This window comes from Rana temporaria, chromosome 9, assembly GCF_905171775.1.
Source record: "Rana temporaria chromosome 9, aRanTem1.1, whole genome shotgun sequence".
Classification (NCBI taxonomy): Eukaryota; Metazoa; Chordata; class Amphibia; order Anura; family Ranidae; genus Rana; species Rana temporaria.
Genome location: NC_053497.1, coordinates 9,366,936 through 9,511,114, shown reverse-complemented (window position 1 = coordinate 9,511,114; position 144,179 = coordinate 9,366,936). Strand labels below are relative to the sequence as shown.

Genomic DNA, 144,179 nt, shown 5'->3' with positions numbered 1-144,179 from the left:
GATTGGACCCTTGAGCAATTTAATCTTGGGGCCCCCCATGCAATTTTCCTCTCCATCTCCAATATATATATGTGAGGCTGCAAAACATCTTTATTTTACTGTGTATCAGATCAGGCAATGATTGTGATTGTTGGACAGAGGTAATTAAGCAGTGTATCATCTCATCAATGCTGAGGGGCATGATATCTACACATGAATGGTGCCTTGATGAATGCTCTCATTACTTTTGCATATTTTTATGCCACCTATTTATTTAAATGTAAACACAGGGTCTGCAGTTAATTCATCATTACACAACAATGGGGAAGAGCTGGGCATTTTAGTGGCAGCAGGAGACACTGTGTTTAAAGGTCAAAAGATTGTGCTAAGATTCTGTCAATGTAAAAGCTGACCCTAGAGTTTATATGTTTTTGGTTTTCTCTTCTAGAAATATATTGAAGATGGAAAAACTTAGTGACCCAGACAACCTGATGCGCTTCATTGATAAGTATAGGGAGCTTGAGTGCCTATGGAACATCAGAAGCCCAAGTTATCCCAATCAAAACGTCCAAAGGGCAACAATTGCCCAATTTACCACTTATATGCAGACCTGGATACCAGAGGTCACTTCCACCATGATCAGCAACAAAATCAATAACATCAGGAACGCTTACAATAAGCGTTTAAAAAAAATCCATGCTGCTCAGAGGTCAGGAGCAGCAGCAGGTGAAGGAAAGGAGCCCAAGCTGTGGTACTATAAACACCTCAGTTTTTTGAAGGATCAGATCAAGGCCCAGGAATCACTATCCAGTCTTCCTTCCACCCTTCCTTCCAGCGTTCCCTCCACTGTTCCCCCCACCCCTGCAGAGAGTGCCGAGGAGCTGGCTGACATTGAGGAGCCAGATCTGCACATCTTCAGTCAGGTATAGTAGTTTACAATATATTTCTTGGCCGCAAATTATTATTGGTTTAACAAGATGATTTTTGAACCAAAATGAAAGCATGGAAACACAAACAAAAGTCGTGGGCAGAAATAATTGTGTCAGGGATGCCAACTGCAGGGGTCAGAATGAGAGTCTGTTCAATTTTCCAGAAAAATTAAAACAAAAAAACAGTCTTGAAAATGTGTGTGATTGATGAAGCCAAAAATAAAACAATGTCCCTTTTTTCTACACAGGAAGAGATCAGTCAGGAGGAGGCCCCTGAATGTGTCAGCCAGGAGGAGGCTGGAACGATTGGCAGTCAGCAGGTGCCCAGGCCCAGGGCCAGCACTGTATTACAGGTGCCTCCTCTCCAGATGCGCCCACCAAAAAAAACAGGTGCATGACCCAGCTGGAGGAGGAGTCACTGCGGGTCATTAGGGAGGCAGCAGAAATCATGCGGGTCTCCCTTAACCCTGTTGAGAGCTTCGGGTCATACATTTCTCACGAACTGCAAGAAATGCAGCAGCAACAACGGGGCCTGGCCCAGGATCTGATTGCATCTGTGCTACAGAGGGGATGAAGGGGCCTGCTGACTGAGACCACACAATTCAGTGACCTGGCCCAGTCTCCTCCTCCTGCTGCCACATTTTCCCCACCTGCAAGGGGCCGTGGAGGGAGCCGTGGAAGGAACGCTGCAGGGAGCCGTGGAAGGAAGGCTGTAAGGAAGACCAAAAAGTGATTCCCTGGCTTCAAGATGATTTGCCAGAAAACTGAGGTTGTTGTAGTACCACAACTTGGGGTCATGTATGACATCTGCTGCTTCTTCTGATTTCTGGGATTTGGGGAGCACATTGTGACCCAAATTAGAGGGACTCCTGATGTTATTGATTTTGTTGTTGATCATGGTGGAATCTGCCTTTGGTGTCCAAAGTCGGCATATATTTGGCTGATTGGGCAATTGTTGCCCTTCATGTTGCTTTTTTTTTATCCAGAATAAATGGAGATTTAATTCAAGTTAAATACTTGTCTATTGTGTTTTTCGGGTGAATAGCCATCACACATTTCCGAAATACAATGTGTAATTAAAAAAGCACACAACCTCCTTGGGGGGGGGGGGGGGGTGAAAACAAAACATTGCTGTGATAACTTGAGAAACAAAAAAATGAAATTTCTCCAAAAAAAAAAAAAACATTGGGGTAGATTCAAAAAGTAATTGCGTCTGCGTAACCATAGTTATGCAGCGCAATTGCTTACTTGTGCCGGCGTATCGAATGCTCCTGATTCAGGAACCTCGATACGCCGACTGCAGCCTAAGATATGACTGGCATAAGGCTCCTTATGCCGTCATATCTTAGGCTGCATTCTTACGCAGGCCGCTAGGTGGCGTTCCCGTTGTGGTCAGCGTAGAGTATGCAAATTGCATACTAACGCCGATTCACAACCGTACGCGCGCCCTGCGTACGCAGTTTACGTCGTTTGCGTACGTCGGGTTTTGCGTAAGGCTGCCCATGCTATTAGCAGGCGCAGCCAATGCTAAGTATACCCGTTGTTCCCGGGTCACGAAATTTGAAAATTACGTTGTTTGCCTAAGTGAATCGTGAATGGCGCTGGACGCCATTCACGTTCACTTTGAAGCAAATTTTTTTTCTTTTTTTTAAGTGTATTTTGTGCGTGTACTCGAGAGAGGAGCCGGACTGCAGGAGTTGGGAGTAGGCAGGCCTCCCCCAGAGGCAATCTGCCACCTTTCTCCATGCCCCGGGTGGCAATGGTGGGTGTGTGAGGGGGTCCTCCCACACAGCCCGCCCTACCTGCTCCGCTTTGAAGCCCAACGGGGCAGAGGGGCTCCCTATAAGGGAGTGAGAGGATCTAGCCCGCTCAACCAGCCCCGTTAGTCCTTCGCCTCTCTTTTTAGAGACCGCGTGGTCAAAGTGCGTGCATGTTAACCCAATTTCGAGCGCGTGTAAGTGTGGGTATTTTTGCGGGAGGGGGGTGGGCTTACTAAGCGCAAGCTTACCTCGCATAGCACACCCTCCGGGAGCCGGGCTGAGACCACCATTGCATTGCGACGTCATTTACCGCAATGCACGTCGTGAAAGTTTCCCGACGGAGCATGCGCACTACGCTCGACGCGGGAACGCGCCTAATTTAAATGATCCACGCCCCCTACGGGATCATTTAAATTATGCACGATTACGCCGGGCATTTTTCAGGAGCGCCCATGCAATTTATGGAGCTACTGCTCCGTGAATCGAGCGTAGCGCAGGTAATTTTATGAAGGCGCAGCGGCAAAACGTGGATTTTTAACCGATGGTTCGTGCCTACTAACGATCGGTTTTGACATATCTGTTAGGAATCCATTGGTTAAAATTTAAAGCAAGTTGGCTTTTTTTTAACCGATGGTTAAATAACCTATGGGGCCCACACACGATCGGTTTTGACCGATGAAAACGGTCCATCAGACCGTTGTCCTCTGGTTAACCTATCGTGTGTACAAGGCCTTACAGGAGGAAGCTCTAACAGTCCGAAGGCAATGCCAACTCGAGCAGGAGCAAAGAATCAAAAACCTGCAATAGAGGCAACAAAGGGGACATACCCCAATGGTCAACCCTCTGACCGCCCAAGAAATGTAGGGGGCAACCTGATGGGAAGCCATGAAACACATAATAAGAAGTTGAAGGAAGCTCCAATGGGAGAGGCAGAGATGTCTTTCGAGGAGACTGTCATGACCCAGGAAGCTTAAGCATGCATACCATTGACAAAGGATGTCTTAGTGGCGCTGTTAGCAAAGCTGGAAGGCTCATTGAAAACAGACATCGCAGCAGCCAGAGCTGATCTGGAACAGGTCCTAAACTGAGTGGAGGTGGTAGAAGAAAGATTGGAGGTACATGACCAGACATGGGTGGAGATGTGAGAGCAGATGAAAACCCCAAAGAAAGCGCATAGATACCTATAATATAAAATGGAAGACCAAGAGAACTGAAGTCGATGCAAAAATCTGCATATAAAAGGCCTATCTGAGAAACATGGGGATTTACCTACAGTAATGAGAGAAATTTTTAACCCGTTATTATTGGAGAGACAAACGCCAGAAATACTGAAAAAGACATAATAACGGAGAAAGCGTGGCGGTCATCTGGAATAACGTTTGAAAGAACAACTCTACAGACTTACGCAGACTTGGCAGTTGAAACGCTGACAAGAAGAAGGCTTTTGAAGCCATTAACAGGGCAAATGCTCCAAGCCAATGTTCAATATTGGGGGGGATTTTTATCTTGTCTTAAAGGAACAAAGGATGGGTGTACGGCGGTGCTAAGATTTCCCAACGATCTGCTAGACTTTTGTACTAAATTTGACCTTTCTCTGTCTGCCCTTCCTGGATGGGAGAAGAAAAGGGACCATCTATTTTTTCTCGGATGGTCTCTTTTTCCTTTCTCTTCAAAACAGAATCCTCTTAAAATAAATCCATGAAATAGAACAGCAGACCCAACCCAGAGGCAGGAGCTTATCGGGAAAAAGGAGGAGTTGGCGGCCTTTATGGAACAAGAAACAAAGAGTGCATTTCATATGGTTATGAAGGAGAAACATTAATGGGGAAACAAACTCGGGAAATTAAAAAGGCGTCCTTTGTTTTAAAAAAATAAATAAAATAAGAGATGAGAAAAGTGAAATGGTACATTCATCTTCAGAAAAGGCTAAGGTCTTTCATATATTTTACAGTAAACTATATAATGTGAGTCAGTCAGAAGATCATGTGTCGGGAGACAAAAGAAAGACCTCGAAATACAACAGTACGTTTGGGGCCTGGATGTTCCGACTGTGCCCAAAGAGGAGTTAGATCAGTCAGAATGCCCAACCACACAGGAGGAAGTGATAAAGCCAATAAAAAATATGGTGGCAGGAAAAAGCCCGGCCCTGAAGGATACACTATTATGCACTATAGAAGGTTCCAGAGATCGTTATAACTTAATATTACTTAATTTTTAAATACACTTGGAGAGGGGATAAAGATATGGGAAGAGTCATTACTGCCATACTTAAAGGGTTGTAAAGCTAAAAACAAAAAATCCCTAAATAGCTTCCTTTACCTTAGTGCAGTCCTCCTTCACTTACCTCATCCTTCCATTTTTCTTTTAAATGTCCTTATTTCTTCTGAGAAATCCTCACTTCCTGTTCTTCTGTCTGTAACTCCACACAGTAATGCAAGGCTTTCTCCCTGGTGTGGAGTGTCGTGCTCGCCCCCCCCCCCTTGAGGGGGAGAGCAGGAGAGTCAGGACACTCTCTACGTTCCAGATAGAGCAAGGAGCTGTGTGTTAGTGGGCGTCCTGACTCTCCTGCTCGCCCCCTCAAGGGAGGGGGCGAGCACGACACACCAGGGAGAAAGCCTGGCATTACTGTGTGGAGTTACAGACAGAAGAACAGGAAGTAAGGATTTCTCAGAAGAAATTACATTTAAAAGCAAAATGGAAGAATGAGGTAAGTGAAGGAGGTAAAGCTAAGGTAAAGGAAGCTATTTAGGAAAAAAAAATATACCTTTACAACCCCTTTAACCCTCATCTGAAAGGAATGAAAAGTTCCATCAGCCACCTACAAGTTACAGGCCGATATCTTTGATAAATGTCAATGTTAAGATATTTGCAAAGATACAGTATTAGCAGATAGGTTAAAACCCTTGATCCCCAAATGGATCCATAATGATCAGGTGGGGATTCGTATCAGGATGGGAGGGGAAAGATAATTGCCTTAAGACATTATTCCTGATCCATGAAGTTAAAACGGAGAGGAGACCCAGTTCTACTCCTGTCAGTGGATGCTGAGAAAGCTTTTGACAGGGAAGACTGGGGATTTATTTTTGCAACCTTAAGACATCTAGGAATAGGAAATAAGATTGGCACACTATACCATCATCCAACAGTGAAAAGTAGATAAAGGGAAAATTATCTTTACCTTTGGAATAATTTAATGGACAGTGGCAGTGCGTCCATAGAGGACGCAGGAGCGCCGCCCCCTCTCTCCTGTACCTGTCTATCACGATAGATAGATTCATGCATTGCATGAATCTATCCATTGTCGCCACTGCCGCCCCCTATTCAGGTGTCCGACCCCTTGTCGGGCGCCAGGAATCTTAATTACAGCGGCGGGGGTGTTTTTGAAGTGCCTGATTAGAGCCGTCGGCTCTAATAGGCTTCCTGATTAGAGCCGGTGGGCTCTAATAGGCTTCCAAACTGGTAAACAGCGGGCGTACTGCCGTGCGTTCGCTGTTTACAAAGTACTGTGTTAGGGAATCAAATAAATCGCTTCCCTAAAACTGACCTGCCTCTCAGACAATTAGGTGCACCGGGTCTGGTTACCTGTCACCGGATTGACTGAAGCGACAGGCACTGTGATTGGATGGATATCAGGTGTCCAATCATAGCAGAGATGACATGAAGAAGATGGGAGAAGACATCGAGGACTCGTAAGAAGCGTGGAGGACAGCGCTGGCCCGAGACAATTATGTGCCAAGCTGGGAGCAGCATTTGATGGGGCAAACTGGTGGGAATTGATGGGGCAAACTGGCGGCAATTGATGGGGGAAACTGGCGGAAATTGATGGGGCACACTGGTGGCAATTGATGGGGCAAACTGGCGGCAATTGATGGGGCACACTGGTGGCAATTAATGGGGCAAACTGGCGGCAATTGATGGGGCACACTGGTGGCAATTGATGGGGTAAACTGGTGGCAATTCATGGGGCAAACTGGTAGCAATTGATTGGGCAAACTGGTGGCAATTGATGGGGCAAACTGGTGGTAACTGATGGGGCAAACTGGTGGCAATTGATGGGGCACAGTGGCTGCGTTTGATGGGCATAGTGGCTGCGTTTGATGTGCACAGTGGCTGCGTTTGGACGGCATAGTGGCTGCATTTGATGGGCACATTGGCAGAAATTGATGGGCACAGTAGCTGCGTTTGATGGGCACAGTGGCGGCAATTGATGCTTTTTTTTTTCAGTTTGTTTGCGCCCCCCCCTCCAAATTTTGAGCACCAGTAAAACAAATGTGTCCCTGAATGGATGTTTGGAAATGTGGTCACCCTAGCTGCTAGGCTCATACGTCTGTTTCCCAAAGACAACCCCTGGATATGGCGCTGACCACGTGCACTCAACTTCTTTGGTCGACCATGGCGAGGCCTGTTCTGAGTGGAACATGTCCTGTTAAAGTGGTTGTAAACCCTCTCTGAGAACTTTCACCTACAGGTAAACCTAGATTAAGGCTTACCTGTAGGTGCTTGCAGAATCTCCTAGACCTACACGGTTTAGGAGATATTTGAAATAAATAATGCACCAATGTCTAAGGCGCATGCGCGCCGTAGACAACGGCGCAGGCGCACTGAGCGTGACGTTTCTGAATGGCATCATGCCGTCAGTGTTGGCTCCCGCGCGTATGTGCGGGAGTGACGTCATCGCTGCTCCGGCCAGTCACAGCGCCGGAGCAGCGATACCCGGAAGGAAGAGGGTGAAAGATGGACGCTTCGTGGAGCCGAGGAAATCGGGGACATCGCAGGCCTTGGTTTCAGGTAAGTGACACATAATGGGCTACTATGCAATGCATAGTAGCCCATTATGCTTTACCTTTGCAGGGAAACAAATAGGAAATAAACCCATCTTTAAACTATGTTAAACCATGCTGAAGGTCAGTTTCAGGGTCTTGGCTGTCTTCTTATAGCCTCGGCCATCTTTATGTAGCGCACGATTATTATTTTTTTCAGATCCTCAGAGAGTTCTTTGCCACGAGGTGCCATGTTGTACTTCCAGTGACCAGTATGAGAGAGTGAGAGCGATAACACCAAATTTAACACACTTGCTCCCCATTCACACCTGAGACCTTGTAACACTTAGGCCCCGTACTCACGACCAAACATGTCTGCTGAAACTGGTCCGCGGACCAGTTTCAGCAGACATGTTCGTTCGTGTGTAGGCTAAACGGACAGGATTCCAGCAAACAATCGTCGGCCAGACCGTTTTCCAACGAACAACTGTTTCCTGGTCTTGCTTTAAAACAGTCTGCTGGAATCGTGTCGGTCAGACATGTTCGGTCGTCTGTACACAAAAGCAGCGTACAAAAACCCCGCGCATGCTCAGTCCAAATGAGGAGACGGGAGCGCTCGTTCAGGTAAAACTCGCGTTTGTTTGGGATATGGCACATTCGTCATTAGAAACCTTTTATTCTAGCAAGAGAACAATGTCTTAAAAAGGCGCACTAAACCACATTTTCTTGCCTCGTTTTATTAATTCTTCACTTGCTAGAATAACCCCGTTCTCTTGCTGATGCAATTTCAATAGAGTTGTCCCATACTGAAATGTCACATTTCTTGCTTGTGATGTAATCCTTTAATAATGTTTTCTATGCCAGACGTGTGTTTTGGTTGGTGGTCCTCCATAATTTATAGTAGTCATTTTTGTAAAGGAATGTGCATCTTTTTTTGTTTTTTGTTGTTTCTAGTTATGTCACCATTTATATTTTTTTTTTTAACATGTTTTTTTCTTTGTATTTTTTTTTTTTTTGTGTTTCATTTGAGAATATTAAACCATGTTGGCACACCAAATGTCCCCCCCCCCCCCCCCCCCAAGGAGTGTGTCCTTTGTAAATGACCCATTGTATATTTATTAAAGGTTTGCTGCCTAATAATCCCCACAGTATAACAAACAATAGACATGTTTTCAAATGAAAGCAAAAAGCCTTTTATTCAGGCAAATGTCATCACAAAAAATAAACAGAACGGCAGCACTAGAATAGATAGCAAACTATATGCAAACTTGCATTTCCAACATGGTGAAGGATAAACTTCCAAGCCTCAGGAGCCAAACCAAAAAATATGAAGCAGCAGCACAGAAACAAAGGAACCCAAACTGTGGTAGTCCAAACAAGATGTCCTTTATGTGGAAGGAAATGGAAGGCAGAGAATCAACGTTTCCTCCTCTTTCCAGCCTTCCCTCCAGGCAGCCTTCCAGCGGATCTAACACGGGGTCTTGCAGGTGGGGTCGATGTGGCAGCAGGAGGATGGTGTTCCGCAAGCCGGGCCGGGTCACATAGCCCAGTCTCTGGGGTCAGCAGGCCCCTCTGCATCCACCAAAGGACCTGGTTCATCAGGGCCTTTGCCAGTCTTCTCTGGTCCTCCTCCCCTTCATTCAAATCGTGGGCCAATGAGGCACTGAAGGCCTCTGTGGGGTTGAGGGGGGCCCTCATGATGGCGCTTGCCTCCTGTATCATGCGGAGGCTTGCCTCCTCCACAGGCCTCAACTGCCTCCTTCGGCCTGATGGCCTCACCTGGGGGGGAGAAGACTGGCTGGTGGTGGTTCTCCTGGCCGGGGGGACCTGCTGCAGGCCACTGGGCCCAGCCTCCTCCTGGCTGCCACTGACCCCGGCCTCCTCCTGGCTGCCACTGACCCCGGCCTCCTCCTGGCTGACAGACACCTGAGGATCTGCCACCTCCTGGCTGATCTCTTCTTCCTGTGTGGAAAAAAAAGGACATTTTTTACAATTTCGCTAAATAAAACCACACTCATTTTCATGTTTTTCGTTTAGTATTTTCTGTTCATTATTACTTGAATACACTCTACTTCTGACCCCTGCAGTTGTCATCTCTGACACCTATTTGTCTGTACACCTTTTTTTTTGCTTTTTCCCAGCTTGGCTTTTCTTTTACAATATCAAATCATTAATCCACCAAGAATTATTTACGCCAGAAATATAGAGGAAACTACTATACCTCCTCATCGAAGGGTGGCAGATCTGCATCTCTGTCAGCCAGGCCCTCTTCCTCCGACTCTGCAGGGCTGTGGTCATCTGGGGAAGGTCCGCTGGAAGGTAGCATGGAGGAAAGGTTGGAAGAAAGACTCGACATCGTTTTCCTGCCTTCCATTTCGTCCCGCAAAAAAGCCATCTGTTTATAATACCACAGTTTGGGTTCCTTTGCTTGTCTTGCTGCTGCTCCCGATTTTTTGCTTTTATTAGCTTTGTATGCTCTCCTGTATGTGCTTCTGAGGTTGGCAAGTTTATCCTTCACCATGTTGGCAGTGCATCCTGGCACCCATGTTTGCATATAGTTTGCTAGCTCTTCTAGTGCTGCCGCTCGTACATCTTTATTGCAATATAATGCGTGTTTTGAATTCCACAGGATGGGCGTGTCCTGATATTTTTGTAGTAAGGCCTCTATAGCTTCCTTGGTTTGTAGTTGGTCCATTTTACTTTTTGAAATATGATATTTTTTTTGAGTCTAGATTCAAAAAACATAAACCAAATAAAAATAAATATTCAAAAGGATCAGCGTTGACCTTGATATAATATGTGTCTTCAAATTTATTACCTATATCTAATTACAAACACAGTCTCTCTTGTTTAAACAATGATTGGCAGCTCGGCCGCATTGGTTGTACCAAACATTGATTTGCTAGATGCAGAGCCATTGTTAACATTGCAGTAAATATTTTTAATATAGAAAAATAAACAATGCTTACAAATGACAGTATTCATCTAGGCACTCTTTCATGTGTAAATCTCATGCCCCTGACAATGGATGACATAAAAGACACTTCCTAATGACCTCTGTACAACCAACACTTGAACAATACTTTGCCTGATCTGAATACACCATTCCAAAACTTGTCAATGAGGTACAGCATTGTTCACATCTCTATTTTGTGAGGTGTCCAAAAGCATTTGGATACCAAAATAACATTGTGGTACCCCATAGACAGAATAGCTTAAAAAGGGTGCAACCAACAGCCCAAACCCCCATCCCATGTGTCTACATTTTCAAGGCCTCTGCTGATCACATTTTTAATTTCCTTACCTTCCTGTCTCTCGCTCCTCGTTTCTCACGCTCGCCTAATTACCGCGTAAGATGCGTAATCACGGCGTGCACCTTTTAAACACTCCGCGTATTTATTAAACCCCGCCCTCGTCACCTTTGCGAGGCCCCTAATCAATGAGTTTAGGAAATATGGCGTTAACTGTGTATGTTCTGGATGCGCTCGAAGATTCTCCGCGTAACCGACGTAAACACGTTGTTTGCATTCTCTACACTCCGCGTATGTATTAAACGCCGCCCTCTTCTCCGCCCATGGCGTAAGAATTCATCTTTTCCACGCCCATAATCTCTGTGGGAAAGGAAAGATGGCGATGTCACACGAGCGGGCACGATGCTCTCATGCCACAAGTGAAGGGACAGAGGCAGGGACGTCCCGATCAAGGCCAAGAAGATACAAAGCCACTAATATGCGGTTCCAGGAAATGGTGGAGTTAGTTTACATCATGCGAAAGAAGGACTATGATGGTGAATTAGGGCCATACAAGACCCCTAACCGCCGAAAGGCACATATTATGGACAAGGTGGCGAGGAGAATGCAGAGGATGTTTGGGATCACCAGGTCCAAGGAACAGCTGAGGAAACGATGGTCAGACTTAAAATTGAGGGAGCCACATCAGATGAAGAAAATACTTAAAATTCTGCGTAAAAGTAAGTAAATATATATTGGGGTTGGGGGGGGGGGTGGGTGATTGTCTGCAATAATGTGTTGCCATGTATATTTCACCATCTGCCTCCTTGGCCTGCTTGTAATTTTAAAGACATGTTGTCATTTATTTTTTATGACATAAATACCTACATATTTACAAATAGTGTTCTTAGTAAACCACGTAACATCACATAGTTTCTCAGAAAGGCTCGGTTATTCCAGGAACAACACACCTGGACATGGCTCACTGGCCAAAAACTTTGTTTGTAAACATTGTGTAAAAGCTAGTTCTAGAAAATAAAATTATGAGAATGGGAAAGGCAAACAGGATTCATTCTAAAAACAGTGGTAATAAAGCAGATGTTTTCACATCTGCAATGCAGAGCACCTGTGTCTCCCCAAACCAAAAAAGGGTTTTGGTAGGGTCTCCCAGAAATACTGTTTAGGGGGGACATCCATGTGTGTCACTTTGCTAAAAAGGGGCAGGATCAGAGCTTGCCATATAGAAGTAATTGCAAAATGTAGGTTTGGTGAAAGATAAAAGTAACTAAATGAAAGCATCTTCTAAGCAATGTGTGCGATTTATGCTCTCCAATATCTGTGTGCTGATGAGTCTACATTTTTTTTTGTTTATTTCAGGGGAAAGAAGTCGCCAGCATTTGGAGGAGGCAGAGAGGGCCAGACAAGGCCAAAATCTGCCATCTCAACATGTGGAGGAGGAGGAGGATGTGGAAGGAGAAGAGGATGTGGAAGGAGAAGAGGATGTGGAAGGAGAGGAGGAAGGAAGAAAGGAGGAAGGAAGAGAGGAGGAAGAAGTAATTTTGGACTTAGAATTTATAGCAGATGAAGGGCAAGTGGCGGAAGAACAATTTGGCGAATTGAAAGAAGGTGGATTGATGGATGAAGGAGGAGTCCAAGATGATGGGGAAGTGGTGGAAGAAGGAGGAGTGATAGAAGATGATGGGGAGGTGGTGGAAGAAGGAGGAGTGATAGAAGATGTCGAAGAGGTGGAAAGGAGAAGCCCATCAGGTCAGTGTCACCCTAGCTTGATTAAAAAAAACATATGTAGATAGGCCTCATCGAAAAATAATGTTGTAAATGACAATTTTTTTTTTTTTTTTAGGGGAGGAGGATGGTGTGCCAATATTTTCACGTGCAAGTGCTGCTATAATTATTCAACAGGTAATGGAGTGCAGCACTGAAATGCACAATATGCGTGAAAGGATGGTTGTCATGGAAGAGAATTTAACAAATGTCCTTTTGGAATGCTGCACGGAAATGGACAATATGCGGCAAAGAATGATGGTCATCGAATCTAATTTTAAAAATATTATTGACATGATGGGCCGTGTCAAAGACTGAAACACCCCCCGCCCATCCCCCGCCCCCACAAACATTTTTACTGTTTTAATAATGAATACGCCAAAATTTGAAGATACACACACAGTGTGCCAACATGTGCTATCTGCCATCACAGAATATCTAGTGTCTGTGCTTTGTGGGTCCAACCCCCTCCTCCATCCTCAAGTAGTTGAGAGGAAGGGTTTGCTCCCACAGAACACAGACATTGATCACCCATGATGTCAGATAGCACATGTGGCCATTTGTCTGTTGAACCAATGACATTTGGCGAGTTTGCACTGAATGTGTGTATCTTCAAATTTTGGCGTGTTCCAGTGTGAAAGCACACCATGACTGACTGCTGTTGTGAGTTTTTATATTTTTTTAATTGTATTTTGTTACTTTTTGACCATGTTGAACATTTTTGGATACTATAAAGTTTAGACCATAAAGAATAAACAACGCCAAAAAATTAAAAAGATATATATATAGAATTATAAATCTCTCTAATCACTGAATTTAGTGAAGTCGAGATTTGACTCCTAAATCTCAAGAACAAATTTTCTTATTGAAAAACACACCAAAAAAAAAAAAATTGTTTAAAAAATATTGGTTTTTGTGCATAAAAAATATGCCGAAAATAAAAAATACTAAGGCGGTAAACACCCCACCAAAAATATTCTATATATATATATATATGTAAACAATAAATCTAACTATATTTGATAAACAAAAATGTGAACTTGTTAAAAAATGTATAATCTGCATAATATTTTTGGTTGAATTACCTGAAAAAAAAAAAAAGGAAAAATTTTTTTTGTAGACTCCTAAGTACAAAAGCAGGGAGTAATGAAAAAAATATAAAATAATTTTTGGGGTCATGAACAAGCAAAAATTAAAAAACTTGACCTCAAAATTTACAAATGGAGTTGCTTCTTATTTCTAGACTCAATACCCTGTTTGTAGATGAGTGAATACTGTGCAAAATGTGGTTATTTACTAAAAGTGGAGAAATCAATTATGCATTAAAATTGAAGAAGTTAGTTAGAGAACCAGGAAGACAGATAAAAAGAGAAAAAGCATTAATGACAAACAACTGTATAAAGTCCAATGGTCTAATTATTTTTTATTTGAGAGAATATTCCTTTCTTTGGGGGCCGAATTAGAAAGAAATATGATCTGGCATAGCAATGGCCCCCCGACCCATGAAGTACTCAACATATTTGTCGCGTACCTCACGAGCTGATTGGGGGGCCAAGCCAGCGCGACCAGTGTCCAGCCCGGGAAGGGGATCTGAGGGTAGTCTTGCCTCAGAACCGATGTCGGGTAGGTACGTCTGGGAGTGCCTGCGTAAAAAGTTGTGCAAAATGCAGCAGGCAAATACAACGGTGTCCAATTTATATTCCGCCAGATGTATCGATGTCCTGAACAGGCGGAACCGGTTGGTGAGTATCCCAAAGGCATTCTCGACTACCCTCCGAGCCCTGGCCAACCGAAAATTAAACACACTCCTCTCTGAGGTGAGGGTCCTCTGGGGAAAAGGCCGCATGAGGTGAGGACCAAGCCCGAAAGCCTCGTCCGCTAGGAACACAAACGGAAGTCCTTCCACATTCTCTTCATCTGGTGGCAATGCCAGACCACCAGCTTGGAGACGATCATAGAAATCAGTCCGTGCGAACACTCCCCCATCAGACATCCGGCCATTCTTCCCCACGTCCACATATAGAAACTCATACTGTGCCGACACCACCGCCATCAACACAATACTATGATAACCCTTGTAATTATAATAGTAGGACCCCGAGTGGGGTGGGGGCACAATGCGGACGTGTTTCCCATCTATTGCTCCACCGCAGTTTGGAAAATCCCACCGCTGGGCAAATTGGGAAGCCACAGACTGCCATTCCTGTGGTGTGGAGGGTAGCTGTGGGGACAAACAAAAAAAGAGATTTAGTACTTTGGAATAAAAACATCCTACAAGCATCCTTGTGACACTTCAAAGTATTAAAATTGCATTCGAAAAATGTGCATGGAGAATTTGGGAAATGAGATATATAGGGCCACTTAATTAAGAGACTCCACAGCCCTCTGATGGGGACAATTAAAGTTTGAAGGGGGGGGGGACACAAAAACCAAAAAGTCCTGTTTTAAAAAATGGCAAGGTGGGTTTGTCCCTAGGATAGCATGCTGGACAGGTTAATATTGGGTAAGGGACAAATATGCAGGTAGGCCAAGAAAAAAACATGTAAAGCTGATATCAACATGCATAGGGAGAAAAGGGAACGTTAGTTAAACACACAGCATATCTGGGAAATTAAAAATAAAGTTAGTTAGCAACATTAGTACAGCCAGGAAACTTACCTTAATATACTCCTCATGCATAACTTTGATGATGGCAGCACACGTGTCCGGTATGATGACCCCAAGCGCCTGCGGAGAGATGCCTGTCGAGAACTTGAGGTCCTGCAGGCTCCTCCCAGTCGCCAGGTACCGCAACGTGGCAATAAGCCTCTGCTCGGCCGTGATGGCTTGGCGCATCACAGTGTCCTGCCTCGTGATATAGGGGGACAGAAGTTCCAGCAGACTGTTGAATACGGGGTCCGTCATGCGGAGAAAATTCCTAAAGTCATTAGGATTATTCTCCTGGAGTTCCCTAAGCAGAGGCATATGTGAGAACTGGTCACGCTGGCGCAACCAATTCTTGGTCCAGAAACGCCTCCGCCCCCTGTTTCTGGCCAAAGTACTGGAAAAATGAACATATCCAGCAGCCATCCCATAAACAGCACCAACTCGCGAAAATTGACGCTGCTGCTCCATCATGGCTTCAAACCGGCCGGCTGGTCAGTCAAGAACACACTCAAACAGAAAGCACTCGCAAATCCAGCACTACCTGCGACAAACGCGTGACAAACAGATACGAGCGCACAGGATGCAACTGCTAAAGCAGAAACAACCTGCTAGCCTATAGCCGAATGACAACTACGTTACCGCAAGCACACGCACTGAACCCGTGAATACACGCTGTCAAAGCCTGGAGACCGAGAAGCGCGAATCAGCTCTAACCAAACCTTCACTAACACGAGCAAACCCGTAACTAGCAAAAGAGGAACAGAGGGCGGCGCCATTAAGTTTGGTCTTCCCCTTTATAGTGACGTCGTACGTAGTTTACGTGCACGCGTTCCGGTACGACGGTAATTTGGTCCGCTGGTGTGTACAAGCCAGCGGAACCAAACAAAAATCAGCCTTGTACGCCGGAAACTGTCGGGCAGACAGTTTCCAGCGCACAGATCCGGTCGTGAGTACAAGGCCTAACGAGTCACATGACACCGGGAGGAGGGAAATTGGCTATTTGAGCCCAATTTGGACATTTTCACTTAGGGGGGTACTCAATTTTGTTGCCAGCGGTTTAGACATTAATAGCTGTGTGTTGAGTTATTTTGAGGGGACGGCAAATGTACACTGTTATACAAGCTGTACACTCACTACACAACATTGTAGCAAAGTGTCATTTCTTCAGTGTTGTCACATGAAAAGATAGAATAAAATATTTACAAAAATGTGAGGGGGTGTACTTACTTTGTGAGATACTATATATATATATATACAGGCTTCCTATAAGTGATTGCAGTAGGCCGCGACCTCTCTCTTTGTCACACAGAGAGGTCCGTCTTAAGTCAGGCCCAGGAGGAAGAGAGCGTGCCCGGGCTTCATAAGATCCTTTTATCATCCCTCCCAGCAACCTTCAGGCCACTGTAAGGGTCCCTGGGATTTGTAGTCTCAGGCCCGGATTCACGTAGAATCGCGTATCTTTGTGTGGGCGTAACGTATCCTATTTACGTTACGCCTCCGCAACTTTTACAGGCAAGTGCCGTATTCTCAAACGAAAGTTGGGGCGGCGTAACGTAAATAGGCTGGCGTAAGCCCACCTAATTCAAATGTGGAAGATGTGGGCGTGTGTTATGTAAATTTTATGTGACCCCACGTAAATGACGCTTTTTACGAACGGCGCATGCGCCGTCCGTGAAAGTATCCCAGTGCGCATGCTCCAAATTAACCCGCAAGAAGCCAATGCTTTCGACGTGAACGTAAATGACACCCAGCCCTATTCGCGAACGACTTACGCAAACGACGTAAAATTTTCAAAATTCAACGCGGGAACGACGTCCATACTTAACATTGAACCGCCGCATCTAAACCTCATTTAGCAGGGGTAACTTTACGCCGGGAAAAGCCTAACGTAAACGGCGTATCTGTACTGCGTCGGCCGGGCGTACGTTCGTGAATTTGCGCATCTAGCTGATTTACATATTTCTAGGCGTAAATCAGCATACACGCCCCTAGCGGCCAGCGTAAATATGCAGTTAAGATACGACGGCGTAAGAGACTTACGCTGGTCGGATCTAATACAAATCTATGCGTAACTGATTCTAAGAATCAGGCGCATAGATACGACGGCTCAGACTCAGAGTTACGACGGCGTATCTAGAGATACGCCGGCGTAACTCGTTTGAGAATCCGGGCCTCAGAGTACGGGAATATATAGCAGCAGATTCCAGAAGGATTATGCCGCGTACACACCATCAGTCCATCCGATGAGAACGGTCTGATGGACCGTTTTCATCGGTTAACCGATGAGGCTGACTGATGGTCCGTCGCGCCTACACACCGTCGGTTAAAAAGACGATCGTGTCAGAACGCGGTGACGTAAAACACAACGACGTGCTGAAAAAAATGAAGTTCAATGCTTCCAAGCATGCGTCGACTTGATTCTGAGCATGCGTGGATTTTTAACCGATGGTTGTGCCTACTAACGATCGTTTTATTCCCATCGGTTAGAAATCCATCGGTTAAATTTAAAGCAAGTTGGCTTTTTTTTAACCGATGGTTAAATAACCTATGGGGCCCACACACGATCGGTTTTGACCGATGAAAACGGTCCATCAGACCGTTGTCCTCTGTTTAACCTATCGTGTGTACTATGCCCCATAACTCACTCTGCTGGCGCACAGGTATGAGGTCACTGGCTGTCAAATAATCACGGGGCCAACAACACTCAAAACACTGGAAGGTGCAAAACTTTCTGGTTACAGTTCACATCGCTACATAGGGAGGGCTAGTATTGGGGTTACAGGGAGGGTTAGTGTTATAGAGAACTTAGAGAACTGTTCAGCTATATAGCAAACAGCAGGCTTTTTTTGAGCCAGGTTTCTAAGGATAGCCTAGAAAATACCTGAAAAGGAGCCGAGTGCTCCACCTACTGGCTGAAAATGAGAATACAAAACAATCATATTCTTGTTCAAAAAAATATATTATTGAAAAGTGCTTAACAAAATGCATACATAAACACATTCCTTTTGGTTTAACCACTTGCTTACTGGGCACATAAACCCCCTTCGTGCCCATGCGAAATTTCAGCTTCCGGCACTGAGTCGCTTTAACTGACATTTGCGCGGTCGTGCGACGTGGCTCCCAAACAAAATTGACGTCCTTTTTTCGCCACAAATAGAGCTTTATTTTGGTGGTATTTGATCACCTCTGCGGTTTTTATTTTTTGCGCTATAAACAAAAAAAGAGCGACAATTTAAAAAAAATATATATATTTTTTACTTGTTGCTATAATAAATATCCCATTTTTTTTTAAATATTTTTTTTTCTCAGTTAAGGCCGATACGTATTTTTCTACGGATTTTTGTAAAAAAAAAAATTGCAATAAGCAACTGGTTTGCGCAAAAGTTATAGCGCCTACAAAATAGGGGACAGAATTATGATTTTTTTTTTATTATTTTTTTTTTTACTAGTAATGGCGGCGATCTGCGATTTTTATTGGGACTGCGATATTTCGGCGGACATATCGGACACTTTTGACACAATTTTGGGACCATTCACATTTATACAGCGATCAGTGCTATAAAAATGCACTAATTACTGTATAAATGTGACTGGCAGGGAAGGGGTTAACACTAGGGGGTGAGGAAGGGGTTAAATGTATTCCCTGGGTGTGTTCTAACTGTGGGGGGAGGGGGGTGACTGGGGGAGGTGACCGATGCTGTGTCCCTATGTACAAGGGACACAGATCGGTCTCCTCCCCTCTAACAGCACGTGGAGCTCTGTGTTTACACCCCATCATTACACACAGAGCTCCACGTCCCTGCTGTCACCTGATGTGTCATCGCCGATCGCGTGTACCCGGCGGACATCGCGGCCACCAGGTACACGCATCGGCTCTATTCAGCGATGCGCCGGGACAGTGTTTACCCGCCGCGCGCCCCCCAGTGGGTGGTGCTTTTAAAAAGACGTCCACCCGGCACTTGAGAGCCGCGCTGTTGACGTCTTTTGTCAATAGCGCGGGTCTGAAGTGGTTAAACTTTATTCCATCAGAATTTCATTTGCACAGCAGATTTCTCCCTGGGGACAGCAAGCAGTTAGCAGTCGAGGCAGCCATATTGGCAATTGCGTTGGCTTGGAATCGAACCCAGGTCAGCTGCTGGATAAGCAGCTATGCTCACCACTGCACCACCAACGCGAGGAATGTCTCTGTATTGTGGGAGGAAAAAACCTGAGGATGGCGAGGTGAGGATGGCGCTGGATCCCACTTCTATGTCTGGTCTTGTCACAGTGGCAACATAAAGCAGCTTACTAATTGCTCTGCTATACGTATCCTTGTTTGGTAGCAAGTTTTCTCCTTCATTGCTCTTTTGATAGTCCTGGTTTTCACTTCCTTTGCATATTGCATATGGAAGATTTCTGAGATTTTCTGAGACGATAACTTCCATCTTTTTCTCTCTCGATTTCGATGCCCAGATAGTAGCTAATGTTCCCAAGTTCTTTGGTTTGAAAATGTTCTTTCAGCTTGTGAACTATCTGATTGTAATCCTCTTCTTGTTCAAAACAGGTTAAAATGTCATCAACATAGATAAGTGTAGCGCCCCCCTACTTTCAGTACGGGCGCTACCCAGGGCTCAAGTCCTGCGGGAACACGTGGGAACGGAGTTCCTGCACTTTTTTCACAGCAGGAACGCAGTTCCCTTTGCAGGACTAGAGCAGCCGAGAGCAGCCGAACCAATCCTTCACTAAGCGGCGATGCCCAGCTCTAATCACTGTCACTGTCAGGTGAACCTTAGTAATCCTTTATGTTACTGGCCACTTCCTGTATATGGATTCATCGGGTAGTGTGCGGGTATTCCTTCACTTCCTCGATGCCGCAATGTCTCCTGGGAGCTTTTGTCATTGTTCCCAGGAGACATTGCGGAGGTCTGCCGCGAGTTATCATGGGACTTAGAAAGAACTTGCTTAACCACTTAAGCCCCGGACCAATACGCTGTCTAAAGACCCAAGGTGTTTTTACAATTTGTCACTGCGCTGCTTTAACTGGTAATTGCGCGGTCATGCAATGTTGTACCGAAACGAAATTTGCGTCCTTTTCTTCCCACAAATAGAGCTTTCTTTTGATGGTATTTGATTGCCTATGCGATTTTTATTTTTTGCGATATAAACGGAAAAAGACCGAAAATTTTGAAAACAAAAGATTTTTCTTATAACAAAAAGTAAAAAATATCGAATAAACTAAATTTTAGTCAAACATTTAGGCCAAAATGTATTCAGCCACATGTCTTTTGTAAAAAAAATCGCAATAAGCGTATATTTATTGGTTTTTGCAAAAATTATAGCGTCTACAAACTAGGGTACATTTTCTGGAATTTACACAACTTTTATTTTATGACTGCCTATCTCATTTCTTGAGGTGCTAAAATGGCAGGGCAGTACAAAACCCCCCCAAATGACCCAATTTTGGAAAGTAGACACCCCAGGGAAACTGCTGAGAGGCATGTTGAGTCCATTGAATTTTTTTTTTTTTGTCCCAAGTGATTGAATAATGACAAAAAAATAAAAATAAAAAATAAATTACAAAAAGTTGTCACTAAATGATATATTGCTCACACATGCCATGGTTATATGTGGAATTGCACCCCAAAATACATTCTGCTGCTTCTTCTGAGTACGGGGATACCACATGTGTGGGACTTTTTGGGAGCCTAGCCACGTACGGGACCCCGAAAACCAAGCACCGCCTTCAGCATTTCTAAGGGCGCAAATTTTTGATTTCACTCCTCACTACCTATCACAGTTTCGAAGGCCATACAATGCCAAGATGGCACACAACCCCCCCAAATGACCCCATTTTGGAAAGAAGACACCCCAAGCTATTTGCTGAGAGGCATGTTGAGTCCATGGAATATTTAATTTTTTTTGCCCCAAGTGATTGAATATTGACCAAAAAAATAAATAAAAAATAAATTACAAAACGTTGTCACTAAATGATATATTTCTCACACATGCCATGGTTATATGTGGTATTGCACCCCAAAATACATTCTGCTGCTTCTCCTGAGTACGGGGATACCACATGTGTGGGACTTTTTGGGAGCTTAGCCGCGTACGGGACCCCGAAAACCAATCACCACCTTCAAGATTTCTAAGGACATAAATTTTTGATTTCACTCACACAAATCTTGAAGGCGGTGATTGGTTTTCGGGGTCCCGTATTTGGCTAGGCTCCCAAAAAGTCCCACACATGTGGTATCTCCGTACTCAGGAGAAGCAGCAGAATGTATTTTGGGGTGCAATTCCACATATAACCATGGCATGTGTGAGAAATATATCATTTAGTGACAACGTTTTGTAATTTTTGTTTTTTTTGGTCAATATTCAATCACTTGGGGCAAAAAAATGTAATATTCCATGGACTTAACATGCCTCTCAGCAAATAGCTTGGGCTGTCTTCTTTACAAAATGGGGTCATTTGGGGGGGTTGTGTGCCATCTTGGCATTTTATGGCCTTCAAAACTATGATAGGTAGTGAGGAGTGAAATCAAAAATGTATGCCCTTAGAAATCTTGAAGATGGTGATTGGTTTTCGGGGCCCCGTACGTGGCTAGGCTCCCAAAAAGTCCCACACATGTGGTATCCCCGTACTCAGGAGAAGCAGCAGAATGTATTTTGGGGTGCAATTCCACATATAACCATGGCATGTGTGAGAAATATATAATTTAGTGACAACTTTGTGCAAAAAAAAATCAGTTTATCATATTCCCGCAACTTGTGTCAAAATATAAAATATTCCATGGACTCGACATCCCTCTCAGAAAATAGCTTGGGGTGTCTACTTTCCAAAATGGGGTCATTTGGGGTTTTTTTGTGCTATTTTGGCATTTTATGGCCTTCGAAACTGTGATAGGTAGTGAGGAGTGAAATCAAAAATTTACACCCTTAGAAAGCCTGAAGGCGGTGATTGTTTTTTGGGGTCCCGTACGTGGCTAGGCTCCCAAAAAGTCTCACACATGTGGTAGCCCCGTACTCAGGAGAAGCAGCAGAATGTATTTTGGGGTGTAATTCCACATATGGGGGGAGTATGTTTTGCGCGTGGGTGTAAGCGTTACTGGCACTAACTAGCTACCTAGCGGCACCAGCGACACTAATACAGCGATCAGAAAAATGATCGCTTAGTGATGCTGGCAATAGGGGGGTGAAAGGGTTAACTCTAGGGGCAATCAAGGGTTAAAACCTTTATTAGAAAATGTATGGGGGTACCTAACGCTATAAAAACCTAGCGGGCGAACCTCAAAAAATAACTAGCTACCTAGCGGCACTAATACAGCGATCAGAAAAATGATTGCTTAGTGACGCTGGTAATAGGGGGTAAAAGGGTTAACTCTAGGGGCAATCAGGGGTTAAAACCTTTATTAGAAAATGTATGGGGGTACCTAACGCTATAAAAACCTGGCGGGCGAACCTCAAAAAATAACTAGCTACCTAGCGGCACCAGCGACACTAATACAGCGATCAGAAAAAAACGATCGCTTAGTGACGCTGGCAATAGGGGGTGAAAGGGTTAACTCTAGGGGCAATCAGGGGTTAAAAACCTTTATTAGAAAATGTATGGGGGTACCTAACGCTATAAAAACCTGGCGGGCGAACCTCAAAAAATAACTAGCTACCTAGCGGCACCAGCGACACTAATACAGCGATCAGAAAAACGATCGCTTAGTGACGCTGGCAGTAGGGGGTGAAAGAGTTAACTCTAGGGGCAATCAGGGGTTAAAACCTTTATTAGAAAATGTATGGGGGTACCTAACGCTATAAAAACCTGGCGGGCGAACCTCAAAAAATAACTAGCTACCTAGCGGCACGAGCGACACTAATACAGCGATCAGAAAAACGATCGCTTAGTGACGCTGGCAAAAGGGGGGTGAAAGGGTTAACTAGGGGGTGATCAAGGGGTTAAAAGTGTTAGGTCCAGTGTAGCCCCCTACCCCCCCCCCCAATAAAGGTTTTAACCCCTTGATCACCCCCTAGTTAACCCTTTCACCCCCCTTTTGCCAGCGTCACTAAGCGATCGTTTTTCTGATCGCTGTATTAGTGTCGCTCGTGCCACTAGGTAGCTAGTTTTTTTTTTGAGGTTCGCCGCCATGTTTTTATAGCGTTAGGTACCCCCATAAATTTTCTAACGCTATAAAAACATGGCGGCGAACCTCAAAAAAAAACTAGCTACCTAGTGGCACGAGCGACACTAATACAGCGATCAGAAAAACGATCGCTTAGTGACGCTGGCAAAAGGGGGGTGAAAGGGTTAACTAGGGGGTGATCAAGGGGTTAAAAGTGTTAGGTCCAGTGTAGCCCCCTACCCCCCCCCCCCCCAATAAAGGTTTTAACCCCTTGATCACCCCCTAGTTAACCCTTTCACCCCCCTTTTGCCAGCGTCACTAAGCGATCGTTTTTCTGATCGCTGTATTAGTGTCGCTCGTGCCGCTAGGTAGCTAGTTTTTTTTGAGGTTCGCCGCCATGTTTTTATAGCGCTAGGTACCCCCATAAATTTTCTAACGCTATAAAAACATGGCGGCGAACCTCAAAAAAAAACTAGCTACCTAGTGGCACGAGCGACACTAATACAGCGATCAGAAAAACGATCGCTTAGTGACGCTGGAAAAAGGGGGGTGAAAGGGTTAACTAGGGGGTGATCAAGGGGTTAAAACCTTTATTGGGGGGGGGGGGGGCTATCCTGGACCTAACACTAACTGCCTGACACTAACTGCCTGTCACACTGAAACTAAATGCAGTGATCAGTAAATGATCACTGCAATTTAGTGACGGTGTGACAGGGGGGGGCTGGTGGGGGCGATCGGGGGGTGACCGGGGGGGGGGGGATCGTAAGCCTATGTGTCTGTGTGTCAGTGTAGTGCTTGTGTACTCACTGTGTGATGTCTCCGCTCCTCCGCCGGACGAAAATACCGGCGGGAGGAGCGGTGACATCACTTCCTCCTCTGCCTGTGTTTACAATGCAGGCAGAGGAGGGCGGGGGAGGAAGCTGATTGGCTGGGGAGCGATCCGGAGGGGGCGGACAAAAACGAACTGCCGACCCCGCATCCCGGATCGCTCCTGAAGATTACCGACCCGCGCCATGTACCGGGGGGGGTCCCGATCGGACCCCCGACCCCCGTCAAGCAGGGCACGTACAGGTACGTTGATGTGCCTGTCCGTGCCATTCTGCTGACGTATATGTACATGAGCGGGTCGGGAACTGGTTAAAATTCTTTCTAAATCCAGCCATAACTCGCGGCAGTCCTCTGCAATGTCTCCTGGGAACAATGACAAAAGCTCCCAGGAGACATTGCGGCATCGAGGAAGTGACGGAATACCCGCACACTACCCGATGAATCCATATACAGGAAGCGGCCAGTAACAAAGGATTACTAAGGTACAGTGGATCAAAAAAAACAAACATGCGATTTAGTAATTATGCATATGAGCATATTTTTTTTTTGGTGGGGGAGTGGATCTTGGGTGGGAGTTCCCACACTTTTTTCCCCAGGACTTGACCCCTGGCGCTACCCTAAAGTTAGTGGGGAATGGGAGGCTTAATTTACTCCCATTCACAAATGATGGAAATTTAGGCTGCTGCCAATTCCAGAATATGTCCTGTAGGTCAGTCTGCGCTCCAGGGGATGCGTTATTCCCCCTGGGCGGCAGTTGGCGCTAGAGGGATTCTGGTGCACCCACCTTCTCCCAGCAGCCAATCAGAGGAGTTCTTCCCTCGTTGGGCATGCTGGGAGGGGATATATCTGTGGCAGCCGCTTTTTGAGGGGTTGTTCTTGCGGGGCCCGAATTCCAGGTGCGGTACCCACCTTCAGGGTATGCGCATCCATGGGCCCCGCCACCGCGTCCTGCCATGCTGAGGTCGTGCACCATGCAGAGCCTCACCCTACCATTGAAAGGGGCTCCGGCGACTTGCTGGGTCCTAACCTTCTGCTGAGGAGATCCTAAGCCGGGAGCTGTATGATGGGGGATTGGCTCGGGAGAACCTAGCATTAGAGGTTGTCCAGGAGGCCTAGACGAACCATCAGGGATCCAGTCACCACACCGTATGACAGGTATGCTCAAGCTGTCAGTGGGTGACATTGATTGAACTAACTGGGAGGATTTGCTCAAACTATTTTTCACAAATCCTAAATTGTCCAGCCTGTGGCAGAGGCCCTGAGTCAGGCCTGTGGCGGAGGTCTTTTCCTCCCAGTGATCTGCAAGTGACGCTCCAGCTGCCAGGCCTGAGATAACTGCCTGTCCGGGGGCACTTTACCCACCCTGATTGGGGGTGGCGAAGAATTCAGCTACACTATTGCTGAGAGCAGGCTTGCTCTCTCCTAATATCCAAGGCCTGATACTAAAGTTCCTCTACGCTCATCAACCTTTCTCTGTCGTGTGCCATGTTGATGTTGGTCAGTTTGGGCCTTGGAATAAAGCATTGAAAACTGAATTGGTGTCTGGTAGATATGTGCATTCCCGTTCGTACGAATGTTATTTTCGTACGAAAATGTTCATTTTCGTACCCGCAGAATAATGTGTACATACGAAAAAATGTAAGCACCAAAATACGAAAACGACGGGATTACGAATGAGTCGCATAACGAACAACCGCAAATACGAACGAACGATCCGACGAAAATACGACAAAACGAAAACGGCAAAAGAACGAATATGACATCTATAACAAAAGACTTGCATTCTTTATTTTGTTTGAATCCTTGTTCTGTTCGTATTTTGATTTTCAGTCGTATGTTCATATGACATCTAACAAAAGATTTTCATTCTGTATTTTGTTTGATTCCTTTTTCTGTTTGCATGTTCATATGACATCTATAACAAAAGATTTGTATTCTGTATTCTGAATTCCTTTTTTCTGTTCGTAATTTGGTTTTAAAATACAGAATGCAAATCTTTTGTTATAAGATGTCATTTTCGTTTTTTTGAATGGGCAGTGAGTGTAGTTAGTTAGTGAAGCAGCTTCTCTTTTGTGCTGAGTAGTACAGAAGAGCCAAATAAACTTTTCTGTGGATTTTCGTCTGAAGGGAGAGATCAGTTGGCCAGACTTTTGAACCTGGAACCCAAAAATGGTTTTCTGATGGAGTTTAAAAAGAACGAATGTTCGGTAAAACGATCGTTTTTATGTTTGTTGTTAAAAAAGTCTGACCAAGTGTATGGGGCTTAACAATAGTTAATATGGATGACCTGCGTGTTGAAAGTGCCGCGAATCCCGCAATATATTTACGAAAGTACAAAATAACGAAAATTCACGAAAATTGTTGTCTAAGGCCCCGTACACACGACCAGTTTCCTCGGCAGAATTCAGCTTCCGATCGAGTTTCTGGCTGAATTCTGCCGAGGAAACTGGTCGTGTGTACACTTTCAGCCGAGGAAGCCGACGAGGAGCTCGACGAGGAAATAGAGAACATGTTCTCTATTTCCTCGTTGTTCTATGGGAGCTCTCGGCCCGCCGAGCTCCTCGGCGGCTTCAGGGCTGAACTGGCCGAGGAACTCGATGTGTTTGGCACGTCGAGTTCCTCGGCCGTGTGTACGGGGCCTAACAAGTAACGAACATGAATTAAACAAAATAACGAACCATCCCGCATGTACGAAAATAAAACGGTAACCAAAATACGAAACGATCGGAATACGAAAAAATCGCGTCATACGAAAAACGAACGGGAACCTACGGAACGATACGAAACAGAACAAAAAAAAACGAAAAAAATTTCTGTGCACATGTCTAGTGTCTGGACACTTGCTCTTTATTCACACTCACAGAAGTCACCTCTAGATCAAGTCAAGAAGGTAACTTGGAAAGCTACAGCGGCTCCTAAACTAATCAGCGGCTCCTTCAGGGGTGAGCGCTACATAAGGATGTATATCCATCTGTCTTCTTGATTCCTGGAGTAGAGACGGGGGTCTGCTTTACTTCTTGAGAATCCCTCTTTAGTAAGTACTTTGTTCGCATTCCACATCCTTGAGGATTGTTTAAGACTGTAGATGCTCTTCTGATGTTTACACACAAGGTTGTCCCATTGCTCAAACCCTGGTGGTTGCTCCATGTAGAGATCTTCCTTAATGTCTCCATTTAAGAAAGCAGTTTTAACGTCCAGGCGTTTCACTTGCATGCCCTTTTCCCGACTGCAACGCTAAGAAGCGCTCTGATGGTGGAGTGAAATTTTCATCAAATCTAATCTTCACCAAATTTTTGAGAGTTAAGCCTCGTACACACGATCAGTCCATCGGTTAACCGATGAAGCTGACTGATGGTACGTCGCGCCTACACACCATCGGTTAATTAACCGATCATGTCAGAACGCGGACACGTAAACCACGTACGACGGCACTATAAAGGGGAAGGCCAAAGCCTTTGGCGCCACCCTTGGGGCTGCTTTTGCTGACTCAGTGTTAGTAAAAGACGATTCACGCTTTTCTGTCTGTTACAACGTGATGAATGTGCTATCTCCATAACGAACGCAAGTTTTACAAGAACGAGCGCTCCTGTCCCCTCATTTAGTCTGAGCATGCGTGGATTTTTAAACGATGGTCGTGCGTACTAACGATCGGTTTTGACCTATCGGTTAGGCGTCCATCGGTTAAATGGCTTTGTATTTGTGGATATTTTCTTCTTCGTCTGACTTTACTTTGAAAGTCCACTTTCTTCCTCTAGTTTTTCGGTTAGGAGGGAGCTCTGTGAGTGTCCAGGTTTTATTTTCTTGAAGTGACTTTAATTTTTCTGCTGCTTTTTTCCATTTATTGGATTCATGTTTTGGCAGTTTTTCTCTGTCTTCCTAGGATGTTGGTCCAAGTACGCTGTGTGATTTGACAGTATATAACAGCTTGCAGGGTGGTATCCCCTTTGTAGTCTGAGTGGATCTTCTGACTTCAGGCAGTTCAGCAGGATCTGGTGGGGAACTTGATTTAGGCAATGTAAGTTCCACCTCTTCTTCTGACTCCTGCACAGGTTTGCTTTGGCCGACCTTTCTTCTTTTCTTCTGGTGTGCTTGGCATATACACTTCAGAGCTTTCAGGGATCCGTGTTTCCGGTGATGGACTCTCATCAAAATCAACACTATGGATTGTTGTCACTTAGTCAGTCTTTGGGTGTAGGATTCTGAAACCCATAGTTTGCTCGCTGTAGCCTACTAGAATGCTCTCTATGGCTCTGTTCTCCAGCTTGGATCATTTTTCACTTGGAATATAGGCATATGCTTTACATCCAAACACTCTGAGGTGCCCTATGCTAGGCTTTGATCTGTGCCCAATTTCGGAAATAAGTTCCTTCAATAAAGGTTTGGTGAGTGCATCAGCATTCATCGTCTCTGATGGGCAGTATTGAATGTCAATAACACCTTGCTCTTGATTGTCCCTCAGTAGGTGATTGTCACAGCGCCACTGCTGTTGAGTGAGCAGGTGACACGAGATCCCCCAGGGCGGGGAATCTAAGGGTCAGCCGGGATTCTGCCAGGGACCCCCCCACGGGAGTTTGGACTTAGTTGCGTGCTGACCCCAGGTCACGACCCCCAGGTTCACCCTGATCGCGAGGAGTACACATGTAGATATAGACGATACATGTTATTACTTATTATTACTTTGTACCATGGAATACACACTATAGTGCCACCTGCTGGATAGATAGGTATAATGCACACAGTACATAGTTCACAGTATATATATATAAGCAGATTGCTGCTGTTCTTTCAACAGGGGGAATATATCATATTTATCGCCGTATACCGCGCACTTTTTTGCCCTGAAAATCAGGGCAAAATCGTGGGTGCGCGATATACGCCGATACCCGCTTTCCCGCGCCGAGTTTGAATACTGCACCGGCATTTACCGAGTGCAGTACACTCGTGTATAGTCGGCCAGTCTCGGCTACTCCCGCACTCACGTCCTGGACGTACAGGACATGAGCGCAACAGTAGCCAAGCCTGCCCGAGTGTACTGCGCTTGGTATATGCCGAGCGCAGGGAACTCGGCGCGGGAAAGCAGAAAACGAGCGAGGAGGACGCCGCAGAAGGACGCCGAACTCGATGAAGAGGACACCCGAAGCCGCAGATGGACGCCGGACCCGACGAGGCCGCCGATGGACGCCGCGCAAGACACCAAAACTGTAAGTACAAAATCCTTTTTTCCACAGAAATTTCAGGCCAACTTCAGGGGTGCGTGCTATACCCCAATAAATACGGTAATAAAAGCATGCGAATATAAGAAACGCACACTAATATAAGAAAAGCACACGAATATAAGAAACGCACACTAATATAAGAAAAGCACACTAATGTAATAAAAGCACACAAATATAAGAAAGCACACAAAAATAATAAAAGCACACCAATATAAGAAAAGCACACCAATATAAGAAAAGCACACGAATATAAGAAACGCACACTAATATAAGAAAGCACACTAAAATAATAAAAGCACACTAATATAAGAAAAGCACACTAATGTAATAAAAGCACACAAATATAAGAAAGCACACTAAAATAATAAAAGCACACCAATATAAGAAAAGCACACGAATATAAAAAAAAGCGCACTAATATAAGAAACGCACACTAATATAAGAAAAGCACGCTAATATAAGAAAAGCACACTATTGTAATAAAAGCACACAAATATAAGAAAGCACACTAAAATAATAAAAGCACATCAATATAAGAAAAGCACACCAATATAAGAAAAGCACACTTATGTAATAAAAGCACACCAATATAAGAAAAGCACACTAATGTAATAAAAGCACACCAATATAAGAAAAGCACACAAATATAAGAAAAGCACACTAATGTAATAAAAGCACACAAATATAAGAAAGCACACTAAAATAATAAAAGCACACCAATATAAGAAAAGCACACTAATGTAATAAAAGCACACAAATATAAGAAAGCACACAAAAATAATAAAAGCACACCAATATAAGAAAAGCACACCAATATAAGAAAAGCACACAAATATAAGAAAGCACACTAAAATAATAAAAGCACACTAATATAAGAAAAGCACACTAATGTAATAAAAGCACACAAATATAAGAAAGCACACTAAAATAATAAAAGCACACCAATATAAGAAAAGCACACGAATATAAAAAAAGCACACTAATATAAGAAACGCACACTAATATAAGAAAAGCACGCTAATATAAGAAAAGCACACTATTGTAATAAAAGCACACAAATATAAGAAAGCACACTAAAATAATAAAAGCACATCAATATAAGAAAAGCACACCAATATAAGAAAAGCACACTGATGTAATAAAAGCACACCAATATAAGAAAAGCACACAAATATAAGAACGCACACTAATATAAGAAAAGCACACTAATATAAGTAAAGCACACCAATATAAGAAAAGCACACTGATGTAATAAAAGCACACCAATATAATAAAAGCACACTAATGTAATAAAAGCACACCAATATAAGAAAAGCACACTAATATAAGAAAAGCACACCAATATAAGAAAAGCACACTAATATAAGAAAAGCACACCAATATAAGAAAAGCACACTAATGTAATAAAAGCACACCAATATAAGAAAAGCACACTAATGTAATAAAAGCACACCAATATAATAAAAGCACACTAATATAAGAAAAGCACACTAATGTAATAAAAGCACACAAATTTAAGAAAAGCACACCAATATAAGAAAAGCACACTAATGTAATAAAAGCACACAAATATAAGAAAAGCACACCAATATAAGAAAAGCACACTGATGTAATAAAAGCACACCAATATAATAAAAGCACACTAATGTAATAAAAGCACACCAATATAAGAAAAGCACACTAATATAAGAAAAGCACACAAATATAAGAAAAGCACACTAATATAAGAAAAGCACACAAATATAAGAAAAGCACACTAATATAAGAAAAACACACAGATATAATAAAAGCACACTGATAAAAACTGGTCCATGTGCGCCCAGGTGGAATGGGCGTGCACTAAACAAAGGCAATTGGGAAAAACTGGACATTTGGCTCTATGATGTTGTCATAAGCCTCCTCATAATACATGGGTCAGGGTGTCCATTGTCCTGTCTCTCTGATGGTAGAAAGACTACACAGTATTGCTGCCCCTCTGGCTCCATGCCGCGTACACACGAACGTTTTTCGGGTTCTAAAAAATTACGTTTTTTTTTTAATGTCATTAAAAACGATCGTGTGTGGACTCCAGAGCATTTTTCACGATCTAAAAAATGGCCAAATAATTTTTCGAGCATGCTCTATTTTTTCACAACGTTTTTAACGTTGTCGTTTTTAAGGTTGTAAAAAATGGTCGTGTGTGGGCTTTAACGACGTGAAAAAAACGCGCATGCTCAGAAGCAAGTTATGAGACGGGAGCGCTCGTTCTGGTAAAACTAGCGTTCGTAATGGAGTAAGCACATTCATCACGCTGTAACGGACTGAAAAGCGCAAATCGTCTTTTACTAACACAAAATCAGCTAAAGCAGCCCAAAGGGTGGCGCCATCCGCATGGAACTTCCCCTTTATAGTGCCGTCGTACGTGTTGTACGTCACCGCGCTTTGCTAGAGCATTTTTTTTTCACGATCGTGTGTAGGCAATGCCATTTTAATAATCGGGTTGAAAAAAACGTTGTTTTTTCTAGACCCTTAAAAACATAATTTTTTAGAACCCGAAAAACGGTTGTGTGTGTGCGGCATCACTCTCGTCACTACAGTCAGTGAAATGAAGCTTCTCCTCTGGCTCTTCCAGTTTATGGCGATGATGGAGGAGGTGACATCATCAAACTGTCGCTCATGTATGAAAAGCCTTTGAAATACTCCTGCTCCTTTGGTGATATTGGAGTCTCCCGCTCCAGGTTTTTGATAAATTCATTCAATGGCATGCTGTTATCTGATGGTTCCTCCCAAATCTAGAAAGAGAAAAAGACATTCATCACTGTTTCTAATTGATACAGAGAATGGTAACAAAGTATGGTAAATCCCACCCCCGAGGTGCAGCAGATTTCACCAAGCAGGCTCCGTCCACCCTAGCTCCCTCTAGTGGTCAGATGACATACACAACAATCATCTCCAATACTAAACAGAAATCATTCAGACCAGGCCGTATGATTGTGTAGAGATCACAAATTCATAGACGGGTCTGAAAAGTCTGTTAAAACAAATGTCTTAGATGGTGAAGAGCCTGCTGCTTAACCGATCAAGGACCGCCTCCTGCACATATACGTCGGCAGAATGGCACGGCTGGGCACGGGCACGTACAGGTACGTCCTCTTTAAGTGCTCCGTGACCGCGGGACCCAATCGCCGCTGGAGTCCCGCGATCGGTCCCCGGAGCTGAAGAACGGGGAGAGGTGTGTGTAAACACAGCTTCCCCGTTCTTCACTGTCACGCCGTCATCGATCGTGTGTTCCCAAATATAGGGAAACACGATCAATGATGTCACACCTACAGCCACACCACCCTACAGTTAAAAAAAACAAATTAGGTCACACTTAACCCCTTCAGCGCCCCCTAGTGGTTAACTCCCAAACTGCAATTGTCATTTTCAAAGTAATCAGTGCATTTTTATAGCATTTTTTGCTGTGAAAATGACAATAGTCCCAAAAATGTGTCAAAATTGTCCGATGTGTCCGCCATAATGTCGCAGTCAGGAAAAAAAATCGCTGATCGCCGCCATTAGTAGTAAAAAAATTTTTTTTTTTATAAAAATGCAATAAAACTATGTCCTATTTTGTAAACGTTATAAATTTTGAGCAAACCAATTGATAAACGCTTATTGCGATTTTTTTTTTTGCCAAAAATAGGTAGAAGAATACGTATCGGCCTAAACCTTTTTTTTATATCTTTTTGGGGGATATTTATTATAGCAAAAAGTAAAAAATATTGCATTTTATTCAAAATTGTCGCTCTATTTTTGTTTATAGCGCAAAAAATTAAAACCGCAGAGGTGATCAAATACCACCAAAAGAAAGCTCTATTTGTGGGGAAAAAAAGGATGTCAATTTTGTTTGGGAGCCACGTCGCACGACCGCGCAATTGTCAGTTAAAACAAGAGAGAGTCCCACTTGCACCAGAGCCCCCCTTGTATCAGAGTATCCCCCATCAGAGTCTCCCTTGCATCAGAGTGTCCCCCATCAGAGTCCCCCTTGCATCAGAGATCCCCCTTGCATTAGTGTTCCCCTTCAGTGTCCCCCTTGGAATCAGAGAGTCCCACTTACATCAGAGTGTCCCCCCCTTGCATCAGAGTGTTTCCCCCCCCTTGCATCAGAGTGTTTCCCTCCCTTGCATCAGAGTGTTTCCCTCCCTTGCATCAGAACGTTTCCCCCCCTTGCACCAGAGTGTCCCCCCCTTGCACCAGAGTGTCTCCCCTTGCACCAGAGTGTCTCCCCTTGCACCAGAGTGTCCCCCCCTTGCACCAGAGTGTCCCCCCCTTGCACCAGAGTGCCCACCTTGCATTAGAGTGTCCCTCATCAGAGTGTCCCCCATTGCACCAGGGTGTCCCCCATCAAAGTGTCCCCCATCAGCGTGTCCCCCCTTGAATCAGAGTGCCCCCCTCCCACATGTACTCATTCACAGCTCTCCAGAAAGGCAGCATTGTTCCTCTCTCCAGTCATGTGACAAGTAATAAGGGGAGAGAGGAAGGAAAGTCTGCCGGCTGTCTATCTCCCCCTATAGGGCGGGAGGGAGCAGAAAGGCTGCGCCCCCGCAAATTTGTGCCGCTGCCCTCGATTCACGGAGCAGTAGCTCCGTAAATTGCGAGGGCGCGCCGGCAAAATTGCCCGGCGTAAGCGCGCGCAATTTAAATGATCCCGCAGGGGGCGGGAATCATTTAAATTAGGCGCGTTCCCGCGCCGATCGTAAAGCGCATGCGCCGTCGGGAAACTTTCCCGACGTGCATTGCCGCAAATGACGTCGCAAGGACGTCATTTGCTTCAAAGTGAACGTGAATGGCGTCCAGCGCCATTCACAAATCACTTACGCAAACGACGTGAAATTCAAATTTCACGACGCTGGAACTATTAGAAGGGGCAACCTTACGCTAAAGACGCCGTACGGAAACTCCGTAACTTGCGTACGCAGGGCTCACGCAACATTGTGAATCGGTGTTAGTATGCAATTTGCATACTATACACTGAGCACAATGGGAGCGCCCCCTAGCGGCCATCGCAAGAATGCAGCCTAAAATCTGCGAGGCATAAGAGCCTTATGCCACGCAGATTTTAGGCTGCAGTCGGCGTTACGATGTTCCTGAATCAGGAGCATTCGTAACGCCGGAGCAAGTCAGCAATTGTGCTGCGTAACTATGGTTACGCAGGCGCAATTGCTCTCTGAATCCGGGCCATTGAAGTTTTCACTTTGTACAATATGTGAAGATGCAAAACGGAAATGCCCAAATTAATTTGGTCCGACTGTGTTAGGTGTGTTATGTTCTTGGTATTGTGAAACAAAGTATGTCAAAGGAAAATGGAAAACAGAACTATGCAAATTAGTAATAATAATAATGAGTAATAATACTAATGAGTAATAATGATGAATAATAATAATTATAGCGCGTCCCTCTGATAGGAACAAATCCAAAAAAGGAAGGATGACTCTTTTCTGGTGCCCAGGTACAATTTCATCACCACCTTAAAGCGCAATAACCTTTATTTTTTTTATACAGGTGCATCTCATAAAATTTGAATATCATCAAAATGTAAATTTGTTTCAGAAATTCGATTCAAAAAGTGAAACTCATAACTATTATATAGACACGTTACACACACTGGGGTAGATTCAGAGAGCAATTACGCCTGCGTATCTATAGATACGCAGCGTAATTGCTAAGTAGCGCCGGCGTATCTACTTTCTGTATTCAGAAAGCTCGATACGCCGACTGTAGCCTAAGATACGACTGGCATAAGTCTCTTATGCCGTCGTATCTTAGGGTGCATTCTGATGCTGGCCGCTAGGTGGCGCACCCGTAGTTGTCAGCGTAGAGTATGCAAATTGCATACTTACGCCGATTCACAAACGTAGGCGTGGCCTGCGCTGTTTTTTTACGTTGTTTGCGTACGTCGTTTTCGCCGTAAGACTGCTCCTGCTATTAGGAGGCGCAGCCAATGGTAAGTATGGACGTAGTTCCCGCGTCGCGATTTTCAAATTTTGCGTCGTTTGCGTAACTCGTTCGTGAATGGACGCCATTTACATTCACGGCGAAGCCAATGACGTCCTTGCGACGTCATTTACCGCAATGCACGTCAGGAAATTTTCCCGACGGAGCATGCGCAGTACGTTCGGCGCGGGAACGCGCCTAATTTAAATGATCCACGCCCCCTACGGAATCATTTTAATTACGCGCGCTTACGCCGGCCCCTTTTACGATACGCCGCAGCAAATTACGGAGCAAATGCTTCGTGAATGCAGCGTAGCTCCAGTAATTTACGGAGGCGTAGCGTAAAAACGATACGCTGCGCCGCCGTATCAGTGCGCGCCCCTACCTGAATCTGGGCCACTGTTTCTGACAGACTTCCACAATTGCTGGATCTGTACACTTTTTTACCTATTATGCTACCTTAGCCAAGGGCACTATGGGATACCCCCATTCTTTATCCGCCTCATTGCCTGCACACTTTAGTGAACCATCAGCTGGCCTGGTAATTATTTTACCCCTCAATTATATTTGGTGAGCCATTGTGGTCACCTTGGTGTAGATTCAGATAGATTCTTTAGATCCGCGTAATCTATCTGATTTACGATCCGCCGGCGCAAATTTGAGAGGCTAGTGCAGTATTCAGAAAGCACTTACCTCGAATTCAAATTCCGCAGCTAGGGGGAGTGTAGTATTTAAATTAAGCAGGTGGGAGAATGGATGGACAGCCGCACTCCAAAAAGTCTTGTTGAAAAAAGACGTGCTCTTTATTGTAAAAAGGAAAAAATGCACAGCACACAACAGCATACAGTGGGATAGACAGCTGACGCGTTTCGCATTAACAATTAATGCTTAGTCATAGCTACAAATGAAATACAAAATTCTCAATATATACATATGAGGGTGTAAACTTTCCAGGTCCCACCCAGCCTCTGATTAGCTCCAGTAATTAGCTGGATGCAAACCACATGCAGGGGGGGAGGGAAAGAAAAACCCAATGTCCAAAACATATGTGCAAGATATAAAGCTCATAAACAAACAAGATACAATGGCCCAGATTCAAGAAGCTATTACGCCCGCGCAACCATAGGTTGCGCGGCGCAATAGCTGTTTTGCTCCTGCGTAGCGAATGCCCCTGATTCAGGAACATCGCTACGCGGACTGCAGCCTAGGATATGACTGACATAAGCCTCCTTATGCCTTCATATCTCAGGCTGCATTCTTGCGTTGGCCGCTAGGGGGCGCGGCCATTGTGATCGGCGTATAGTATGCAAATTGCATACTACCACCGATTCACAAAAGTTGCGCGGGCCCTGCGCACGCAAGGTACGGAGTTTCCGTACGGCGACTTTAGCGCAAGGCTGCTCCTGCTAATAGTAGGAGCAGCCAATGCTAAAGTATAGCCGCCCTTCCCGCTCGTGAAATTTAAATTTCACGTCGTTTACGTAAGTGATTCGTGAATGGCGCTGGACGCCATTCACGTTCACTTAGAAGCAAATGACGTCCTTGCGACGTCATTTGCCGCAATGCACGTCGGGAAAGTTTCCCGATGGAGCATGCGCTGTTCGCTCGGCGTGGGAGTGCGCCTAATTTAAATGATTCCCGCCCCCGGCGGGATCATTTACATTAGGCGCCCTTACGCCGGGCTAATTAGCATAGCGCCCGCGCAATTTACGGAGCTACTGCTCCGTGAATCGCGGGCAAATCGAAATATTTGCGTGGGCGCAGAGCAAAAATCGTTGCCCTTTGCCCACGCAAATATTGCGCGGATCTACCTGAATCTGGGCCCATATATGTAAAATATATAAAAAAGGATTATATATATAGATGAAGGGCATAAAAGTGAATATGAACACACAAAACCACAAGAAGGCCGACAACCTATTAATAAACCCTGCAAGTGAGGTTGCTTATTAGATAAAAAGTCAAAATATGGTACACCTGTATAGAAATAAAGTAAAGTAAAATAAACAGAAGTAAAGGTGATGAACAGTGATGTGTGTAAACCATAAAGACCATGGGAAGTGTCAAAGTATATGCAATGATGCAGTGAATGTGAAAAGTATAGCTGTATTCAATGCGTGTCAAAAAATGACAGTGGTGATAGTAATCGTGGTCATAAAGACCACCAAGTAAATGAGCATTGGGGTACATCGTGAAAAAAAGAAGTAAAAAAGACTGAACTACTGTGACGGCGGTGGGCATGAGAAATGGAAATAAAACGTCTATGTATATATAACCAATGAAAAGTTCCAAGAAGAGGGAACAATATCAAAGCAATGATATGTGCGGGAGGATTCCCAGCACAGAGCGTGTGGCTAATTGCCGGTAAATAAAATATATATACATGTGGTGAATGAAGTGTGTCCTGTGATATGTTTTATGGTCGGAAAACAAAGAACAAGTTAGTTTGAAGTGACCGACAGTATCGTTTGAAAGAACTAATAAGTGAGATGCCTACAATAAGTAGGCATAATGAAAGTGGAGTAAAGAATGCACCGTGGTGATGAACATAAGAAGTGTGGGCCATATTCTCTCTAAATATCCGCCTGCTGCGCTTAGGGCACTTACATTTCGCTGTCCCAACTTACTGGAGCAGGTGTTGTATTCCCCAAACACTTGCTCCATAAGTTGGGACAGCGGAGTGTAAGTGTCCCGGCGTAGCCTGGCGGATCTCCAAGGGGGCGGCTTCTATTCAAATGAAGCGCGCCCCCGATGCAAAAGAACTGGGCATGCGCCGGGCTGCAAAAAGCCCAGTGCGCATGCTCCAGTTCTCGGCGGAAAACGTCAATGACGCCGACGTGTGCGTCATTGACGTAAAGTCGTATTCAAGAACGACTTACGTAAACGGCGTACCCGACGAAAAAACACGACGGGGACCCGACGCCATCCGTAACATGGCCTACGCGAGACTTGCGGAAACTTACCCCTCATATAGCAGGAGTAAGTTTCCGCTTACGCAAACGACGTTAGCGACGGTTACGCGATGCGAACTCGTTCGGGAATCGGCGTAGAAGGATCATTTGCATACGCAAATGACTCCTTCACGTAAATGCCATCTAGCGGCGGCCGGCGTCATTGCATTTAAGATCCGCCAGTGTAAGTGACTTACAGATGGCGGATCTTAAGTGTATCTATGCAAAAATGATTCTAAGAATCAGGAGCATAGATACACGGGTCAAAAAAGGGAATTACGATGGAGTATCTGACTTACTCCATCGTAACTTCACTGAGAATATGGCCCTATGAGTCCAACCAATGGTGGTATACATATGTGATATTGTGTATGAAATAGTGAAAAACACAGTAAAAAGTCAATAATAATAATAAAGCAAAAAGTAACAGGGTTTGAAACAATTTATATCACTGTAGCAGTGTAACATCCCACAGATATGCTTATGTGTATCTCAATAGAGATGATTATTCGGTTGTGCAAGCTAGTAAAAATAAAACCAATAAGGCTGTTATGTTACGGCACGGGGAATATGTATGGTATGCATAAAAGTTTTTGTTGGGAAGAGTAAAATATCTTAAAACCCTCAAACTGATGGGATTGCCATGAGTATTCAAAAATTAAAATCTTGTTTATATATCATTTTATATTTGTGGGTAAAACAAAGTAAAAAGGTTTAATAAAGCAGAAGCCTCAAACCAGGGGACAATATACAGGCTCTATAAGTGTTCATGCAAAAAGGGGGAGTGTAGTATTTAAATCAGGTGCGTCCCCGCGCTGATTTAACTGTGCATGCGCCGTCCGCGAATTTTCCCGGCGTGCATTGCTCCCAATGACGTCGCTAGGACGTCATTGGTTTCGGCGTGAACATAAATTACGTCCATCCGTATTCGCGACCGACTTACGCAAACAACGTAAAAATTCAAAACTCGGTGCGGGAACGACGGCCATACTTAACATTGGATACGTTCGTTTCTGAATCGGCGGATCTCCTCATGTGCATATTCGTCGCGTATACAAATGGAAGCCTAAGATCCGACGGTGTAAGTCACTTACACCTGTCGGATCTAAGGGAGATCTATGCGTAACTGATTCTTATGAATCAGTCGCATAGATCTCTATCTGAATCTCCCCCCTTATGTTTAATCAATTGGAGCTTTTGGGCACCCCCACTGTCCCTTCTTTCCTCCCTCGTTACCTAACCCCCTCCCCTGCTTTCCCCTCCTCCCCCTCCTCCTCTCCCTTACTTCTCCCCCCCCTCCCTCTTCCCTCTCCCCCCTCTTCTTCTTTCCTTTCTCACATACCCTGCCCCCCACTCCCCCTTCCTCTTGAGGAAGCGGTTATACCGCGAAACTAGTCGAGGCACAAACCAGTCTATTAGCTAGATTCCCAAAGAGTTATGCCGGCGTATCAGTAGATACGCGGTCGTAACTCGGAATCTAAGCCATCGTATGTTTACGTGTATTCTCAAACTGAGATACACTTAAACCTAGCTAAGATACGACGGCCTGCGCCGTCGTATCTTAGCTGTCTAGTTCCGCCGGCCGCTAGGGGCCTGAACGCTGATTTCCGCCTAGAATGCGTAAATCAGCGAGATACGCCGATTCACGAACGTACGCTTGCCCGTCGCAGTAAAGATACGCCGTTTACGTAAGGCGATTCCCGGCGTAAAGTTAGTCGAACAAATAGCTGGACTAGTCAATGTTAAGTATGACCGTCGTTCCCGCGTCGAAATTTAAAAAATTATCGTCGTTTGCGTAAGTCGTCCGTGAATGGGGCTGGACGTCATTTACGTTCACATCGAAACCAATACGTCCTTGCGGCGTACTTTGGAGCAATGCACACTGGGATATGTACACGGACGGCGCATGTAAAAAACGTCAATCATGTCGGGTCACAAGTAATTTACATAAAACACGCCCCCCTCATCCTCATTTGAATTAGGCGCGCTTACGCCGGCCCATTCGCGCTACACCGCCGTAACTTAGGAGGCAAGTGCTTTGTGAATACAGCACTTGCCTCTCTGACTTACGGCGGCGTAGCGTAAATACGATACGCTACGCCGCCTCAAAGATGCGGCCAGCTACCTGAATCTAGCTATATATGTTTGTAATAACTGATAACTATTGAGGAGACAGCTGAGTTTCTGTTCTTTCAATTTTAATTATGCAACCTTTGGAATTATTTTATATGTAATAAAATCCCCTTTTTATACGAATGTATATTGTTTATTACCAAGTCCCGAGACAGTCCATCAATTCCAGGGGGAGGGAATGTTACAGGGTCAGGATTAGCCACTATTCCTTGTCCCTGTCCCCCTATCCTTCTTTGCTTCTATACTAATCGGGATGATGGTACGTATTAAGACTAGCTACTTTGGGCCAGATTCACAAAAGGGATACAACGGCGTTTCTCCTGATACGCCGTCGTACAGCGATTCCGTCTGCCAAGTAGAGCTCTTCAGCAATAATCACCACTGCTTTACCTATGACTATGGGCCAGATTCACAAAGACTTACGCCAACGTATCTAATGATACGCCGCGTAAGTCCACGGATGCGCCGTCGTATCTATGCGCCTAATTCACAGTACAAGATACGCCTGAATTTTGACTTCCTACGACCAACGTAAGTCTCCTACGCCGTCGTATCTTGGGTGCATATTTACGCTGGCCGCTTGTGGCGCTTCCATTGATTTACGCGTCGAATATGTAAATGAGCGAGATGCGCCGATTCACGAACCTACTTGCGCCCGTCGCAGTTAGCTACGCCGTTTACGTAAGGCGTACGTCCGGCGTAAAGATAAACCACCAAAAAGCTGGTCTAAGTCATGTTAGGGTATGGACGTCGGAATTTACGTTGTTTACGTAAGTCGTACGTGAATGGGGCTGGGCGTAGGTTACGTTCACGTCGTTGCCATTGAGCCGTCGTATCTTAGGGCGGAAATTCGAAGTGATTCTAAAGCATGCGCGCGCGTGCGCCGTTCGTTCGGGAATTCATTTACATGGGGTCACGCCCACTACCTTCTTAACCACTTCCGGACCGCCGCATGTACATTTATGTCGGCAGAATGGCACGGACAGGCACATTGGCGTACCTGTACGTCCCTGCCTAGACGTGGGTCGGGGGTCCGATCGGAACCCCCCCCGTACATGCGGCGGTTCCCGTGGCTTCAGGAGCGATCCGGGACGAGGGCGCGGCTATTCGTTTCTAGCCGCCCCCTCGCGATCGCTCCCCGGAGCTGAAGAACGGGGAGAGTCGTATGTAAACACGTCTTCCCCGTGCTTCACTGTGGCGGCGCATCGATCGAGTGATCACTTTTATAGAGAGACTCGATCGATGACGTCAGTCCTACAGCCACACCCCCCTACAGTTGTAAACACACACTAGGTGAACCCTAACTCCTACAGCGCCCCCTGTGGTTAACTCCCAAACTGCAACTGTCATTTTCACAATAAACAATGCAATTTAAATGCATTTTTTGCTGTGAAAATGACAATGGTCCCAAAAATGTGTCAAAATTGTCCGAAGTGTCCGCCATAATGTCGCAGTCACGAAAAAAATCGCTGATCGCCGCCATTAGTAGTAAAAAAAAACTAATTAATAAAAATGCAATAAAACTATCCCCTATTTTGTAAACGCTATAAATTTTGCGCAAACCAACCGATAAACGCTTATTGCGATTTTTTTTACCAAAAATAGGTAGAAGAATACGTATCGGCCTAAACTGAGGAAAAAAAATCTATATATGTTTTTGGGGGATATTTATTATAGCAAAAAAGTAAAAAATATTACATTTTTTTCAAAATTGTCGCTCTAGGTGATCAAATACCACCAAAAGAAAGCTCTATTTGTGGGGAAAAAAGGACGCCAATTTTGTTTTGGAACCACGTCGCACGGCCGCGCAATTGTCTGTTAAAGCGACGCAGTGCCGAATTGTAAAAATCCCTTGGGTCATTTAGCAGCATGTTGGTCCGGTCCTTAAGTGGTTACTTTGAATTAGGCGGGCTTACGCCGGCCCATTTGCGCTACGCCGACGTAACTTACGGAGCAAGTGCTTTGAGAATACTGTACTTGCCTCTCTATGTTACATCGGCGTAGTGCAAATGAGATGCGCTACGCCGATCTAAGATACGCCGCTCTACCTGAATCCGGCTATATGTGTTTTAATGGGTCGGATTACACTCCGACCCAATAGGATTTCCACGTGTTACCCACACTTGGAACCCTAGCTGATGTTTACCCTCTTTTGACATTATATCACATCATATTGTCCCAATTTCTGTAGTTTTGACCTCCCCCTCTTCCCAAACCTTGCCACCATTGGGATATACTCTTGTTGTATATTTGGAATTGGGTTAACAATCTATCAATCAGACACTGCCTTTCCATTAGTGGCGTTTTTCACTTTTCAATGCATTACTCAACAATTTACACATTTAGCATTGGATAACTTGGACATTCTGCCCTAGATCTCTCCCATTATCCCACATTCCTAATATTAATAGCTTCACTTCCTTTCCCCCTTCTATCTATTTATTTATTTCATCATTCCTAGTTAGCCTTTGAGCCTTTGTTCTCATTTTAGTTTGAGTCATTGGGGTAGATTCAAGAAGCACTTGCGCCCGCGCAACCATAGGTTGCGCGGCGCAAGTGCTTACTTGCTCCGGTGTAACGAGTGCTCCTGATTCAGGAACATCGCTACGCGGACTGCAGCCTAGGATCTGACAGACATAAGCCTCCTTATGCCTTCATATCTCAGGCTGCATTCTTGCGTTGGCCGCTAGGGGGCGCGGCCATTGTGATCGGCGTATAGTATGCAAATTGCATACTACCACCGATTCACAAAAGTTGCGCGGGCCCTGGGCACGCAAGGTACGGAGTTTCCGTACGGCGACTTTAGCGCAAGGTTGCTCCTGCTAATAGCAGGGGCAGCCAATGCTAAAGTATAGCTGCGCTTCCCGCTCGTGAAATTTAAATTTCACGTCGTTTACGTAAGTGATTCGTGAATGGCGCTGGACGCCATTCACGTTCACTTAGAAGCAAATGACGTCCTTGCGACGTCATTTGCCGCAATGCACGTCGGGAAAGTTTCCCGACGGAGCATGCGCTGTACGCTCGGTGCGGGAGCGCGCCTAATTTTAATGATTCCCGCCCCCGGCGGGATCATTTAACTTGCGCGCGCTTATGCCGGGCAAATTTGCCGGCGCGCCCTCGCAATTCACGAAGCTACTGCTCCGTGAATCGAGGGCAGCGCAAAATATTTGCGGGGGCGCAGGGCAAAATCGTTGCCCTGCTCCCCCACAAATATTGCGCAATTCTACTTGAATCTGGGCCCCTGTTCTTATTTGCACTAACTATCAATATGAACACACAACTCAAACCACTTATGTATCTTGCGGTTGTTCTTATTACCTGACCTGCCCTGATATATGGGCTTCATTCGGTGTCTACAGTCCTTATAGTTTACTAGGCCAATGATTGTGACAACAGATACGCCGTCGTATCTCGTTTCAGAATCTGGGCCTATGGGCCAGATTCACGTAGCCCGGGCGCAACGTAACTTAAACGATTTAAGTTACACCGCCACAAATTTTCCAAGTTACTGCCCGATCCACAAAGCACTTACCTGGAAATTTGCGGCGGTTTGTCCTAAATCCGTCCGGCGCAAGGCGGGCCAATTCAAATGGGGCGAGTCCCATTTAAATTAGGCGCGCTCCCGCGCCGGACGTACTGCGCATGCTCCCGGCGCAAATTTCCCGACGTGCTTTGCACGAAGTTACGATGCCCGGAGGTTTTGTGAATCGCGACGGGTAAAAAAGAGTTGCGCCGGGGAAAATGTTTTTTTTTAAAAAAAAATTGAAAGCGACGCGGGAAAGACGGGTATACTTTTACATGGTGTACTAATTTTACACTTTGTAAAAGCAGCCCTATCTTTGCGACGGCAAACTAACACTTGCGGCGACTTTCCGATGGGAAAAAGTTTCGTGGATCGCCGTAAGTGCTAATTTGCATACCCAACGCTGGTTTACGACGAGAACTCCCTCCAGCGGCGGCCGCGGTACTGCATCCTAAGATCCGACAGTGTAAAACTATTACACCTGTCGGATCTTAGGGATATCTATGCGTAACTGATTCTCTGAATCAGCCGCATAGATAGAAACAGGGATACGCCGGCGTATCCCTTTTGTGAATCTGGCCCTATGTCTCCAGAGCTCTGCAAGGTAAACTGAGTTGCACAAACCCCCCACCCAAAGTGACTTCCGTCACACATGGAAATCAATGAGAATCTTTTTGTGTATGTCCAGCTTTAAAGCGGGGGTTCACCCTAAAAACAATTTTCTAACATTACACCCAGCATCTTAACGACATTTACAGTATGTAGGTCTTTTTTTTCTATCGACGAACATACCGTTATATCAAGATTTTCTCCCCGGCTTCTGGGTTCTGATTCCTGCGGGACTGGGCGTTCCTAACGCTGGGTTAGATGATTGACGTCTGGTGAAACAGTCCCCATGTCGCACAAGGCGCGTCACCAGATTTACGTAAATAGCCGAGCTGCGAGTCGGCGCTATACAGCGCCTGCGCCCGCCGTGTAGAGTTGACTGCGCAGGTGCCATATAGCGATAAAAAAAAAAAAAAGACCTGCATACTGTAAATGTTGTTAGTATCCTGGATGTAATGTTAGAATTTGCGGCAGGCCCCCCCGCTTCTCAATTCACGGCAGCAACACCCCCCTTGGCTCTCCATTCGCACCAAACCCCCCAGTTCTCAATTTGTGGCAGCCCTCCCGGTTCTCAATTTGTGGCAGCAACCCCCTCTGGGTCTCAATTCGTGGCAGCAACTCCCCCCGGACCTCGTGGCAGCCCCCATGGTTCTCAATTTGCGGCAGCAGCTCCCTGTTTCTCAATTTGCGGCAGCCCCCCCCCATTTCTCAATTTGCGGCAGCAACTCGCGGCAGCCCCCCTGGTTCTCAATTTGCGGCAGCAACTGTCCCCTGGTTCTCAATTTGTGGCAGCAGCCCCCCTGGTTCTCTGCTCCAGGGGGCCCATGCCTGAAGCTGTGTGAGGGTCCCAAAAAAATTCTGATGGCTGCCCTGATTGTGCAACAAAGTATGTCAAAGGAAAATAGAAATAGAACTACGCAAATGAGTAATAATAATGAGTAATAAATCATGATGAATAAATAATGATGAATAATAATAATTATAGTGTGTCCCTCTAATGTAAACATATAAGGAACAAATACAAAGAAGGAAGGATGAGACTTTTCTGGTGCCCAGATACAATTTCATCACCACCTTAAAGCGCAATAACATTTATTTTAGTCATTTTTATTTCAGCAATTTTAGAAAATTGCATCAAAAACTCTCTATTATTATGTACATAAATTATATTTTTACACATAGGAGGAGGAGGAAGGGAAGTACTCTGACACTTTGGCACCCCCCCTCTGAGCGCCCTGGTGCCGGGCACCCCCCGCACCCGCCCAGGATCGGCCCTGTATGTTTGCATGATGAATACTAGACATGTGGTTTTTCTGTTTTTTTTTCCCTCTCCTATTCTTTTTTTTCTCTGTTTACTGACTACAGATACCAAACAACCTTTCCCTTGGATTTTTGTCCGAAGGGAGCTGTCCGGTCACACCCATAGCATACACACGCTCTGACTTTTTCGGCAACAAACACGAACGTAGTGACATTTCAACGTACTGACGAGAGTTTAAAAGAGGAAGTTTAATTCTCCGGCGTCACCCTTTGGGCTCCTTCTGATAATGGAGAGTTAGTAGAGGTTTCGTCTGTGTGCATTCGCAATTTTCAGTCTTGTGCAATTTTTTTTGTTTCTGAACGTCCGTTCGTCAAGCAGGCATGTTGCGCAATGGGGTTATATAAATATGTTTGAATCATATAACCAAAATACACTAATCCAAAGTAAAGACATTTGTTTTTACTCCGTCAGTATCACCAGCAAAGCAGCTTTTAGTATTATCACATTATAAAGAAGAAGAGAATGTGCGCTGCTTTTCTTGATTTCAGAACTTGCCGCGTCACGCAGAGGCGTTGCTAGGGGGGTGCGGTCCGCCCCGGGTGACACCCGCTAGAGGGGTGACACCATCCCGATTAAAAAATAAAAATTTTTTAGCTGACATGTGGGGGGGGGGGGTCGGCGGCTCCCCCCGCGACTGCAGCGATGAGCGCCGCGGAATCAGAGCACCGCGGTACAAGAGAAGGGGGGGTTGCGAGGTGACACCGCAGCACCATCCATCCCCTCCTCTCACAGCCACAGGCTGTTAGCGGTGGTCGGCAGTCGGCACACAGGCACAGCCCCCTCCTCTCTGTTTGTGTGTACAGAGGGGGAGGGGCCGAGGGGACCTTCTGTCCATGTGCCGTGGCGCTGCCTGCGATGATCTGAGGTACTGAATGGGGAGGGGGGGGTGTTTGCACCTGGGGGGATTTCACTGAAGGGGTGGGGGGGGATGTACAAAGGGGGTGTTTGCACTGAGGGGGTTTGCACTGAGGGGGGGTTGTACTAAGGGGGGGGGTTTGCACCGAGGGGGTTTGCACCGAGGGGGGGTTGCACTGAGGGGGGGATTTGCACTAAGGGGGGGTCTGCACTGAGGAGGTGTCTGCACTGAAGGGGGGTCTGTGTAACATGCAGGGGTCCAGAGGTGCAGGTGGCTGTGTAATGTAAAAGGGGTGCAATGATGCAGGGTGCTGTGTAATGTAAAGGGGTGCAGAGGGCTGTGTAGTGTAAAAGGATCCAGAGGTGCAGGGTGCTGTGTAATGTAAAAGGGGTGCAGGGTGCTGTGTAATGTAAAGGGGTCCAGAGGTGCAGGGTGCTGTGTAATGTAAAGGGGCCCAGAGGTGCAGGGTGTTGTGTAATGTAAAGGGGTCCAGTGATGCAGGGGGCTGTGAGATGTAAAGGGGTTCAGTGATGCAGGGTGCTGTGTAATGTAAAGTGGTCCAGAGGTGCAGTTGTGGAGAGGGGTACACAGTAGTAACAAAAAGATATTGAAGGATGCAGAGGTATGCAGGGGGCACAGTGGGGTGTTTTTACATTTTAACGTGGGGGGTGCCAGATATTGGATCCACCCCGGGTGCCAAATGCTCTAGGTACGCCCCTGGCGTCACGGATGTGCTCTTTCAAATACGAACGCTAGTTCTACCAGACAGAACGCTTCCGGCTGGTTTTTGCTTCTGAGCATGCGCGTTTGTACTTTGTCCAAAAGTCCGATTGCTTGCTGTACACACGGTCGGACTAGGCACCATCGGACTCTTGTTGACGTAAAGTTTGTCTGTTTGCAGACCAAACTTTTTGTCCGATGAAACCCGAAAAAGTTTGTCCGATGGAGCGTACACACGGTCGGACTATTTTGAAAACTTGCTCATTTTGAAGTTTGTTGGCAAAAAGTCAGACCGTGTGTACGGGCCTTTAGTGCAACCTCCCAGCCCTGAAGAAGAGGTTCTACCAGGGGCAGACTGACCATTGGGACTCTCGGGCACTGCCCGAGGGCCTCATGCCACTAGGGGGCCCCATCAGGGTTGCCAGGCTTAATAAAACCAGGGACAGTATGTACAAATCTGTGTTTTTTTTTTTTACATCTGTCCCTGAAATGTCCAAAGCCAACATGCTTTTGATGTGAAAATCCTGAGATTTTAGCTGCCCTGCCTATGCAATGCCTCCTGGCGTGGTGGCCATCTGTAAGCCCAGGGGCCCCATAATCTTCTATTGCCCAGGGGCCCCATGAGTTGTCAGTCCACCCCTGGGTTCTACCCATACACAACTTCGAAAAGTTGGGTTCCTTTCTGTCTTACCCTTTAGACAGAGTTGGTTTATGTATTGTCACTATTATTTTTCAACTGTTATCCATACATTGCGCTTTTCTCACATTGGTGCTTATATCTATTTGGATATGTCATGCATTTCAGTAGCATTTGTTTGTTGTTTTTTTGTCAATAAAATGTTTACAAAGAACCTTTTGGTATACTGCTCTATATGAGGTTATACAGTCACCCAAATTAAAAGTCCCACTAGAGGAGCCACACTTTTCGGGGTGAACCTTTCTAATGTGTGTAAAGGGAGGCGTCACAATACTTTTGACAATATAATGTCATCAATGTATTTCACTTTTCCTTTTAGTAGTCATACATTTATGACTAGATAGTTAAATACAATAAACTTTTGGTTGCATAACCCAGGCAGGGCATTGTTGTTACATTTTCCCCCGGGGGTGGAGGTCAGGAAGGGGATTTATGATCTATGCTTTAAAAAATTTCTTTACAGAAAGGAGTAGATGGATCATGTCTGGCGGGTTGTGACAGAAGCCTAAAGATCACCTTCCAATAGCTCTAGGATATACTCGTTAACTGCATCAAAGCCTAACCCAACGTTACATCACTTTGTTTTTAGACACAATCTAAGTTCAGGTTTATTTACCGTATATAATATTTGTTCTTCTATTGGCATGTAACCAATCACATGTTAGTCATGTTGTTTTAGCATGAGGGAGGAAGAACTCTACAGACCATACAAAGCTTAGGTGTGGAGTTTTATGATTAACCACCTGAATACCAGGCCTTAATTCCCTTTCATTAACAGACTATCTATCAGTTTTCAGTGTTGTGATCGTTTGAATAACAATTACTGAGTCATCCAACACTATACACAAATACACTCACCGGCCACTTGCTAGTAGCAGGTTGGACTTCTTTTGCCTTCATTCTTGGTGGCATAGATACAACAAGGTGTTGGAAACGTTCCTCAGAGATTTTGAGGTCCACCTTGCTAGTAGCGGGTTGGACCCCCATTGGCCTTCATTCTTGGTGGAATAGATACAACAAGGTGTTGGAAACGTTCCTCAGAGATTTTGTGGTCCACCTTACTAGTACCAGGTTGGACCCCCATTGGCCTTCATTCTTGGTGGTATAGATACAACAAGGTGTCGGAAACGTTCCTCAGAGATTTTGAGGTCCACCTTGCTAGTACCAGGTTGGACCCCCATTGGCCTTCATTCTTGGTGGAATAGATACAACAATGTGTTGGATAGGTTCCTCAGAGATTTTGTGGTCCACCTTACTAGTACCGGGTTGGAACCCCACTGGCCTTCATTCTTGGTGGAATAGATACAACAAGGTGTTGGATACGTTCCTCAGAGGTTTTGAGGTCCGCCTTACTAGTACCGGGTTGGTTCATTCTTGGTGGCATAGATACAACAAGGTGTTGGATATGTTCCTCAGAGATTTTGAGGTCCACCTTGCTAGTACCGGGTTGGAACCCCATTGGCCTTCATTCTTGGTGGAATAGATACAACAAGGTATTGGAAACGTTCCACAGAGATTTTTCTCCATAGTGACCTGATAGCATCACACAGTTGCTGGAGATTTGTCTGCTGGTCATCCATGATGCCAATCTCACCATTCCACCACATCCCAAAGGGTCTCTATTGGATGAGATGTGGTGGAGGTGAAGGCCATTGGAGTACAGTGACCTCATTGTCCAGTGGTGAAATGATTGGAGTTTTGTGACATGGTGACATTATCCTGCTGGAAGGAGCCATCAGAAGATGGGGAGTCATAAAGGGATGGACATGGTCAGCAACAATACTCAGGTAGGCCTTGGTGTATAAACAGGCTCGGACTGGCCATAGGGCACACCGGGCATTTGCTCAGTGGGCCGGGGCCGCCGGGCTCAACCTTGGGGCCGCGGTCTGATGCCTGCTGATGACCGGGCGGCACAGCGGGAGGTAAGCGGCGACCGCGGCCTGGAGAGAGTTAACAGAGACCGGGGTCGCCGCTTACTTCCGGCTGTGCGGCCATGCCTGTGTCTACTCTCCTTGCTCTCCTGCTCTGCCAACAATGTCTTCTATCAGCAGAGCAGAGGCAGGAGGAGCCAGAGATCTGTACATGGAACAGCGTGACTCACGCTGTGTGAGTGCAGGGATCCATGGTTGCTAGGCAGCATGTCTCCGGCCGGCGATAGATAGGAAACAAACAATTTTAAAATAAATGAATATTAAATGTAAAATAATTATAATAATAAAAGCCTACAGACATTGTCCAATGCTCCCTCCCCCACCCAAAAGCATTGTGATTTCTTTATTTTTTTTTTTTAAATTGCAACAAATAATATTTTTCTTTTTTTTAAATGAGCCGTTCATTTTTTTTTTTTTTTACAATTATTGAAAAAAAAAGAATAATTTTATTTGTTGCAATTTAAAAAAAAAGAAATCACAATGCTTTTGGGTGGGAGAGGGAGAATTGGACAATGTCTGTAGGTTTTTATTATTATGATTATTTTACATTTAATATTAATTTATTTTAACCACTTGCCGCCCGCCAATGACAAATTGACGTCGGCAAAGTGGTTGTAGAATCCTGACTGGACGTCATATGACGTCCTCAGGATTCTGAGCCGCTGCGCACCCCCGGGGGCGCGCATCGCGGCGATTGTTGTTGCGGGGTGTCAGTCTGACACCCCGCAACACCGATCAAGGTAAAGAGTCTCTCACGGAGGCTCTTTACCACGTGATCAGCCGTGTCCAATCACGGCTGATCACGATGTAAACAGGAAAAGCCGGTAATCGGCTTTTCCTCACTCGCGTCTGTCAGACATGAGTAGAGGAGAGGCGATCGGCTGCACCTGTGACAGGGGGGGGTTTGTGCTGATCGATTATCAGCACAGCCCCCCCCAAGGATGCCCACTGGACCACCAGGGATGCCCACTGGACCACCAGGGATGCCCACTAGACCACCAGGGATTAAAAAAATAAAGGTATGCCACCCTAGACCACCAGGGATGAGGACACAAAAAATGGATGCCAATCAGTGCCGCAATGGATGCCAATCAGTGCCCACAATGGGCATCACTGATTGGCAGGCATTGTTTGGCACTGATTGGCATCCATTAGTACAACACATACAATAGTGCCCATCTATGCCCATCCGTGCCACCTATCAGTGCCCATCCGTGCCACCTTTTAGTGCCCATCTGTGCCGCCTATCAGTGCCCGTCCGTGCCGCCTATCAATGTCCATCCGTGCCGCCTATCCGTGCCCATCCGTGCCGCCTGTCCGTGCCCATCCGTGCTGCCTATCCGTGCCCATCTGTGCTGCCTATCCGTGCCCATCCGTGCCACCTATCCATGCCCATCCCTGCCACCTATCCAAGCCCATCCATGCCGCCTATCCGTGCCGCCTATCAGTGCCCATCAATGCCACCACATCAGTGCCAGCTCATCGGTGCCCATCAGTGCCACCTTATCAGTGCCCGTCAGTGCAGTACCATCAGTGCCCATCAGTGAAGGAGAAAACATACTTATTTACAATGTTTTATAACAGAAACAAAAAAAACTTTTTTTTTTCTAAATTTTTGGTCATTTTTTTTGCAGAAAATAATTATCCCAGAGGTGATCAAATACCACCAAAAGAAAGTTCTATTTGTGGGTACAAAATGATAAAAATGTAGTTTGGGTACAGTGTAGCATGACCGCGCAATTGTCATTCAAAATGCAACAGTGCTGAAAGCTAAAAATTGGTCTGGGCGGGAAGGTGTATAAGTGCCCTGTATGGAAGTGGTTAAAATTACAAATATTTAATATTAGAAATATTTAATTTAAAGTATAACGTTCTAGTTTTGGACAGAGTGGAGAGGGATTGGAGTGCTTGTCAGTTTTTTTTTTTTTTTAATCCAGTATATTTTTATTATTTCATAATCAAAAATTTGAACATACATTGCATACAAATCCCCCAAGTACATAATACAATCACAGAAAAAACACATTAAAAAGAAGAAAATAAATAAATAAAATAAAATGAAAACAAAAAAAATATCTTTTTTTTATTGATGCCTATGCCCCCCCGTTAAGGAGATTCACCCTCTCTGTTCTGTTTACCAATTATCATTGAAAGTGAAAGTTAAAGAAAATCCCAAATTTTGGGTTGTCTCCAGAAAAGTAATAGAGGGGAAATCTTCCAATTGGGACATGGAGGTCCCCAAGAAATTCCCGTAATTTGCAGGGATTTCCTCTCACTTGCTGTTTGGCTATGGGTCAGGAAGTAAGCGGATATCTCTGCAATGAGACACAGATGGTAAAAAATGAAAAAAAAAAAAAGAGTTTTGCCTTTTGTTCTGCCTTAAGATTATTTTTTAATACTTTTTTTTTTACAGTTTTATTTTGTAATAATTTTTAAATAATTTTTTACTATTTAATTTTTTTCACTTTTTTCACAATGCTTTTTGGCCGAGTAGGTTGTGGATGGTGTCAGTCGTTTTTTATTTCTATTAATATATTATGTTAAAATTAACGTATATACTCCAGTATAAGCCGACCCGAATATAAGCCGAGGCACCTAATTTTACCACAAAAAAACTGGGAAAACTTATTGACTGAGTATAAGCCTAGGGTGTCCATCTGCATGCCTCACTTTGCCTCACTGTGTCCATGTGCATGCCTCACTGTGTCCATGTCTCACTGTGCCCATGCCTCACTGTGTCCATGCCTCACTGTGCCCATGCCTCACTGTGCCCATGCCTCACTGTGCCCATGCCTCACTGTGCCCATGACTAGACTTACGTTTCACATGGAAGTATATAAAAGGGGTGCCGGCTTTGAAAAATCAGTGCTCCCCGGCTGTAGGTCCCCCAGACAGAAAACTTTGCACACCTGTAAAGGAACTGGGGCTACATGTGTGTCAAGTTTTGGGTCCAGGGGACCTACAGCCGGCCGGTACTGGGTCCCCAAATTTACCAGAGAAATTACCGTTTAACATGGGAGTCTATGGAAGGGGCTCCCGAATTTGAAAAATCGATGCTCCCCAGCCATAGGTCCCCAGACAACAAACTTTGCACACTTATAGAGGAAGAGTGGGTCTACATGTGTGCCAAGTTTGGGGTCAAGGAGACCTATGGCCGGGAGATCAGGCGCAAAAAGGTGACTCGAGTATAAGCCGAGGGGGGCATTTTCAGCACAAAAAAATGTGCTGAAAAACTCGGCTTACATTGACAATGCTTGTCAATAAGGTAAGTAAGTAGTGATGAAATGAATAGAGAGTGACCCACCAACTTTAGGAGGTTTCTCCCTCAACAATATATTTCTATCCAACAGAGCAACTTCATCTAAAGTTACTTGAAGAGAAGCGCTCTGATAACCCTTCTCTAGGAACCGTTTGGTCAACACCTCGGCCCGAGACAGGAACTCTCTGTTATTTGAGCAGTTTCTCCTCAACCGTAAATACTCAACCGTAAATATTGACTTAAGCCATGTTTCATGGTGGCAGCTCCCGATAGGAATATATGAGTTCCTATCGGTACTTTTGAAAAATGTAGAAGTAATAGATTGGTTGTCCTTGATACCTATCCGTAAATCTAAAATGCTCATTTCAGTCTGGCTAGCTTCAAAATTCAAAAAGATCCCTCTAGCGTTCTGGTTTAACTCCTCCATAAAACAATCCAAGTCACATCGGTCGCCATCCCAAAGAAGGAGGATGTCGTCTATGTATCTGGCACCACCTGAGGTCGCCGCTGGGCATAGACCACATCCTCCTCCCACAGGGTCATAAAGAGGTTAGCTAAACTGGGGGCATACTTAGCCCCCATAGCAACCCCTCTGTCTTTTCTATATAACTGATCAATGAACCAAAAATAGCTATGTAATTTGTTCATCAAACAGTCCAGAGTCCCGTCTTAAAAATTATTTAACCGCAAAAAGGCCTAGGTCATGTGGGATGACCATATATAGTGATGTGACATCCGCTGTCACTAGCCACATACCAGGTTTTGGGGTATGATCTGCTAATAAATTAATCACCTGGTGTGAATCCCTATCATGTAATGGCATTTTTAACACCAGGGGTTGTAAATAAAAAATCGACATACCTGCCCTCCCGGGATGTGACGGAATCAATGCCACTAATGATAGGGCATCCCGGGGGGGGGGGGGGAGTGGTCAGGTAGGGTGTTTTTGAATTTTTGTAACCGTCACCACCGTTTACGATCCATTCCATCAACCACAACAGCTTATCTGACACTCCACAATCTAGCAGACAGGACCCATTGGATTTTCCCCAGAAATAACGAGACAGACAGCTCTGTTACTTCTGGTTTCAAATGAATGAACACTTTTAATGGTATCTTAGCTTGCTTGTATATAGTACAACATGTTACAGTAATCAAAAGAAACAAATGAACTCTCCACCAACACATCACACAATGGGGGGGGCTTCAATCACATTCTCTTAGACAATGACCTTCAGAGGAGCCAATTATCCCCCAGATGTTCCGTCTCCGACAATAAGTGATTCACCTGCATAATACACATTCCTTTACTAAACATAATTGACATGCTAATTCCCTACCCCTGAAAGGAGACATGTGACCTTTAGACTGCTAACTCACAACACATACCTATCATCAATAGCATCTTCACACAATGAAAGGTCTTAGGAGCAGACGTACTTAGTTAGCATCTCAACAGCCTAGGTTAAGCATTGAAGTAGACACTCTTATTGACCGGTTGTGGGCCAGCATGAAATCAAATTGTAATATTTCCAGATCTCTTGCAATACATGAATTATCAGTAATGTCCCATCTTATGTAATTTCTAATTAATATTTCTCAGTCACCCTATGCCCAAAAGGGGAACAGGGTGACCCTAGACCCAAGAGTCATTAGTGACGCTGGCACAGGAGTACCCCCCATCCTCCAAAATGCTCTGGGTGTCACGGATCATTCCGTTACAACCGGGCTACGAGGAGCCAAGGGGACCAAATATTGAGAATCCCTTGATCAAAACCCCTCTGAACTAGACTCTGTAGTTCCCCAGACGACGATATCTTTTAGCAAAACGTATGACGGGAGGCAGACGCGCTGACGTCATCACTAGAACTGGAGACTGCATGCCGGCCGGCTCACCGAGTTCCCCTGTGTGTCTGTCTGCTGTGTTGGAGAGGATCACAGACCAGAAGTAGGACCATATTTATGGGCTTGTTACAGCTTGCCTCTGGTAAGCAAGCAATCTGTGATTTTTGGTGCAAGACTGATGTCACTCTTTTTCTTCCATTCACGGCTTCCATTCATCGTATGCTGCAGTCTATCAATCATTGGATTGATCCATCATATTTGATTTGTTGGACTTTCTTTGTATGATTTCACAATTGGATCCTTTTTTTGATACACATTAATTATTATTTATATATGGTTGTATTATGTATTAATTTATGTTATATTACAACATATGTATAGTCACTCATTTTCACATAATTATTTACTCATTTTGCACAGCTCCTCTTTTTTACTTTAGTCATTTAGATGAGGCTGTGATAATGGTGGAATGTGACGCTCACCCACCCGTATCCTCACATCGCTTCTGGAATGACTCAATATTCTGGCTTGCAACTTCCCGTTGGCAGGGATATCTATGTAGGGAACCACTGCAGAGGAGGGAACGTGCAAGCTGGTGTTCTCTGGTGTGATGGGATACACCAAGATGACTCAAGATTCTGTGTTCAGATTTCCCGTAACTGTTTGTGTTGTGACATATTTTGCTTTCTGTTCTTAAAACAAATGTCATACCTAAGATTTCTGTAATGAATTACAATTTTCGATTACAGAATGCCGCAAATCTTTCACTTTTATCTTTTTCCTCAAAAACACTTTCCTCAAAAACGTCCATTTTGCAATAACGTTTTTAGGGAAAGAAAAGGAAAAAAAAACAAATATGGCGGTTGTGTGTTTTTTCTGCTTGAATTTGGCAGATAGGGGAATGGTGGAAATCTTTGAATCCGGACCTGTGGTTGGTGAAGGACTAAAGGTGAGCCAAAAAGACCTGGGGGTATCTTGTATCAGTAAAAAAAATGGTCTTTATGACTTTATGGTCTACAGTAGATCGGTATTTCTTAACCAGATGTCCATGAAACTCTAAGGTTTCTCCAGAGGTTGATAGAGGATCCATGGAGATCAAGGGTTCCTCCAGAGGTTGCTAGGGGTTCCATGGAAATCCATAGTTCCACCAGAGGTTGCTAGGGGTTCCATAGAACTCTAGTTTGCCATTAAAGATGGCTAGAGGTTCAATAGAACTCTAGTTTTCCATTAGAGGTTACTAGAGGTTCAATGGAACTCTAGGGTTCCTCCAAAGGTTGGTAAGGGTTCCATGGAGTTTTAGTACTCCCTCATAAGTTGCTAGGCATTCCACGGAACTCTAGTTTGCCATTAGAGTTTGCTAGAGGTTCAATGAAACTCTAGTTTGCCATTAGAGGTTACTAGAGGTTCAATGGAACTCTAGGGTTCCTCCAAAGGTTGGTAAGGGTTCCATGGAGTTTTAGTACTCCCTCATAAGTTGCTAGGCGTTCCATGGAACTCTAGTTTGCCATTAGAGTTTGCTAGAGGTTCAATGGAACTCTAGTTTTCCATTAGAGGTTACTAGAGGTTCAATGGAACTCTAGGGTTCCTCCAAAGGTTGGTAAGGGTTCCATGGAGTTTTAGTACTCCTTCATAAGTTGTTAGGGGTTTCATGGAGCTCTAGGGTTCCTCTAGAAGTTGTTAGGGGGTTCCATGAGTAGTGATCAATTTCTGCTACTCAATTAAGCTACCACTGATACTAATGACTTTTTCAGCTACTTGTATGGGGAGCATTCCTCCCACTAATCACCAATGTAAGTGTGTTTTTCCCCCACAGACCACAAATCTAAGGGGACCTTTCTTCACTGACAACCAATTTTATGGAATACTTCATTGACCCTCAATGTACACTGACCATCAATGTAAGGGGGCACTACACTGGCTATTAACTACTTACCGACCAGCCGCCGCAGTTATACGGCCGCAGGTTGGCTCGGCTGCGTGAGATCACGTAACTGTACGTCGTCTCGCGTTTCAGCCAATAGTAGGGGCGTGCCGCCGGAGGTGCGCGCGCACCCCCCGCTCGCCCCTGGTACCGACGCGCGTGCCTGGCGGGCGCGATCACCGCCGGGCACCCGCGATCGCTCGTTACAGAGCAAGAACCGGGAACTGTGTGTGTAATCACAGCTCCCGGTCCTGCCAGGGGGAGAAATGACGGATCGTCTGTTAATACAATGTATGAACAGCGATCAGTCATTTCCCCTAGTCAGTCCCACCCCCTCTTCAGTTAAAACACACACAGGGAACATACATAACCCCTTCCTCGCCCCCTAGTGTTAACCCCTTCCCTGCCAGTGGCATTTTTATAGTAATCAATGCATTTTTATAGCACTGATCGCTATAAAAATTCCAATGGTCGGTCCCAAAAATGTGTCAAAAGTGTCCGAAATGTCCGCCATAATGTCGCAGTACCGGAAAAAAAAATCGCTGATTGCCGCCATTACTAGTAAAAAAAAAATATTAATAAAAATGACATAAAACTATCCCCTATTTTGTAAACGCTATAACTGCGCAAACCAATCAATAAACTGAAAATATGTAGAAGAATACGTATCGGCCGAAACTGAGGAAATTTTTTTTTTATATATTTTTGGGGATATTTATTATAGCAAAAAGTAAAAACTATTAATTTTTTTTCAAAATTGTCGCTCTATTTTTGTTTATAGCGCAAAAAATAAAAACCGCAGAGGTGATCAAATACCACCAAAAGAAAGCTCTATTTGTGGGAAAAAAAGGACGCCAATTTTGTTTGGGAGCCACGTCGCACGACCGCGCAATTGTCAGTTAAAGCGACGCAGTGCCGAATTGCAAAAAGGGGCCCGGTCATTGACCAGCAATATGGTCCGGGGGCTGAAGTGGTTAATGTATGGAGTCACTTCACTGACCACCAGTGTAAATGGACACATCATTGAACACCAGTGGAAATTGGAACTTAACTTACCACCAAATGTAAGGGGGCACTTCACTGACCACCAGTGTCAATTGGCTCTACCTTGACCATTTGACTAAATAGGCACATCACTGACGATCAATGTAAGGGGACAATTCACTCACCAAAAAGTGTAAATGGTCATTACATTGACCACCGTTGTAAATGGACAAATCATTGACCACCATTGGCACATCCCTGACCACCAATGTAAGGGGGTACTTTTCCAATGGCCACCAATGTAAGGGGGTACTTTTCCAATGGCCACTAATGTAAGGGGGTACTTTTCCAATGGCCACCAATGTTAGGGGGTACTTTTCCAATGGCCACCAATGTAAGGGGGTACTTTTCCAATGGCCACTAATGTAAGGGGGTACTTTTCCAATGGCCACTAATGTAAGGGGGTACTTTTCCAATGGCCACCAATGTAAGGGGGTACTTTTCCAATGGCCACTAATGTAAAGGGTTACTTTTCCAATGGCCACTAATGTAAGGGGGTACTTTTCCAATGGCCACCAATGTAAAGGGGTACTTTTCCAATGGCCACTAATGTAAGGGGGTACTTTTCCAATGGCCACCAATGTAAGGGGGTACTTTTCCAATGGCCACCAATGTAAGGGGGCACTTTTCTAGTGACCATCAATAGGAATGGGCACTACAATTTTTGAGTCTGCACTACCTTTCCCGCCATTACTATTATTTGTTTCATTTCATTATTAATAATGAAAATCATTATGTCATACCAGCGCCGCCGCCCTGGGTGTTAAATACACAAAGTACGCCACATTCCTATACTTCCGCCTGAAGAAGGGGCTTTACCCATGAAGCATGTAAGCTATTATGTGTGTTTAAAGCATCAATGACATCATGTTGTTTTATGGAGTCGACAGTCTAACACCGGTTTTCAATGGATTGAACGAGTCTCAACTTGGACGGATTTTACGTTTTACGCACTTTTTACCAATTACCTTTTGTAACTACAAGATAGAGATTATATTTATTACACACTTAAAGCTAAACTGAAGGCAAGCAGCTAAAAACACAGATTTAGGTGCTGTTTTACCAGCTGTGGGATTTATAATTCAATCCATCCTGGCCTTGAGATTTATAAAGCCCCGCCATAGAGCATAGAACAGGACAGGACAGGACAAACCCCCCTCAGATATGAAATGTAGACAGTCTGAGGTATTTAGAAAGAGGTATGGCGAGTTTTTTGAAGTTATATTTTTTTGTCAAATTGTTTGGAAAATTAAGAAATTTAATAAAATAGTGTTTTTTTTTTTTTTTAACCACTTGTGGACCGCCGCACGACGATATACGTCGACCAAAATGACACGGCTGGGCACAAGGGCGTACAGGTACGTCCCCTTTAACCACTTAAGGCCCGGACCGAAATGCAGGTAAAGGACCTGGCCAATTTTTGCGATTCGGCACTGTGTCGATTTAACTGACAATTGCGCGGTCGTGCGACACGGCTCCCAAACAAAATTGACGTCCTTTTTTTTCCCCACAAATAGAGATTTCTTTTGGTGGTATTTGATCACCTCTGCGGTTTTTATTTTTTGCGCTATAAACAAAAATAGAGCGACAATTTTGAAAAAAATGCAATATTTTTTCCTTTTTTCTATAAAAAATATCCCCCAAAAATATATAAAAAAACATTTTTTTTCCCCTCAGTTTAGGCCGATACGTATTCTTGTTGGATGACGTAAGTGTACTGCATGTGGTCTGGAAGTGGTTAAATAAAGCAGCCTATCTGAACTCGGAAAACCTTGGAAAGGTTTGGGGAACGGAGTATTTCTGATGTTTTACAAGCATTTTTTCGAACGGCCCAATCAGCTCCGATCGGCTCAACACGGCTCCGCTTGGCTCCGGCGCCCCCCCCCCCACCTCAGGCCAAACGCAATACTACACACCACTCTGGTTTAAATCCTGCTTGTTTTGCGGGACCACGCTCGCAAACCGAGTCAGGATTTTTAGAAATACAGCGCTCGTATTACGAAACGCTCGTTAACCCCGTCACTCGCAATCCGAGGTTCCACTGTAATTTTAATGAAAATAATGGTAACCAAAAATTCTAATAAAATTCTTGTAAAAGAAAATAATGATAACCAGGTATTATGAATACAAATATTATAATGACATAGAAATATAAATTGAATTCCATATTTTGTTTTGTATTTAGCATAGCATTCAATTGTTGCTTTGTTGTTGTTGTTGTTGTTGTTGTTGTTGTTGTTGTTGCTTGATCGTTCTTATAGGCAGCCGGAGGGGACATCCCCCCCTCCTGCCGCCATCCGGTGCTTTTCCAGGCTCTCCCGTGGCATCGGGGGGCCTGGAGAACGAATCGGCCGGCACCGGCTCACGATGATAGAGTCTCGGTCTCTATGACCGTTGGAGGCCCGGGCGCCCGGAAGTAAACAAAGCTGCAATCGTGGCTGTCGGCATTAGATCGGTGAATTTGTTTTCACGATCTCATGCTTTCAGGCCTGGAGGAGAGATGCGGAGTCTTATTGACCCCACATCTCTCCATAGAGAGGACCTTTCACAGTAATTCATATTACAAGGTATGTTTACATTGCTTGTAATAGGAATAAAAGTGATCAAAAAAATTGAAATGTAAAAAAAGTGTAAAAATAAAAAAAATTAAGTAAAATAAAATTTGTGTATAGTCTTTTTCTATTAAATTATGTGTAATGTATTTTAATTTTCTTAGTGTTGATATTATTCATGTTTAAATATCAACTATTGTACACCAGCTGAGCATTAATCATTAAGCTTCCTGGTTATGTATATTTTGTACGGCTTGTCATTGCACTCTGCACCTTTGTTTATCAGTTGCCTAGTGACCGAGATTGAGGCTTTTCATTGGCTACACACTCTTGTTGTTGCTGTTCACGAGACCTATTTATTCTGGTCTAGTGCGTGAGTCTAGCGCGCTTCCTGATGACGACATATTGAAACGTACGTCGAGGCGACACGCAGACCACGCACAGCATCTCCCTGTTTGGCTGGCCTCTCAGTTCTGCGAGGTGGTGCGCACGCTGTAGATTCTTCCAGCGCGGACTTCGCTCTCTATTGTGATCGTTTCCCACGATCTTCTTTCTGATTGACAAGCCTAAAGCCTCAGTGCCGGGATGCGGGCACTATTCAAGTAAGCCTCCACTCGGCATTGGTGTCTGTTTTTAACATTTTATTAAACGGTATCATGCTATGGCAGTATCTCTCTGTGTTTATACCCCTATGACGCTCTAATCAGCTGACCAGCAGGAATCTCAGGTGCCTATTCATTGTCCATTGGTGACAACAAGCTGTAATTGACCTATTTTTAGCGAATTAGGTCAACTTCATGCGGTAAGGGGCCATCCTTTATGCACTTTGGGTGATATAGTTTGGTGAAGGTGGAAACCGGCTTATCATCATCTTATTTTATCTCATCATATGCACAGTGACAACCAGGATTATATGGACACTAGTTATTTAGTTCATTTATTTTATGGACTTTCTCTGCGTGCGTTTTTTGTACACTCTATAATATTATTGCAAATTTTTCTCTTTGGTATTCTATTGCACATGCACTTTATTGTGATTTTATACACTTTTATATGTTCACTGTTCTTTTGGATTTTCATGTTTGTATATCAGCGCCCCCTACTCACATTTCCATCTTTTACATTATACAAAAAAATTGGGCTGACTTTACTGTTTTGTTATTTTTTAATTCATGAAACCATTTTTTTCCCCCAAACAGGCGTTTGAAAAATTATTGCGCAAATACTGTGCGCGGAAAAAAGTTACAATGACGCCATTTTATTCCCTAGGCTGTCTGCTAAAAAAAAATATAATGTTTGGCGGTTCTGATTAATTTTCTAGCCAAAAAAATTAGATGTTTACATGGAGGAGAGAAGTGCCAGAATAGGCCCGATGGAGAAGTGGTTAAATATCATAAAAAATAAATAAATACAAATAAAAAATGGTAACCAAGTATTATTTTAATGAAAACAGAGAATAATAAAAAAAAGACTAAAAACAACTTTTAAATAGTTGTAAACATGTTCAGGTTTATAAAATAATTTAGTGATTGGGTGATACAATTACTAAAGAAAAATAGCTTCAAACAAATATTGAGAAATGTTCTTATAAATAGATAGATTAAAAAACAAACAAACACACAAATCTTTTTAGTAACACAAGATCGATCTATAATATGCCGGTGTTCAAATAAATAACAGATATAATTATTTACAATGTGTGACATACAAAATGAATGAGGTCAATTTAAATGAGCTGTAAGAGGTCAATGCATAAAATATTTGCCTTTGCGGACATGACAAACAACGAACAATAAGGACAAAAATTGCCCTACTTCCTCAAATACGTGTAATTCCTAGATCATCATCGCCACCTAGTGGCAACAATGTGTTTTTTTCCCTAGAAATACCTCTATCAGGAGGAAAAGCACTGTGGCCACTAGATGGCACTGGCGATATCAAAACTGCACATATTGGAGGAAATACAGCTATTTTCTTCCTCATTGTTTGGGTTTTTCTCACATCCACACAGCAAATGCTTTATACATAGACCCCTTAGTGACACCGACTAGACTGATCATGTGTATCAAGGGCCATATTTCATGGGGCACCTTGCAGTGTTTAAAATATTGCATCGTTTTAGAATGATTATTTTCAAATTTGACTGAACAAAAATGTATGATGACAAAAAAATACATATTTTGTTTTTTATGGCCAGTAGTATGTAGCTTTAATCAAGTTGCCTATTTGCTTAGGGCACTAAACCCTTCTATGGATATTCTTAAAGAATACATCCAGCTAAAATGTTTTTGTAGTTCTGAATAAAGTTGGGATGTATACTATATGGTCAAAAGTAGCCCCTACGCATGATGGAGTTCAGGTGTTTACATTGACAGCTACTCTTAATACAGCATACAATGCTTTGGTGATGGCCCTTTTCTGTTCCAGCATGACTATGCCTGTACAAAGCCAGCCACATAAAGACATGGTTTAATCAGGTTGGTGTGGAGGAACTTGAGTGGCCTTCAAAGATCCCTGACCTCAACCCTTCTTAACACTTTTTGAAATTGGAATGCCAATTGTGAGCCAAGGAACTTGAGCGGACTTTAAAGATCCCTGACCTCAGTCCTACTTAACACTTTTTAGGATTGGAATGCCAATTGTGAGCCAAAGAACTTGAGTGGCCTTCAAAGACCCCTGACTTCAACCCTACTTAACACTTTTTGGGAATGGAATGCCAATTGTGAGCCGAGGATCTTGAGTGGCTACTTTCACAGATCCCTAATCTCAACCCTACTTAAAGCGGAGGTTTACCCTAAAAATGATCTATATACCATTACATCCAGCATACTGCTGACATCTACAGTATGCTGGTATTTTTTTTTTCGCTGTACTTACCGTCTTATAGTTCTTTTCACCCGGCTCCGAGTTCTCACTCCCGCGGGGAATAGGCGTTCCTATGAAGAGGCGTAGATGATTGACGTGCGGGTAAGGCGCGTCACGCGTTCCGAAAATAGACGAACTAGGACTTGGCGCTATACGGCGCCTGCGCCTGCCGTGTAGAGCTGACTGCGCAGTCGCTGTTTAAAGCCGAGTCCGAGTTCGACTATTTTCGGAACGCGTGACTTACCTTACCCGCACGTCAATCATCTACGCATCTTCATAGGAACTATAAGAAGGTATGTACAGCGGGAAAAAAAATACCAGCATACTGTAGATGTCAGCAGTATGCTGGATGTAACGGTATAAAATTGTTTTAGGGTGAACCTCCGCTTTAACACTTTTTAGGATTGGAATGCCAATCGTGAGCCAAAGAACTTGAGTGGCCTTCAAAGATCCCTGACCTCAATCCTACTTAACACTTTGTGGGATTGGATTGCCAATTGTGAGCCAAGGAACTTGAGTGACCTTCAAAGATTTCTGAGCTCAACCCTACCTAACACGTTTTGAAATTAGAATGCCAATTGTAAACCAAGAAACTTGATCTGCCTTTAAAGATCCCTGATCTTAACCCTATTAAATATTTTGGGGACTGGAATGCCAATTGTGAGCCAAGGAACTTGAGCGGCCTTCAAAGTTTCCTAATATCAACCCTACTTAACACTTTTTTAGATTGGAATGCCAATTTGCGAGCCAAGGAACTGGAGTGGCCGCCAAAGATCCCTCACCTCAACCCTAAACACTTTTTGGGATTGGAATGCCAATTTGTGAGCCAAGGGACTTGAGTGGCCTTCAAAGATTTCTGACCTCAACCCTACTTAACACTTTTTGAAATTAGAATGTCAATTGTGAGCCAAGGAACAAAGATACCTGATATTAACCCTACTACATATATTTGGGATTGGAATGCCAGTTGTGTGCCAGGAACCTTGAGCGGTCTTCAAAGTTCCCTAATATCAACCCTACTTAACACTTTTTGGGAAAAGAATGCCAATTGTGAGCCGGGGAACTGGAGTGGCCGTCAAAGATCCCTGACCTCAACCCTAAACACTTTTTTTGGTTGGAATGCCAATTTGTGAGTCAAGGAACTTGATAGGCCTTTAAAGATCCCTGATCTTAACCCTACTAAATATTTATGGGACTGGAATGCCAATTGTGAGCCAAGAATCTTGAGCGGCCTTCAAAGTTCCATAATCTCCTCCCCACTTAACACTTTTTTGGAATGGAATGCCAATTTTGAGTCAAGAACCTTGAACGGCCTTCAAAGTTCCTCAATCTCAACCCTACTTAACACTTTTTTGGGAATGGAATGCCAATTGTGAGCCGAGGAACTTGAGTGGCCATCAAAGATCCCTGACCTCAGTCCTACTTAACATTTTAGGATTGGGATACTCATCCAACCAGGTCACAAGCACAAATAGAGGGGTACACAACAATAAAACGCTGACATTTTTAACCCTTCATCATGCTGTTGTAATTACATTAAAAAAAGTTTCAATTTGGAAATTTTTTAACTACGATGTTGCAGTTAAAATAACTACCAATTGCATAACTCTCCAAGTTATTATTTAAAGCACTGTCCTGATCTTCATAAACCCTGAATAAAATGACAAGTAGGGTTAGAATTTCAGCACTACATTCAGGATACAGTTGTTGGGTGGCATACATGTAATCTGTTGCGAAAATTTTATTTTCTTTACAATTACATTTTTTTTAATTAAAGTTCTAAACAGAAATGAAAGATACTTTAACTTATCCTACAATAAAAATACCCTTTAAACGGATAATGATCAGACAATCAATATATATATATATATATTAAGTATTTATTGTATCAAACTATTTAATGAATGGTTTGCCCATCCATATAGAGAAGGGTGACTGGTGGAGTGCCATAACAAAAACATATGTAATTGGGTTAGAATCCAGATCTGAATCTATAGAGCAGGGGTCTCCAAACTGCAGGCCTGCAGGCTGGATGTGACCCTTTGCTTCCCCTTATCCAGCCCTTGGGGCACTATTCCTCCCACTGATATGAGGCACCACTCCTTCCACTGACACCAATGATGGGACACTATTCCTCCCACTGATACCAATGACGGGATACTATTTCTTCCACTGATACCAATGACGGGACACTATTTCTCCCACTGATACCAATGATGGGACACTATTCTTCCGACTGATACCAATGATGGGACACTATTGCTCCCACTGATACCAATGACGGGACACTATTCCTCCCACTGATACCAATGATGGGACACTATTCCTCCCACTGATATCACTGACGGGACACTATTCCTCCTACTGATACCAATGATGGGACACTATTCCTCCCACTGATACCAATGATGGGACACTATTCCTCCCATTGATACCAATGATGGGTCACTATTCCTCCCACTGATACCAATGATGGGACACCATTCCTCCCACTGATACCAATGATGGGACACCATTCCTCCCACTGATACCAATGATGGTACACTATTGCTCCCACTGATACCAATGATGGGGCACTATTGCTCCCACTAATACCAATGATGGGGCACATTCCTCTCACTGATACCAATGATGGGACACTATTTCTCCCACTGATACCAATGACAGGGCACTATTCCTCCCACTGATACCAATGATGGGGCACATTCCTCTCACTGATACCAATGATGGGACACCATTTCTTCCACTGATACCAATGATGGGACACTATTACTAATCATTGTTTAATCCTACCGATGCTAGAGAATTTTTTAACCCCACTGGTCCCCCTAAAGTTTGAAGGTCAGAAAACTGGCCCGTTGTTTAGAAAGTCTGGAGACCCCTGCTATAGAGGAACCAACAGTAGATGGCAAAAAAAAACGGGGCATTACAAAGGGATCTTTTTGCTAATATTTGTTTTACTTGCTGGGTTGCAAAAATCGCAGCCGCTGGGTTACCAGTATCCCTTCTACTGACTTCACTCCCACTCATTCACAAAAGAAGAACAAATAAATCCTAAGCACTTAACTTCCCTAAATACAGCTTAAAGTGACCTTTGTGACTCCTCTTCTGAAAGTGAGGAAAGACTGGTGACTAACAATGTAGCCTAAGCCCATGGCCAAATTGGTCTTGTTGTCATCCCTCAGTCTGACGTCACTGGAGTTTCTAGGACCCTGTGAGGACCCCATTGATGGACCCACATGACCAAGTATCAAGGTGGTCAACCAAAGAAGAACCCTCCCAATTTGCAATTCACAATAGAGAAGAATTGAAACCAAGTGTGTAATGTGACCCCAAATCGAATGTTTTTTTTAATAACTGTGGTGATTAGCTAGATTTTCAATGACCTGTGTGTTATCTATCCAGAGTATTTCGAACCCGTTATTCTAACAGATAAAATCCTCCCCAAAAAACTCCCATACTTCAAAGACATGCTGGTAGGTTAATTGGGTAGATCCTGTCTAAAATTGGCCCTTGTATGTATGTATGTATGTAATGGTGCCCCTGATGACGTCATATGTGACGAAACATCGTTGGCTATTAAAAAAACAAATAAAAAAATTGAAAAAAATATATAAAAAAGATGCAATTATATTATTATAATTAATATAATTAACCTATTTAAAATTGGTTATTAATTTGCATTAAAATGTAGGTTCAGGCGTTATTCAAATTTGCCTCCAAACCTTTTTTTCCCCCTTAAGAACATGTCCCAACATTATTCTTTTTTTTTAATCTTGTTCCTGTAAAGGGGAAAATATTTTATTACTCCAAGTGACGTCAGCCTTAGGCTTGTAACATTTATGCAAGGGTAGCTTTCGGGAGTTCTATTCCTATTCATGTAGGCGCACCCCTAGAACTACATCTCCTAAGAGTTCCTGGGCAGGTTCTTGTCAGGAAAAATGTTTTTTCCCCCCTAGGAAATAAACCAATGTATGCACACAGAGAGAGGTGGTGGTGGTGGGGGGGGGGGGGTATGTGGTGTTCTGTAGTCCAGCAGGACTGACTATGCCGGTTGGGATTTCAGTGCATCAGAGGAACTCTGTTGTCAACTCAAATAGAAATTAGGAGTTCACTGGATCTCTCTCTCACACTGCATGGGTTAGCTCCTCATTTTTCTCCAAGGGTGAGGAGAACAGAGAAATAGTAGCTTATCTGCCGATCCTCCAAGCAAAAGACTGGTCCCTGCCGCTCCTGGCCCCACCTGCATGACAACGATCTTGTGCATTGACTATTCCTTATTTTATCACACACATAGGCCAGCCCTGGATGGGAGGATGGCAGGAACAGTTCACTAATAGACATGGGGTGCGCTTTTTTCTGGATGATCGAAGGACCAGGTAAGTATGGCCTTTTGGTGCACCCCTGGACAAAACCAGAAGTTAACCCATGCAGTGTGGGCACAGCCTCAGGAAAAAAAATGTAATGAAGTCAGGGCCATCTTTAACACAGGGCAAAAGGGGCAGCTGCCCCGGGCCTGGTCATTGTTGTGGGACCCAGAACAGCTGCCTCTTGAACCCTGAACTGCCCCCAAATAGTTGATAAGTGGATTCGGGAGGGCCCAAGGATATGTTTGCTCAGGGTCCAATCATAATTAAAGATGGCCCTGACAAGCTGCCCCAGGCCCAGTCATTTGTTGTGGGGTCCAAAACATCTGCCTCTTGAGCCCTGCACTGCCCCCCCAAATAGTTGATAAGTGGATTTAGGAGGGCCCAAGAATATGTTTGCTCAGGGTCCAATAAATGTTAAAGATGGCCCTGACAGGGCTATCTTTAAAACAGGGCAAAAGGGGCAGCTGTCCCGGGCCCGGTCATTGTTGTGGGGCCCAAAACAGCTGCCTCTTGAGCCTTGCACTGCCCCCAAATAGTAGATAAGTGGATTCGGGAAGGCCCAAGAATATGTTTGCTCAGGGTCCAATCAATATTAAAGATGGCCCTGAATGAAGTTCTACTTTTTTTCGGGGTCTATTATAAAACATAAAGTCTAAATATTATTTTTTTTCCTTTAGAAGTCATCCGATATCTTAAATGCTCCGAACACACTGCTGTCCACTGACAGGCCATCATCACTGAGCCAGTGTGGGTGGCTTGTATGGACTGAGATGTTGTCATCAACGTTAAGTTTGATCTGGAGGCTGAAGTGTTGGTTGGTGAACATCTTACAAGGATTGGTTTCATTTGGTTTTGTATTGTTTTGTCTTGGTAAAGTCTGCATCGTTAGGTGTTCTTCTTTCCCATTCAAGACCAGGTTAGTCCTCAAGTCTTCATTTTTTTCTAAACATTCCCTAACAACAAATTGGAGCTGGCAGTTGACGAAATATAGACCTTTAGTCAAAATAGTAAGCTTTCCATCTTGGTACTTCATTCCTTTGCTGGACCTGTCATTCTTCCATAACAAAGTGGAAGACGTGCCGGGCAACACTAAAGAGCGTAAGAAATTAAAGAAATTAAAAAAGAAAAAAAAAAGAAAAATCCAAAATCAAGATGTAACTACTACCAACTGGGCAAAATTTGAATTGTCACATGCATCTTCCACTAGGTTTCCATATACAGTGGAACCTCAGATTACGAGCATAATGCGTTCCAGGAGAATGCTCGTAATCCTAAGCACTCGCATATCAAATCGAGTTTCCCCATAGAAGTCAATGGAAAAGAAAATAATTTGTTCCACATTGACTTCAATGGCATGCAATACCGCATGTTGCCATAGGTGGGGGGGGGGGGGGGGGGGCGCCGGAGAGCCTCAGAAACACTCAGAAAGGCCCGAGGACAGCTTGACTGAACTTGGAAAACCTCAGAAAGGCTCAGGAACGGAGTATTCCCAAGGTTTTCCAAGCACTTCCAAATGGCTCAGCTCGGCTCCGAAAGGCTCTGCACGGCTCTGGAGCCCCCCCACCTCAGGCCAAATGCGGTACTGCACACTGCTGTGGCTTGAATTCTGCTCGTATTGCGAGGCAAACCGAGTCAAGATTAAAAAAAAAAACAGCGCTCGTATCGCGAAACGCTCGTTAACCGCATTACTCGCAATCCGGGGTTCCACTGTATAAATGTAGCGCCTAGACATGTGCAATTCGTTTAGTTCCGAATTCGTTTTTTTAACAAATTTTGACAAATTTGTTAATTCGGAAATATCCGTATTAACGAAAACATGTTTAACAAATTTTTCTGAATATTTGAATATTCAAAAATTTGTACATTTAAAAAAAATTAAAAACAGAAATTCTGAAATTTGAAATGTAAACATTTTAAGATTCTGAAAATCGGAAATTTGAAATCTGAAAAAAAAATCTGAATGTGTAAATTTGCAAATTCGAAAATCTGAAAAAGAACGAATATTCAAATGAACAAAAATCCGAAAATAAGAACGAAAATCCTAAAAAATTTGAAAACCCGAAAATTCTAAAATTTGAAATAATGATTAACTAACTTAACTATTACTAACTATTAAGTTATAGGTATTGGAATTTCCTTTTAAATGTGTCTGTTATTGAATGCAATGAATACAAATTTATTCAAAGTCACATATTATCAGAAAAAACGAATACCATATCTAAACGAATGGAAGATAAATTAACACTAGTAAATAATAATAATAATAATAAAAACTTTTTACTATTAATATTATTTATTCGTTATTTCGGATAATTCGTAACTTCGTAAACTCGTATTCATTACGTTCACTAACAGCCAAACTTGAAAGGAAATTCCAATACCTATAACTTAATTGTTAGTTATTACTAGTTAGTTGCTATTATTTAGAATTTCTGATTTTCTTTCTGATTTACGAATCTTAGAATTTCAGGATTTTCGTTTTTTTTCAAAATTACAAATGTACGGATTTTTGAATTTCTGAATTTCCGAATTTGCCGATTTTCGAATTTACGGATTTAACAATTTACGAATTTCGATCATAACGAATGACTCGAAAAACACACAAAAAATAAAAAACTGAATAAAACAGAAAACAAAATCATTTTTCGGCAGTGCGCATGTCTAGTAGCGCCACCCCCGAAGGAGCTGCTTGAGTATATTTGGTTTTGTGCTCCGCCTCTCAACCCCAAGAACATTCTCAGCCCCTGTCGCCCACCTAATAGACAATAGTCACTGCAGAAGAACAGTAAATAGACACAAATGGTAGTTGACCAGAAAGTATCTTTACTGAATGACTTGATAGGTGGCACTTATGGGCATGGATAGACGGCACAAATAGGCAGAACTAATGGGCAGCACTGATGGGCAGCAATGATGAGCAGGCACTGAAATCTGCTTCCTTCATCTATCCAACCAATCCCTCAAAGCCTCATCTATAAACTGCTGGACATGGTCACTCAATGATGTCATCAAGTACAATGCAAGGCCATCAGCACTGCATTTTACATGAGGACAGCGAGGGACCACCCACAATTCGAAGTGGAGGAGAGTGCCGGAGACAGCCGAAGTGCTTCCTCCATCTATCCAACCAATCCTTACCATTATGCCAGGACAGCGAGGGACCACCCACAACTCGAAGTGGAGAAGAGTGTCGGAAACAGCCGAAAGGGCTTTCGCCATCTATCCAACCAATCCCTCAAAGCCTAATCTATAAACTGTGGGACATGGTCAGTCAATGACATCATTAAGTACAATGGAGGGCCATCAGCACTGCATTTTACACGAGGACAGCGAGGGACCACCGAGAACCTTAAGTGGCAGAGAGTGCCGAAGGGCTTCCACTATCTATCCAACCAGTCCCTCAAAGCCTCGTTTATAAACTGCTGGACATGGTCATTCAATGATGTCATCAAGTAGAGGAGAGTGCCGAAGGGCTTCCTTCATCTATCCAACCAATCCCTCATAGCCTCATCTATAAACTGCTGGACATGGTCACTCAATGACGTCATCAAGTACAATGCAAGGCCATCAGCACTGCATTTTACATGAGGACAGCGAGGGACCACCGACAACCTGAAGTGGAGGAGAGTGCCGAAGGGCTTCCTCTATCTATCCAACCAGTCCCTCAAAGCCTCATTTATAAACTGATGGACATGGTCACTCAATGACGTCATCAAGTGGAGGAGAGTGCCGGAGCCTCCTGCAGTGCTCCCTCCATTTATGTAACCAGAGCCTCAGCTATAAGGCACTGCAGGACATGGTCACACAATGACATCATCAAGTACAATGGAGGGCCATCAGCACTGCATTTTACACAAGGACAGCGAGGGACCATCCAGAAGCCAAAGTGGAGGAGAGTGCCGGAGACAGCCGAAGTGCTTCCTCCATCTATCCAACCAATCCTTACCATTATGCCAGGACAGCGAGGGACCACCCACAACTCGAAGTGGAGGAGAGTGCCGGAAACAGCTGAAAGGGCTTTCTCCATCTTTCCAACCAATCCCTCAAAGCCTCATCTATAAACTGTAGGACATGGTCCCTCAATGACGTCATTAAGTACAATGGAGGGCCATCAGCACTGCATTTTACACAAGGACAGAGAGGGACCACCGAGAACCTGAAGTGGCGGAGAGATTCCCGAAGGGCTTCCACTATCTATCCAACCACTCCCTCAAAGACTCGTTTATAAACTGCTGGACATGGTCATTCAATGATGTCATCAAGTGGAGGAGAGTGCCGAAGGGCTTCCTCCATCTATCCAACCAATCCCTTTAAAGCCTCATCTATAAACTGTGGGACATGGTCCCTCAATGACGTCATTACGTACAATGCAGGGCCATTAGCAGTACCCCAGGACAGCGAGGAACCACCTGCAAGCCAAAGTGGAGGAGAGACTCGGAGCCTGCTGAAGTGAGGAGGTAAGTACCCTATTCCTCATCCTCTAGAGCTAACAAGCATTTACCCCTTGCAGTGCTGAGGGGGCCCGGAGGGGGGGGGGGGGGGCAAGGGTATTTTTTGTAATTTCTTGAGTTGGGCAAATCTAATTGCCTTGTACTTACGTTTGAGCTGCGCATGCGCTGTAGTCTGGTAGAGAGGCGCTGTACTGTTACCTGAAATGCAACAAAGATTTGTAAATTAGGCGGAAGCAAACTCACAAATAAAAAATTAAATGCTGAACTAAATCTAGAAGGCACATGCACATGTCACCATGTTTTATCCCTTTAAAGATCCTGTGGGTACAGAATACACAATGATCTGTCCAGAAATTGCAAGAAAAGGTGTCAGCCCTGCCCAGTTTTGTTTGGTAACCACTTCCCACCCATAGGATGTCCTGGACTTTAATTGGTGATATCTGGATGACGTTTTCAGCTACAGGCATCCTCCAAAGCCACCCTAGCAGCTGATTAGCCTCTGGATTGCTTTTCCAGGCAATGACAGGGGACACCCCCCCCCCCCGCAACCCACCAGTGCCTCTCCAGGCTCTCTCATGAGATTGGAGAGCCCAGGGTTTCCGATCCGCCGGCGGTGGGTTACCACAGAGCTGGCCATGGACCGCATAGTCTCCGGCCATCTCTATACATATATATATTATGTAGGGGGACTCGTTATTTTAATTACATTGACCACGCGGTCTGTCAGTGTAATGAGCGGTGATAATTTATCACCGCTCAATAAACTGACATCTCGGTTTTTTGGTGAATTTCTGGTACTGTAATCTCGTAGAGTCTCACGAGATTCCAGTATCAGGGGCCGTTCTCCAGTGTTAGAAGCGTTGGAAGATCACTTCACTCCTCCGAGGGTGAAGCGATCTTCTCCGCTTGATAAACCGGCACACAGAGGAGAAAAATCTTCACTGTGATAGCCGGAGAACGAAGCAGTGAATAGAATTTACTGCTTCATAAACGGACACCTCGATGTGAACACAATATCCAAAAAAAAAATCATTAGAAAATAACAATCGTCTATTAACTGTAATGAATATCTCCCTCTGCTGGATGCAGGTGGAAAGCACAGAGCTTTTTTTTTTTAATCTTTTGCAGGAAACTGTAATTGTTTTTTTTTTGCTTTTGTTATCTATGAAAAGATCTGCGAGGTGAAGCAGGAAGAAGCCAACATTCCTCAGAAATAAAATGAACGGGTCATTTCAGCGATCTGCTGGAATAATGAACTTGGTGGCCCTGTGGACGATCGTTTGGCTTTCAAAAAAATAAATATATATATATATTCACCAATATTATTTATGACAAGTATAATCTCTGGGTAGATAAGTAAATTAACACTTCAGCTACAGTGTCTTGAAAAAGTATTCACACCCCTTGAGATTTCCCACATTTTGTCATGTTTCAACCAAAAACATAAATGTATTTTATTGGGATTTTATGTGATGGACCAACACAAAGTGACACATAATTGTGAAGTGGAAGAAAAATGATAAATGATACAAATAAATATGTGAAAAGTGTGTGGGGGTGGGGTACATTTGTATGGCCAACCCAGAAGCCTCTCATCACACTGCCTATGGGAGAAGAGCCGACACACACAGAGGGGGCGGGGCAGACAGGAGACTGCTCCATGCACACCGGACAGAATAAATGAGTGGAGCCTAGTGCCGGAACGTGTCCCCGGTAATAGGCTCCGCTGTGGTACCCAGACTGGATTCCGGGGACAGCGGGAGGTATGCGCTCTTGTCAGTTGCCAGCGGAGAGAGTGAGCGGGATGGGGAAACGCAGCACCCGCTACATGCGCTCCGCCTCTGGACACAGACAAGGAGGAGGGAGGGGAGCACTTTGGAGCTTCGGCGCTCCCCCACCCCTGAGGCGCATGGACCCTGCCTAGGATCGTCCCTGCTCAAGGGAGGGCTGGCAGCCTTAGGCCTGGGGGGCAAGTCCAGTCAAGTGGCCCATTGAACCACCCATCAGTGCAGCCAACTCCAGTGCCCATCAATGCAGCCTGATCACTGGGGCAGGCTACATGGGGTGTATGGGGGGATGGGGGCTCAGCTAGGCGTGTCAGGGTCTCTCACCTCAGTGATCTCAGCTCAGCAGGTCCTTGCACGGCCTCCTGGGGGGCAATGCTCCTGGGGTCAAGTTGTAGCCAGCGCCCAGCCTTGCAGCCCTGCGTCCCGACTCCATGGCACACACTGCCTATGCTTGATTCCATCAATCCGGTTCCAGGGAGTTGTAGTTTCCTCTGCGCTTCTCTGTTTTCTATCTACCAGGAGCTGGTGGACTACAACTCCCGGAATGCAACAGCTAGTGGTCACCCACTGCCCCCGGTCCGACTTCTTAGTGCAGAATAAAAAAGAAAATGGTAGAGGGCAGCGACTGCTGGCCATTTTGAGCATAAGTTAGAGTGGCCTGGGAGTCAATTGCCACCCTGCCCCCGGTCCAGCCCTCCCCTGGCCCTGCTTTGTCGCGTTAAGCAGTGTCGGGACCAACGTTTTTTCATATAGTTTTTTTTGTTTTGTTTGTACCCGTGGAACAGACATATCAAGGGGTTTTGTGGGACCTTCTCCCCCGTTATTTCTTCTATGTACTCTAATACTTCCTCCCAATACTCTTGTATTCCCGGACAATCCCACCAGATATGCATAGTCGTTCCTTTTTGTTTAAAATTCCTCCAACATAGCGAAGAATTATTTGGGTGGATTTTACTCATTCTCTCTGGGGTCAAGTGCCAGCGTACCATACACTGATGCCACGTACACACGGTCGTTTTTCGGCAAGAAAAAAAAAACGTTTTTCAGCATGTCCAAAAAATGACGTTTTTCCAACTTCATCATTAAAAAACGATGTTGCCCACAAACCATCGTTTTTAAAAAATGATGAAAAAAGCGCCGTGACGTACAACACGTACGACGGCACTCTAAAGGGGAAGTTCTATTCGCCTTGGGCTGCTTTTAGCTGATTCCGTGTTAGTAAAAGACGATTTGCGCTTTTCTGTCTGTTACAGCGTGATGAATGTGCTTACTCCATTACGAACGCTAGTTTTACCAGAACGAGCGCTCCCGTCTCATAACTTGCTTCTGAGCATGCGCGGGTTTTTAACGTCGTTTTAGCCCACACACGATCATTTTTTACAACCCGGAAAACGTAATTTTTTAAAACAACGTTAAAAAATGCAACATGTTCGTTTTTTTTTTTTTACGTTTTTCAGAAGCCGAAAAACGATGTGAAGCCCACACACCATCATTTTAAATGACTATTTAAAAACATTGGGCCAGATTCTCGTACAGCGGCGTATCTTTGCGCGGGCGTAACGTATCCGATTTACGTTATGCCTCCGCAACTTAGACGGGCAAGTGCTGTATTCTCAAAGCACTTGCTCCGTAAGTTTCGGCGGCGTAGCGTAAATCGGCCGGCGTAAGCCCGCTTAATTCAAATTTGGAACAGGGGGGCGTGTGTTATGTAAAATAGCCATGACCCGACGTTATTGACGTTTTTCACGAACGGCGCATGAGCCGTCCGTGGACATATCCCAGTGTGCATTGCTCCAAATACGCCGCAAGGACGTATTGGTTTCGACGTGAACGTAAATTACGTCCAGCCCCATTCACGGACGACTTACGCAAACAACGTAAAATTTTCAAATTTCGTTGCGGGAACGACGGCCATACTTAACATTGGTACGCCGCATATACGCCTCATATAGCAGGGGTAACTTTACGCCAGGAAAAGCCTAACGTAAATGGCGTATCTGTACTGCGTCGGCCGGGCGTACGTTCGTGAATTTGCGTATCTAGCTGATTTACATTTTTCAAAGCGTAAACCAGCGTACACGCCCCTGGCGGCCAGCGTAAATATGCAGTTACGATCCGACGGCGTAAGAGACTTACGCCGGTCGGATCTAATAGAAAACACATATGAGGTCTCACTTAAACCCCTTCAGCGCCCCCTTGTGGTTAACTCCCAAACTGCAATTGTCATTTTCACAGTAAATTATAGCACTTTTTGCTGTGAAAATGACAATGGGCCAGATTCACAAAAGAGATACGCCGTCGTATCTCTGTGATCCGCCCGTCGTAACTATGCGGCTGATTCATAGAATCAGTTACGCATAGATAGCCATAAGATCCGACAGGTGTAATTGACTTACACCATCGGATCTTAGGATGCAATTCTAGGCCGGCCGCTAGGTGGCGATTCCATTGCGGTCGGCGTAGAATATGCAAATGACTACTTGCGGCGATCCACGAAGATACGCGTATTCGTCGCAATCTCTTACGTTGTTGCTAGTCGGTTTTTCCCGTCGCAAATTTAGGCCTGCTTTATCATGGCTTATCTTTAGAACAGCCATGTTAAAGTATGGCCGTCGTTCCCGCGTCAAATTTCAAATATTTTTTTTTGCGTAAGACGTCCGGGAATACGAAACGACGTAACGCACGTCGCCGTTCAAAAAAAACGTCGGGGCGCCGTAATTTCGCGCAAAGCACGGAGCATGCGCAGAACGTTCGGCGCGGGAACGCGCCTAATTTAAATGGTGCCCGCCCCATTTGAATTAGGCGGGCTTGCGCCGAGCGGATTTACGTTACACCGCCGCAAGTTTACAGGTAAGAGCTTTGTGAATCAGGCACTTACGCTGTAAACCTGCGGCGGTGTAACGTAAATGGGATACGTTACGCCTCCGCGGCGTAACGTAATTCTACCTGAATCTGGCCCAATGGTCCCAAAAATGTGTCAAAATTGTCCGATGTGTCCGCCATAATGTCTCGGTCACGAAAAAAATCGCTGATCGCCGCCATTAGTAGTAAAAAAAAATATTAATAAAAATGCAATAAAACTATCCCCTATTTCGTAAACGCTATAAATTTTGCGCAAACCAATCGATAAACGCTTATTGCGTTTTTTTTTTTTACCAAAAATATGTAGAAGAATACGTATCGGCCTAAACTAAGGAAAAAAACGTTTTTTTTATATTTTTGGGGGATATTTATTATAGCAAAAAGGAAAAAATATTGCATTTTTTTCAAAATTGTCGCTCTATTTTTGTTAATAGCGCAAAAAATAAAAACCGCAGAGGTGATCAGATACCACCAAAAGAAATCTCTATTTGTGGGAAAAAAAGGACACCAATTTTGTTTGGGAGCCACGTCGCGCGACCGCGCAATTGTCAGTTAGAACGACGCAGTGCCGAAGTGCAAAAACTGGCCGGGTCCTTTAGCTGCCTATAGGTCCGGGTTTTAAGTAGTTAAAATTTGAAAGTTCTCTGTATTTTTTTAATTTCTTTTATTACATTGGGCAGTGACAACCTTGGTTTAGTTAGGTATAGGAGTATGTCGTCTGCATACGCGGCCACCTTATGTTCTTCCTCACCCACTCTCACCCCTCCTATATCTGGGTTGTTTTTGTTGTTTTTGTTGGCCGTATTTTTGCTAATAATGGTTCCAGTGATATTACATACAGGAGGGGCGAGAGTGGGCACCCTTGTCTAGTTCCATTGAACATCTCAAAAACAGACGACACACTCCCATTGACCCTAACCCTAGCCATAGGGTGATTGTATAAATTATTTACCCATCTGGTCCCAGACCTCTACTCCAAAGTGTGTTCATCATAGACCCCAAGTCGGCTCGGTCAAATGCTTTTTCCGCGTCTATTGACATGAGTACGACTGGGGGTTTCTTCTCTTTTTCTTTATGCAATAATAATACGTTTCTTATACTATTGACTCCGACATGACAATGGATGCACAAATAGGATCAGTAGTCAGCGGATCTCACCATCTGCTGCGCCTACTACGTAGACTCATCCCCTTCATCCCAAAAGAAGACAGCAGTAGTGGTGGGAACAATAATCAATTCCAGGCTCGACTATGCAAACGCCCTCTACCTTGGTCTTCCAAAATTCCAGGTTGCACGTCTACAAGTCGTCCAGAACACGGTGGCACGACTTGTAACTAGTGTTGAGCAGAATATGCCATATTCGATTTCGCGATATATCTCGAATATATATTCGAATATTCGAGATATATTCGCTAAATTCGAATATTCGTGATATTTTATCGAAATTAAATGATTGCGATTTTTCGCTATTGCGAATGCGAAAATAATTGCGATTTTTTGATAACTGCGGTAGGAGCACTCTGATTGGCTCAGAATATTCGTGATATTTTATCGAAATATCGCAACATGCGAATGCGATATTTATTGCGCAATTTCGAGAAATGCTGGAGGAGCGCTCTGATTGGCTCAGAATATTCGTGATATTTTATCGAAATATCGCAACATGCGAATGCGATATTTATTGCGCAATTTCGACAAATGCTGTAGGAGCACTCTGATTGGCTCAGAATATTCGTGATATTTTACAATACAAAATAATTGCGAATATTCGGCAAATGCAGAAGGAGCACTCTGATTGGCTCAGAATATTCTTGATATTTTACAATACAAAATAATTGCGAATATTCGGCAAATGCAGAAGGAGCACTCTGATTGGCTCAGAATATTCTTGATATTTTACAATACAAAATAAAAAGTGTTTTGCATTGGTGGTGATTCTTTACTCTATCCAATCCATCTGTCACAGCCGTTTGTCAATCAAACACCTTGAAGATTGAACACGTTCATGCTGCATGCTTTGGACTTTTTTTCACTTCACATATCAAAGACATTTTTATGAAAGATTATTTTTCTATTATTGGGACTATATTTCTTTATATATTTGTTTCACTGTGTATTTCACAAGTTATTTGCGCTTGCTTATTTTATAATTTGCCCACATGTCTTGTCACTAGACATATTTTTTATTCTTGTAGAGCGACTCCATTTTCTGTCTTGTATTAATTTATGTTGTATAACATTTTTGAGTTGCTGCTGTATTCTCCCCTTTTTTAAGGTATGCGCAATTTTTTCCTTCTTACAAAAAATAATAATATCAAACATACAAATATTCATAACATACACATACACAAAGCCCCCCCCTTTTGCATCAGAGACAATCAGAATTCTCCTACCACAGTTATCGAAAATTCGCAATCATTTTCGCATTCGCAATAGCGAAAAATCGCAATTTTTTTTTTTTCAATTTGGCAACATAAAAGGATCGCCTCAGCTTAGCTACTCGGCCCAGGGTCTCTAATCATACCAGCAATGCTTTTAGACGTCGATAGGATGTGATCTGTTTTAAAAATCAAATTGAAAAAATGCGAATATTCGGAATTGCGAATATTCACCGCAAAATTCGAAATATAGCGCGATTTCTCGAATATGCCATATTCGAGCCGAATATTCGCAATGCGAATATTCGTGAGCAACACTACTTGTAACAGGAAAAAAATCCTGGGAATCAGTTACCCCCTCCCTCGGGTCCCTTCACTGGATGCCAGTGAAGGACCGGATCGCTTTCAAGGCCCTCTGCCTGACTAAAAACCGCAGAGCTGATCAAATACCACCAAAAGAAAGCTCTATTTGTGGGAAAAAAAGGACGCCAATTTTGTTTGGGAGCCACGTCGCACGACCGCGCAATTGTCAGTTAAAGCGACGCAGTGCCGAATCGCAAAAAAAAGTGGCCCGGTCTTTGACCAGCAAAATGGTCCGGGGCTGAAGCGGTTAAACTCAAATTTTCAGAAAAAAATAATAATAATATAAATTTCAGTGTAAAAACACTCAATATAATACCATTCTTTTGGTTATAATATAAGAAGGGATTGCATCGAGTAAATAGATACCAAACATTCCATTTAGCGGTCTCTAAATTGCGCGCGCCTGCAATATCGCCAAAAACGATGGTGTCCCAAAAATCACCATAGGTGAGGCTTTAACCATTTGCCTACCGGGCGCTTTCACCCCCTTCCTGGCAATTCTCAGCTTTCAGCGCTGTCACACTTTGAATGACAATTGCGCGGTCATACAACGCTGCACCCAAATGATATTTTTATCAGTTTTTCACACAAACAGAGCTTTCCTCTGGTGATATGTAATCACTGCTGGGGGCTGATTGCTAAACAAAGGAAACAAGACAGAAAAAAGTTTGAAAAAACAACAGACATTTCATAGTTTGTTATAAAATTTTGAATCAGGTAACTTTCCTCCTTCACTGATGGGCGCTGGTAAGGCTCCAATGTAGCCTACAATGATGGGCACTGATGAGGCTACACTGATGGGCACTGATGAGGCTGCACTGATGGGCACTGATGAGGCTGCACCGATGAGCACTGGTGGGTGCTGGTGAGGCTACACTGATGGGCACTGATGAGGCTACATTGATGGGCACTGATGAGGCTACAATGATGAGGATGTATTGATGGGCACTTGAGAGGCTACACTGATGAGGCGGCATTGATGAGGCGGGACTGATGAGGCTACACTGATGGGCACTGATGAGTCTACACTGATGAGGCTACAATGATGGGCACTGATGAGGCTACACTGATGGGCACAGATGAGGCTACACTGATGAGGCTACAATGATGGGCATTGATGAGGCTACACTGATGAGCCTCCAATGTAGCCTACATTGATGGGCACTCCAATGTATCCTCCAATGTAGCCTACACTGATGGGCACTGATGAGGCTGCACCGATAAGCACTGATGGGTGCTGATGAGGCTGCATTGATGGGTACTGATGAGGCACTGATGAGGCTACACGGATGAGGCTACAATGATGAGGATGTATTGATGGGCACTTAAAAGGCTACACTGATGAGGCTGCATTGATGGGCACTGATGAGGCTACACTGATGAGGCGGCACTGATGAGGTGGCACTGATGAGGCTACACTGATGGGCACTGATAAGGCTACACTGATGGACACTGATGAGGCTGCAACGATGTGCATATCTGGGTTTGTTGTGGATTATTTTGGGGGGACCCCAAAGAGAGTACCATAATAATCAGAAATGCCTGAGCAAAAATGTTTTAATGGCAGGATCGCCGGGGATAATCTCATGAAAGCTGCAGATTTTAAAAGACTAAAAACTGTTTTTGAAAATACATGACCATGAGATGATTATATGAGATTTTAGTGATTGGGATTGGATTCCCTTTAGAGATATATTTTTTTTTAAATCATCATACGGTTACTTGCCAAACATGGTCCATATGGAGCCCTCGTGAAAATTTGGCAGACCTGCAGAAAAAAAAAAAATCATTATTTAAAAAAATATAAATAAATAAATCTGAGAAACAAAATGTGGTTATTTTTTTTTTTTTTTTTACTGTCCACTAAAAAAAAAATCCAAACAATTCCACATGGATGATGATATAGAGACTGAGGGCCAGATTCACAGAAGAAATACGCCGGAGTATTTACTGATACTCCGGCGTACTTTCAAATTTGCCGCGTCGTATCTTTATTTGTGATTCACAAACAAGATACGACGGCGTTTGGCTAAGATCCGACAGGCTTACGGCTTTGTACGCCTTCGGATGTAAGGCTGCAATACTTCGGTCGCCGCTGGGTGGAGTTTGCGTCGTTTTCCAGCGTCGGGTATGTAAATTAGCTTTTACGGCGATCCACGAAGGTTCTCGCGCGCGTTACGTCGTCGCAAGTCGGTTTTTCCCGTCGCAAAGTTAAGCCTGCTTTTTCATGGCTTAACTTTACACCAGCCATGTTAAAGTATGGCCGTCGTTCCCGCGTCGAATTAAATTTTTTTTTTTTCGGCGTAAGTACATTACGCACGTCGCCATTCACAAACACGTCGGGGCGCCGTAATTTCGCGCAAAGCACGGCGGGAAATTTCCAAACGGAGCATGCACAGAACATTCGGCGCGGGAACGCGCCTAATTTAAATGGTACACGCCCCATTTGAATTAGGCGGGCTTGCGCTGGACGGCTTTACGCTACGCCGTCGAAAGTTTACACGCAAGTGCTTGGTGAATCAGGCACTTGCGCTGAAAACTTGCGGCAGTGTAACGTAAAGGCGATACGTTACGCCGCCGCATTTGTACCTGAATCTGGCCCGAAGTGTCAGAATTGGCCTGGGCCTGAAGTGGCTTGGGACAAATATAGTAAAATAAAACAAAAAAAGATAAAAAAATAAAAACAGCAAAACAGCAAAAACAGGCAGACCAGATGGTTATTTTTTTTTTTTTAATCTTTTTATTTTTTTCTATATTTGTCCCAAGCATGTTTAAATTCTTTATCTTTTTTTTTAATCTTTTTTTTATATATTTGTCCCAAGCATGTTTAAATTCTTTATCTTTTTTTATATACCGGTATATTTTTATTTATTTGTTCTATATTTGTCCCAAACATGTTTAAATTCTTTATTTATTTATTTATTTATTTATTTATTTATTTATTTATTTTTTATCTTTTTATTTTGTTCTATATTTGTCCCAAGCATGTTTAAATTCTTTATCTTTTTTTTTTTCAGCGGTCCTTCTATGTTTTGGTGTAAATGTGGGTCATGATTGGAAAATCCCCATCTGCATATTCATCGTGATTGTGGTATGATACTGTATATAGGTGATCTCCCTAACAATTAGGAAGACGCAGACTGTAGAAACTAGAAATAATTCTGCTGACAAAGATGTCCGCCTTCTCTACAGAACCTTCTTCTGCAGAGGTGGGAGATTCTCGGTGAGCCAAATTAAACCAAAAATGTTAGGCAAAGTGAAAAGAGCCGTGGGTTGTAGTAATCCATAAATCACATTGGATGATGATCTATATGAGTAATAAAATCAGTCCGGCTTTTTTTATCTTTTTATTTTATTTTTTTATATTTGTCCCAAGCATGTTTAAATTGTTGATCTTTTTTTTTTTTTTTTATACATTTGTCCCAAGCAATTCTTTATCTTTTTTTTTTTTCTTTTTTATATATGTGTCCCAAGCATGTTTAAATTCTTCATCTTTTTTTTTTTTAATCTTTTTATAAATAGTTTCTATATTTGTCCCAAGCATGTTTAAATTCTTTATCTTTTTTTTTAATCTTTTTTTTATATATTTGTCCCAAGCATGTTTAAATTCTTTATCTTTTTTTATATACCGGTATATTTTTATTTATTTGTTCTTTTTTTTTTTTTTTTCTTTTATTCACTTCAGACTCCACCTCATAGAGTGTGCATTATATGCTCATGTTCTGCGCACCTGCCCATTGCATCTCTATGTTGGTTTTGCATCATAAGTGTCGCCTCTTCTTGTGTGAAATATTTTTTTTTTTCGTCGTGTTTTTTTTTTATTTATTTTTTTTATTATATATATAAATATATATTATTGTTGTTTATTAAATGTCACTCCTCCTATTTCAGAGGCACAAAAAGATTACATTTTTATTTTATCCCCCCCTTCTCCTACCCCCCCCCCATCCCCCCTATCTCACCTTCAACAATCTCCTATATCTCTAGTTCTTTCAAATTTTTCTTCTAGTGTATCTTTTAAGCATCTACCCTTAATTTTTCTGCATAACTCCACGATTTCTTGAAAGTCCTCCATTTATCCCATTTCGTGATTTGTAGGATGTTATTACCCTCTATGCCCTCTTTTATTTCTTCCATTCTGTAAGTTTCTTCGACCGCATCTATCCACTCCCAAATTGAGGGGCACTCCACTTCTTGCCACCTCCTTGGAATAAGTCTCTTAGCGGCATTGAGTAGATGCGGTACAAGCGTTTTCCTGTAACTTTTTATACCTTCCTCCCCCCCATGGAATAGGATGACCCATGGGTCCATCTTGATCTTTTTCCCCGTGATCTCTTCCACACAGGCCAAGATTTTTTCCCAATACCTCTTAACCTTGGTACATCCCCACCAAAGGTGTGCCATATTTCCTGGTGATCCACATTCCCTCCAACACTCTCCTGTCTGGTCTTCTTTGAATTTTTTTAGCTTATCCGGGGTCATGTACCATCCGGATATGCATTTAAAACACATCTCCGCCGTTCGACTATCAACCGCGGAGGAGTGTGTCAAAGCCAACATTTTATCTATTGTGCCCTTATCCCGTTGTGTTCCCAATTCCCTTTCCCATTTTTTAATGAATGGAGGTATATTCTGCTCATCCATCTTCAATAGAATTCTATATAGCTTTGAAGTAGTTCCTTTTGCTCTTTCCATGAAGCATATTTTTTCTAGATCTGTTAGCTGGTCTCCCGCTCTCAGTGGGCCTGGTAGATCCTGGATAAAATGTTTAAGCTGCTGGTACCTCCATTCATTAATTTCCATTAAATTCTTTTTAGCTTTTAACTCGGGTAGTGTTATTATGTGGCCCTCCCTTATTATGTCCCTTAGTTGTGCCGTGTCCTGTTTGATCCAATTCCCCCCAACTTGTGTTTTACCTGGTGCAAAATAATCATTATTTTTCAGTGCTATAAAAGGTGAATTATATTCCTTCTCAATTTTTTTGTAGACATTATCCCATATTTTAAGTGCATTTTTTGTTATTTCATGTGCGTTTTTATCTAGTGTTCTAAATTGAGGAGGATTCCATATTATCTTGTCCAGCCTCGTCTGTGCTAACTCATTTTCTAGACTAACCCACCTTTTTTCTTTGTTGGCTCTGGCCCACTCCACCACCCTTGTCATTACCACTGCGTCATAATATCCTTTAACGTCCGGTACCGCTAAGCCCCCCTTTTTTTTTGGTTGTTTTAGGGTCTGGAGTGATATCCTATGTTTCTTATTTCTCCATATGTAATTCATAATTATTTTTTTTAGAGCAGAGAATAGTGTTCTCGGGAGGGCTATGGGGATCATCTGAAATTTATATAATATTTTAGGTAAGATAACCATTTTGCAATAATTGATTCGTCCTATCCATGATATTGCTCTATTTTCCACTCTTTTTGTTTCTGTCTTAATTTCATTTAATAGGGGAATGAAATTTATCTTATACATTTTTTTTATAGAGTTTGCTAACAGTATCCCTAGATATTTGAGTTCTTTAACCCAGGCGAACTGGTACTCCACTTTCAAGAATTGCTCTTCCAATTTACTTATATTTATACTCATAATCTCCGTTTTGGTGAGATTTATTTTGAAGTTCGAAATTTCCCCATAGTCTCTACATATATTTAATAGATTTGAGATTGATGTTTTGGGTTTGTCCAAATAGAAGAGGATGTCGTCCGCAAAGGCAGAAAGTTTGTATTCCTCCTCTCCCATTTTAACCCCTTTTATTTCTTTGCAGTTGTTATTTATTTGTTCTATATTTGTCCCAAACATGTTTAAATTCTTTATTTATTTATTTATTTATTTATTTATTTTTTATCTTTTTATTTTGTTCTATATTTGTCCCAAGCATGTTTAAATTCTTTATCTTTTTTTTTTTCAGCGGTCCTTCTATGTTTTGGTGTAAATGTGGGTCATGATTGGAAAATCCCCATCTGCATATTCATCGTGATTGTGGTATGATACTGTATATAGGTGATCTCCCTAACAATTAGGAAGACGCAGACTGTAGAAACTAGAAATAATTCTGCTGACAAAGATGTCCGCCTTCTCTACAGAACCGTCATCTGCAGAGGTGGGAGATTCTCGGTGAGCCAAATTAAACCAAAAATGTTAGGCAAAGTGAAAAGAGCCGTGGGTTGTAGTAATCCATAAATCACATTGGATGATGATCTATATGAGTAATAAAATCAGTCCGGCTTTTTTTATCTTTTTATTTTATTTTTTTATATTTGTCCCAAGCATGTTTAAATTGTTGATCTTTTTTTTTTTTTCTTTTTTTCTATATTTGTCCCAAGCATGTTTAAATTCTTTATCTTTTTTTTTTTCTTTTTTATATATGTGTCCCAAGCATGTTTAAATTCTTCATCTTTTTTTTTTAATCTTTTTATAAATAGTTTCTATATTTGTCCCAAGCATGTTTAAATTCTTTATTTTTTTTTGTATCTTTTTATTTTTTTCTATATTTGTCCCAAACATCTTTAAATTCTTTATCTTTTATTTTTTATTATTTTTTTTTCTATATTTGTCCCAAGCATGTTTAACCACTTCTCTACTTTGGGTGTTTTTCAGATTTGGTGTTTACAAGACTAAAACATTTTTTTTTTTGCTAGAAAATTACTTAAAACCCACAAACATTATATATTTTTTTTTCTAATACCCTAGAGAATAAAATGGCGATCATTGCAATACTTTTTGTCACACCATAGTTGCGCAGCAGTCCTACAAGCGCACTTTTTTTTTTTTGGAAAAAAAATCACTTTTTTTAATTAAAAAATAAGACAGCTCCTTCTTCTTTTCTTTTCCTCCTTTTCCCTTTTTCTCTCTCTGGAGGCCGCTCCTCCTCGCACTCAGGCTCGCTCGTCGATCGCCTCATTGACCCCAGAGAGGGTTTACTCCCTTACTTCACCCAAAACGTCTAGACCCTAGTGTCCTATCACCCGAACCAGTCGAATGGACAAATCAAAACATCACTATCTCAAATGCCTCTCGCTAAACGTTAAGGGCCTAAACGTTCCAGAAAAAAGATCTCAGGTTTTAGCCGCGTTGACTAAGCATGGGGCGCACTTCCTGTTACTCCAGGAAACTCACTTTAGATCGGACGCCATTCCTAAACTGGCGAACCACGTTTATAAGCAAGCACTACATTCCACGAACCCAGTCTCCAAAACCAAGGGCGTCTCCATCCTTATCTCTAAGCATGCTGATTTCCAACTACGTGACACTTTGATCGACCCTGACGGCAGATACATTTTCCTTAAAGGCACGTACGCATCCAAGCCAATCACCCTGGCCAATATCTATTGCCCGAATGAACACCAAGTTACCTTCTTCAGGAAAATGAGTGACCTCCTCTCTACCTTTCAGGAAGGTCTGTTACTCCTGGGTGGGGACTTTAACACCCCACTGAACCCGACCCTGGATACCTCTTCCGGAATTTCTGCACTCCCATACCGTGCGATCCGGCAGATCAAACTGCAACTACAGGCCTTGACACTTCACGACACCTGGCGTACCTTGTTTCCGCAAGACAAGGATTATACCTTCTTTTCCCCCCCACATCAGAAGTACTCGAGGATCGATTACTTCTTTGTCTCTCAAACCGACCTCTCGTTCTTATCTCAGGCCACTATTAAACCAATGTACTTATCCGACCACCATCCCATAACCGTAACACTTGTTTTCCCTGAGGTGAACAAATCTACTAAATCGTGGCGCCTAAATCCCTCCCTGTTGAAAGACCCAGCAACGATTGAGCAGATCAGATCCCATATCCAACTCTACTTCCAGGAAAACTCCAACCCGGAGATCACGCCAGTTACACTCTGGGAAGCGCATAAATGCGTTCTCCGGGGTAAACTTATTGCCCTAGCGTCAGCCGCCAAGAAACAGAGTCAGGAACTTATCAGGACACTGGTTCATACTATTAACAAATTGGAAGCCTCGCACAAACAGTCAACCTCGCAAACTGTGTTGCAGGACTTGACACAAGCTAGATGTTCTCTCCTAGATGAACTAGGGAAACGCACAAGAAGACGTTACGTCTTGCAGCAAAAAGTGTTCTACGAACACGGCAACAAAAGCGGCAGAATGCTGGCACGCACGATACAGAACGCTAAACTCGCTTCCAGGATTCACCAAATCCGAGACAAACATGGTGCACTCCTCTCTAAAAATGAAGAAATAGCGGGACACTTAGAGGAATTTTACTCGACCCTCTATAATTTACCCCGTGATGACTCGGAAAACATGGGGGTGACCGGACGAACAGCCCGGATGCGTGAATTCCTAGCTGAGTACTGTCCCAAACCCATTTCTTCTCAACAAGCTGAGGCCTTGGAAATCCCCTTGTCCAAAGCAGAATTGCATCTAGCCATAAAGCAAATGAAAGTGGGTAAGTGCCCGGGCCCAGACGGTCTCCCTTTAATATACTACAAGTCTTTCCGAGATACTTTATCCCCTGAGATGCTTAACATGTTTAACTCGTTGTCAAACCCGAACGCCCATCCAGGTAGGCTTTTAGAAGCACACGTGACAGTTATCCCTAAGGAGGGCAAAGATCCTCTATCGGCCTCTAGCTACAGGCCAATCTCTCTACTCAACGTAGACATTAAATTATTTGCAAAAATTTTGGCCAATAGGCTGCTCCCCCTCATTCCTGGCTTAGTAACTTTGGACCAAGTAGGCTTTGTTCCTGGCAGGGAAGCTAGGGACAACTCCATACGCGCTCTGAACATACAGCACTGGCTACGTGCCTCGGGCTCCAAGGGATTTTTCCTATCCCTGGATGCTGAGAAGGCGTTTGACAGGGTGGCCTGGGACTATATGCGGGAGGTATTAAAAGGTATTGGTCTCATGCCCCGCATGGCTACGTATATCAACGCCCTATATTCCAATCCCTCGGCAAGGGTGAAGACCAACGGCCTCCTGTCAAACGCCTTCTCTATCGGTAATGGAACACGGCAGGGCTGCCCCTTATCCCCCCTGATATTTGTTTTGACGCTGGAACCCCTCTTGAACAGACTGCGTAGCAACCCGGACATTAGGGGTGTGCCCATTGCAGGCAAAGAATTCAAGGTAGCCGCTTTCGCGGATGACATTCTGCTATCCCTACAGGCCCCCAGAATCTCCCTGCCCAATCTATTAAAAGACATACACCAATTTGGAGAACTCTCGAACCTAAAAATAAATTACTCTAAGTCGCACGCTTTAAATGTCTCTCTGCCCCCACAGGAAGTTACTCACTGCCAGGAATCTTTCCCGTTTCAGTGGAAGGAGACTGCAATCACTTACCTTGGAATTCGAATCGCCAGAAAAATGGAAGACCTTTATAACTTGAACTTCTTGGCGGCGCTCTCTAGGGCTCAGAAAGACCTGAAAGACTGGGCCAACCTGAATATTTCTTGGTTTGGCCGAGCGGCTTTGATCAAAATGATAGTGCTTCCCCGATTACTATATCTGATGCAGTCAATCCCTATCCATCTCCCTCCCTCCTTCTTTGCGTCTTATAGGAGAGCATGCACAGCTTTCCTGTGGAACGACAAACCTCCACGCATCAAATACTCACGTCTCACTCTCCCCAAAGATCTAGGTGGAATTGGCCTACCAGATCTCCACAGATATTACCTCGCATGCCACTTGACAAGAATTGTGGACTGGAAGATACACCATTTGGAGAAAGCTTGGGTCACCTTAGAGAGACACTTTGTTCATACACCCACACACGTACTCCCTTGGTTACCAACCCGTCACTGGCCCCAGTCACTAAAAGCCCACCCGCTGATATACCCCTCCCTTGCAGCCTTCAATAAAGCAGTCGCTCAGTATAAGATCTCCTCCCACTTAAGTCCATTGACGCCCTTGAGAGGGAATCCGGACTTCTCTCCAGGAGACTCTACATTCCTCCGAGAGGAATGGCAACACGCAGACATTCTAGCGAAACACTTCTTCCAAAAAGGCAACATCCGTTCTTACGAGGACTTGGTGGCCGATTCACGTACTCAGACCTTTCCCTTTTGGTCTTACAGACAACTGAGACACTACCTTACGACCAAAACCCCGACCACGACGTGGTCTAGGCAACCTACCCCGTTTGAAGCCTTGTGCTCACGCCCTCCACCACAAAGACATCTAATTTCTCTCCTCTACGCTCTCCTCCAGGTAGATCCCCTTCCCCTGGTGTCTAAACGACTGCACGAGTCCTGGGAGAGGGACCTAAAACTAACTTTTGATGATGAAGACTGGGGAAACATCTATACTCTTGCTCATAAAGGTTCCATGAATGTGGCGATCCAAGAGAATGGATACAAAATTGTGACCAAATGGTACAGGACCCCCTCACGCTTACACAAATTTTCGCCTGACATCCCGAATATTTGCTGGAGATGCAATGATGATGTGGGATCGATGATTCACATCTGGTGGGAGTGTAGGTCCGTCCAGCCTTTCTGGGCCGAGGTACACTCCATCATTAAAAGCGTTACCACGTATGAGTTGGACTACAGCCCGGCACAGTACCTCCTCCATCACACAACCCTCTCTAAACGTGAATATCACAAATCTTTAGCCATGCACATGGTTAACGCGGCTAGGCTCTGCATACCAACACATTGGCGCTCATCGGCCACACCCACCATTAGGGAATGGCTGTCCAGAGTAGCAAAAATAGCTGAATTAGAGGAGTTAATCGCTATCTCTCAGGAACGGCTACAAACTTTCACACAAACCTGGGCTTGTTGGACCCATTTCACATTCTCTGACCGCTATAAATCCCATTTCCCCACCTAAAACGTGACTCACCCCACGGCTTTGTGAAATCACTTTACGTTATATACCCCTCTCCCAGGCTACTATGTCTGGAAATGCTGCGATGGAGGAGTGGCCCCCTCCTATTCCGTTCTTTCCCCCCCCCTCCTTTGCTCTTTCCCATCCACACATCCCCCTTTTTTTTTTTTTTTTTTTTTTCTCTTCCTTCTCTTCTCCCCTCTCCCTCTTTCTCTCTCCCTGTCCTCTCCTTTCTGCTCTAGTCCCTGTCCTCTCCTTTCTTTTCTAGTCCACCACCCCATCCCTGGAATTCGTTCCCAGTCTGGCAGTGGACTCGTGTCCAACTTGCTGTCCCACTCTGACCACCCGTTCATTCAGGACTTGCACGTTTACCTACCCCTATCCATCCCTGCTGCATCTCTAAGTCAGATATGGGTAGACTAACCTTCTTCTCCTACAATGGGACAACTTTTGCAACACCCGGGGCAGCTCTGCCCTACGTAAACTATATGTCAGATGTACTCCATGTTTTGTTTTCTAGGTCCCTTTTGCTTCCTAATGTTCTTTTCTGTTTATTTTATGATTCAATGTTATGTCTGATGCATATATTGTTACGGGTTTATCAATGAAGCCCTCTATATATCTGTTTTGGAACTATGCAACTTGACAAACGTTTGTATTGTATCCTTGATTTTGCCTTAATAAAAACCTTTTGTGGAAAAAAAAAAAAAAAATAAGACAGCAATAAATTTGGCCCATTTTTTTAATATATTGTAAAAAATAATGTTACGCCGAGTAAAATGGTACCCAACATGTCACGCTGACAAATTGCGCCCGCTCGTGGCATGGCGTCAAACTTTTACCCTTAAAAATCTCGATAGGCGACGTTTAAAAAATTCTACAGGTTGCATTTTTTGAGTTACAGAGTAGGTCTAGGGCTAGAATTATTGCTCTCGCTCTAACGATCGCGGCGATACCTCACTTGTGTCGTTTGAACACCGTTTTCACATGCGGGCGCTACTCGTGTATGCGTTCGCTTCTGCGCACGAGCTCGTCGGGACGGGGAGCTTTAAAAATGTTTTTTTTTTTTCTTATTTATTTTTATTTATTTTATTATTTTTTACACTGGAAAAAAAAAATTATCACTTTTATTCCTATTACAAGGAATGTAAACATCCCTTGTAATAGAAAAAAGCATGACAGGTCCTCTTAAATATGAGATCCGGGGGTCAAAAAGACCTCAGATCTCATATTTAGACTAAAATGCAAAAAAAGAAAAAAAAATTGAAACAAAAAATGTTTCTTTAAGAGGCTGGGCGGGACTGACGTTTTGACGTCACTTCCGCCCAGCAGAGCTATGGGGACGGGTGAAGGAAATTTTTCCATCAGTCTCGTCCCCAGTCAGCAGCCAAACGCACCCGATCGGAGGGCGCGGGAGAGCGGCGGGAGGGGGGGGGGGCCCTGTCCCGCCGACGATAACGGCGATCTCGCGGCGAATCCGCCGCGGAGACCGCCGTTATCGTTAACAGAACCGCTGACACTAAAGATGGATACCTCGGTTGTGGCAGCAGCTGCTGCCGTTACCGAGATATCCATCTTTAAAGTTAGGCCGTATAAAGACGTACAGCGGTTTGGAAGTGGTTAAATTCTTAATCTTTTTTTTTTTTTATCTTTTTATAATTTTTTTCTATATTTGTCCCAAGCATGTTTTAATTCTTTATTTTTTTAAATCTTTTTATAAATTTTTATATTTGTCCCAAGCATGTTTAAATTCTTTATCTTTTTTTTAATCTTTTTATTTTTTTTCTATATTTGTCCCAAGCATGTTTAAATGTTTTATGTTTTTATCTTGCAATTCAATGGTACTAGGACTAAAAAAAAAAAAAAAAAAGTGTGGGAGGGGGAGGGGGTGCCCCATCATTATTTCTGTACTCTTGCATTTTTCTTTTATTGTCCCCTTTGAACTGTTTGTTAGTCTTTTGAGAGCAACTTTCATTTCTCACTTTTTTTTTTGTTTCATTTATGTCAAAATAGTTCACCAAATTTTCAAAATACCCATTAAATATAAAATATAAAACTACAGACGCAGATAACATTTACAGGGCCTTGAAAAAGTATTCATACCCCTTGAAATTTTCCACATTTTGTACCAAAAAAACGTAAACGTATTTTATTGGGATTTTATGTGATAGACCAACACAGTGGGGCTGATTTACTATGCCTTTGCTCCATGATTCCATCAGGCACGCCGCTTCACTACGCCGGCAAAATATTGGTAAATATCAAGCGGCGTAGCTGCCTTTGCGCGGCTTGAAACGGCGCACGTGAATGATCGAATCGTTTTTAGCTTACGCTGACCATGAAGGGGAACTCTGCGCCAAATAAAAAAAAAAAAAATGGCGTGGGTTCTCCTTCAGGAGCATACCAGGCCCTTAGGTTTGGTATGGATTGTAAGGGGGAACACCTACGCCGAAAAAACGACATGGGGGTTCCCCCAAGATCCATACCAAACCCTTATCCGAGCACGCCGCCTGGCCGGACAGGAATGGGGGTGGGGACAAGCGAGTGCCCCCCCCCTGAGCCGTACCAGACCGCATGCCCTCAACATGGGGGGTGGGTGCTTTGGGGCAGGGGGGCACTGCGCCCCCCACCCCAAAGCACTCTTGTCCCCATGTCGATGGGGACAAGGGTCTCTTCCCAACAACCCTGGCCATTGGTTGTCGGGGTCTGGGGTTGAGGTCAGAAAACTGTGCAGGCCAGTTAAGTTCCTCCACCCCAAACTCGCTCATCCCTGACTTTATGGACCTTGCTTTGTACACTGGTGCCCAGTCATGTTTGAACAGGAAGGGGCCGTCCCAAAACCGTTCCCACAAAGTTGGGAGCATGAAATTGTCCAAAATGTCTTGGTATGCTGACACCTTAAGAGTTCCCTTCACTGGAACTAAGGGGCCAAGCCCAACCCCTGAAAAACAACCCCACACCATAATCCCCCCTCTACCAAATGATTTGGAGGAGTGGCCCAATACTTTTGGCAATATAGTGTGGATGAGTGATTTTGGGGTGGAGGAACTTGACCTGACCTCAACCCGGTAGAACATCTCTGGGATGAATTTGAGCGGAGACTGCGAGCCAGGCCTTCGCGTCTAACATGATCTCACAAATGCGCTTCTGGAAGAATGGTCAAACATCCCCATAGACACACTCCTAAACCTTGTGGGTGGCCTTCCCAGAAGAGTTAAAGCTGTTAGGTGCAAAGGATGGGCCAACTCAATATTGAACCCTACGGACTAAGACTGGGATGCCATTAAAGTTCATGTGTGTGTAAAGGCAGACGTCCCAATACTTTTAGTAACATAATATAAGTTCAAAAAGGGGGGGAGGGCAGTGGGAGTGGGGACAATTAGTGGAACCAATGCCCCTGCGGTCCTCCCTGTGTTTACCAGTGCTTTAGTTTGTGAATGGATAGGGAGCTTCTGTAGGGCTTCCTGTTCATCCACTCTGCAGCTTCAGCTTCAGATTGAGCAATCTGTGTCCTCAATCTCTTTCTCTGTCTCAAAAGTGATGCCCCGTACACACGTGCGGGATTTCCGACGGGAAATCCTGAGGGGAAAGCTGAGAACCTGCCCGGTCAGTCTTTCCCCTTCCGGTTTTCCCGACAGGAAAACTGCGATGGAGCTTTGGTCGGGAATCCCGGCCGTGTGTATGCTCCATCGCAGTTTCTCCCATAGGAAAACTGCCAAAGACCGCCGGGCAAAAGTCCGCCGGTTTTCCCGGCAGGAAAAAAGAGAGCTGGTTCTCTTTTTTTGTCCGGCGGTTTTTGGGCAGTTTTCCTGTCGGAAAAACTGTGAGGAGCATACACAGGGCCGGGATTCCCGGCCAAAAACACTCCTCACAGTTTTCCCGTCGGGAAAACCGGCTGTGTGTACGAGGCTTGAGATGTTGGGTGTCTGTTTAGACAGCTATTTTTTCACCAACCCCTACAGAGCTGTTAAAATTTTTAAAAACATTGGTTGCATGAATGAGTTGCATGAATGAGTGGTTTGTTCATGAGATTGGAGCCACCTGTTAGGCCTCGTACACACGGACGGACTGTCCGCTGAAAACGGTCCGCCAGACCGTTTTCAGCGGACATGTCCGCCCGGAGATTTCTGTCTGATGGTTGTACACACCATCAGACAGAAATCCGCACGGACACGATACGCGGTGACGTGGCCGTGCCATCGCCGCGACGATGACACGGCGACGTGCGCGGCCCTGGAAGGTCAATGCTTCCACGCATGCGTCGAATCACTTCGACGCATGCGAGGGCTTTCGGCCGAGCGGACATGTACGGTGAGTCTGTACAAACGACCGAACATGTCCAACAGACAGGCTTCCAGCGGACATGTTTCTTAGCATGCTAAGAAATTTTTGTCCGCTAGAAAGCGGTCGGCTGGACAAATGTCCGCTGGAAACCTGTCCGATAGGACCAGTTTCAGCGGACATGTTCGGTCGTGTGTACGGGGCCCTAGGCTTGGTTCACCGTTTCTGTCAGCTAGGTTGTACGGGGCCATGGTTTCCAACAGCAGCTCTGAGTGCCGATAACCCACTTTCTCAAAGAGTAACCACTTGAGTACATAGCAAGGATAGCGGCTATTCGTTCCAAAGCTGCCCCAGCGCCATTTTCACAATGGCCTTGGCCTTGGTGGTTTCTGCTGGTCCCAGCAGCTTTACCCAGCACCCAGCAGATACAGTCACCCTGCTGAAAACATGTACGGAAGCGTGCGGTTTTCATTGTAAAAACATTGAAAGAGCAAAAATGACGCGAATGATGAAATATTTAAAAATAAGTCATCTTACCGTATATTGAGTCAATAATTAATGACTTCAGGACACGTGCGGCGTCACTGTGAAAAGCGGCAATAAAGGAAGTTGGCCAAAGTTTCTTTACATCACCAGCTTGCATTAGGGGAAGTGAAACTGGAAGCTGGCGCGGCGCGGCGCCTGAAACACATGGTCGTGGTCGCACCAAACTTACTTTCAGACAGCAGCTGATAAAGGGGCCTCCCCCTGAGTAACAGAGATCTGGCAGCACCACTGAGGTTGTTCCCTTTGTAGTAGAGACGTCAACCACATCTATTATATTCAACCGATCTGAAGGTTTTGGAATTAAAGTGGTTGTAAAGGCTCAAGGGCTTTTATCATCATGTATTCTATGAAAGAAGGTACAAAACCTTCTGTTTGCAGCAGCCCCCCCCCCCAAATACTTACCTAAGCCCCATCTCAATCCAGCAATGTGCATGAAAGAAGCGGTTCTCTTCCTCCTCATTGGAGGACAGCAGTGGGAGCCATTGGTGCTCATTTCCTCCCCCTAATCTCCCCCCTCCTCCTCATCTCCATAACCCCTAATTTCCTTCCCATCCTCCTCATCTCCTCCCTCCCTCCTCATCTCCATACCCCCTCTTCCTCATCACCTCATCTCCTCCCATTTCTCATCTCCATAACTCCTCCCTCTCATTTCCTTCCCCTTCCTTTAATCTCCTCCCCTTCTCTCCATTACCCCTCCCCCTCATCACATTATCTCATCCCCCTCATCTCCATAACTCCTCCCCATCATCTCATCTCCTCCCCCTCCTCATCTCCATAACCCCTTCCCACTCACTATCTCATCTCCTCTCCCTTATCATTCCGCATCACCTAATCTCCTCCCTCTCATTTCCTTTCCCTTCCCTTAACCTCCTCTCCCTTCTCCTCGCCATAACTCCTCCCCATCATCTCGTCTCCACCCCCTCCTCATCTCCATAACCCCTTCCCCCTCATTATCTCATCTCCTCCCCCTTGTCATTCCGCATCACCTAATCTCCTCCCCTTTATCTTCTACATAACTCCTCCCTCTCATTTCCTTCCCCTCCCCGTAATTTGCTCCCCCTTCTCCTCTCCATAACCCCTCGCCCTCATCTCCTTACCCTCCTCATCTCCATAACCCCTCCCCGTCATCACCTCCCTTATCTCCATAACCCCTTCCCCTCATCACCTCATCACCTCCCCCCCCCTCATCTCCATAAATCCCTCCCTTCCCCTGAATACTCTGTCCCCTCCTCTCCCCTCTCTCCCCTACTTCTCCATAACTCCTTCCCCTCGTTTCCTTCACCTCCTCTTAATCTCCTCCCTCTTCTCCTTTCCATAACCCGCCCTCATCTCCTCTCTCTCCATAACCCTTCTTCCTCATCTCCTCCCCTTTCTCATCTCCATAACTCCTCCCCCTCATTTTCTTCACCTCTTCTTAATCTCCTCCCCCTTCTCATTTCCATCTCCTCCCTCCTCATCTCCATAACCCCTCTTCCTCATCACCTCATCTCCTCTCCTTTCTCATCTCCATAACTCCTCCCCCTCATTTCCTTCACCTCCTCTTAATCTCCTCCCCCTTCTCCTTTCCATAACCCCCTTATCTCCTCCCTCATCACCTCCCCCTCCTCATCTCCATAAATCCCTCCCTTCCTCTGAATACTCTCTTCCCTCCTCTCCCCTCTCTCCCCTACTTCTCCATAACTACTTTCCCTAGTTTCCTTTACCTCCTTTTAATCACCTCCCTCTTCTCCTTTCCATAACCCCCCCCCCCTCATCTCCTTCCTCTCCATAACCCCTCTCTTCCTCATCTCCTCCCCTTTCTCATCTCCATAACTCCTCCCTCTCATTTCCTTCACCTCCTCTTAATCTACCCCCTTCTCCTTTCCATCTCCTCCCTCCCTCCTCATCTCCATAACCCCTCTTCCTCATCACCTCATCTCCTCCCTTTCTAATCTCCATAACTCCTCCCCCTCATCTTCTTCACCTCCTCTTAATCTCCTCCCCCTTCTCCTTTCCATCTCCTCCCTCCCTCCTCATCTACATAACCCCTCTTCCTCATCACCTCATCTCCTCTCCTTTCTCATCTCCATAACTCCTCCCCCTCATTTCCTTCACCTCCTCTTAATCTCCTCCCCCTTCTCCTTTCCATTACTCCCTTATCTCCTCCCCCCCTCCTCATCACCTCATCTCCTCCCCTTTCTCATCTCCACAACTCCACCTTCTCATTTCCTTCCCTTAATCTCCTCCCCTTCACGCTTCTAGTGCAAAATGGGTCTGCACTTGAAACGCGTAAGCTAGGGCCCCATGTGCATGCGCACTTTCTGCACACCATATTGGAAACGCGTAAGCCGTGATCTGAGTGCGTGTGCACTTCCTGCATATGTTGGGTGTATCTGTTGGATATGATTGGAGGACTCGTCTGTTATTATGCAAAATTGTTTATAGTGAAACCCCAAAAAAAGGGCACAAATATTGATTTCCTTGCCCTGGGTTATAAAAAGAATGTGAAAAACAAAACAAAAAAAAAACACAACGTACCTTTCTTCTCCACCTCATCTCTTTCCCCTCCCCCTAATCTCCTCCCCCTTCTCCTCACCAAAAGCCTACGCGCTCCTAGCGCAAAAGGGGTCTGCCCTGGAAACGCGTAAGCTAGGGCCCCATGCGCATGTGCACTTTCTGCACACCATATTGGAAACGCATACGTTGTGATTTCCTTGCCCTGGGTTATAAAATGAATGTGAAAAACGAAAAACAAAAAAACAAAAAAAAAAACAACGTACCTTGTCTTTGTGTTTGATGCTCGGCTTCAGCTGATTTTTCGTTGGATTTCTGAAAAAGAGCAGAAATAGTATTCTGTTGTTAGCGTTATTAGTGTACAAATGTACTAAACCCAAAAGCAAACATTTATTACATTGCAGCTTACTAGTTCTTAGATGTGATGGCTTCATTCGTTTTCTTTTTTAGTCTTTTATTTAATTATTTTAAAGTCCAACTCTATCAAAAAAACATTGGGGCAGATTCTCGTAGATCGCCGCATCTCTGCGATGGCGTAACGTATTTCATTTACGTTACGCCGCCGCAAGTTTTACGGGCAAGTGCTTGATTCACAAAGCACTTGCCTGTAAAGTTGCGGCGGCGTAGCGTAAATCCCCCGGCGCAAGCCCGCCTAATTCAAATGATCCGGGTAGGGGCGTGGATCATTTAAATTAGGCGGGTTCCCGCGCCGAACGTACTGCGCATGCGCCGTCCCTAAAATTTCCCGACGTGCATTGCGCTAAATGACCTCGCAAGGACGTCATTGGTTTTGACGTGAACGTAAATGGCGTCCAGCCCCATTCACGTACGACTTACGCAAACGACGTACATTTTTAAATTTCGACGCGGGAACGAGGGCCATAATTAACATTGGTTGCCCCTCATTACGCGTCGCAAATCTAACGTAAATGTCGTATCTTCACTGCGTCGACCGTGCGTACGTTCGGGAATTCGCGTATTTTGATAATTTGCATACTAGCGGCGAAAAAAAAAATTGCATTTAGGATCCGACAGCGTAAGAGCCTTACGCCTGTCGGATCTAATGGTTATCTATGCGTAACCGATTCTAAGAATCAGTCGCATAGATACGACGGCCCAGATTAGGACTTACGACGGTGCACATTGCGTTGCGCCGTCGTAAGCCCTTTGAGAATCTGGGCCATTGTATTTTAGGTCTCTAGGGATAGCATAGAATTAGTCAGACGCGTGGAATGAAATCATTTACACAGAGACGCATATATGCAGCCTCTTCGCGTTAAGGCCCACCCGCCGAGAGGCCACATATATGTGTACTGTTGCCTCCAAAGGCGTCAAATAAGCTCTGCCTGATCCAAGATGGTTGCTAGAGTCACATGGGGCGGCAGCATCCAACTGCCAACAACAGACACAAAACAAAACACACCATGCATGGGCAGCCACCCATCCACTCCCAGCTGCTAGAAAGCAAGCAAATGGGCGAGCTTACACAGTGCATCCTCCGTGCCCAGGGCTGGCGCAAGGATTTTTGACACCCTAGGCGAAACCATATTTTGTTGCCACACCTCATCCCGAAACGCTCCCCGACGATTTCCGACCGCCGCATGTACCGGGGGGGGGGGGGCCCCGATCGGACCCCCGACCTGCGGAAAGGCAGGGGCGTACATGTACGCCCATCTGCCTGTACGTGCCATTCTGTGGGCGTACATATACATGCGGCGGTCATTAAGCGGTTAAATGCAGCCTCACCAGCGCCCATCAATGCAGCCTCACCAGCACCCATCAAATGCAGCCTCACCAGCGCCCATCAATGCAGCCTCACCAGCGCCCATCAATGCAGCCTCACCAGCGCCCATCAATGCAGCCTCACCAGCGCCCATCAATGCAGCCTCACCAGTGCCTATCAATGAATGTTTGCTTGCTTCCATACATTTGGGAGTTGCCCATTAACGCAGTTTTACCAGCGCCCATTAAATGCAGCCTTACCAGCGCCCATCAAATGCAGCCTCACCAGCCCCCATCAAATGCAGCCTCACCAGCCCCCATCAAATGCAGCCTCACCAGCCCTAATCAAATGCAGCACCACCAGCGCCCATCAATGGAGCCTCACCGTGCGCCGTCGTATCTGTGCGCCAGACCCACAAACAGAGATGCGCCTAAAACCAGGCTACACCCCGCCGACGTAGCTTGCTTACGCCGGCGTAGGGTGGGCACACATTTAGGCTAGGAGCATGGTGCCACTCCCATTTAATAGCCATTCAAACATGCAAATGAGGCAAATACGGCGATTCACGAACCTGCGTGCGCCCGACGCAGGCTACGCGAGGTGCGTGTTAGTTGTACGTCCGGTGTAAAGTTATTCCCCATAAAGGAGGTGCAACCCAGCAGCAGACATGCAAAGGTCTGCACCAGGGAACACAAGCCGGCGTATTGTGCGTTGGACGTGTGTCTGGCTGGGCGTAGGTTACGTTCACGCCGTACGCAGTGATCCGGCGTAGTTTAGGCAGTTGTTCCGACGTGGTTGTGAGCAGGCGCAGGGGGATGCGTCCACGTCACGGCGCATGCGCAGTTCGTGATACGTATCTGTCTGGCGCTCGGCCCATCATTTGCATGGGGTCACGCCTCATTTGCATGGGTCACGCCCACTTCCACCTACGCCGGCCTGCCCCTTTAAAACCTTACGCCACGCTGACGCAGCGTTGGGAGCAATAGCTTGCTGAATGCAATGCTTGCCTCTCAGCGCTACGTTGGCGCGGCGGCGGCGTAGTGTGTGCCCACGCTTTGTGAATCTGGGCCAATGCCTTTTTTTTTATGGGTGATCGTTAGAAGATTTTCCATACAGTATTTATTTTTATTGTTTTGCAGCGCGGTTGCTTTTCTGTGAAAAGTATGGGCAATGGTATCTCAATGCCGTGGGTTTTTTTTTTTCACCCCGCCAGGAACACTAATAAATTCAGTTTCTAGGGCATCGGGGTGATGTCACAGTTTCGGTGGTTCAGGTCATAACTCAGTCAGCTTCTGCAGTGTGTGTGCAGTATTGTGGTTTCCTCTGTTTTCATCTTTTTCCAACTATACGCCGGGGTGTGAAGTCAGACGTCTTTTTGCCGGAACAAGTTTGTATACATGTCTGTACTTGTTATTTACCTCCATGCATAAGCTGAAAAGCCGTCTCAGAATTGAACGCGGGCGACTGGGAAACCGATGGTTGACGGTTCCCTTGTTAGTGTCATCGGAACTGCACCATAAATAAATTACAAATAAAAAACTAAATCTGAAATATTAAAAAGACTGCCCGATCTCTGCGCTAATTAGTGTCAACAAATACCGATGTAGCACCCTCATAACTAGGCATCTATAGGTAGATTCAGGTACATTGGCCTAACTTTAGGGCGGCGTAGCCTAGCCTGTTTAGGCTACACCGCCGTAAATTAGTTAGGCTAGTAGTGATTTTCAGTCTACTTACCTGCTAATCTACGGCGGCGTAGCCTCAAACGAGCGGTCGTAAGGGCACCTAATTCAAATGACTTGGAGGGGGGCGTGTTGTATGGAAATGAGGCTTGACCTCACGTTTTTTGATGTTTTTTGACACTGCGCATGCGCCGGGCGACTACATTTCCCAGTGCGCATTGCGGCTAAATACGCCGTAAGGGCCTAATGATTTTGGCGCAAGCCGGCCTATCTTAGCTTTGTTTAAGCGTATCTCTGTTTGAGCATACGCTTAAACAAACGCCGGCGTAGATTCAGAGTTAGGTCGGCTTATCTACTGATAAGCCGGCCTATCTCTTTGTGAATCTACCTACTAGTGTTAGCTTCTGCTGTAGTCACAGAAGCAGTAATTGTTTAGTACAGTCTGTTTGGGGTTTCACAGGCTGGGAGTTTGATTACCTCCCTCCCTGGATCTAGGAGCTGCTTCTGGAGCTTAGGGTGGGAAATGTAAATACCTGACCTGAATTTTTGGTAGGGCCTAGCCAATCCCTGAGGAGGTGTGCCCAGATGGTGGCAGAGTTACTGGTAAATAGGCTGTGTAACGGTCATCACCGTTTACGATATCCCATTCCATCGCCCCACGACAGCTTATCCGACAATCAAGCCGACAGGCACGACCCATTCCATTTCCAAGAATAACCGAGACACAAACTCTGGTTCTGGTTCCAAAATGAATGAATACTTTTAATGGTAAAACTCAGTCTTTTATACAGTTACAAGCATGTGACAGTTAATCACAGGGATAATGAAACTCTCCAATCCACATCCAGACAGACACCTTGGCACCGCATTTAGAGGAGGTAATTACTACAGTTAACAAGTCACATTCCACATCTTATCATCAATAGACTTTTCACACAAAACAGTGTCATTAGCATCCACAATGAAAGGTCTTTCAGAAGCCAGACTCAATTAACACCTCCAAGTTAGACATCTTGGGCTATATTCACATAGAGATACAACGGTGTATCTCCTGATACACCATCGTATCTCTGAGTTGTGCCGGTCGTATCTATGCGACTGATTCATAGAATCAGTTACGCATAGATATGCCTAAGATCCGACAGGTGTAACTGTGTTATCTTAACTGCAATTTAAAAATGGCCACTGGGGGTGTTCTCGCTGATTTAAGCCAATAATATGTAAATCAGCGAGATACGCCAATTCACAAACGTACGCGGGCCCGACGCAGTCACTTTACGTAAGCGTTTTCCCGGCGTATACTTACCCCTGCTTCTATGAGGCGCAGCCAATGTTAAGTATGGCCGTCGTTCCTGCGTCAATTTTTTTTTTACGTTGTTTGCGTACGTCGATTCACAAAACCGCTCGTCGCAAGTTACGCTCACGCCGAAACCAATGACGTCCTAGCGACATCATTGGGAGCAATGCACGCTGGGAAAATTCGCGGACGGCACATGCGCATTTAAATCGGCGAGGGGACGCGCCTGATTTAAATGCTACACTCCCCCTAGCTGCGGAATTTGAATTCCGCTGGGGGATTTAAGATACGCCGCCGCAAGTTTGGAGGTAAGTGTTTTGTGAATTACCCACTTGCCTCTCAAACTTGCGGCGGCGGATCTTAAATCAGATAGATCAGCGGATCTAAAGATCCGCTGATCTATCTGAATCTAGCCCCTTACCTTTACACACTTAATTAGTACAATAGACACAAAACAGTATTGGCATCACACAATGGACAATGGAATATCTTAGGAGCCCGACTCAATTAACACCTCAACAGTCTATTGACCTGTTCATAAGGAACAACTTGTAATATTTCAAGATATTCTGCAAAACATTTGAATTATCATTAATGTCTCATCTCATGTAATCCGAGATATCAGTTCTCAGTCATCCTATGCCCAAAAGGGACATAGGATGACTCTAGACCCAAGAGTCTTTAGTGAAGCTGGCACAGGAGTACCCCCCATCCTTCAAAAGTCTCTGGGTGTCACGGGCCATTCCGTTACAGGCTGGAATCCTGTAGAGCAGTGGTTCTCAACCTGGGGGGTCGAATGACAATTTGCCAGGGGTCACCAAATCCTGGGCTATTCCAGAATCCTGCACCGCTCTCCCAGCCTGTTCCGCCCACTCAGCCTCTTCGCAGCCACCCATTCAGTTCACGGCATGGCTGTTCTCCGATCAGCAGATGACCTTGATCAAGAGCACCTAAATTGGCTGATCAGAAATCCCCGCCAGCACTGACGCTGATCCCACCCTCCCACCAGCACTGCCACTGATCCCACCCTCCCACCAGCACTGCCACTGATCCCACCACCCACCCCCACCAATGAGTAAGAGAACGAGTAAAAATAGAGAATACATCCTTCTGTTAAAAAAAATTGAGAATATATGGAAGGGAGAGGAAAAAAAAGGGAAGAACAAAGAAAAAGGGAGAGAAAGAATAGGAGAAAGAACAAGAAAGACGGCTATAGAGAGAGAGATGGGGGAAAAAACAAGAAATTAGGATAGAGAGAGATAAACAGGGAAAGAAAGGAGAACAAAGAGAAAGAGTGATACATCCTAAAACGTACCATAAGGGGTTTTAATACTGTATGAGTGGAGCGCTAAATGTCCATGGCTTAGGGGCACAAATTACTGGTCTTGCCTTGGGTGCTGACAACCCACACTACGATTTTTTTTGTTACTGCTAGGGGTCCCCACAACTTGGGAAATTGTATCAAGGGGTCATGGCACTAGAAGGTTGAGAACCACTGCTGTGGAGTATGTTCTTTTCCTCGCCTGCGGCGAATGGATCCAGGAGCTCAAAGATAGAAGGACTGCTTGCCTCTGGACCCCCCTTTCTTGAATGGAAGATGGGCTACTCTGCGGGAGATCATATCTCTGGACTGATCTTTGCTAGGATCTGTGTGTAGAGCCATATTCCGAAGTACGTTGTCTGATGGTCCTGCAGCTGTTAGAAGCTAGACCATGTCAGCCTCATTTTTGCTAAACTTATCCAGCAATCCCTCTGGGGCTTCTTTTTGAGCCTGTGTGGATGAGATGCTGCCGTGTGCCTGGCTACCTGCACTGATTATGAAAAGAACCTGTGGAAAGTTACAGCAGCTCCTTTGGGGGTAACGCTACATCAGCAAGTCGCAAGACCCTGCACAGTGATCGAGCCCTTACATCGCCAGTAATGTAACCTCTAAAACAGTCAATCATAGTGATTGTGTGATCAGGAAATCAGCCTTGCCTACCGGGGTTAAGACTTAGTCAGGGGCAGGAAGAAGTTAGCCATGCTGGCCCCCCTCCCATGCAGTCGGCAGCAAGCTCCAAAATGTTGTTGGTACCAGGGGAGGGCTGGCAGCCTTAGACCTGGGGGGGCAAGTCCAGTCAAGTGGCCCATAGGAGCGTGAAAAAGTGATGGATCGAGGAAAACAGTCCAAGATTTTTCATGACCACAAGAGACCGCACAGAGGCCCCCCTTACATCAGAGTCCGCACAGAGGCCCCCCTTACATCAGAGTCCGCACAGAGGCCCCCCTTACATCAGAGTCCGCACAGAGGCCCCCCTTACATCAGAGTCCGCACAGAGGCCCCCCTTACATCAGAATCCACACAGAGGCCCCCCCTTACATCAGAGTCCGTACAGAGGCCCCCCATTACATCAGAGTCCACACAGAGCCTCCCCTTACATCAGAGTCCACACAGACCCCATATACATCAGAGTCCGCACAGACCCCATATACATCAGAGTCCGCATAGACCCCATATACATCAGAGTCCACACAGACCCCATATACATCAGATCTGATGTAAGTGGTGTTCTGGGAAACTTGATTTAAGGGTGCATGCTGTGGACTATTGTGTAAAGAGGGTCTCTGCTCACCAAAGCCTGCCCCCCTCCCCCTTTAACAAAGTCCACAGAGCACCCCTTTTTATACACTGGGAGGCAGGAGAGACTAGAGAGGGTAAGCTTACCAGGATGGAGGCTGAGGCGCAGGCAGGCTGTCTGATGCTTTTTTGGGTTCAAACTTCCTGTCCAGTGCCCACACATGCCCGGGGAGTGTGGGCAGGGCAGACTCAGAAGGAGGAGGAGCAGATGAGCTCTATCTCTCCTTGTGTCTGTGCAGAGAGAGAAGGGGATGTTAGCACTGAGGCTGAGCTATGTGTGAGACGAGACATAGCTCAGCTCTGCAGCCATCTACCTTGGAGCTGACAGAGGCACGGCTGCACAGTAGGAGGTGAGCAGCGGCCATGACCTGTGTTAACAGAGCTCTAGCAGGCATATTCCTGCTCTGCAAAAACAGCATTTGGTAATGGCGGCCGGTGGCTGTGCATAGTGCCACCAGCCCGGGGGGAGATTTCTACCCTGCCCCCCCTGCCAGCCCTCCCCTGGTTGGTACCAAGCACATTGATCGAGCCCTCCCACCAGCCCCCCCAATAACAGGACTATTGTGACAACCAATCATAGTGATCATGTGATCAGGAAGTCCATCCTGCCTCCCGGGTATTAAAACGTAATCAGGGTTGGGAAGGAGTTACCAATGCTGGTCCCTCCCCATGCAGTTGGCAGTAAGATCCAAGATGTCGTTGGTACCAAGCACAGTGATCGAGCCCTCCTGGCAACGTCCAATAATATGACCACTGTGACAGCCAAATCATAGTGATTGTGTGATCAGTAAGTCCGTCCTGCCTACCGTTGTTAAGACTTAATCGGGGGTGGGAAGGGGTTAGCCATGCTGGTCCTCCTTCCATGCAGTTGGCAGCAAGATCCAAGATGTTATTGGTATCAAGCACAGTGATCGAGCCCTCCCACTGGCCCCCAATAATATGACTACAGGCAGGCCCGCGTTACGAACACAATAAGGGCTGTAGGTTTGTTCGTAAGTGGAATTTGTTCGTAGGTCGGAACACTGCTTGTAAGTGTAACTTTCGCCTCTGCAGGCATGTGGGGTGTTCCCGCTTCCGCCTTTGAATGGATGTGGGATGTTCCAGGCACTTCTGGGGCTCTTCTGGCCATGCAGTACATGAAGTACTGCAGTGTGGGATGTGGCAAGATAGCTGCTCGGAGGTATCCAGGACCAGCGCGGAGCACAAGCGGCCAGCGTAAGAAGGAGTCATTCGTAACTCTGATCTTCGTAACTCAGGGACCGCCTGTACTGTGACAGCCAATAATGGCCCACCTACAGTTTTAAGATGTAGTCAAAGCGTTGCCAGGAAAATTCAGGAAGGGGTTAGCCATGTTGCCCCCCCATGAAGTTGGCAGCAAGATCCAACATATAATGTTGTCTGTACTCATTAAAGTGACCGAGCTGTCAGTAAGAACTATTGGTCTTTGTGATCAGGAATCGGCAGGATGGGCTCCTGGTAATGTGACCACTGTGAGAGCCAATCAGAATCATCACATGGTCAGGAAGTCTTCCTCTCCTCCTGGTGTTAAGGCTCCCTCAAAGGGCTGCTAGAAGGGGCAAGAAGGGGTTACCCATGCTGCCCTGCCCATGAGGTTGTCGGCAAGATCCAGTGTATATTGTTGCCCGTAGGCTCTATGCTTGTAAATGTTTCTGTAATGGGGCCAATCAAAATATAGGCAATTTCAGCACCTCCTACCAGCCACCAGAGAGGAACTGATAGGGAATGGCAATACCCTTAATGTCTTGCTGACCACATAACACATATGTGTGATGGCTGGAAGGGTGGCCCTTCACACCCACCACGCCTAGAGCACAGTCACTGTGTACATCCAACATAGTGACCAAGCTGTCACTGACCTCTGATTATGATCAAATAACCTTTTCTTTGAAATGTGACTTTGCCTAAATGTGCCCAATGTGCATGGGTACCTACATTGGATATAACAGAGCAGAATTTAAAGGTATAACGAGGCCTAAGGCCTCGTACACACGACCGAACATGTCTGCTGAAACTGGTCCGCAGACCACTTTCAGCAGACATGTTCGGTCGTGTGTATGGCCGACCGGACAGGTTTCCAGCGGACATTTGTCCAGCCGACCGTTTTGCAGCGGACAAATGTTTCTTAGCATGCTAAGAAACATGTCCGCTGGAAGCCTGTCCGTCGGACATGTTCGGTCGTCTGTACAGACTCATCGTACATGTCCGATCGGCCGCCATCCCTCGCATGCGTCAAAGTGATTCGACGCATGCGTGGAAGCTTTGAACTTCCAGGGCCGCGCACGTCGCCGCGTCATCGTCGTGGCGACGGCGCGGCCACGTCACCGCGGATCCTGTACGTGCGGATTTCTGTCTGATGGTGTGTACAACCATCAGACAGAAATCTCCGGCCGGACATATCAGCTGAAACCGGTCCGGCGGACCGTTTTCAGCAGACTGTCCGGTCGTCTGTACGAGGCCTAAGAAGAATTTACCAGGCAATGTTTTGTTTGGAAAATGATTGGCTTCAAAGTGTTTATTTGGTCTTTTTTTTTGGCCAAATGTCAACATGGCCCTTTTATCCATACGAATAGCTTTGAACTTTTGGGTGGCATTAACAATAGTGTTTCTACGGCAAATGCGGTAATACAGTGAGTGTAAATATTTCAGTCAGCAGTTTCAGTACTGCAAAAACATTCACACATATTTATTGATGTCATCTTTGAGGGAACAGCCTGACATTGACAAAAGAGCCATTGTTATCATCTAGGATGGAAATTTGTGACCTTAGTTTCGGCTTTGGGTAAGGTCCAGACCCATGTTTGGCTGCAGCTGGAAGTCAACTTAGTGCCATGCCAGTGAGCTGCTGCTCGTACACCAAGGGGCAGGGATGCTTGTGACATCATAGATCTATTATGGTCAAGTGGCCATATAAGGTCAATGATGTCATGAGCATTCCCACCACGCACGCAACTGGACATACACAAAGAGGCCGGGTGATCTTGACATAATGCTTGTGAGTCCATGGTCCCATAGAAGCTCATTGGCCCAGGAATGATAGCTTGCTTCTCAACACAGAAACCATGGCCGCTCATGGACTCATATGTGACAATGGCCTTAGTTTCAGCTCTGGGCAAGGTCCAGATCCATGTTTAGCCGAAGCTGGAAGACAACTACTAGTGCCATGCTCGTACACCAAGGCGCAGGGCTGCTCGTGACATTATTGACCTAATATAGCCACGTGGCTAAATTGGGTCAATGTCCTCAACTACACATTCACAAAGATGGCAGGATAGTCTTGACATCATGCTTGTAAGGCCATGTCCCGCTGCAGCTCATTGGAGAACCCAAGTTCAGACCACGACCAAATTCATCACTATTGAAGTAACACTGAGAGATTTATTCCAGGTGTAAGGCGATCTTATTGTAACATTTAACCCTTTCCCAACCAGTCCCAATGTCCTTTTCAGCAGGTCTTTACACCCGGGGGGGGGGGGGGGCTGGACCTCCGAATCATGTGCGCACTGTGGTCACATGATCAGGAGCTCATCCAGCTGCCTCCAGATCCTGCCAAGAGACTAAGCGCTGTCTGTTTCTCAACACAGAAACCGTGTCCGTCCATTGACTCATATGTGAGGATGACCTTAGTCTGAGCTCTTAGTAAGGCCCTGTAACGGTATGGCCCATGGGACCCAGAGGCGCTTGAAGGATGTGGTGTACTCCTGTGTCAGCTTCACCAATGACTCCTGGGTCTAGGGTTATCCTATGTCCACTAGGGGCATAGAATGACTGAGAAATTATATATTGAATTACATGAGATGGGACAGTAATGATAATTCATGTATTGCAGGATATCTTGAAATATTACAAGTTGTTCATTCTGAACACAACAGGTCAATAGAGTGTCTCCTTCAATGTGGAACATAGACTGTTGAGATGTTAATTGATGATAATCACCTCCAGCTACCTGGCTGTAGTGATGAAAACTTGCTGTGATTGCATTCTATTGTCTATTGTGTTAATTAAGCCTGGCTCCTAAGATATTTCATGGTGCTATGCTAACTAACCCTGTATTGTGTGAAAGTTCTATTGATGCTAATATGTATTGTGAGTTAACACACTGTAAAGGTCAGACATCTGACTTATGTTCACTAAAGGAATGTGTATTGTGTAGCAGGTGAGAATAACTTATCGTGGAGTCAGAAAGTCTGTCTAAGATGTGGATTGAGGGGGACTCGTTAGCACCCATTGTGTGATATTGTGGGTGGAGTGTGTCATTGGATTACTGTAGCATGCTTTCTAACTGTATATAAGAAATCTGAGTTTACCATTAAAGTCTGTCTGTTTGGAACCAGAGAACAGAGTTGTGTCTCGTTATTCTGGGGGGAAATCCAATAGGTCCTGTCTGCTGGATTGTGGCGTGTTGGAAGCTGTCTTGAGTTGGTGGAATGGAATATCGTAACGGCGTTAATCCATTTTTGGCCTAAGCTAGAAGTCAACTTTTAGCACCATGCCAATGAGCTGCTGCTTGTACACCAAGAGCTGTCTGTTTCTCAGCACAGAAAATGTGGCCATCCGTGGACTCATATGTGCGACATGCAGACATTATTGCCCATTCTCTTTGCCATCGCACATAAGCATTACCTGGGGGGCAGGAGGTTAAATACATTGGGGGGGGGGGAGAATAGCGGGAGAATCGGGTTTAGAAGGGCTGTTATTTTTTTTCATGTCTCCCCTTTTAGTGAATCGGCCCTTCCAAAGAACTTACAAATACTGCTGACTCCTTCAAACTTTCTTCTGTAGTGCAGCAATTCATGATGTGTAAGTGACTTGCATTCTTATGTTATTAAGTAACCTGCGTTAGACCCACTTCCTGACCTCATTTGCATTCTCATTATGAGTTTCATAATGCATTTTTCAAAGCTTTGGAGACAACAGCTAAACTGTCTATTGTGCAGGAAGGAAATTAAATGAATATCTGTGCTTTATTCTCGTAGCGTTCGTCTGATTCCAATAATCATAAATACCAATCCAGACATCGTGTACACTCACAAATCAAGACCAGCAAAGATACCGCTTGCTTTTAACACAGTCGTAGTCCTGGGACTGGCCAATGCTAGCTGAATAGGGAGCTGATGACATCTGTATGGCAGAGCTGTGCAAATCTCAGGGCTAGATGGACAAATTCTTGCTCCCATGTACACCATATTGTCAAAAGTATTGGGACGCCGGCCTTTACACGCACATGGGGGCAGATTCACGTAGATGGGCGTATTTTTTGGGCGGGCGTAACGTATTTGATTTACGTTACACCGCCGCAAGTTTTTCAGGCAAGTGCTTTATTCACTAAGCACTTGCCTGTAAAGTTGCGGCGGCGTAGTGTAAATCACCCGGCGGAATTCAAATTCGGCGGGTAGGGGGCGTGTTTCATTTAAATGAAGCGCGTCCCTGCGCCGAACGAACTGCGCATGCGCCGTCCCTAAAATATCCCGGCGTGCATTGCTCTAAATGACGTTGCAAGGACGTCATTGGTTTTGACGTGGACATAAATGCTGTCCAGCCCCATTCACGGATGACTTATGCAAACGACGTAAAAATTTAAAAATTTCGATGCGGGAACGACGGCCATACTTAACATAGGATTGGCCACCTAGGGGGCAGCTTTATCTTTACGCCGGCATACCTCTTACGGAAACGGCATATCTTTACTGCGACGGGCAAGCGTATGTTCGTGAATCGGCGTATCTACTAATTTGCATATTCTACGCCGAACTCAATGGAAGCGCCACCTAGCGGCCAGCGGAAATATTGCACCCTAAGATACGACGACGCAGGCCGTCGTATCTTAGGTAGGTTTAAGTGTATCTCAGTTTGAGCATACACTTAAACATGCGACGGGCTTAGATTGCGAGTTACGTCGGTGTATCTACTGATACGCCGGCGTAACTCTTTGTGAATCTGGCCCATGAATTTTAATGGCATCCCAGTCTTAGTCCGTAGGGTTCAATATTGAGTTGGCCCCACCCTTTGCAGCTTTAACAGCTTCTACTCTTCTCGGAAGGCTTTCACCCTCGAGGCAGCAGACAAAGGAGAATCTTGTCTTCTGGTACTGCTGGACCTAAGCGCAGCTTTTAATACTGTAGACCACAAATTATTACTGACTCGGCTAGCGGAAGTAGTCAGAGTCGCGGAATGTGATTTATCTTGGTTCTCCTCCTTCTTGCAAAACCGATCACAAGTAGTGAAACTTGGTCCTTTCACTTCTGAAAAACGCACGGTGTCATGCGGAGTCCCCCAGGGATCCCCTTTGTCGCCCGTTCTGTTCAATATCTACCTCCGCCCTCTTTTTGAAATTATCAGTAACCAGAAGTTACTCTATCACTCTTATGCAGATGACACACAACTGTATTTTCGCATCTGCAACAAAAAGGATCATCATCTCGGACTAGAGAAATGCCTTACTTTGATAGAAAATTGGATGACGAAGAGTTATCTTAAACTTAACGGTTCGAAAACAGAACTTCTCCTGTTTCACGCCAATCGAAAGAATCATCCTGCAACGACATGGACACCTCCGCCCATTCTGGGTAAAACCATCACCCCTAGCACCAAAGTCAAAAGTCTCGGAGTCATTTTCGATACCTACATGACAATGGATGCACAAATAGGGTCAGTAGTCAGCGGATCGCACCATCTGCTGCGCCTACTACGCAGACTCATTCCCTTTATCCCGAAAGAGGACATTGCAGTCGTGGTGGGAACAATTATCAACTCCAGACTTGACTATACCAATGCCCTCTATCTAGGACTCCCAAAGTACCAAATCACGCGTCTGCAAGTCGTTCAAAATACGGCCGCTCGACTTGTGACTGGGAAAAAAACATGGGAATCAATCTCACCTTCACTGAGATCCCTTCATTGGTTGCCAGTAAAAGACAGAATCACTTTCAAGGCGCTCTGCCTAATACATAAGTGTGTTCAAGGCAACGTCCCCCAATATCTATGCGAAAAAATAAAAGCCCATAACCCCAATCGCATTCTGCGATCCACCAATCAAAACCTCCTCCAGATACCCAAGGCCAGATACAAGTCCAAAGGAGAACGAAGATTTGCAGTCCAAGGGCCCAGACTATGGAACGCTCTACCAACCAGCATCCGATTGGAGGTAAACCACCTGGCCTTCAGGAGAAAGATCAAGACCCGTCTCTTCTGAGGGCAAAAAAAGTTTACTCAGGGAATGGATACTAAGCGCCCAGAGGCGATTCAGTTCGCATGTGTTGCGCTATATAAGTTTCTCACTCACTCACCCTCTTCCCGCCCAGGCCAATTTTCAGCTTTCAGCGCTGTCGCAATTTAAAAGACAATTGCGTGGTCATGAAACACTGTAGCCAAACAAAATGTTTATCATTTTTTGGAGACCGATAGAGGTTTCTTTTGGTGGTATTTAATCACCACTGAGTTTTTTTATTTTTTAATAAACAAACAACATTTTGTTATAAAATGTTTTAAATACGTACATTTTCTCCTTCACTGTGCTGATGAGGCTACACTGACGGGCACTGAATGGCTGCACTGATGAGGTGGCACTAGTGGGCACTGATGAGGTGGCACTGGTGGGCACTGATGAGACAACACTGATGAGGTGGCACTGGTGATAACTGATGACGCAACACTGATGAGGTGGCATTGGTGGACACTGATGAGACAACACTGATGAGGTGGCACTGATGAGGCAACACTGTTGATGATGCACTAATATTCAGCACTGCTGCATACTGATAGGCGGCACTGATATGCAGTACTTATGGCCACTGATGACAATGATAGACACTGATATGCATTGAGAGGTGGCACTTAGGGGCACTGACAGGTGGCAATGATGAGGAGGCACTAATGGTCACTGACAGGCATCACTAATGGGCACTAATTACCATAACTGGTGGGCACTGATTTTCATCACTTGTAGACACTGATTGGCATCATTGGTGGGCACTGGTGGGCATCACTAGTGGGCACTGACAGGCATTACTGATCTCCCTTGTGAGGAAAGCTTTTTATCAGCTCTCCTCGCACACTTAGGTAGATTCAGAAAGAGTTAGGCCGGCTTATCTACAGATAAGCCGACCTAACTCTGAATCTGCACCGACCTATGTTTAAGTGTATTCTCAAACAGAGATACACTTAAACATATCTAAGATACGACGGCTTGCGCCGTCCTATCTTAGATTGCAATGTTTCTGATGGCCGCTAGGTGGCGCTTCCATTGCGGCCGGCGTAGATTATGTAAATGAGCTTGAACGCCGATTCACGAACGTACGCGCGGCTGCCGCAGTCGAATTACGTTGTTTCCGTAAGGCCTTAGGCGGCCTAAAGTTATTCCACCTATGAAGTGGAATAACAATGTGGAATAACAATGTTAAAGTATGGCCGCCGTTCCCGCCGCGAGGTTCGAATTTTTTACGTCGTTTGCGTAAGTCGTCCGCGAATCGGGAGTTACGACGTAACTCCCGATTCGTGGACGACTTACGCAAACTACGTAAAAAATTCGAACCTCGCGGCGGGAACGGCGGCCATACTTTAACATTGTTATTCCACTTCATAGGTGGAATAACTTTAGGCCGCCTAAGGCCTTACGGAAACAACGTAATTCGACTGCAGCGGCCGCGCGTACGTTCGAAATCAATAAGCCCGTACGGCGTACTTAGCCGCAATGCGCACTGGGAAATGTAGGCGCCCGGCGCATGCGCAGTAGCAAAAGACGTCAATAAAACTTGAGGTCAAGCCTCATTTCCATACAACACGCCCCCCTCCAACCAATTTGAATTTGGCGCCCTTACGCCCACTCGTTTTAGGCTACGCCGCCGTATATTAGCAGGTAAGTAGCTTGAGAATCACTACTAGCCTAGCTAATTTACGGCGGTGTAGCCTAAACAGGCTAGGCTACGCCGCCCTAAAGATAATCCATTGTACCTGAATCTACCTAATAGTCAGCGTGAGGAGAGAAATTCTCATAACTGGCACTTCCTATTTACACTGTGATCAGCTGTGATTGGACACAGCTGGTCACATGGTAAAGAGCCTACGTCATAGGTTCTTTACCGTGATTGGTGATGCAGTGTGTCTGAGGTACAGGTGGTCACAGATTGGCACTCTAGGTGGGCACTTGTGGGCATCCTTCTGGGCACCTCTGATGGGTCTGCACTGATAAACAATGCACTGATTATCAGCGCAGACCCCCCCCCCTTCCCTCAAGAGAGCCGCTCATCAGCTCTCCTCTACTTGCTTCCTGTCAGAGCGAATAGAGGAAAAGCCGAAATCGTCACTTCCTGGGGTAGAATGTGATAAACTTTTATTGGACACAGCTGGTCACATGGTAAAGAGCCTACGTCATAGGTTCTTTACCGTGATTGGTGATGCAGTGTGTCTGAGGTACACACCATGGATCACCGTGCTGCCCTCCCTGTTCTCACGAACGTCCACTCTGAATGGGAAAGTCACCGACTGGCCACCAATCTGCAATAGGCCGGGTGTCAAGTGGTTGAAAACAAGCTATATGACCACAACTGATACATAGAAAGGCAAAAACCCCTTAAAGCATGGTCCAATTTTATCCAACAGGAAAAAAAAAACAGAAGTTAGCCCTATAGAAATAAATATGTCCACACTAGATTAAAAGGCGGAAGTTCTGCGAGTCCACAACAATGTCATTTGAGTTCAACCAAAAGACAAAAATAAAATATAAAATCAACTATACAACCACAGCTGATCCAGAGGAAGGCAACACAAAAACATTACAAAGCATGGTCCAATATGTCCATAACTGGTTAAAAGGTAGATGTTCCTCAAGTCTACAACAATGTCATTCAAGTTCAACCAAAAGACAAACATATTTTAAAAAACAAGCCTGTATGTACAGTTGATCCAGAGAAAGGGAAAAAAAAGCCCCTTATAAAGCATGGTCCAATTTGCTCCAACAAGCAAAAATAAAAATCAAAAAAATCAGAATGAGCCCAATAGAAAAAATGGGCCAGATTCACAGAGAGCAAGGCGCACATTACGCCGCCGTAGAGCAAACACCGTATGCCACGCCAACGTAGCGCGGAGAGGCAAGCATAGCATACAGCAAGCCAGCGCTCCCAACGCTGCGCCAGAGTGGCGTAGGTTTCGAAGGCGCACGCCGGCGTAGGTGGAAGTGGGCGTGACCCCATGCAAATGATGGGCCGAGGGCCAGACAGGTACGTATCACGAACTGCACATGCGCCGTGACGTGGACGCATACACAGCACCCCCCTGCGCCTGCTCACAACCACGCCGGCACAACTGCCTAAACTACGTCGGATCACCACGTACGCCGCGAACATAACGTACGCCCAGCCAGACACACGTCCAACGCACAATACGCCGGCTTGTGTTCCCTGGTGCAGACCTGTGCATGTCTGTTGCCGGGTTGCACCTCATGTATGGGTAATAACCAGGGCCGGATTAACAATGGGGCTGATGGAGCTGCAGCTCCAGGCCCCTTTCTCAAGATAGGCCCATTTGCCCAAAAAAAAAAAAAAAAAAAAAAAAAAAAAATTTTTTTTTAAGAATTTTTTTTTTTTTAAGATCGAATTTGGGGGGTTGTAGCTCGATGACCAGAGGTCACAAAAACCCCACATTTGGGGGTAGGCATGGGAAGAGCTACCCCACAACTGGTTAAAATATGGGACGGCTATCATTTATGGTTCCGGAGATACGGGCCTGCTTGCACAGCCTGTCAGAAGCTACATTCAGAGCGGCCAATATAAATACAAGCTGACACACTACAGCAGACTGATAGGATCACAGTGCTTATAATAATTATTTGTATATTACTCATGGTAATTAACCACTTGCCACCCAGGCCAATTCTGACACTTCTCTACTACATGTAAAAATCATCATTTGTTTTTTGCTAGAAAATTACTCTATGGTGGTCTTTGCACTTTTTATGTTGCAGGGTACAGAGCTGCACGATTCTGGCTAAAATGAGAATTGCAATTTTTTTGCTTAGAAGATAGATCACGATTCTCTCACGATTGTTGCGGCGTAACATCATCTTTCACATAAAAAAAAAAAAAAAAAAAAATGGGCTAACTTCACTGTTTTGTTTTTATGTTTTTTATTATTCATTGAAGTGGGAAAATGCAGTGTGACATAAAATAATGCAGCAATAGCCATTGTATTCCCTAGAGTCTCTGCTAAAATATATATAATGTTTGGCGGTTCCAAGTCATTTTCTAGCAAATAATATTGCTTTCTAACTTAAGAAACAAGTGTTGGACTTTAAGTGGTTAAATTTAGTTACAATGTTAGTTAGTTACAATGTTTCATTTTGTTTACAAACTTCGCAGACTGCCCAGATTTGTTCTTTACACACAGAAGTGTATCCCTTTGATCTAAGAAGGAAGTGTCAGTTACAATGTTTCCTGTTAAAAACTTGGCAGACTGCCCAGATATTTTCTTTTGACAGCTGAAAGTCTCTCCACTTGTTATATGAAAGAATCAGCAAACTCTGCATTGAAGATCGTCAGGGGGGTTGAATCGAGATCACGATTTTTTTAACGATTAATTGTGCAGCTCTAGCACGGTATTTGCGCAGCAATTTTTCAAACATGTTTTTTTGGAAAAAAATGTTTCATTCATTAAAAAAACAGTTAGTTAGTTAAGTTAGCACAATTTTTTTTGGTATCCTAAGCGATGCTTTACATTTTTTTAGGTTACATGTTTAGAGTTACAGAGGAGGTCTAGTACTAGAATTATTGTTCTCGCTCTAACGATTGTGGCGTATGTAACCTGCGTGTATCTGGCTCTGATACTACCAGTGCCTACCCAGCCACTGACTAGTATCTCTCCCCAGCCTGTCCCCACACACCCTCTCACCTGCTGACCTGTGGATGGGGGAATCACTCCTGCAGTGTTATTGTGTTCTGCCAGTGCGTACAATGATCAGTGTTGCTAACTTTAGCTGGCAGCACTGATTGTTTTAAGAAAAAAAAAAAACAGGCTGGTTGTACTCAAGTTGATTAATAGATTGACTTGTGTAAAACCAGCTAGCCCATACATAGATTGACTATGGCTGGTCTCTGCATAATTGGCGTAATTTCAATCCATGTATGACCCGCTTAACCACTACTCAGTCCCTAAATATCCTTCCACTCCTGTACATAGTGCTCACTGTCATACTCTCCACACTCCTCTCCTGTACATAGTGCCCACGGTCATACTCTCCCCACACTTCTCTCCTATACATAGTACCCACTGTCATACCCTACACACTCCTCTCCTGTACACAGTGCCCACTGTCATACCCTCCACACTCCTCTCCTATACATAGCGCCCACTGTCATACCCTTCACACTCCTCTCCTGTACATAGTGCCTGCTGTCATACACTTCTCTCCTGTACTTAGTGCCCACTGTCGCACCCACCACACTCCTCTCCTGTACATACTGCTCACTGTCATACCCTCCACACTCCTCTCCTATACATAGTGCCCACTGTCATACCCTCCACACTCCTCTCCTATACATAGTGTTCACTGTCATACCCTCCACACTCCTCTCCTATACATAGAGCCCACTATCATACCGTCTACATTCCTCTCCTGTACATACTGCCCACTGTCATACCCTCCACACTCCTCTCCTGTACATTCTGCCCCATCATACCCTCCACACTTCTCTCTGGTACGTACTACCCTCTGTCATACCCCCTCACTCTTCCTGTACATACTGCCCATTGTCATACCCTTCACACTCCTCTCCTGTACATAGTGCTTTTTTCCGTACCCTTTGTACTCCTCTCCTGTACAAAGTGCCCACTGTTAGACCCTCCACATTCCTCTCCCTCACCTGCACATACTTCCCACTTATATACCGTCCATACTCCTCCCCTATGTCGCTTACCCACAAAAACAGTTCTTTAAAATTAGACTGAATATCCTCAATGTTACCAGCTCTAGAATGGACACACTTTTGTTAGTTCAACTAAAGGAAATATCAGTTCTCATATTTGTTCTGCCCCATTATTAGTACTCATTTAATTTTGTGATTACTACTATGATGTATAGAGGAACATCGGGGATCTCAGCTACTCTAAATATAGCACTTATATAAAAAAGTGGCCCTGAAAATATTTTTTAAATGTTGGCAACTGTGCACTTAGGCACTGCCCAAGGGCCACCGTCCACCGGGTCAGTAGGGGGCCCCATGAGAGGCTCCTGGGATCCTGTGATAATAAAGCGGTAGTAAACTTTCCTGACATTACTACTTTTTAGAGGCCCTGGGGTAGGTTATGCCACAATGTACAAGTATGCACAGCATATTAGCACATTAGTGTACACTTCATTTTCAGACTGAGCCCTCCAGTGCTGCGCTGAATCAGGCGTGGCCCGGACACTTCCATCTTCATCCGGTCTTCCTTCTGGGTTCTGTGCCATTGGTCACTTGCCTTGGCTGGGCTGCGTTCATGTAATTCCCACGCATTTATTTATTATTTATTACACCCCATTCACACCTCCGCGACAAAACGCCCGACGCCGGCCGCTCGTGCCGCTGAAGGGGAGAATTCCCATTGCTGTCTATGAGATGGTTCACATCTCATAGACGCCGTACACCTGCGGCATGAAAAAAAGTCCCGGACCCTTTTTTCAGGCGGCATTTGCGTTCGGCCATACAAAGCAATAGGAAGGATTTGTAAAAAAAAAGTTACACTATTCGCGGCAAAATACGCCGCGTACGCGGCGTTACTTGTCGCGGAGGTGTGAATGCAGCCTAAAAGGCCCCACCAAAATCCTCAGCACCAGGCCCATGATGTTCTTAATCTGGCCCTGGTAATAACTTTACACCGGACGTACAACTTACGCGCATCTCGCGTACCATCCGCCGGGCACACGCACGTTCGTGAATCGGCGTATTTCCCTCATTTGCATGTTTGAATGGTTAATCAATGGGAGCGGCACCGTGCGCCCAGCCCATATGTGCGCCCACCCTACGCCGGCGTGTGCAAGATACGGCGGCTAGGTGTAGCCTATTTTTAGGCGCATGTTGGTTCGTGGGTCTGCCGAACACATACGCCGGCGCACATTTGCACTTACGTCGGCGTAACATGCTATACGTCGGCGTAAGTGCTTTGTGAGTCTGGGCCTATATGTCCATATCAGGTTAAAAGGTTGAAGCTCCTCAAGTCCACAACAATGGGCCAGATTCACAAAGGAGATACGACGGCGTATCTCCTGATACACCGTCGTATCTCCTGTCGTATCTATGCGGCTGATTCATAGAATCAGTTCTGCATAGATAGCCCTAAGATCCGACAGGTGTAATTGACTTACACCGTCGGATCTTAGGATGCAATACTTCGGCCGCCGCTGGGGGAGTTTGCGTCGCATTCCAGCGTCGGGTATGCAAATGAGGATTTACGGCGATCCACCAAGTTTTTTCCCGTCGTTACGTCGTCGCTAGTAATTTTTTCCCGTCGCAATTTTACACCTGCTTTAACATGGCTTAACTTTAGTCGAGCCATGTTAAAGTATGGCCTTCGTTCTTGGGTCGAATTTCAATTTTTTTTTGTTTTGGCGTAAGACGTCCGGGAATACAAATGGACGCTACGCACGTCGCCGTTCTAAAAAATGACGTCACTGCGCGCAAAGCACGGCGGGAATTTCAAGACGGAGCATGCGCAGTATGTCCGGCGCGGGAGCACGCCTAATTTAAATGGTGCCCGCCCCATTTGAATTGGGCGGGCTTGCGCCGGACGTGTTTACGATACACCGCCGCAAGTTTACAGGTAAGTGCTTTGTGGTTAGGGCACTTACACTGAAAACTTGCGGCGGTGTAACGTAAACGGGTTACGTTACACGGCCGCAATTGTATGTGAATCTGGCCCAATGTCATTTGAGTTCAACCAAAGACAAAAATAAAATATAAAATCAACTATACAACCACAGCTAATCCAGAGGAAGGAAAAAAAAGCCCCTTATAAAGCATGGTCCAATTTGTTCCAACAGAAATAAAAAATCAGAATGAGCCCCATAGAAATAAATATGTACATATCGAATTAAAAGGTAGAAGATCCTCAAGTCCACAAAGATGTCGTTTGAGTTTAACCGAAAGACAAAAATAAATAAAAAAATAACTCTATAACCATAGCTGATCCAGAGGAAGGACAAACAAGCCCCTTATAAAGCATGGTCCAAATTGCTCCAACAGGGGAAAAAAAATCCGAACGAGCCTCATAGAAAAAATATGTCCATATCGGGTTAAGAGGCTGAAGATCCTCAAGAGTCCATAGCAATGCTAATGTAACAATAATCAGCAAATAGAAATACTAGAACAAACATGTGAGCAATCACTCCTGTTCTGCATGCCCAAGGGATTGTGAAGCCCCACAGAGTTGGCAATTAAATTAAATAATAATAATAAAAAAGAATATAACTCTTTATTTTTTAACAATAATTCCTCTCTGTGATTAATTCTGTTTTTATTTTTTAATTCCCTGCAGTCTGATCATGGCGAGGTTTAAATTTATCATAATTTGTTTTCCTTTCTTTTAATAGAATTTAAAATACAATTAAAACAAAATCCAATAAAGAAAAGAAAAAAAAAAAAAAAAACTTTTAAGAAGACGCAGCGGGGAAAATGAAATATGCTTCTGCTTGTTTTAAGCCGGCGTCTGCTTTAAATCAACAGAAAAAACAGCATGTGGTTTAGCGGTTTTGGGTATTCGTTTGTATCCGAGAAGAAATTTGAATGCGAATGATGAATCAGGAAGAAATTGGGAAGTGATCCAATGCTAGAAAACTATCACATGCAGCAGCTTCCCTTTTCACAGTTGAATGCCTTTTATTTATACTTATATGCCAACCATTTTCAACCAAGATTCCATGGATCCCTAGGGGTTCCTCCAAAGGTTGCTAGGGGTTCCTTGAGAAATGGGCAATTTCTGCCTCTCGGATCAATAACTATAGACACCAGTGGTCTTAACCATCTGTAAGGCCTTGTACACACGGCCAGACATGTCCGATGTTATCATTTGGTCTGATGTGTGTACACACCATCAGACCAAATTCCCCGCGGACAGAATACGCGGTGACGACGCGGTGACGTGGCGGCGACGATGACGCGGTGACGTGGCGGCGACGATGACGCGGCGACGTGCGCGAACCCGGAAGTTCAATGCTTCCACGCATGCGTCGAATCACTTCGACGCCATGCGCGGGTTGTCTCGGGCCAGCGGACATGTCCGATGAGTCGTACTGACCGACGGACAGGCTTCCAGCGGACAAGTTTCTTAGCATGCTAAGAAACTTTTGTCCGCTGGAAACCTGTCTGCTCGGCCAGGAACCCGGTCCGGTAGGCCCTACACACGGTCGGACATGTCCACGGAAACTGGTCCGCGGACCAGTTTCAGCAGACATGTTCGGTCATGTGTACGAGGCCTCAGAAGGGCGTTCTTCCTAAGGACCGGTGGAGGATGCTATGCGTCCGGCGGTTCTCCCTGAGAAAACTTAGAAGGTCTCTCTATCTGGCAGGGAAGGAGGGCTGCACTGACCCGGTTGGGGTGTTCGGATAGGGAACAGAAAGCCTATGGTGTATGTGCCGCTGGAGTGGCAGTCCAGGGGTGCCATACAATCACTGTGAGTGAGGGTCACTTTGATTAATGGCACCACGGTCACTGCACCATATTATATGCTTTTTTTTTCACCTGCCTCCTGGGCCGGGCCTTTTGGCTGGGACCGGAGGCATTTTTTTATTCCTGGCCGGAGGGCTTGGCCATTGTATTACACAATGGCCACCTTTTCATTCTTTTCAACTGTAGGGTAGGCTTTTGCTGACCACCAGAGTAGGTCAGCAAAAGGGATCACTAACCCCCCAATCTAGGGTAGGCTTTCACTGACCATTAATGTAAAGCGGCTAATTCTTCCTCTCAGATTAATAACTACAGACATCAATGACCTTTTTAGATATCTGTAAAGGGGGAGGGACATTCTCACCACTGATCACCAATGTAATGGGGCCCTTCTTCAATGGCCAGCAATGTGTAAGGGTCCTTCTTCCACTCATCACCAATCTAAGGTGGCCTCTCCACTGACCCCCAAAGTAGGGTAGGTGTCATGGATATGCAGTAATGTATGTCTGTCAGCTTACCTCCTCCATGTGTTCACCTTAGAGGCCAGCCACTGTCACCTGGCTGCTTAAGTAATCTCTCCTCAAAGCATGGCTCCACCCCAGCCCCTATCAGAGAACTCTATATTAACCTGTGCACTGCAAGCCAGCCGTGCTGATCAACAGTGTTTGTTAAGCTATTGTGTGTTTGACTTCCTGCTTGCCGTGTGCTACGTCTGTCTCTGTTTTACCGATCTTGGCTTGTTCTCGACTATCCCTGACTGCTTGTGACCTTGACCTTTGGCGTGTCCTTTGTTTATCCTTGTCTGCTAGTCGCCCCGACCTTTGGCTTATCCCCTCACTATCGCTTGTATCCTGAACTGCTGCTTCCCCTCTATCATATATAGCCTACTGTGAGTGTGAGCTGGGGGACTCTGGGGGCCGCGACCTGGATCCAGTTGCAGCCCAGTCCATCCTCACCACTAGAGGCTCTGGTGAACACCTGCTGGATCTTAGACTCCGCGCCCTGTGGAATATTAGGCTCTAGCTCCCTGTGGGATCCCTGTTAGTGCTCCAGTGGACCTGCCTTCCTTAGCCACCCAGTGTTCCATCCGCAGCAGTCAGCCGTAGGGTCCACTACCTTAGCGGTGCACTCCTGACCCCAATGGTGTGCATCTGTCACCTGGCCACAGGTGACCTGACAGTAGGCTTTCACTGACCACCAAAGTAGGGTAGACTTTCACTAACCCCCGAATCTAGGGTAGGTTTTCACTGACCACCAATGATCTTTTTTTAAATATCTGTAAAGGGGGAGGAACATTCTTTGCACCGATTACCAATGTAAGGGACATTCTTTCCAGTGACCACCAGTGTAATGGGGCCCTTTTCCACTGGCCGGCAATGTATAAGGATCCTTCTTCCACTGACCACCAATCTAAGGTGGCTTCTCCATTGACCTCCAATGCTTTCATTGACAACCAATGTAGGGTAGGCTTTACTGACCACCAGTATAGAGTAGGCTTTTAATGACCACCAATGTAAGAAGGCACTTTGCTCACTATCAATTTCGGAGGCATTTCTCCACTTACAACAATGCGAGGGAACAACACCATTGTTAATGACTGTGTTTCTTTCTTGGCCATTACTATAATTTTTTTTTTCATTTTTGAAAATAATGGGGCAGATCCACAAAAGAATTACGCCGGCTTATCTATTGATATGCCGGCGTAATTTTAAATTTTCCGCGTCGTATCTTTGTTTTGTATCTACAAAACAAGATACGACTGCATCTCGGATCGATCCGACAGGCGTACGTCTTAGTACGCCGTTGGATCGTAGATGCATTTTTCCGCCGTCCGCTAGGTGGCGTTTCCGTCAAATTCCGCGTCGAGTATGCAAATTAGCTAGTTATGGCGATCCACGAACGTACGTCCGGAGCATTTTTTACGTCGTTTGCGTTTGGCTTTTTCCGGCATATAGTTACCCCCTGCTATTATGAGGCATACTCAATGTTAAGTATGGCCGTCGTTACCGCATCGAATTTTGAATTTTTTACGTCGTTTGCGTAAGTTGTTCACGAATAGTGATTTGCGTAGAATGACGTCACCGTCGGAAGCATTGGCTTGTTCCGGTTTATTTTCGAGCATGCGCACTGAGATACCCCCACGGACGGCGCATGCGCCGTTAAAAAAAACATTGTTTACGTTGGGTCACGACGTATTTACATAAAACACGCCCCCATCACATCCATTTGAATTCTGCGCCCTTACACCGCCAAAGATACACTACACCGCCGTAACTTACAGCGCAAATTCTTTGAGGATTCGAAAAAAAAAAAAAGTTACGGCGGCGTAGTGTATCTTAGATACGCTACGCCCGGCGGATATATGCGCCGATCTACGTGGATCTGCCCCCATGTTGTTAAATAGAGCAGCCCTGGGTGTCAAATATTTTTATGCCATTGTACCATGCCACGATACTCAACGTACCAAGAGCTATAAATATAGGGGCAGATCCACAAAGGAAGTACGCCGGCGTACTTTCAAATTTCCCACGTCGTATCTTTGGTTTGAATACTCAAACCAAGATACGACGGCATCTGGGTTAGATCCGACAGGCGTATGCCTTCGGATCTTAGATGCAATACTTCAGAGTCCGCTGGGTGGCGTTCACGTCGTTTTCCGCGTCGGGTATGCAAATTAGTTATTACCGACGATCCACGAACGTACACGCGGCCGTCGCATTCTCTTACGTCGTCTCTAGTTGGCTTTTTCCGGCGTATAGTTAAAGCTGGTATTTTGACGCGTATAGTTAGACTTGCCATGTTAAGTATGGCCGTCGTTCCCGCGTTTATTTTGATTTTTTTTTTGCGTAAGTCGTCCGTGAATCAGGATCGACGTAATTCACGTCTATGTTAAAAAAAATGACGTCCTTGCAACGTCATTTAGCGCAATGCAAACCAGGAAATTTAGGGACGGCGCATACGCAGTTCATTCGGCGCGGGGACGCGCTTCATTTAAATGAAACACGCCCCCTAATCGCCGATTTGAATTACGCGCCGTTACGCCACCAGAGATAGACTACGCCACCGTGACTTACGGCGCAAATTCTTTCAGGATTCAAACCGAGGACAAGTAAGTCACGGCGGCGTAGCGTATCTCAGATACGCTGCGCCGGGGCAGATCTTTCTGGATCTGCCCCTATAGTAATTATTAGCAGATTTTCCCCGAGACCTGAAAGTTATTTTGAGGGATCCTCCATGTTAAAAAGGACGCGAAAGGCTGATATATGCAGTAAAATGTATTTCCAAGTATTCTCGGCGGACCTCGGAAAACACATAGCAATGTAGGATTTGGCCATAGGCACCATGCCTGAGGAACTTTTGGCAAATAGATACAAACTGCCGCAGCTTAAGTGATGAAAGGATATCACCCGGCTGTAGAGAAACGTCTATTAAAAATACATTCATGTGTTTCCCTCTGTAGTAAATAATGATATCCATGGCTGTACAGCGCTCTCCAGACTCCAGGAATATCTGCACAACACTACAAAACAGATAGAAAATGTACCGGCATCCTGTGATATATCATCAATAAACCTTCACTGTAAGATAATATGCTACATTCACAAAGGTGCTTGACAAGTCAGCATATAACACAGTACAAAATCCATCCAAGGTAAGACCTGTGGTGCCATAAGAGAGCAAGAGTTCTTATATCCGTAAGGAATAGTTCACTATTGATCTCTTATGGCACCACACAGTCTTAACCTCAAGCATGCCCCCTGGGTAACGCGTTTCAAGGGTGAACCTTTTTCATTGGAGTTCATTGACCTTGAAGCATTGAGTTTGCACTGACTAATTAAAAAAAAAAACATACCTTTATTGTAAAACCAATAAAAAGGTATAACACTAAAAACCATGGGCCAGATTCTCGTAGAACGGCGTATCCTAGCGGCGGCGTAACGTATCCGATTTACGTTACGCCTCCGCAACTTAGACGGGCAAGTGCTGTATTCTCAAAGCACTTGCTCCGTAAGTTGCGGCGGCGTAGCGTAATTCGGCCGGTGTAAGGCCGCCTAATTCAAATGTTGAACAGGGGGGCGTGTTTTATGTTAATGTGCTGTGACCCGACGTGATTGACGTTTTGCACTTACGGCGCATGCGCCGTCCGTGGAATATCCCAGTGTGCTTTGCGTCAAAGTACGCCGCAAGGACGTATTGGTTTCGACGTGTACGTAAATGACGTCCAGCCCCATTCACGGACGACTTACGCAAACAACGTAAAATTTTCACATTTTGACGCGGGAACGACGGCCATACTTAACATTGGTACGCCGCAGTTATGCCTCATATAGCAGGGGCAACATTACGCCGGGAAAAGCCTAACGTAAACGGCGTATCTTTACTGCGTCAGCCGCGCGTACAATCGGGAATTCGCATATCTAGCTAATTTACATATTTTGACGCGTAAATCAGCTTACACGCCCCTAGCGGCCAGCGGAAAAATGCAGTTACGATCCGACGGCGAAAGAGACTTACGCCTGTCGGATCTAATGGATATCTATGCGTAACTGATTCTAAGAATCAGGCGCATAGATACGACGGCTCAGATTAGGACTTACGACGGCGTACATGGCGCTGCGCCGTCGTAAGTCCTTTCAGAATCTGGGCCCATACCTTTATATCCAGATGGTAAAGCAGTTCTCACCTTGGAGAATGGTATTAGTTCCACTTTAAATCAAGAGCAATGAAGGGTGACAATGCTGATCCCATATAACAGCTGTCTTCAAAACTGTGGCCCAGGGGCTGGATGTGGCCCTTTGCTTGATTTTATATGGCCCTTGGGGCATCCCCCCCCCCCACTGTCAGCAACAGTGAGGCTTATTATATTAATGACAACTCTGTTGTTGAAGGCATATTAGGACAGTACCTCATCCCTATGAATATTGATAATCGTACACCGAAAGAGGATGGGATTTTTGAGGTGCCATACAAGTCCGGCAAAAAACAAGGGTATGTCTACAACACATATACTTTATTCATAAAAAAGTTAAAAACCATAGATACATAATTATTTGCAGATACAGATATACAGTCAACAATGGGTGTTGTACTGGATTCCAAATGCACTTATGTCTTCTACATGTTTCGCCACGTTGGCTTCTTCAGGAAGTATTTAAGTGCAACAGTACAACTATAAAGAGAATAAATGTAATTAATAAATGGTGGGGCATAGTTCCTGCTACTGACACCGACAGTGGTCCCACTGAAACCAATGATGGGGCACTATTGATCTTTTATTGAAAAGAATCAAGCAACCAATTTTATACAAAAGTAAAAAACAAAACTATAGTACAAAACTTCAAACATAAATCCAAAGAAAACACATCCAGGTTCAGAATATATACAATATATATACACTATACACCACCACCAAAACATTACTACAAAACTATTTACACAAAGCAGCAGAGAGGGCCTAAGAGGCACAACCCGTCACCTATGTACGCAGCCATTTATCAAAAATGTATCAAAAATAATAATCTAGGGTGATAAGAGACAGACAGCCACACCCGGGAAAGAGACTCCTGGCAGTCAGGGAGGCTTGAAACCCCTCCACGCCTTCAGCCAAGCCACCTGACCCCGCTTGTCTCTCTCAAGCCCCCGAATCTTCCCCACCTCATGCACAATGTCATACACCACCACCTCAACAGGAAGGATTTTTTGCCGAATGCTGACCTGACACCGTGCGTTCCAGGTGAAATAACGGACCACTAGGCTAACTAAAAAAAGTGTATCCAAACAAAAACCTCCACCGGTACTGAATGCTCCGTACACCCACTCGGCATAACCCAGCCTGGAGAGGAAAGGAACACCGAGCGCCCGCCCCACCTGTTTGTACACTTCTATGTTAAAAGGGCAACGAAGCAGAAAATGGTCCATAGTCTCCTCCTCACCTGCACACTCCTCCCGAGGACAGCTACGATCCACCCCACTGCGGAATTTCAAATTGCCCCGAACATAGAGCCTCCCATGGAAGCACAACCAGGCCAGATCCCTAAATTTAGGAGGTATTCTATCCAAATTAATTAGTCTCAACCCCGCCCTCAAAACTGGGCCTGGGCAATCCCTTAAGGCCAGTGGGTCATGAAAGACTTCGCTCAAGACTCGACTCATAAGGTCTTTCCTCGGAACCGATCTGAGATCTTCAGCCGACAATCGCCACTGCCGCAGTAACTTCAGGCACGGAGCTACATAGGCTGGTAGCTGACCACGATGACCCCTGCGATTCTTCACTTGGCCACCTTCTTCCCAAAGTCGCAGAAAAGGACTAAACCAAGATCTAAATATGCCTGCCCATCCAGGAGGTTCCACTGCAAGCATACTACCAATGTTAAACTTGAGAAAAAGCAGTGAAAAGAAAAGAACTGGGTTGACCATACCTAAGCCACCCTCCCTCCTGGATAGGTAGGTGACATTCCTCTTGATGGGGTTCAGTCTGTTCCCCCACAGCATCTGGAAGAACACACTACTGACCCTAGCATAGAGAGACACTGGCAAGATGCAGACAAAGCTGACATACAAGAAGATCGGAATCAGGTAAGTCTTAATCAGATCAACCCTTTCCCTCATAGATAACTTCCATCTCTTCCAGTTGACCACCTTAGCATTGGCAATTTCCAGTCTGCCTTCCCAGTTTTTGAGGCCATAATCGCCGGGTCCAAATTCAATGCCTAGAATCTTAATTCTTTCCCGGGGCACTGGAAAGGTGTCCGGGAGATCAAACCCCTCACCTTCCTTTCCCATCCAGAAAACTTCGCTCTTTTCCTGATTGATCTTGGAGCCTGATGCTTCAGAATACCGTGATGTCAGAGAGACCACCTCCTCCGCCTCATCCGTCCCAGTGACAATCACCGATACATCGTCCGCATAAGCAACAACCCTCAATGGCGGCTCACCCGGGAGCCCCACTGGTACCCCACACAACATGCCGCTCTCTAGCCTCCTGATGAAGGGGTCGATTGCAAACACATAGAGCAGGGGACTCAGGGGACAGCCCTGGCGCACCCCGGAGCCAACCTCAAAGGACTGCCCAACCCAACCATTAACAAGAGGGAAGCTTTCTGCCCCCTTATACAAGACTTTCAGCCAATCAACAAAACCACCCGGCAGACCGTACTTACTAAGGAGCAACCACAGGTACTCATGGTTAACACGATCAAAAGCCTTTGCCTGATCCAATGTCAGCAAATACTTTCCCCAGCCTGCAGCCCTGCACCGCTCCAAGGCCTCCCGGACAGCTAACACCGCTGTGAAGGTGCTCCTACCCTGGACCGAACAGTGCTGATGGCGAGAAAGCAAAGACTCTGCTACTGACGACAGGCGCCAGAAAAATATCTTCGCCAGTATCTTTCTATCGACATTAAGAAGGCTGATGGGGCGCCAATTCTCAATCATCGAAGGATCTTTACCCTTTGACAGAAGAATCACAGCCGAGTGCCTCATGGAAGGGGATAGCACCCCCTCAGCAAGACAACTGTTAAAAACCTCTACCAAATGTGGGGCCAGAATAGACTTAAAGGCTTTGTAAAACTCAGCCGTCAAGCCATCCGGTCCGGGTGACTTTTTGATGGCAAGCTGTTCAATTGCCCTCATCACCTCTTCAACTGTGATCTCCTCTGTCAAATTCATCAATGGAACATCTCCACCATTTAGACCTGGAGTAGAGTCCAAAAAGCTTTCCATCTTGTCACGGTCAAGCTCTTTCCTTCCAAGAAGGTCGGCATAAAAGGACCTCACGACCTCCAGAATCCCTGACCTGGACTTTGTCACGGAACCTGTACTGTCCTTAAGGCCAACGACCGCTTTAACAGCTACACCTTGTTTGCAGTTCTGGTAAGGGTCAGGCGAGTGGTACTTCCCATAGTCCCTCTCCAGAACCAAAGAGGCATGCCGGTCATATTGACACTTCCTGAGAAGGAGTTTCACTTCGGAGATTGCCCCAGGATCTCCTCCTCTCGAGACAAGAATATCCAGCTTCCTCCGCAAACGTTGGTAGGTCATGTATTTATTAAACTGTGTTCTATTGGCTAGGCCCCTGAAGAATCCAGCGATCCTCTTTTTGGTCAGCTCCCACCACTCAGCCTTGCTGCTACAAAAATCCAGGAGGCTCACCTGTGCCTGAAAGAATTCCTCAAAGGATTGTCTAACATGTTCTTCCTTGAGTAGAGTCGAATTCAATCTCCAGATGCCCTTTCCTCTCTGAGGGGCGTCTGAAGCATTCAGGGCCACAGATAGCATACAGTGATCAGAGAACTCTACTGCCAGCACCACTGGGGGTGAGAAAGCAGAGGCCTCCTTCAAAAAAAACCTGTCTATCCTACTCTGACTATTACCACGATGAAAGGTGAACCCGGTGTCATCCGGGAGGTGCGCAATGTGCACATCCACAAGACCAGCATCCCTAACCATACTATTTAAAAAAACGCTATCATATCCCAGCCTGTCCTTGAAGGCCTTCCTGTCCTTGGGCCTAGTTACTGTATTAAAGTCACCTCCAAAGACCACTTGCCGGGATGTAAAAAGAAATGGCTTGATCCTTGTAAAAAGGCATTTCCTGTCCCACTTTGTGTGCGGCCCATAGATATTAATTAGGCGCAGGTCCTGCCCTCCCACAAGGACGTCTAAGACCATACATCTCCCAATCTCCACCTCAATAACCCGCCGGACAGTTACCATGCCGGTTTTAAACAACACCGCCACACCGCCGTAAGGCTCGGCCGCAAGAGACCAGTAAGATGGACCATACCTCCACTCTCTCTTGGCCATATGAATATCTGCCAAGGAGGTGAGCCTAGTCTCTTGCAAAAATAAAATTTCAGCATCTAATTGGCTGAACAAAAAGAAGGCCATAGAACGAGCTCTCACTGACTTAATGCTGGCAACATTTATTGTCGCCACTTTTAACGGAGGGGGAACCGCCATTTGGGTTATTGGGTGGATTGCTTCTTAGCTCCCCTCTGCTGCTCATCACCAGAAGCCTCCCTCTTTCTTGAGGCCGCCTCCAACTCCATCTCTGAATCAGAGCTCAGTTCTGAAGAAGCGCCAGATGAGGAAATGTCCCACCTAGCGGACCTACGACGGGTGGAGACAGGCACCAGAGCTTCCCGCCCCCGTTCCGTCCTCACCGCCTGCTTCTTCCGCCGCCCAACCTTCCTTCTCTCCTCCAGGTACTTGAGGTCAGCCTCAGAGATGCCCTCATCCCTTGTTTTTTTCTTTGAAGCGACCTTTTTAGTACCCGCAACCACTCCTGATGGGGGGGGTAAATCCGACTTAGGAGGGATAGACTTCTGGGGGGTAACTGACTCAGGGGGCACAGACTTGGAAGGTTCTGACACAAGAGGAGCGGGTACAGTAGGCTGGGGGGACACAGATACAGATACAGAAGGAGTACTTACAGACACAGAAGGGGTGGTCACAGGAACTGGGGAGGAAACTGGGGAGGAAACTGGGGAGGGATCCTGAGCAGGACCAGGGGGGTCGGTCACCGCAGCGGAGGATGGTACACCAGGGGCCTCCCCCTCCATCCTGTCCAGCCTTGACATCTCATCCACTACCTCCTTCTCCATATTGTGCCAGGCCTCAGGGCATCTGCTATAAGGGTGGCCAAGTCGCAGGCACAGGTTGCACCTGATCTTCTGGGTGCAGTCCTTGGCCATATGACCCTGACCCCGACACACTGAGCATATCAAGGCCGAACAGGAGGAGCTAAGGTGCCCCCTCTCTCCACAGCGGTGGCACAGCTTCGGCTGACCAGGGTAGAAGACGGTCATCCTATCCCTCCCTATGAAAGCCGAGGAGGGCAGGTGACGGACAACATTTCCATCCCTGGCCAGCCTGACTGTTACCGACCATCCCCCAGTCCAGATGTTACGCTCATCTAATATTTTATTGGGTTTGGTCAAAACCTCCCCGTAGTTCCTCAACCAGACCTCCAGATCCCTGGCAGGGACGCTCTCATTGGTGAGGATGATAGTGATCTTTTTTACTGTTGACTGCTGCGAAATCGCAACTGGGGCCAGACTTTCCCATTCGGGTCTTGACCTGCACCGGGCCTCATATCGTTCCCAGAACAGGTCAAGACCCTCTGGCTTGGTGAAACTGACTGTATACTCTCGCGTCCCTGACACATGAATAAAAGCATAGAGATCGTTAACCCCAAAGCCCATTTCTAGAATTAAATCCACCACTGCACGCCTTGCAGGGGGGATTGCACCACCTTCCCATTTCAAGATGACAACATTACGTCTTGGGCCCCCAGCAGAAGCCAGAGACCCAAGACCATATCCTGGGGGGCTCGAGGTGGTAGCTCGTAGAGGAAAACCCTGCTTGGGGGCGGAGCTGCCAGGGACAGAGCGTACCACCTGAGCGAAAGTGGGTTTATTAGGGCCAAGACCCCACACTGAAGTCACTTTATCTGCATGAACAGAGTTAGTATTGTCTATCCCACCTGAAATGGGACCATTGTCCATCCCACCTGAACTGGGACCATTGTCCATCCCACCTGAACTGGGACCATTGTCCATCCCACCTGAAATGGGACCATTGTCCATCCCACCTGAAATGGGACCATTGTCCATCCCACCTGACCTGGGATGATTATTATCAGCCACACACACATTCCCATCAGGTATAATTATAGTTTCTATTGCAGTACCGGCCGTCGCCTGATGCTGCGCTGTGGAGTCCAGAGCAGCAGTGGGGCAATCAGCTCTGGTCTCAGCATCAGGAGGGTTAATGGGTTCTGCTGGGACTTGCAGTTCCTTCACAGAAATGTCATTTTTTAAATGGATCTCTTGCTGCATTGCAGCCTCAGCAGGCACATTATTACTGTATACAGGACTGGCAGTCTTATTATTAGGCACATTATCAGTCATTGATGGTACATACACAGTCTTATCCACAACATGGGGCTTAGCTGGCTTCACTTTATCAGGTACATCATCTGCAAAATCTTCATCATTGAAAACCATCTGATCCCCCCGCACAGGAGACTCCATTACCTGGATCACCCTCAGCATGCCTCCTGAGTCCTGGGAAGGCATTGGGGTGCTTACCTCTCCCTGGGGGGGCAGGGGGTCAGAACTGGGGGTCTCCTCCTCCTCCACCTCCATCTTTGTCACCTTTGCAAACCTCTTGTCGTTGCAGAACTTTTCCTTGAAAGGACCATCCCTTCCCTCCATTATGGCCACGATGGTCTCCTGGTGGTCCACACGGACCTTGGCCAATTGGATCTCTGGATCCATGGATCCGCGTTTCTGGCTATGTAAGCCTTCACGTTGCCTTCGCAGGCGCTTCAGCTCCGCACGTAGCTTGTACAGCTTATCCCTCTCCCGGTTTAGGACTTTTATCCCGGCCACCACTCGCTCCCGAATGGCCTCCGAGCCTTCATCCACACCAGGGGCAGAGAGATCACCAGCTGAGGCTTGTAGAGGGGCAGACATGCCAGCAGATGGCCCAGGAGATGGCTGAGAGCCTCCAGCAGGGGAGGCCCCACTGCCCTCCATGGCTTCCCCAGAAAGGGGCCAGGAGAGCTGGGATAGATTTCCAGGCAACTCCCTTCTCACACAGCAGCTCCAGACACACCTTCCTCCTCACACACCTGTGCTCCAATGGTGGGTGGGGCACTATTCCTCCCACTGACACCAATGATTGGACAGTATTCCTCCAACTAGCATGGATAATTGGGCACTATTCCTCCCACTGACACCAATGATGGGACACTATTTCTCCCACTGACACCAATGATGGGCCACTATTCCTTCCACTGACACCAATGATGGGACACTATTCCTCCCACTGATACCAATGATTGGACACTATTCCTCCCACTGACACCAATGATGGGACACTATTCCTCCCACTCATACCAATGATGAGACACTATTCCTCCCACTGATACCAATGATGGGACACTATTCCTCCCACTGATACCAATGATGGGACACTATTCCTCCCACTGACACCAATGACGTGACACTATTCCTTCCACTGACACCAATGATGGGGCACTATTCCTCCCACTGACACCAATGATGGGGCACAATTCCTTCCACTGACACCAATGATGGGGCACTATCCCTTCCACTGATACCAATGATGGGGCACTATTCCTCCCACTGACACCAATGATGGGCCACTATTCCTCCCACTGAAACCAATGATGGGCCACTATTCCTCCCACTGGAACCAATGATGGGGCACTATTCCTCCCACTGACACCAATGATGGGACACTATTCCTCCCACTGAAACCAATGATGGGGCACTATTCCTCCCACTGACACCAATGATGGGACACTATTCCTCCGACTAGCACGGAAAATTGGGCACTATTCCTCCCACTGACACCAATGATGGGCCACTATTCCTCCCACTGACACCAATGATGGGGCACTATTCCTCCCACTGACACCAATGATGGGGCACTATTCCTCCCACTGACACCAATGATTGGACACTATTCCTCCGACTAGCACGGAAAATTGGGCACTATTCCTCCCACTGACACCAATGATGGGGCACTATTCCTTCCACTGACACCAATGATGGGGCACTATTCCTTCCACTGACACCAATGATGGGGCACTATTCCTCCCACTGACACCAATGATTGGACACTATTCCTCCGACTAGCACGGATAATTTGGCACTATTCCTCCCACTGACACCAATGATGGGGCACTATTCCTCCCACTGACACCAATGATGAGACACTATTCCTCCCACTGATACCAATGATGGGACACTATTCCTCCCACTAATACCAATGATGAGACACTATTTTTCCAATTGATACCAACGATGGGGCACTATTCTTCCCACTGATACCAATGATGGGGCACTATTCCTCCCACTGATACCAATGATGGGACACTATTCCTCCCACTGATACGAATGATGGGGCACTATTCCTCCCACTGATACCAATGATGGGACACTATTTCTCCCACTGACACCAATGATGGGACACTATTCCTCCCACTGATACCAATGATGGGACACTATTCCTCCCACTGATACCAATGATGGGACACTATTCCTCCCACTGATACCAATGATGGGACACTATTCCTCCTACTGACACCAATGATGGGACACTATTCCTTCCGCTGACACCAATGATGGTACAGTATTCCTCCAATTGATACCAATGATGGGACATTATTCCTCCCACTGATACCAATGATGGGACACTATTACTTCCACGGATACCAATGATGAGACACTATTTTTCCAATTGATACCAACGATGGGGCACTATTCCTCCCACTGACACCAATGATGGGACACTATTCCTCCCACTGACACCAATGATGGGACACTATTCTTCCCACTGATACCAATGATGGGACACTATTCCTCCCACTGATACCAATGATGGGACACTGTTCTTCCCACTGACACCAATGATGGGACACTATTCCTCCCACTGATACCAATGATGAGACACTATTCCTCCCACTGATACCAATGATGGGGCACTATTCCTCCCACTGATACCAATGATGGTACAGTATTCCTCCAATTGATACCAATGATGGGACACTATTCTTCCCACTGACACCAACGATGGGACACTATTCCTCCCACTGACACCAATGATGGGACACTATTCCCCCCACTGACACCACCAACGATGGGACACTATTCCTCTCACTGATACGAATGATGGGGCATAGTTGCCAACATTTGTCCAGGGACACTTTGCAGCACAGCTATTGATTAATTACCACACTGACTTCCCCGAAGCTCCACCCACTACGCATTATCTTCGCCAGGCGAAGATTATGCGGAGTGGGTGGAGCTTCGGAGAAGTCAGTGTGGTAATTAATTAATAGCTGTGCTGCAAAGTGTCCCTGGAAATTTTTAAAAAATGTTGGCAACTATGGATGGGGCACTATTCCTCCCACTGATACCAATGATGGGACACTATTCCCCTCACTGACACCAACGATGGGACACTATTCCTCCCACTGACACCAATGATGGGACACTTTTCTTCACAATGATACCAATGATGGGACACTTTTCTTTACAATGATACCAATGATGGGACACTATTCCTCCCACTGACACCAATGATGGGACACTATTCCTCCAATTGATACCAATGATGGGACACTATTCCTCCCACTGATACCAATGATGGGGCACTATTCCTCCCACTGATACCAATGATGGGGCACTATTTCTCTCACTGATACCAATGTTGGGGCACTATTCCTCCCACTGATACCAATGATGGGACACTATTCCTCCCACTGATACCAATGTTGGGGCACTATTCCTCCCACTGATACCAATGATGGGACACTATTCCTCCCACTGATACCAATGATGGGGCACTATTTCTCTCACTGATACCAATGATGGGACACTATTACTTCCACGGATACCAATGATGAGACACTATTTTTCCTATTGATACCAATGATAGGACACTATTCCTCCCACTGACACCAGTGATGGGACACTATTCCTCTCACTGATACCAATGATGGGACACTATTTCTCTCACTGATACCAATGATGGGACACTATTACTTCCACGGATACCAATGATGGGACACTATTCCTCCCACTGACACCAATGATGAGGCACTATTCCTCCCACTGATACCAATGATGGGACACTATTCCTCCCACTGATACCAGGATGGGGCACTATTCCTCCCATTGACATTTTACAGAACACAGATGACGTTATTAATCCCAAAGGGAAATTAGGAAATTGTTACGGCACAGGCACACTTAACAAAGACAACACATGTTTACAACAATAAACTCAACAAGATGCAAAAACACAACAAAATGACCAATAAGAGCCATTAACACCAAATAACAAAATTATAAAACCACACTACAAATAAAACATTGTATCATTACCGCTCCCTGACTGGCTGCTAGAGGTTACAGCACACATTATGGATCACTGTTTATTTTCTAGAGGTTACAGCACATGATGTATTGGTTGCTAGAGATTACTGTACATCAATACTGCTCAGATATTGATTGCTAGAGGTTACTGGACATCTATACCACTCACTAATTGGTTGCAAGAGGTTAATGCACAATATTACTGCTCACTGATTGGTTGCTAAAGGTTACAGCACATCATCTTCTCACTGCCTGCACACCGTGGACTAGGGAGGTGAGGGGACCCATCATAAGACCGAAAACTCCTAGGAATCCTGGGATCAGTGACAATACAGGGGGGAGGGGGGTTGATCAGTGTTGCCAACCGTCAGTGGGGTAGATTCACATACCTTTTGCGGCGGCGTATCTCCAGATACGCCGCCCTAATTTGAATTCCGCGCCCGCGTAGCGTTACACCGATTCACAAAGGCAGTTACGCTGAAAAAATAGGCTTCCTCCACCGACGTAACTTGATTGCGGCGGCGTAGAATTGTGTGCAATATAACTTTGGCCGCTAGGGGCGCTTCCGTTGTTGTCGGCGTAGAATATGCTAATTTCCTAGATACGCCGATTCACAAACGTACGTGCGCCCGGCGTTCGTTTTTTACGTCGTTCGCGTTAAGGCTTTTTCGGCGTAAGGCTGCTCCTGCTATTAGGAGGCGCAGCCAATGTTAAGTATGGACGTCGTTCCCGCTTCGAAATTTGAATGATTTACGTCGTTTGCGTAAGTCGTTCGCGAATAGGGCTGGACGTAATTTACGTTCACGTCGAAACCAATATGTCGTTACGCCGTACTTGGAAGCAATGCACACTGGGATATGTACACGGATGGCGCATGCGCCGTTCGTAAATGACGTCAATCACGTCAGGTCATCACATATTACCATAAAACACGCCCCCCCCTTCCACATTTCAGTTACGCGGGCTTACGCCGGCCCCATTTACGCTACGCCGCCGCGACTTACGGAGCAAGTGCTTTGTGAATACTGCACTTGCTCCTGTAAGTTGCGGAGGCGTAGCGTAAATACACTACGCTGCGCCGCCGTAAATTATAGCGTAGCTACCTGAATCTACCCCAGTATTTTTACTGGCAACCAGTAAAAAACAGGCACTTTTCTCCGGCCAGTAAATGCCAGTGACAGGAAAAGGTTGTGGTGCTCGGCTCGGAAATGTGCAGTTCCCAGCCCAGGGCCAGCCGAGACCATTTGCGTGTCTGCTACAGTGTGCTCGGGTGGTGCGGGCAAGGGGGGCCCGGGTCTGGCGGAGGCGGTACCTGCGTGTGTAGTGTGATGTCATGATACAAGGGAGCGGAGCCACTGGAGCCATGTGTGTGGGTCTGCGGGACAGGAGTAAGGAAAGCCAGGAGCGGGACTGTTAGTGCTGTTTGGACTGGAACGGACTTAAGGGACCCCCTGGAATGGAGAGAGACTGTCGCTGTGACTCAGGAGGGGGCGTGTCATGTCGGTGAGGTGTCATCATCATCTGCGCTACTGCACACTGCTGTCAGTGTCACTGTGAGAGTCAATGTCATGTGTGTGTGTCGCCCATTCTATTTTCTTACTCTCTTGAGTCCTTTCACTGAGCTACTTACTTACTATATCAATGCAAAGGTATGGACGATGGAACAGCCGTCGGATTTTACGTTGTTCACGTAAGTCGTACGTGAATGGGGCTGGGCGTATGTTACGTTCACGTCGTTGCCATTGAGCCGTCGTATCTTAGGGCGTAAATACGACGTGATTCTGAGCATGCGCCGTTCGTTCGGGAATTCATTTACAAGGGGTCACAGCTAATTTTAATACAACACGCCCACTACCTTCCTAATTTGAATTAGGCGCGCTTACGCCGGCCCATTTACGCTACGCCGCCGTAACTTAGGGAGCAAGTGCTTTGTGAATACTGGTCTTGCCTCTCTATGTTACGTCGGCGTAGCGCATATGAGCTGCGCTACGCCCGCACAGAGATACGCCGCTGTCTGTGAATCTGGCTCATTGTTGTCAGAGGATGCAATAATAACCCCCAATATTGGTGCCAACGAATGCAATATTAACCCCCAACATCAGTTTCATTGAACCCAAAATTGACCCCAACATTGGTATCAGTGAACACAATAATAACCCCCAACATTGGTGTCAGCGACTGTAACAATAACTCCTAACATTGGTATCAGAGAACGCAATAATAACCCCCAATATTGGTGCCAGCGAACGCAATAATAACCCCCAGCATCGGTTTCATTGAACGCAAAATTGACCCCAACATTGGTATCAGTGAACGCAATATTAACCACCAAAAATTGTGTCATTGAACAAAGTAATAATTCCCAACATTGGCCTAGATTCAACAAGCAATTGCGTCTGCGTAACCATAGTTAAGCAGCGCAATTGCTTAATTGCGCCGGCGTATCGACTGCTCCTGATTCAGGAACCTCGATACGCCGACTGCAGCCTAAGATATGCGTGGCATAAGGCTCTTATGCCGTCGTATCGTAGGCTGAATTCTTACGATGGCCGCTAGGTGACGTTCCCGTAGTGGTCAGCGTAGAGTATGTAAATTGCATACTAACGCCGATTCACAACCGTACGCGCGCCCTACGTATGCAGTTTACGTCGTTTACGTTCGTCGGGTTCCGCGTAAGGCTGCTCCTGCTATTAGCAGGGGCAGCCAATGCTAAGTATACCCGTCGTTCCCGCGTCGCGATGTTTGAAAATTACGTAATTTGTGTAAGTGAATCGTGAATGGCGCTGGACGCCATTTACGTTCACGTTGAAGCAAATGACGTCCTTGCGACATCATTTGCCGCAATGCACGTCGGGAAAGTTTCCCGACGGAGCATGCACACTACGTTCGGCGCGGGAACGCGCCTAATTTAAATGATCCACGCCCCCTACGGGATCATTTAAATTACGCGCCCTTACGCCGGGCATTTTTAAGGAGCGCCCGCGCAAATTACGTAGCTACTACTTCATGAATGAAGCGTAGCGCACGTAAATTACGGAGGCGCAGCGTTAAAACGGTACGCTGCGCCTCCGTAAGAGGGCGCAAGTCGTTACTGAATCCACCCCACTGTTGTCAGAGGAGGATGCAATGATAACCCCCAACATTGGCGTCAGTGAATGTAATGATAACTCCTAACATTGGTATCAGTGAACACAATAATAACCCGCAAGATTGGTGTCATTGAACGCAAAATTAACCCCAACATTGGTATTAGCGAACGCAATAACAACCCCCAACAACGGTATCAGTGAACACAATAAAAACCCGCAAGATTGGTGTCATTGAACGCAAAATTAACCCCAACATTGGTATCGGTGAACGCAAAAATAACTCCCAACATTGGTGTCTGTAGATGCACTAATAACCCCCAGACATGGTATCAGTGGACGCAATGACCCCCAACATTGATGTCAGAGGCTGTAATAATAACCCTCAGCATTGGTGCCAAGCCCGCCGGTCTTGTATTGGGTACCAGGGATTTCTATCTATCTATCTATCTATCTATCTATCTATCTATCTATCTATCTATCTATCTATCTACCTATCTATTATGAGTGAATGGTGCCCCTTTTGAACACGACCTGCCCCTTGGCGCTATTGGAAGAAGCTCTTTTCTTTCTTTCTGGGTACTTTTTTTTGAGTAGGTCAATTTATTACGGATACCTCTTATTGTGTATAATTGTCTTCTGAACAACCCATCATGATTGTAGACAACTACAAATGAGTTCAAATATTTGCTTAGTTTCCAAACCGTAAAGATCTGTGTATACAGTAGGAGCCACATGGCCCTATCAGGAGGGCTCCCCTGGGTATGGGTCCCCTACCGGTTGAGAACAGGTGATTGAAGTCACCTTGAGACCTCCATCAAACTGTGCAAATACAGAAACTAATAGAAGGACATGAGCTGAGAAAGGAGGACACTTACCATTCGGTCGCTCAGTAAAAGCACCAGTGTGGTTGCTGTACAGACTAGACAGAGAGCACAGGCGGTGCTGCTGATATAGCACAAGGTTTTTTTAATGGCACGCAGCTCACGGGTAGCAAGATCTTGTGGTTCCATCATTTTCAGCTTCTGAAAGTTTTCTGAGTTGCAGGAACTGTTTTGCAATACATACAGCAGCTATTCTAGTCTCATCATATAAACTCCCACACACTGCATGTTATCTACACCAGATCTTCTGTCTGCTAGGAAGAAATCAAAGCATCTTTTCCCTGAATGGTTTCTCCCCACTGTTTCTCAAAACTCGTTTTTAATTTTAATATAAGAGAAAAGGTTTAAACCCCGAAAATTAAAATTACCTGACTTACGCATCCAATGACTAAGCATAACCGAAAGCAGGAAAATTACGTAGAAAGGAAACCTGCACGCACACATCGGTCGTTAAAATTTGATCTTTTTTTTTTCCACGTTGTTCCCTGTACTTTTTTTTGTCTGTCTGTATTTAAAGTACAGTTTTACCATTATATATTGGGGTATGTACAGTATAGGGTTTGTGGACACCTGACCATCACACCAATATGGGCTTGGTGGGCATCCCATTCCAAAACCATGGCCATTATTATGAAGTTGACCTTTTCTTTGAGGCAAAGGAATCTCTGCTCTTCTGAGAAGGCTTTCAGCTACAATTTCGAGTGTGTCAGTGGGAATTCGGCCCATTTAGCTGCGCTCTGGATGGATGGATCTTCTCATCGCTGGACCAGAGATCACCCGGACCCGTCGCTGGATACAGACAACGTTGGAGCAGGAAGCCGGGACCGAGAGTGGATTATCACCGCTGGATTTTTTCTACGGTGTGTGTGTGTGTTTTTTCCAACTATTTACACTTCCTTCGTGAAATGGTAGGGGTACCCCATTACCAATTCACATAGGGGGGGGGGCAGGATCTGGGGGTCCGCTTTGTTAAAGGGGTCTTCCACATTCTGATAAGCCCCCCGCCCGCAGACCCCCACAACCACTGGGCAAGGGTTGTGGGGATGAGGCCCTTGTCCCCATCAACATGGGGACATCCTCCCCATGTTGAGGGCATGTGGCCTGGTATGGTTCAGGAGAGGGGAGGGCCGCACTCTGTCCCCCCCTCTTTTCTGCGGCCGGCCAGGTTAACGTGCTCAGATAAGGGGTCTGGTGTGAATTTTTGGGGGAACTCCACGCCATTTTTTTTAATTAGGGGTGGAGTTCCCCTTAAAATCCAAACCAGACCTGAAGGGTCTGGAATGGATATTTGGGGGGAACCCCACATCATTTTTTTCTTTAAATTGACGGCGGGATTCCCCTTAATATCCATTCCAGACCTGAAGGGCCTGGTAATGGAATTTAGGGGGACCCCCACGCTATTTTTTTTATTTTTTATGAATGAATTCTCTCTGAATTGCCAGAGCCGACAATTCATTATAAGTCCGGTTTTAAAATACTTTTTTTCCTTTCAGAAATTACACTTTGTGCAGGGACAGTTCTATGTACTGGAAACATGCGCTATTTCACATGCTAACTTTACACCCCCCCCCCTAGGTACGAAATTTAAAGGAAAATTTCACTTTTATTGTTTCACTTTTAGCATTATTAAATCCACTGCTCCCGAAAAAACAGGCGTTTTTATGCCATATTATGCCATAATGCCATATTGTGCTGCAGACAGTGCCACCCATGCCACCAATGCCATATTGTGCTGCAGACAATGCTGCCAATGGCATAATGCTATTGGCAGCATGGGTGGCACTGTCTCTGCATGTAGCACATGTGTTATGACATTAGCGTCATGGGTGGCACTGTCTGCAGCACAATATGGCATTGGCGGCATGGGTGGCACTGTCTGCAGGTAGCATATGCGTTATGGCCTATAACGCATGTGCTACCTGAAAACAGTGCCACCCATGCCGCCAATACCATAATGTATAGATGCTGTATAGATCTTGAATCCAACACCCCCCAAGCAAGCACACACCTGTTAGCCGGGCCCCAGGAGTCACTTCCTGCCTGATCCTGCAGTGCTGCTGCCTGGACTCACTGGAGTGTCAGTCTGTGTCACACTCACAAACAAACAGTCAGAGATGCCACTTCTTTTTTTCTTCTGCCGAAGCCACCGCTCGTCTGTTTTACTGCTTATTCTCTCAGCCGAGTGAAGAACAGAGCAGAGCACCAAGAGCGGAGGGAGAGGAATCACTCCGCAGCGCCAGGGAAGGACACGCTGGCCAACATGAGGAGCGGGAGAGAAGAGATATTCTTCAGTGCCCGAAATAGAAAAAATAGTCCCTTCCTGCATGAACCGAACACTGCAGGTATCGACGTATCAGAAAAAAAATCTCAAAAACAGGGGGGTGCTGGGGTGCGCATCGCTGTGGGTACTTGTGACAGATAACGATGTTCAGTCAGGGCTGTAGAGGTTTTTTTATTTATTTTTTCTACATTAATTAGTACTCTGTGGAGTTTGCCCGGCCCCCCTGCTGGGAAAACCTAGCTCAGAGTTCCAGTTAATCCAAACGGTATTCAGTAAGAATGAAATAATGGCTCTGTGTTGGCAACTCAAGTTCCTTCATACCAAACTTGAGTTCTTCCACACCAAACTGGTCAATCCATAACTTTTTGTTCAGGTCAGGTACTGATATGTAATGGGATGACCTGGCTTGGAGTTCCAATTCATCCAAATGGAAATCAGTAGGGTTGAGAGCATGGCTCTGTGTTAGCAATTCAAGTTCTTTCATACCAAACTTGTTAATCCATGTCTTTATTATTGGGTCAGGTACTGTAGTGTAACGGGAAGACCTGGATCAGAGTTCCAATTCATCCAAATGGTAATCAGAAGGGTTGAGGTCATGGCTCTGTGTTAGAAACTAAAGTTTCTCTACATCTAACTTATTAATCCATGTCTTTATGGTCTCCATGTCTTTATGATCAGGTCAGGTACTGTTGTGTAATGGGAAGACCTGGCTCAGAGTTCCAATTCATCCAAATTTTATTCAGTAGGGTTGAGGTCATAGTTCTTTGTCAGCAACTCAAGTTTCTCCACACAAAACTTGTTAATCCCTGTCTTGTCATTGTTAATCCACGTCAAGGTCAGGTCAGGTACTGTTGTGTAATGGTAAGACCTGGTCAAATTTCCAATTCATCCAAATGATGTTCAGTAGGGTTGGGGTCAGGGCTCTGTATTAGCCACTGGCGTTCCTCCAAACCAAATTGGTCAATCCAAGGCTTTACAGTCAGGTCAGGTACTGTTGTGTAATGGGAAGAACCGACTCAGAGTTCCAGTTAATCCAAATGGTATTCAGATAGAATGAAATCATGGCTCTGTGTCGGCAACTCAAGTTCCTCCATGCCAAACTTGTTAATCCATGTCTTTATGGCCAGGTCAGGTACTGTAGTTTAACAGGAAGACCTGGCTCAGAGTTCCAATTCATCCAAATGGTAATCAGTAGGGTTGAGGTCATAGTTCTTTGTCGGCAACTCAAGTTCCTCCACACCAAACTTGTTAATCCATGTCTTGTCATTGTTAATCCACGTCATGGTCAGGTCAGGTACTGTT

At 45.2% G+C, this 144,179-nt stretch overlaps 1 protein-coding gene and 1 non-coding gene across 2 annotated transcripts; both read right to left on the bottom strand.

Annotated features, from left to right (window-relative positions):
* Positions 1-19,188: 19,188 nt before the first annotated feature.
* Positions 19,189-19,260, bottom strand: TRNAD-AUC. The gene has a single exon. It is a non-coding gene; the product is annotated as a tRNA-Asp (tRNA).
* A 48,913-nt stretch (positions 19,261-68,173) lies between these two features.
* On the bottom strand, positions 68,174-140,765 carry TNFSF8 (TNF superfamily member 8). The gene is made up of 3 exons (XM_040325090.1): positions 140,565-140,765; positions 98,012-98,060; positions 68,174-68,892 (listed from the first exon to the last, which is right to left on the bottom strand). Exons 1-3 carry the CDS (start codon positions 140,726-140,728, stop codon positions 68,446-68,448), a joined length of 660 nt encoding a protein of 219 aa, XP_040181024.1. The 5' UTR covers positions 140,729-140,765; the 3' UTR covers positions 68,174-68,445.
* Positions 140,766-144,179: the final 3,414 nt, after the last annotated feature.

Coding starts and splice junctions, on each gene's coding strand:
- TNFSF8 (XM_040325090.1), bottom strand. CDS start 140,728: ATGATGGAACCACAAGATCTTGCTACCCGTGAGCTGCGTGCCATTAAA. Junction 98,061..140,564: donor GTCCTCCTTTCTCAGCTCAT/GTCCTTCTATTA, acceptor GCTCTTTTTCAG/AAATCCAACGAAAAATCAGC. Junction 68,893..98,011: donor GCATCAAACACAAAGACAAG/GTACGTTGTTTT, acceptor TTTTTTTTCTTT/TTTAATTTCTTTAATTTCTT.